This window comes from Hydra vulgaris, chromosome 07 (assembly GCF_038396675.1).
Source record: "Hydra vulgaris chromosome 07, alternate assembly HydraT2T_AEP".
In the NCBI taxonomy this organism is placed as follows: Eukaryota; Metazoa; Cnidaria; class Hydrozoa; order Anthoathecata; family Hydridae; genus Hydra; species Hydra vulgaris.
The window spans coordinates 40032975-40177153 of record NC_088926.1 but is presented as its reverse complement, the minus strand read 5'-3'; the positions used below and the strand labels follow the sequence as shown (position 1 = coordinate 40177153).

At 28.4% G+C, this 144179-nt stretch overlaps 3 protein-coding genes and 1 long non-coding RNA gene across 12 annotated transcripts; 2 read left to right on the top strand and 2 right to left on the bottom strand.

The window, feature by feature from the left end:
- The first annotated feature begins 25168 nt into the window (after positions 1-25168).
- On the top strand, positions 25169-87431 carry LOC136082480 (kinesin light chain 1-like). 9 transcript variants are annotated; one of them, XM_065801863.1, is made up of 5 exons: positions 25215-25354; positions 51254-51317; positions 51478-51562; positions 51699-51831; positions 84656-87220. In XM_065801863.1, exon 5 carries the CDS (start codon positions 85879-85881, stop codon positions 87088-87090), a length of 1212 nt encoding a protein of 403 aa, XP_065657935.1. In that variant the 5' UTR covers positions 25215-25354; positions 51254-51317; positions 51478-51562; positions 51699-51831; positions 84656-85878; the 3' UTR covers positions 87091-87220. The 9 variants fall into 8 exon arrangements, 8 of the variants coding, with proteins under 8 accessions (XP_065657934.1, XP_065657940.1, XP_065657941.1 ...); XM_065801864.1 differs by having other exon boundaries at positions 51699-51843; XM_065801866.1 differs by having other exon boundaries at positions 25237-25367.
- A 5848-nt stretch (positions 87432-93279) lies between these two features.
- LOC136082788 (piggyBac transposable element-derived protein 4-like) lies at positions 93280-93819 on the bottom strand. The gene has a single exon (XM_065802212.1). The coding sequence runs from the start codon at positions 93817-93819 to the stop codon at positions 93280-93282; it is 540 nt and encodes a 179-aa protein (XP_065658284.1).
- Positions 93820-95585: 1766 nt separating this feature from the next.
- Positions 95586-95990, bottom strand: LOC136082787 (uncharacterized). The gene has a single exon (XM_065802211.1). The coding sequence runs from the start codon at positions 95988-95990 to the stop codon at positions 95586-95588; it is 405 nt and encodes a 134-aa protein (XP_065658283.1).
- A 2772-nt stretch (positions 95991-98762) lies between these two features.
- On the top strand, positions 98763-99425 carry LOC136082181 (uncharacterized). Its single transcript, XR_010639474.1, has 3 exons — positions 98763-98805; positions 98948-99181; positions 99307-99425. It is a non-coding gene; the product is annotated as an uncharacterized LOC136082181 (long non-coding RNA).
- Positions 99426-144179: the final 44754 nt, after the last annotated feature.

Genomic DNA, 144179 nt, shown 5'->3' with positions numbered 1-144179 from the left:
TAAATAAATTATGTGACAGCGTGCAACATCGAATAAATAATTTTTGTACAACTAAACAATAAGATACGCAGTTAACGCTGACATCTTTTCAAAATTGATTGAGTTAATTTTACTCTTAAAGATATTGATATTATCTGCAATAGCAGCATCGAAAGGCAACTGATTCCAAATGTTCACGGTAAGAGAAACTAAATTAGCGAATCTCTTAGTCAAAATTGCTTGTGCGTTTTATATTTATATCTGCTTTTTTTTAATTAATATTTAACATCGCTTAAAGTGGAAATAGTGAAAATAGTAGAAAATAAAGTACAAATTTCTACATGTATAATAAAGGTAAATCGAATTTTATAAAGTCAAAACAATAGAATTTTTTTATGCGTTTAGATTTAAACGCACGAAAACTTCTATTTTTCCAGAGTTTTGTTTTTCCTTTAATAATAAATAAAATACAAACTTTTTTTCCTAGACTGATTTTATTATCTAACTTTATTGAACAAAATCCGTTTAGACATAAAAGTTTTTACTTTCTTTGTTATTGAAGGAGAAACAAAACTCTGATGCTTACTAAAAATGATGTTACTTTCAGTTATATTTAAAACGTTTGGAAACTGCATCACTGATTATTTATTATGAAATAAGTTTGATTATGTTTTCGGAGCCTGCAATCTCGGACGTAAAAATTTTTGCTTTGACTTCTAACTTTCTATGTAACACGTTATTATAAAATAATGTGTTTCATAGAAATAAGTTTTTATAATAAATGAGGCAAATCCTTTTAATACATATATTATTTATACTAATAATTTTCGTAATTCTCAAACTAAGTAAATAAAGTTTTAGTCATTTTTTAAAAACTGTCTAGTTATTTTAAAAAAATGAAAGAAGGAGTAGGTGGTTTTAGTAAAAAGAAAATATTCACTATAGGCAGGGTTGTCCCAGAAAAGAGTATCAATCTTAAAACAGTGGGGAAAGGAGGGGGGGGGGGGGGTTGGCGTATCTGTTTTTTTTCGAATAAGGCATAGAAAATATTTTTAGCAGACTATTAAAAATCAAATAAAAAAGGCCTTATTTGCTAACATTTGCCAACTACATATCTAATGTCCGAGTTTGTCTACTATAGTTGACAAAGTCGGACTGCTGCTATCTGCTGCTATACTATTAAGCAATCTGCTGCTATACCCTTAAGCAATATCAATGACATCCGTAATGGCTTGGATGAGGTGTTTTCTGTTTTTGCTTGTGCTGTGCAACATAAAGTCAGCGAAGTATTTACTATGAATTATTTAGAGAATAAAAACACAGCAGAAATTTTTCTTGCTGCTCTTGAACACCCATTCCAGAATATTGATACTATGAAAAAGCTGAGTACATATCTAGAAAGGGTTGGTGCATTAAATATCCCTACTGAAATTGTATTGGGACATCGGTGGGAAACAAAGGTGGGCAAGCAAGTTCAAGTAGAAGACACTTTTATGTTTGTGCCTATCAGCAAAACCCTTAAGTATATTTTTAGACACTCTGATTGCTGGTCAGCCTGCACTTTTAGTGAAAATAGAGCTGAAGGTGGAATCTTATGGGACTACCAAGATGGAAGTAATTACCAAGCGCATTGAAATCGCCATCCTTTGCCTTCAGTTAATTTTATCACCCACGAACTTATTATTCAACTGTATTATGATGAAGTAGATACAGTAAATCTTATAGGATCAAAAGCGTCCATACATAAGCTTGGAACATTTTACTTTATTCTGAAAAATTTTCCAGCTGTTTTTAATTCCAATTTAGCAAATGTACATTTAATTGCATTAACATATGTCAATGACATAAAAAAATATGGCATTAATGCAGTTTTAAGAGCCATTGTTGATAATTTAAAGTGTATGGAGGATGGGTTTCAAATAAAAGTTGATGATGATGCTACTTCAAGACATGTGCGATGCATTCATGGTCAAATTACAGGAGACAATCTTAGACTTCATACATGTTTAGGCTATGTATAGTCTGTTAGGCTATGTATAATCTTTCTCTTGCTGTGATTTTTGCACAGCTGACAAAAAAACAATGCAAAGCATTATTACAGAAGTTCCAACGCTTCAACAAACTGTAGCACAATATGAGGAAATTGTTAACAAACTAGCTATGCAGCAAGTTTGTAAAGCTGAGTTTGGAATAAAAGTTATAAGTATTTTAAAAGAACTTAAGTACTATCATCCGGCTAAAAATGATACTGGGCACATCATGCATGATATTTTAGAAGGTATAGCTCCTTTAGAAATCAAATTGGTTCTTTATAATTTTATTTACGTTCAACATCTTTTTGATTTAAATTTGTTAAATAATTGTCTTAGACATTTTCCTTATGGATTAACATTACAAGACAAAAAACCCGGTCTGATAACTGAAAATCAATCAAAAGATAACAGTTCTCTTCTGGGACAGAGATCTAGTCAAAAAATGACTTTACTTATTGTTCTGCCTTTGTTGATTGGTGATAAAGTACCAAGTAACTCCAAACACTGGAAACTTTTGCTGCTACTGTTAAAAATTTCAAATATTATATTTTCACCTGCAGTCCACAAATTTGACATGACATATTTAGCGGCTTTGATTTCTGACCATAACACCCTATTCAAAAATCTTTTTCCTAATAAGAGTTTAATGTACAAACACCACAGACTTACACATTATCCAAGTCTAATCATAAAAAATGAGCCATTAGCCAAGATGTGGTGCAAGCGTTTTGAAGCCAATCACAATTTTTTTAAGAGATTAGCCCACATTGTGTGCAGTTTTTGTAACATTGCCTACACTCTTGCATTTCGTCATCAACTTGCACAATTTAGTAAGTGGTAGAACCATACACCTAGCAAATTCGTTTTTCTATGTTTGTTTAAAATTGTATTACAATCAGTTTAGTCAACAACATAAAGTTTTTAAGCACAAATCTACATGTTGCCATTGTTGGCCGACTTCCAATTATCGATAATGAGATCGTGTTTTTAAAAAAAGTAAAACTAAGGAGCCATGATACTAGTCTCGACTCTAGATTACTCTAGAACTAGATCTATTTCTATTTGTTAAAATGTGAACTTATTATAATTGTAAGTTATTAGATCTAGAATGTAGATTATTCTAGATCTAGATTGGAAAATTAGACTTAGTGACTTAGACTTTATTACTTTATAAGGTTATTCAGTGAACTTAAGTGACTAGTTTAGTCAGTAGTGACATAGTCTTAGAACTTTTAATTGTTGATTGATCTATTCTAGACTCTAGAATCTGTGACTATATATATATTATTATATTATGGATCTAATTCTTTCTTTTTTTTCCGTTTTTAGGTCCACAAATTCAAAATGAGAAAAACAACCCAGGATTTATGGAGTTTCATTGGAGAAAATTTTTCCCTAATCGACATACCTATTAGGAATGGGTGTATTTTATATCTAAAATATCAAAGTAAAAAAGCTCTTGCAGAGTCTACAAAGATTTTAACTGAGTATTTGCCAAAGGCTGATGTTGTTAAACTAAAGACTGCCATTAAAAGAACAGATGGTTTTTTAAAATTCAAAAAAGTTCCTGATCGATACTGGTTTGAAATAGTTAATTATTGTGATATGACTTTCAGGTATCAACCAAAGAATTATGAGTCTACTAAAGCAATGACCAGTATAGATCTTAATACAGCCTTTATGGCAGATACTACCAATACAGGAATAGTTGACACAACCTTAGATTTCAACACAGCTTTTGCTGATGCAAATGAAACTCAACATGCTGCGGCAGATGGCATATCATGTACAACAGGCTTCAGCAACCGAAAAGGTTGCCCGTCATGTTTTGCAAAAAAACAATCTCTTCGCCACTCTTGAGAAACAATTCAATTTCTGAGAGATGAACTGAAAATATATGAAAATCTAAGGTTTACAAATCGTAATTTAACTCAGAAGGAAAATAAAAAATCTGCTTCCTTGACAATGTGGAAACAAAACTATTTTCACGCTAAAGACAACCAGATAGTTTTGAAATCTCTGGATTATAAAGAGTACGATAATTCAATAAGGAAGCTGAAAATATCAAACAGTAAGCCAAGAACTCAGTTAAATAACTTATTAGAAAAAAACAGATCTGAAGCAAAAGAAAGAGATAAACACATTAAAAGCATTGAACTTGAGTTCAAAATGGAGTTGGTGAAAGTAAAAAGGAATGTTGTCAACTCACAGAACAAAACCATTATCTCTTAAGTTTGATCTTAGAGCCACAAGACAAAAGTGTGATTGAAACCATGGTAGGACGAGCATATGGTCCAGCATTGAGGAAATGTGTCTACAGGTCCTTAGTTAGCCAAGTACCTATCACAAATATAAGTGATGTTCTAACCCATGTATGACAGATTTTGACTGGGACAGAACTGTCTTCAGTTCCGCACAAATCAAATGTTGCCAGAATGGCTTTTGAGCTAGGAGTGATATCTCTTATTCAGACAGGAGAGGCTCTACATACTTGTGACGTTGCGACTTTGACATTTGATGCCACTACAGTGGTGGACAAACATCTCAATGAATTTCATGTAAGTGTTTACCCACAAAAGCAGTCACTTACCATTTCTACCATGAGACTACCAGGGGGTAAAGCATTTGATTATGACACACACATATTAACAGCATTAAAAGAAGTAGCTGATACTTATGCTGATTTTACACAGATGTCTAGAGTAACAGTTAAAGAAATCTTTTTGTCCAGAATTAAAAGTTGTCTTTCAGATAGGGCACCTGTGAATCATTGTGTTATTGAATTGCTAAAACAGGATATTAATGTTGAACTTCTAGAACTTCATTACAATATGCATCCATTGGACGGAATAGCTACAGCGTCTAAAAAAGCTCTCATTGATGTAGACAAAGAGCTGAAAATTAAAACTGCCACTGGAAAAGAAGGATCTGTAGTGTCTTTTCTGTACAACATTTCAAAACTTAGGTAACTATATCTAATTTATATATTCTTTGTTTTGCAAAACTTTTTAAATAACAAATATGATGTATGGTACTATAAAAAAATATAACACATAATATATATATTATATATATATATATATATATATATATATATATATATATATATATATATATATATATATATATATATATTTATTTATTTATTTATTTCTAAAAGTAAAAACTATTTTTAGATATAGCTTCAAAGGTGAACCAGCAACATTCAAGTCTTTCTTGAGAGAACATGGAGTTGCTCCAGGAACCTTTCTGCGCTATGTTGGAAACAGGGTACATGTAATTTTTCACATGGCTGGAGTTGCTATATTCCATCTACAGCTGCTAAAGTCCATTCTTCAGAAGTAAGAGTTTTATTTTTACAAACTATTGATAGAGCTTCAAAAATATAATTGAAAATCAAGTTAACATTTTGAAATATTTACTTTCAGACACAACAAAAATGTTGTGAGTAAAGCTCTTTTTGTGGACATCGGTAAAGATGGCATCACCTTTCAGCTGCAAGCTCTAGGATTGATTGGAAAAGTAATTACAGGCCCGTGGATGAAACTAGTTTATGAAAATGTATTGCAGAAATCTAATGTTGAACTGGTATTTTTTATTTTATTTTAAAATAATAGTAGTTAAAACTTATTTTTAGTAAAATTGATCACATTTAATTGTTGTCTTTCTATCTTTTTTTCTTAATATTATTTTAGCTTAAGAATATTGTGTACCCTTTTTCATTTATTTTTACATTTCATTAAATTTAGGTACCCATGTTCCAAATTTGTCATCAAAGAATCACCCAGATGAAACAAAATTCCAATGATTTGTTGTCAACAGATCTAGATATTTTTGGGCAAAAATGGTGTTTGACGAGGTGCACAAGTCATTCCTGAAAACAACTGATATAACGCTCCTCAACAAAATAACATCAACTCTTCGGAGTTCTATTGAGCGTGTTGTTCGTAGACAATTGCACAATTATATATCAAAATATTGAAGGACACACTATCAGTACCTGCCAACAATATGCATGCAGAACGTGCTCTTGGCATGACAGACTGTCTACTTAGAAAAGCCCCCAATGCCACTATTGGATATCTAGATTCAAAAGTTAAAGCAAAACTGAATCACACTCTTCAGTGGATTGAATCCAAAACCAGAAGATATTCAAAGAAACCTAATACAATTTTCTATCACTAGAGGATCACAGATCCGAAAAGCAGGAGTGCTTAAAAGTAAAGGGATAGACGATAACATTAAAACAAGACGGATTGAAGCATCTCAAAAGGCTAACAAGGCATCCAGGCAGAAACTGGAACAAGACGTTAAAAAAGTCTTGCTAAATAATGCCTCTGTTGGTAATGAAATGTTTATAAAAGTTGCCCTAAACCAGAAACCTTTTCTTGAAAAAATGTTAAGCAATCAAAGTATGACTAATCATTTGTTTAATCATAAATGGGAACTAGACAATGGACAGGACAAAATTTTTTATCGACGAATACTAACAGAAAGGAAAGACAAGAGAACTGTGTACGTTACATCTTACTGGGGTTTCGACGAGGACTCATCAGAGGATTTTGACATGTTTGTTGAGTCAATTATTGCTGACATGATACTTGGCAAACTATTTTTTGAAGTTTAGTTAACTGTTATTGTTTATGTAAGAAAAAAATTTTCATGTTCTTTTGCTACTTATAAGTTCCAATTCATCTCTTGAAACTGTTCATTTTAATGTGTATTTTTTTACCTATATGTAATCTTAAAAACTTATGAAATATTCATATTTATTTAAAAAAAATCATCAAACGTTTTTTTGTAATTTGCATAATTTATAGATAATAATTTCTTTATTTCATTTCTTTTTTCATTGCAACTAGTACAAATAAATTCCTCTTTTGAAACTGCTCATTTTGGTATCTACTTTTGTTAATGTATTCATAATACTTTCTGAAATATTCACATTTAAAAGAAAATTGCATCACTTTTTTTTTATTTCTCTATATAAAGTCCATAGGATGTCAAGGCACTTCGGACAAACTAAAAATCTCAATAACTTTTGAACCAATAATGCCAGCATCATAAATTTGGTCTTGTTGGAAAGCATTTTTCATTCTCTTTCATTTTATTACACATTTATTCGTATTGGATTAAATTAACTTTTTTGGTGCAACTACCTACTCTAAACACAATTCTACAAAAAATGTCCACCTTCATTTACAAAAAAATCTCCACTAGGGTGTCTCAAAAAAACTTTTTTTTTGAAAATCAAAGTGTGGAAAAGTTCAATCGTTATTATTATGTATTAGTAACTTATAGTAAAAATTTCAGCCTCCCAAATCAACTCTAACGTAAAGAAGGTGGTTTTAGTCAATTTCTATATAATATAACTTTTCCTGAATATTATATTTTAAAGTTTCGAATATAGCTAGCTTTAAATTTAAATTACTCACAAAACACTGGTTTCGATTTAAAATATATCTAATAGAATAAAGAAAATACAGATTTTGTGTGACAATTTTATTTCAGATAATAATTCTAAATTGAGTTTAAAAGCAACAAAAACGTGATTACAGTTGTAATACTTGTTAGATGTTATGCAGGTACTTCTTTGTAACTTTCTTGGATACTTGCTGTCTGTTTTTACGGACAACCTAGAAAATAATATATAAAATTAAAAAAGCAGGTTAATTTGTAAAATAATTAAATAATCAAAGCAATAAAATTCCTCGTATTAGAAATTAATAGTTTATTTTATTAAATAAAATGATATGGAAATACTTTAAAAAATTTTGCAAACATTATTTTGTAGCATGCGCGTACATTGGGTGGGGTAAGTGGTTGTTAGGTGTAAATTGTTAAATGCGATTGACTTCCTTTTTTTGTTATTAAAAATGAGCATGATATGTGCTATTCTAAAATGCCTAATTTTTCAAAATCGACCCCCTCCCCCTAACAACTTACACACTGCATGTCTGTATAATAATGTTTAGTAATTATCTGAAGAGTATCCTGAAGTCTATCCTCGTTATATGCCCTTCCAATGAAGTCTTGGATCAGCTTTATGTGACGTTCTGCCCTATCATTTATAACTGCAAGCTGATTTGCACAAGCAGAAAACTTGACAAATGACTTAGGGGCTCTCTTACTTTCGCGAACTGCTATACCTTTCTCTCTCTACAGCAAAAGCTCTTCCTTCATGCATTCTAGGAGAAAAAAGAGAAGATAACTTTGGTCGGAGACAAAACCATCAAGAGATGACATTGGAACAATGACTGGCTTGATTCTAGGTTTCTCAAGCACCATATATTCTTTTTCTAGAACGGCAAAATACAACAATTTGCTAAGGATGTTGTTCTTAACGTCTGTATCTAGATCCCTGTCAGCAATTGACAAAAATACAAGCTGGGGAGCTAGATACCAAGTGTGCCGTAGAAGACTTTTGTTGAGAACTTTCCCAATCTCTGCATAGGCATTGTTATCATCTGACATTTGGTGCTGGTAAGCTATCTTAAAAGCTCTTAGGTCATTTGAAGGAGCTTGAGTTGCCATAGGACTCTTCAGAAAGAATAGACCTTGGAAAAACACAATATAATTTGTAGCAGTGTTTATGTTCTTGAGAGTAGCAGGCTCTACTGTTTTTGAATCATTCGGATGATAGTTTTGTGTGATCTGCAGAACAAGAAGGTAAAGACAGTCACTCATAAACCTGGCCTCACGGTGAGCTCCCGGCTGCCAAAAGAAAAAATTAGATATACCTGCACCCAGGAAGTAAGCCAGCAGCTGGCAAAGATACTTGTAGTCTCCTCTTTGGAAAGTGTTTCTCTGAAGTGCTGTGGTGCAAAATTTTTTAGTTTCAACTTCAAGTTGGTGCAAAAGAGTACCTGGTCTAAATGCATCCTGAGACCATTCAAATTTGACAATTCTTTCAAGTTTATCAACTTCTCTATGTATTTGCGGCCATAGCTTCTGAAGTAAAACATAGAGGTGTTAGCTTAGACTTTTTGTTGTACCAAAAATAAATTCCATGAAATGAGACACATGTCTCTCATATATGTGATTTCTGCACATTAGCCAGAGAACAGGCCTCCCCAAAACATGAAGAATAACATTTCTAATAGGTCCATTGTTCTTTCCTGTGTTGCTAGCTGTGGTGTCAGCACACACCCCAATAACTTGATCTGATAGCTCATAGTATTCGAGGATACCTTAAATGGCTACAGCTTGGTCGCTTCCCTTGGAGCATTTAATTTTCAAAATACCAAGCAGAAAAGCTAAAGGGTCAGCTTCAGGAGAAGAAACGCTTATAGTTATCCTCTCATGACTTGTGGAAATTGCTTCTTCACTGGTGTACTGTCTAACAATTTTAGTATCAAAGTGAATCACTAGCTTTAAGCATCTTACTTTGTCCATGTTCTGCTCTCGGATGATCTGGGCTTCTGACTCTACTACAGTGTGTGCTTTCCTAGTCAGAATTGATCTTGAGATCTTCAACTCCTCAATGTAAATACCGCCAGCTTTATAAAGAGGTGTCAATAAACAGGTTCCTGGTCGAACACCAATACCATATCTTGTCATGATTGGGATCCAATTGTTTAGGAGTTCGTCCATACTTAGCTGAAGACTAACTTTTACTTCCCCTGAAATCTTTTGGGTCTTTGTAGGAGGCATAAAAGCTTCGTTAGAGTCTGGAAGGCTATCACTGTCTGTGTACCAGGAAACTTCAAACTCTCTTTGTTCTAGTTCTTCTACCTTCCTTTTATTATTTTTTTCTTAATTTCTGAGCTTTTCATTTTGTGAGCGCATTTTTTCTTCCACTATTCTTATTTTCTCCAAAGCTAAACAAGCATTTTTTTGAAATGTGTTATCAATACCCGCCATCTTGACTATGCGTCCTTTGAGACAGTGCTTTAGAAATTCAAAGTCCTCTTTTTGAGCCTCTCTGTTCCTTAATGGATCACTCTTTATCAAGTTAAAGATGTTGGTCTTATGAATTGGGAATAAAAAGTTGCTTTCATTTAGAAAGTTATTTACTTTCTTGCAGTAGCTTCCTTCTGGTAGACTTAGAGTCTTGAGTCTTTTTCGAGATTGGTACTCATTGAACTTGTTGGTAATTTTGTTTCGAATTTGCTGCTCTGTGAGTATGAAATTGCTGTCAAATCCAGCTTTGCTCCACAAGTTTACTAGTTCTCTCAAAATGCACCTTCCTTCCTTCACACCTTCTTCTTCTTCCTTCCTTCTCACCTTCCTTCCTTCACATATTCCTTCAGCTTACTTGCTGCATTTCAGATAACCTTTTCCAGAAGCAAGGACACATCCAACTTTACAGTTTATCTTGGTAGTGCTAAGAAAATGCCAAATGGTTAAGTAAAAACAAAAAGATAAAATTCAGAAATTTTTTAGACGTTACCTAGTTTCTTTTCTTGTGTTGAGTCAGTTAAATCTTCTGAGCATTTCTCCAGTCGTTGGAAGTCGATTGGAGCAAAGCTTTGCAGTGGAAAGCCTAACAAATAAAATTGTCTACGCTTTCTTGCAGCCTGTCTCAAATCTTCAGCTCTAGTATTGTATTGTGGCATTTTTTTCCTGAAGCCATTGTCTGAACATATGGCTAATACAGTTTATAAAATTATATATATTTATAAATTTATAGTGTAAAATATAGCTTAGAGTACAGTAGTTTGTTTCGTAACAGCAAATAATACTATTAAAAAATACTTTTTTCGCCAAGCAAAAAAAAAAGCGTATCATGCATAGCATACACGTGTTGCTTTTTATTATAATTATCTACACTTAACAAATTATTTGAAGAAAGTCGCTTAACAATTGAAAAATAAACTTTAATGAAATGAAAACTTACTTATTATGTAAAACTTTCATATGAACGCGCGCATTTTTTGTGCTAGAAGAATTACCAAACAAATCGATTTTTTTTTCATTTTAACGTCTATTAAAATTATTAATTATATTACTTTTTTATTTTTTAATAATTTTTGTCATGTATTATAAATAAAAATGTGTAAATAACTTAAAAATGATTATATTAAATTAAATATTTACAATTATTGAAAAGTGTATTTCCTAAATTCTCCTAACATAAAAAAGTTATTATAAATAATAAATTTGCAATATAATATTCTATTATGGAGAAATTGACTAAACCACCTCCTTTACCTTAAAGTTGATTTGAACGGCTGAAATTTTCGCAATATGCTACAAATACATAACGATAACGATTGAGCTTTTCCACATTTTGATTTTCAAAAAATTTTTTTTTTTTGAGACACCCTTATGTCCACCTTCATTTACAAAAAAAACTCAAAACAAAAAAACACACTAAAAAAAAAACTTCTTAACTGTTATAAATTTGTTTTTATTATTCTGCATGTAATGAAAAGGCAAATTTTTTTTTTAAAATTTTCAGCAACTTGAGTATTATTTTTGTTGATGAGAAGAACAACTTTTATATCAAAATAATATAGAGTTTAACTTTTTCTGTTCATTCAGTGGCCTAACTATAAATTTGGGGGCCCCCCGCCAAAAAAGTAAAGGGGCCCTCCCACTTTAAATTTTTTCAAAGTATATTTACAAATGAAATATCCAATATTTGATTATTATATTGAGTTAATATAACACGATTTAGTATATAAAAAATATTTATTTTATAAATACGAAAAATAATCTAGAATCTTTTCTCAAAATAATTATAAAAAAGAACGAACATTGAAATTATGTTTAAGAGATGCATACTTAATAGCAAAAACTATTTATTTCTATGGCAGAATTTTTATTTTCATAATAGCTATACTATCTTAAGGCAGTGTAATTTACATTCGTTAATATGTTATACATAATGACGCAAATAAAAACAAATTCAAAGTTTTTTATTTTGTCCCATTATTTTATTTATTTTTAATTATTTTATTTTATTTTAATTATTTTATTTATAAAAGGAAGCTTTATGACGAATTAATGTCTCTGTATCCTCATTAAGTGACCTGTTTTGTTTCCAATGATCGTATACTTGACATTCTTCAATATGTTTTAGGCAAGAAGCACAACTTTTTATTTTTTTACTTAGCCCTTTCCAGTCTCGAACTCCCGAACGCCATTGGTTATTTTTATCATTTGAAAATAACCAACATGGTTCACAATATGCTGAGTCCAGAATTTTGGAATAACAGAGCCAAAATTCCTGTGTTCGACCAAATTTACATGCACAATAAAAATAATTTGTGGAAAATTGTCTAAAATTTTGTGAAGGACCTTTTTTAAATGGTCCTTGTAGTTCACATCTTTCAGAAGAAATAGTAAATCTTTTTGTGCTATCATCAAGAAATTTTCCTTTAAAATATCCCATATCTGTTGTTAATGTATTTAATTCCTAAAATATATACGGTTCTGGATCTGTTTCTTCATCTTGCATTGCAGTGGTAGTGATTGTTAGGATTTGCAAAAATATCTGCATTACTTTTATAACGAGATTTATTATGAACTTTTGAAATTTCATGGTGTTCTAAGTTAAGTGAAACAGATAACGTTTCTTCTTGTTGGGTTGGTTGAGAAGTACTAGTAACAACATTGATATTTTTTATCTACAACTACTTCACTAGTTTTCTGTTCTACTGATGAAAAAATTAGGATATCTTTTTATTGTTTTTACGTAATCTACCATCAGTCTCCTTTTTTAATTTCCTTTTTCTGGCTCCTCTTATATAAGTTCTTTTTGAGTCCATGCTATTGTAAGAAAAATATTTTATTAGGACAATTATATCTATGTATTAACCCTATAGATATAAATATATATAGCTAAATATTTTTGAATAAATAATAGACTTAATTTGTATTTATTCTTTAGTTCGTATTTTGAGTCCGCCCTTTTAATTTTATATGAAATATGTACTCATAATTTGTGATTCTTTGTTAATTAGTACTATCCTCGTACTAAAATAAAACCTTAAGCGTACTCAACACCAAAAACATGGTTCTACCTGTATCGCGTTTATATACATTTTTTAATTTAAAAATTCAAGATCTCAGAAATTAATTTATATAGGAAATTTTAAATCGCTAGTATAAAATTGCAAGATTTTTTTAACAAGCAGTTAAAAAATATTACCAGTATTATAAATATAACTAGTTTATTACCTATTAGTTAAACGTTTTGATAACTCAATTTATTGTAATGAAAATTATAATTACATGATTTTTACTGCTTTGCATGATTGCATATAAAAAGAAAAGCACTTACCTTCTAAATATGATAATATTTAATTTTTTATACTTAATTTCCACTTCAAAATCACCTAACTTTATCAACAAATACAAAAGTACTAAATTATATCAGCGGTATTTCTATGATAGACAACGTTAATATTCACTAATGTTCACTAATATTCAATAGAAATTTTATAATGGATTTGCTATTGCAATTAAATTCTGTAATCGAATCTCTATTGAAATTTTATTCTCCAACAGAACTTCTGTTGAAACTAAATCTATAATAGAATTTCTGTTTAAATTTAATTCTAAAATAGAGTTCCTATTATAGAAAAATAATCTTTTTTCCTTTAAGAATACGTGAAAAATCTCCGCGGGGCCCTCTAAGCTTCGGGGCCCTCCCGCCTTGCGGGGTTGTGCTCCCCCTAGTTACGCCACTGTGTTCATTATGGCTAAAAATATGAAATAAAACTTTTGTTTATTTATTTGAAATCGTACTGAAAAACTCATCCAAATATTGAGTTTCAAAGAACATCTACTTTAAATAATTATGATGAGAGAACATCTACTTTAAAATACTACCCAGTGAAAAATAAAACCACGTCCCACATGGGTTCCACGTGGGTTCCGTGTGGGATTGATGGGATTTTTGTGGGACGGATTTTCCCATGTGGGTAATCCTACATGGGTTACATGTGGGAACTATATAGTATTTAGTCACATAGAAAATCCCAAGTGGGTTTCTTGTGGGATTTACATTGGAATTTTTTTGAAGGCTGAAACCAAAAAACCTTAAATTTTATAATCGACATTGAATTGCGGCGAGGCTACATTTATATTATGTAAATGTATTATATACTATTTTAGAGAATGGCAAGCAAGTATGTAAGTACCACGAAAAATGTTTATCTTTCTTTATAGAAATAAGATTAAAATTTGTGCAAATAGACATATTAGGATAATATAATAGTTCTTTGAATATAGTTCTTGAGTATATTATCTGCAAACAATTAACTGATGCAAGTTCAAATGTTGTCAAAGGCCAAGCATGCAATCATGAGACACTAAAGTTTCCCATAAAGAAATGCAGGTTTGAAAGTCAAAGAATTCCAATTTTCTTCATTAAAAAAGAAAAAAATAGGGGGTGGTGGTGGTGAGGGAGATAAATTTCTGTAACTAATTTTTATGCTCCAAAACTTTTAACTTTAGATATAATAAGGGCTTTAAGACTTAACGGACTTACAAACTACATTGAGAAACAAAAACAGGATATTTACAGAAACTTTTCAATTTTTAATCTGGAGTACCACAGTGTTATTGGTAATAAAGCCTCTGGGTCCAGTTTTCAAAAAATTAAACTATCTGTAAAATTAAAATAAATTAATGTACCAATTATTTAACGTTATTTGAGTAATTTACAACTGACATAGGTCATATCAGTGTATGGCCGAACCATTTTCCTAGACATTACTAAGTTTTTAGACTATATTTAAGTTTAATTGGTGAAAAACAAATAAAATTTCAATTAAAAAGGACAAAAACAAACCAAATACAAACAATAGTATATTATAAAAAATAAAAAATTATAAATTAAAAAAAAAATTACAAAATTAAAAAAAATAAAAAAAAGTCACCGAAGAAAAAACGGCAACAAAAAAGTTATAAATATCTTTACTGATAGAAGACATTTACAACCTTTTGGTTGATGTTTTTTCTTCGGTGTCTCCCAACACCCCGGTATGGATTAATCATGGTCAATATAAAGGGTCTGGTGTCCCCACAATGTTCAAAGGAAAAACGTCTGTAGTTCAGAAATGACTTTTCACTTTTTTTATTTAACTTTTTATTTTTGTCAAAATTATATTTCATGTGCCTCAAGACAAATTAAAAAAGACAAATTAAATAAAACATGAATTTAACCATCAAGAATAAAAAAGCCAATAAAGACTAATTATCTTACTATTTACTCTCTCCTAGACAATTCCTAAAATGTGCCAACTGACTTGGACTACTGAGTGTACAGATATAAATGCTTTATTTAACTATACCAATCACATAATTTATACTTAGTTTTTTTTACAACTCTCCTAAAAGAAAAAAGAAAATAAAGCTTTAGTACTTGAAGTTTTAAAATTCCAGTTACAGTACAAATAAACAAATTCCTATTAACAATTATTTTAATAGCAAAAACACTGACTTATTTCAGTCTTCAATTCTGTGTCTAAACAATAAAAGCACTTAAATGTATAGACGTTAAAATATCTACTTAACTTTTTAAAAATAAATTCACTAAACTAATGTAACTAATACCTTTATTAGCTCTCTCTTGATCAACTAAAGAAAATAAACTTTAATTAAACTAACTTGAGGTAAAATAATAAGAAGCTGTCTTACTGAGAATTTTAAATTTCTTCTCTATTATTGACAATATAATTTTAAGTATTACCTTAGTTAAGCCCAAGAACTATAAGTTCTTGGGCTTATTGTATAAAAATATAAAAACCTACTGTTTTACTTTTAAGTCAACAACAATATTTTAAAAAACATTTTAAGTTACTTTATAAAAAAATAAAAATCCTTTTAAACATACTACCTCTCTCTTCATTGTTGTCAACTAAACAGAAAAACAAACAAACAACTGATAGTAAATTTTCCCTTTGGTAGTAGGTTATTAAATAGATTAAATAGATCAAAGATCTATAATCTGCTCTAACAGTCTACAACATTATCATTAAACTATAACTATTTTCGACAACCTGGTGTAATTTAACATTGATATATTTTTTTTCAAATGACAAAAATTATTAAAGTACACTACGTAAACATAGAACAAATGTAGTGATAGTGGATTTAATCCAAAAATAGAAAGAACCTTTAGAAAAAAGCTTACTGCTTTTAAATCTACAAAAATTTCCAACTTACATTTTTTTATCTACATTTATCTATAATAAAATATGAATTAATGAGTTACCATTATTTAAAGTTGATCCAGAAGCAACTAATATAAATTATCAAATAAAAAGTTTATTTATATAATCTTGACGAAAATGTTGAAATAAAAAATATTTATTGCTTGAAAAGTTAACTAACAAATGTAATTCAAGTATATTAAAATAAATGTACGAAGTTACCTGTTGTGGCTGGTGCAACTGAAGTTATTACTAAATAAAAAAATATTAAATGAAAAAGCTATTTTATCTATCTTATCTATTTTATCCTGATGATTATGTTTAAATAAACAAAATTTATTGATTCTTTTTAAAATAAATTAAAAAACATTATTCTTTGCTGTAAAATAAAATAAAAGACATTACTACCACTTGCACCAACTGATGATGCTACCACACCTAAATGACAAAGTTTATTAAAATATTTAAAACATATTCAATGCTTTAAAAGAATATTCAAAAGAAGTTTTTAAATCTACAAAATCTAAGTCCTTACTGAGTTCTACCTGTCTGTCTGAAAATAAAAATTGAAATAAAATTATATACAATAAAATTGCTAATGCTACATTTGTACTCAAATAAAATCTATATGATAAAACTTACTTAAGTCGCTGTCAGCTAGCTTGTCTAAAAAAAAATTTGTATTCTCATTAATCCTAATCTATAATCTATAAATAAACTTACTAATATAAACCCTAAATAAACTTGAACTAATATAAACTATAAATAAACTACTATATACTATATAAACTAATATAAACTATAAATAAACTAATATAACTATGTTACTAATATAAACTATAAATAAACTACTATACACTATATATTTACTAAAAAGGCCTTCAGCTCCTTCTAACTGCTCTAAAAAAATGAAACAATACTTGCTTAAAATGATCTAAAAAGACTGAAGACAAAACTGAAACACTTTACTAAAAAAGAAACATTGTACTAAAAAAAACTTTTTTACCACTCATTTTAATTTTAACTTCTTCTAAAAAAAAAACAGAAAAATAAAAACAACGAACAACAAACAAATTTTAGTTTTTAAACAATGAACAACATCAGTTCCACTTAAAACTAAAAATTTATCAGCTCTAATCGGCTGGAAGACCTTGCTTGAAAGACCGCGCGGAGTAAAGAAACGCTTTTAGAAAAGCCTAGAAAGTTCTTTATTAAGAAAGAAAGTGAAACGACACTAACTCTATTGAATTACAGTATTCATATTTAGAAGATTAGATAAATTACAGCATTCATGTTTAGATTGTACTAAAAAAACTATTTTACCAGACATTTTATTTCTAACTTCTTCCAAAAAATAAAAACAGGCTATAAAAATTAGAATAATAAAAACAACCAACAACTAACAAACGATTATTTAAATTTTTGTTTTAAACAATGAACAACATCAACTCTTCTTGAGAATAAAAGTACATCATCTCAAATTCGCAAGCTGACTTAACTTGAAAGACCGCATGGAAAATGTAACCGCGCATAAATAAGTCTAGAAACTTCTTAAAAACTAAGAAATAGTGTATTTTACAGATTACAGAACCGTAAATAACAATACGAACAATAGGCGAAACATTAGGCGTAACTATGCGCACTATTCATTACCGTATTAATATATATATATATATATATATATATATATATATATATATATATATATATATATATATATATTTATATATATTTATATATATATATATATATATATATATATTATATATATATATATATATATATATATGTATATATATATATATATTTATATATATATATATATATATATATATATATATATATATATATATATATATATATATATATATATATATATATATATATATATATATATATATATATATATATATATATATATATTAGGGTGTCCCACTTTTAAACTGACCAAAATATTTTTGTTAGCACTCATTCTTAATCATCATCAGGACCCACCAAAAAAAATTTTAGACTTCTAAGTACATTGGTTCAGGTAGAAGCAGGTTTCATATGAGAGGTTGCGTGATTATTCATAAATTTTACAGAATTCTTTCAATTATTAGACATTTTTGGTCTAAAAAAATATTTCAAAACATCAAATGGAGAAAATAGTATTATGTTCTAAACTATAATGTAATTTTAATGCATTTCAATGACCTTAAACATGTTTTTTTTAATAAAATTTTAATTTTTAGGCCTGCTGAAAACAAAAAAATACCGATACTCATTATAAAATTTTATCCTATCATATTTAATACTAAAACATCTGCAATTTTACTAATTCATATGTTTTTTTTTATTTTCTTTTTTATTTGATGTGACTTGATTGATTTCTATTACATTTGATTTTTCAGAAATATCTAAATTAAAAAAAATACATAATGGATAGTGATGATGATGGGACCCTCCGCAGATCCTCTAGGACCAGAAATGGTCAGAGTGCAGCAAGAGAGAGAACTGAGGAGAGTTCCAAAGAACCTTCCTTATGCCAAAGTTATTCTTCTTTGAGAAATACCTCTCCTAGAACTAGTAGGGACCATCAGCCAGGATCCTCATGTACATCCCAAAGCAGAAGTCCAGCTCCTCAGCGAACCAACAGGAGTAGAAGAACACTCTACTTTCTTCAGCATCCCCTTCATATGTTTGCACCAAACAATTTATATTTTTTATTTACTTTTAAAAAGTATTAGAAAAAGCTGAGTAAAATTGTTTATCAAAAATAGTTGTATGTAGAAAAACAATGTAAACCTACTTTTAATTTTTTTACACTACCCACAATGGGAGATGTTCGTCGTCGAATATATTGGCTAAGATCAAAGAACAATAAACAAAACTTATCCTGTGCACAAATGTCAAGGTCAAGAAACAGAGGGGAATGGGGAATTCACTGGTGTATGTATACTCAGATAGCTGTTAAATCTTTGGGACAGGGGTGGTTTTGATTCAAAATTTCGGTTAACAGAGCAAGTAGTCAAAGAAAAGCTTGTACAATCTTATGATCGCTACCAGAAACTATGCAAAGTTAGAACCCTTTATGAAAATAGAGAGAAACAGGAGCAGTTAAATAAAAAAAACAGGATTTTGTAAATGAGGCAAACTGTACATTTCAAGTTTATAAAACAAATATCTTAAATCTGATCAAAAATGATGAAAATAGAGTCAAAGATGCAAAAAGAGAGGACATTGAGTTCCTGAAGAAAGCATTTAGAGGTGAAATGGTAAAGTTTGACAACAGTAAAGACAAATCTTATCATGACAGAATTAAAGATGGAGAAAAAAGAATGTTTGATATGATAGAGAGAATACATAGAGAAGATGAACGGGAAAAAGAGAGACAGGAAAGGTCAAGGAAGAAAACAATAGAGGAAAAGGAAAGAATGAAAAATTTTGAGATGGAAGTATCATTTTCATCAAGTGGAACAAGTGCAACTGATAATGATAGTGATTTTGAGCCTTCACCAAAATAACAGAAGATTAGTAAAGATAGAGTTTGCCTGCAGCTTTCAATGAATGACATTCTTGACAAATGGGTTCCATTCTTGACCAGGTATAAGGTAAGCGTTAGAGCAGAAACCTCACTCCTGGCCCAACTTTTCAGTATTGCTGGTGTTGATCTCAATACAGTTCCTGTATCAAAGAGTGGTCTGCATAGAAACAGAAAGATTGTTATTGAAAATAAAGCAGAATTGGTCAGAGTAGAAAATCTAGACAAAGTACGAGATTTAAAGGTTGTCCTTCACTTTGATACAAAACTTGTCAAGCGTTATAGAACTGAAAAAAAAATGTCTGAAACTGTAGAAAGGCTAGCTTTCAGTCGTTCATCACCGCAGGTTAATGAACCCCTAGATTTCTTGCTCGGAGTTTTAGAAATTGAGTCATCTAAAGAACAGGATCAAGCTATTGCTATTCAGAACATTTTAGAATACTATGAGTTCACTGACCAAATCATTGGTTGTAGTGCAGATACAACTGCCTCTAACACTGGAAAGTATAATGGGGCTATAAAGTTCTTGGTGGATCATGTGCTTCAACAACCAGTGCTTTGGCTCCTCTGTAGGTACTTAAATGTTTATAAAAATCATTTATTTTGTCACATACTTTTACATTGTACAGTGTACAGTTTTTCATATTCAAATTTTTTCAGGCACCACATATCTGAAAGGCACATATCACATGCAATGGATTATATTCAAGGAACAACAAAATCGCCATCAAGAGCAATATATAAAGATTTCCAAAATAACTGGCAACAAATACAAGAAGGAGCTAAAAGTATGGATCAATTGCTTTTTTTTAACTATGACAGAGATGAGTTTAAAGTAGGTACTACTTTTCATACAAGAGTAATAGATACTAAGAGTTTTTGTGAAACAGCCTTGAAAAGAGATTGTTTTCAAAGAGGAGACTATAAAGCTCTATGTGAACTACTGGTCATTGACCTTTGGGGGCCATGTACCTGGTTTCCAATTCAAGGAACCAGGTGCTCATCATCATGCCAGATTCATGGCTGACTGCCTATACTTGCTGACCATGCAGCTGACTTCGAAGATAAATTCAAAATTGAATAAAAGTGAGAAAGATATGTTGCAAATGTCAACTGACTTTATTGTCACATTTTATGGATCATACTTCCTGAAGTCTCCTATTGCAGCCCAGGCACCATCAAATGATTTGGATGCTTTCAAACTGTCTTTAGAAATGATGTCAAATGAGCTATATAAATCCAAGTATGGTCCCCTGGCAAAAAAGCTCCATTCAAGCCTGGTTCGTCATAGTTTGTACCTGACCCCTCAGTTGGTTATTCTTTCAATAGCAAATGGTGATCTAGATTCAAAGGAAAGAGCTGAAATAGCTCTAAAGCTGATAAGCTTTGATCCTCCATCACTTGATGAGTTCAGTACAGAACAACCAGATTCACCAACACATATACTTCCCATGTCAGTTTTGTCTGATTTTGTTACAGAGGAGTCCTGGCTGATATTTATTTACTTAGGTATTTCTAGAGAAATGATAAAAACATGGATAGATGATAACTTTAATGTTTCAAATGTTTCATATACAAATTTTTAAAATCAAGTAGCAAACCTTGCAGTGGTCAATGATAGGGCTGAGCGCCACATTCGACTTGTTCAAGATTTTGTGGCTCAAACCCATGATGAAGGATTACTACAAGACACAATGCAAGTTGTAACTAAAAACAGAAAAGAAGTTGGAAAAGATATAAAAATAACTGATTTTATGTGATTTTTTTAAGATTTTGACCTTTTTATTTTTGCTATTTTGTGATAAATACTCATTTGTGATTTTTTAAAAAGCTAAAAATTAAGGAAATATTTTTTTTAGATCAAAAATGATTGAAAAATGAAGATGTTTGCGATATTTTTTACAATAATCACGCAACCTCTCATATGAAACCTGCTTCTACCTGAACCCATGTACTTAGAAGTCTAAAAATTTTTTTGGTGGGTCCTGTGGCCTAATGATGATGATTAAGAATGAGTGCTAATGAAAATATTTTGGTCAGTTTAAAAGTGGGTCAGTTTAAAAGTAAATGTATATATATATATATATATATATATATATATATATATATATATATATATATATATATATATATATATATATATACATATATATATATATATATATATATACATATATATATATATAACATTTAAACAATAAAATTTATACAAAATGTCACTTTAAAACGAATACGATTAACATTGTGATGATAACAGCATAAGGAAACTAGCATTTATGTATTATTAATATACTATAAATAAATAGTTTTTTAATTCATTTTATAAAATAGAGACTGACAACTGATAATTAACGGAAATCAATACAAATTATAAAAATCATGTAAACTTCATTTATTATTTTTAAATACTATGTTAATGTTAGTCTACAAAGTTAAAAACAATTTAGAGCATTGTTATTAGTATTTTTGCGATTCGCACGTCCACTTCTGTCTCTCAAATTTATAAAATAGGTGGTCAAAGCTTGCTTAATAGGTAGGTTCTCAGCATAACAATGCTTTTTTCTTACGCTTTCTAAAGAGAAATATGGCAAATTGATTACTTATTTTACCTAAATCAAAGGATCATCTATGCATAATGATGTCAGATGATGACCCGGTTTATTGAACACCATCACACTTCATTAAACTCAGTCAATTTTTTGCCATCTCCCATTGAAAATGATGTCAGTTTTTGTTATCATATTATGATGGTATATCTGAATTGTTAATATAATATAAAAATGCATATACCATCAATTTTCTTCTGGTTCTATTATACATTAATTCTAAACAGTACTTAAAGTAAAAAAAAAAAACATAAATTGTTCTTTCAGATAAGCAAGCTAATTTCTGAGTTTAAATTGTTTTTCCTACGATCCTCTACAGTTTTAAGCAACAAAAGCAAGAAGTTTTTAGACCACATTGTTGGTGTAAATACCTCTAAGACCTGCTCATAGCTAGCATAAATTGTTTTACTTTTTCTTAAAATAAAATATTTTACTTTTTTTTTAACTCAATTTTTTAATTGACATTATTTTGGTCTCAACAACCCCTTCCCATTGTCAACTATTGTTAAACTTTTTAGCTCACACTGCCCCTCCATCTACTGGCATCAATTATGGATGAACCCATAGCCTAAATACTATATATATACATATATATATATATATATATATATATATATATATATATATATATATATGTATATATATATATATATATATATATATTGTTTTTAATTTATTTACAACACCATTTGATATACAACAAACCCTTATAAAGCTTACAATAATTCAATTAAGATTAAATCTGAGTTATTGAAACGTAATAAATTTAACGTCAATAGAAAAGTAAAGCTGTCATCATTTAAAATGTAAAGGGTGTTGTCAAAATATGTTGAAAATAAAATTAAGTTACTAATAAAATCACGTTCAACAATGATAAACATTCTTACTGTATTAAGAAATAGAACTAATTAACAAATTTGAACAAATAAATATAAAATTAACAAAAACAATAAACTAATAAGAACTTTAATTTGAACTTTAACTTGAATTTGAATTAATTGGTACTAATTTGTTCAAGCATAACCTTAAAAAATAAGTTTTTATAATAAATTATATGTATAACTAGTTATCCATATAGTTAACTATCAGAAGTTATATGTATAACTATTTGCATTTTAAAGCATATTATTTTATTTAAACATTAATTTAGATCATGTTACTTTGAAAACTAGACCCAGAGGTTTTATTTCCAATAACACTGTGGTACTCCAGATTATAAATTCCTGTTTTTGTTCCTCAATGTAGTTCGCAATTCCCTCAAGTCTTAAGGACCTTATTATATCAAAAGTCAAAAGTTTTGGAGCACAAAAAAAGTTACAGAAACCCATCTCCCTCCCCCACCCCTTCCCCCCCCCCCCTTTTTTTTTTCATTTTTAATAAAGAAAATTCGGATTTTTTTGACTCTCAAACCTGCATTTCTTTGTGGGACACTGCAGTATCCCATGCATGCAGTGTATGAACTGTATTTAAATACCATATGAACATGTTAGAGAACGTTCGTATGATATTTGAACATCGCAAATTTAATAATAGCTAGTGTTGTGATGTGTTATATAAATAATACCATAATATAATATGATATGAAAATAAGATAAGATATGAAAACAATGATCAAAGAATAAATTTACTTATAGAATTTTAGATGTTTGTTTATTAGTCAGAGAATATTATATTATGTGTGACGAAAAAGTAAAGATACTTTTCCTTCCAGTGTCTATTGCACCCAATGACTAGATCATTGTAAAGTAGGTTTTTACATTTTTGTTTTAGTTTTTTTGTTTAACTATTTATCCTAACTGATCACTTTTTTCAGAATTCTCCTCATGGGTTCAAGCTTATTACTCATAATATGGGTTCAATTACCCAAAAAACGTTAGTTATTGTAAGTAATACATTAGGAAATAATTATTTGTGAAATATTATAGTAATTAATGACTTCAACCTGGCTAATAATTAAAATTGCTCAACTAATAAGGTTCCTTATTAAAATTGCTCTCTCTCTCTCTCTGTCTGCTCTCTCTCAAAATCTTGGTATTATGCAAGCAAAAGCGATTTAATTAATTCAATCGACAAAAACGGCGCGTAAATTGCAAAAGAAAAATTAATATTTTTAATATTCATTTTGGATGTAATTATTATTAGAATTTATTTTAAAATGAATTCATTTTGCAACACGTTTTTTAATTTTATAAAATTTCGTCATAATAGTTTATGGTAAAAGATCAAAAATGCCACACATTTTAAATACCAAATGGGATAAAGTAGCAAAGACCAGATTAAGTTAAGCCTCTGAAAGCTTCGATGATTAATTATAAATTACTATTTAATTAATTTTTAAATTAAAAGAATTTTAAAAATTATCATAGAAGCATTCGGACTTTCATTTGTCTAGTATTGACTACTTTTATACCATTTGGATTAAAATATGTGGCATTTAAGATCTATAACATGTAGTATTTTAACACCTATATCCCATGTAGGATTTACCATATAAAACCCATGTGGGATTTATTATACGAAACCCACATGGGTCAAAATAATAATCCCCACATAGGTTACATATGGAAAAAATCCACGCGTATCCAATGTGCGCTTTTTCACTGGGTATCATTTAGAGTTTTTTTAAAAGTAAGAGGCTGTTTACAAATTACGTCACGCAATTTTTGACACTTTCAGACCCCTTCTTCCCCCCAACCTCCTCACAACATTTAACACAACATTTAACAAATGTAACTCTTTAGTAACAAGTTCCGTATGAGTTGTCACAAAACCACTAATTCCTCCTTCTACTCCTCCTCCTTCCTCAAAAAATGGCGTAATTTATGGACGACCCCTAATTTGCTTACTCTGTACAAACACTTCACTACGCTTTATGACGTCATTGTTCGTATTAACGACCATTCACAAAATATTATTCTTATTTAAAACACAATCACAACTTTGATCCGTGCTTTGTTTATGTTTTTGTTCATTAAACCTTATGATTTTAGCGAATAAATTACCATTTTATTGATTTAAAAGCTGATTTTAAAACTTTATGCTTTTATGCTTTCCTGACATCGACAAAAAAGCAGTTCTTCAAATATTCGAAAACAGAGCAAAAAAGTATAATAAACAAGTATTTTCTTTTTTAATTAATATTTATTATAATAACAGTTGTTTTCGTATTTTATATATATATATATATATATATATATATATATATATATATATATATATATATATATATATATATATATGTATCTAAATATATGTATATATAAATATATAAATATATAAATATATATATATATATATATATATATATATATATATATATATATATATATATATATATATATATATATATATATATATATATATATATATATATATCTTATAATAGCTGAAATTGTGTTGTTAAACCTGTTTTATTCGCACGATGTTAAAACTGAATAGCTTGATTTTTCCTCTCTAAAATTTTGAAATCAGTTTTCTAACCATATTTAACTCTCGACAATGTGATTTTGTGTGTGCCATGAAGAATTAAGTTTTTATATTGAATTAATCAAATTTTAAAAATTTATTATTTGAGAATGTTTTGTTAAAAATAATATTGTGTTAAAAAGAGTGTTTTTTAAGTTTATAAAGAGAGATATTGCCTATAAATCAAAAATAGAAAAAAAAAAGAAAACAATGTAAAACTACAAAATATCTATAACCATCAGGAAATATCCATTAAGTGCTCCGCGAAGGAGCATTTAACTAGTAATTTTAAACTCCTTTCCTTACCAATGTTGTGTATAGGGCTAGAGCGGGAATCGAACGTCAAGTCTCTTGAACCTTAGTCAGTACTCTAATCACTACTCCACGGCTGCTTTTGAAATTATTTTTAGATGAGTTTGGAATACAACTATAAATTGTCAAACGGTATATGTATATATATATATATATATATATATATATATATATATATATATATATATATATATATATATATATATATATATATATATATATATATATATATATATTTAAACAACTTTAAAAAGTATTCTACACAATAGAGTGCTCAATGTTCTTAAAAGAACAGAGCAATTATATATTAGTAGAAAATCACTTAACAAAAATTTTTTTCTATTTTACAATGTGTTTCATCAACAAAGATTCATCAGAAATCATTGTTGATGAAACACAGTGTAAAATGGAAAAAAAATTTTGTTAAGTGATTTTCTACTAATATATATATATATATATATATATATATATATATATATATATATATATATATATATATATATATATATATATGGCATGCGTGTCTTCTCCATAAGCTTTCTTCTTACGGTGTATTTGGAAAAATCTCATTCAAATCGTAATATAAAATTTGTACTCAATGGACAGCACTTTCCTTCTTATTCTGTAATTTCAGGGGTTCCTCAAGGTTAAATCCTTGGCCCTATACTCTTCCAAATGATTTACACTTACAATCTTCCAGATATTTTTACATCTAAGGTGGCATTGTTCGCTGATGATACTACCATTCAATCTTGTCATAATAAGAGTCTTTTTCAAGCTAAAATGCTCCCTCCAACAATCTCTGATTGTATGGAGGCAGCATTTGAGCTTAAAAAAAATCTCACTTCTGCTACAGCATGAGGCTTACAGTGGCTGGAGAAATTTACTTCAGATAAAACTCAATTTTTTTCAGTCAATCGTTATCGCAATTATTTAGATCATCCTGTGAACGGTAATGTACTCGGTTAGCCGTCTACCCTTCATCTTCTATAATTAACTATTACTTTAGTTTCTTGGAAACCATGTATCAAATCCGTTGCAAATTAGCATCTGCTAAGGTTGCATCTCTTTTCGAGCTCGACACTTCTATTCTTTAGCTCGATAAATCTCAAATCCGCATTGTAAACATATTCGGACCTGCTCTTGCAGCTAACCTCCAACCATTATCACATCGTCGTAATTTTGCTTCTCTTTTTCTTTTCAAAAAATACTATAATGGGCCCTGCTCTAAAGAGCTGGCGTCTCTTGTGCCATCTACTAAAATTCATTTACGTGTTACTCGTATTTCAATTAAGTCTCATCCTTTTTCTTTGACTGTTCGTAAGTGCTTCAAAAACCCTTATTGGTATATGATTTTTCCTCGAATATTAGTTCTTTAGAGTTCGCTTCCTTCATCTTGCTTTCCTGATTCATATAACTTGGAAACTTTTCAGTCGTATATCAATTGTTATCTTGCTCTACAATCTTCATTTTTTTCTTCCAGTAACTTCCAACTCTAATAAGGGGTTGCTTGCAGCCTTGTTGAAAGCTAAGATATTGCAAAATAAAAGGTAAAATATATATATATATATATATATATATATATATATATATATATATATATATATATATATATATATATATATATATATATATATATATATATATGTATACACATATATATATATATATATATATATATATATATATATATATATATATATATATATATATATATATATATATATATATATATAAATATGCATTAGTTACCAGCAATTTTCGGTGTTAAGTTGCTTCAAACTAGAGTAGATAGTTTATAAGAAAATAAGAATTAACTCTAAAATAAAAAATTCTGAACTTAACTAGCTGCTATATTATTTAAAAAATAAATTAGTAAAATCAACATAAATATTCAAATAATTCATAAAAAAAAGTTTTTAAAGTATATTCACAAAAAATATCTTGCCAGATGTTAGAGTAACGACTATGTTTCAACTCAAAACTATACATAATTTCACAAAAACCTCAATAACTAATAGATACTAATAAAAACTTATGAAGAACTCAATGTATCAATTAGAATGATTAGTAATGATATTATAGCAATTATAACTCTTCATCAATTTTAACAAAAAGTAAACTTTTTTAAAAGGTTATCTTGCTAAGTTTTAACAAAAAACAAAACTTTTAAATATTGAAAAATTAAGGATTGTTTCTAAATTATTATTCTTCTAATCAATCATGGAAAATTATGATATAAATAATATTTTGTTTTTATTAAAAGTTTTAAGTCTTTAATTACTTATATTATTGCAAACTATTTTATTAATAAGTAATATTTATAAACGTTATATTAAATAATTTCAACATCTACAAAAAATGTAATTTTGATAATAGTTTATTCTTTATTTTGAATGTAAATAAAATAAGAAATTTAATTTGTACTTATTTTATTTAAAAGTTCATATCGTTTTATTTCATGAAGTTTGGACTTTTATATTAAGTTTAAGTTTTCACTTCTTTTTTTAGAATTCTGAAATCTTTATATTTTTAATTTGTTAACATAATTTTTTTATTATTGATGAACTCATAATTGTTATACATTTTATAAAAGTATATGTGTATGAAGTTTTATAAATATATATATAAGTATGGAGTTTATTTTATTGTTTTAAAACATTAAATTTTGATTATAAATAACCTGTTCGATTTATTTGCTTTAAATTACTTTAAAATTCTATCAATCATACTTTTGAAATAACTTTGAAAGTCCAGAGGCAAAGACGAAAACAATAAGTTTTCAAGTAGAGGGGCACAATTATCAATTTCTTAAAAATGTCATCTATATGTAAAAGTATAATTGAATAAAAAAGGCACTCAAAAAAAGTGGGGGAGCCATTCCCCCCCAGGCCGCTCGGTGACGCAGACGCTGAAGTCTGCAATTATTCTTACACTATTTTGCCTTTTTTCAAGACTTTTTCGACAAATTTTGCTTTGAATTCTAATTTTTAACTTTAGTTACGATGCATTGGTATAATTGTTTGAGTAGATAAATACGGGACTTTCTCAATCATGCCATCTTTATTTAATTTAGTATACAAAACTTGAAAATATTATATACGCGGCTAAATAAATAAATAAAAGGAAGGCAAACTTCCATTTATTAAGTTTAAAAAGCGTTTCAAATTGCATTTATTTTCTATATTTTGAGCTTTGTCTATTAGTATCACTTTTTGAACCCAATATATTTCTGATTTTATTTTAATGTTTATTGGTGAAAAAAAATTGACAATCTTAAGAGGTTCTTTTTTCTTCATTAACCCCAGTAAGGTCCCTTTAGGCCCTTTCTCTTCATTAACACCAAAAAGTTCAACATAGTTAAAAATATCAAATTTCCTACAAACATACAATTCGGGGTAAATCAAATTCTTAAAAATATACTTCACTAAAAAAATTAACTTTTTCTAGTATTCTGCCTTAAGCAGGAAATAATACAAGAGCAGTTCTCATCTTTTTGATAAGCTCTATCCAACCTAGAAGTCCTTGATGATAGCCTTAGCTTAGATTCAGGGTAACAACATCAGTTTATGCTATGTCTAATAACATCTTTCCAACTACATCTGTAAATATAATGTTGTATAACATCTGTCCAACAACATCTGTAAAATCACTGAGGTATAATAACATTTGTCCAAGAACATCTAAAATTTAATTGGTGTCTAATAACATCGGTGTAAAAATTGTATGATTACTTCATCTATGTATTGCAACATATGTGCAACTACATCTGTGAGTTCTACAAATGTAGTTACATCTTTATCTTATTATCAATATATTAAATATAACTACAAGATTTTACGAATATTATTAGATTATAATGCATTATTTTAACCAGATCTAGATCCATGAAGTTTTTTTTAGATGCAGTTTCATCTTGAAAAAATTGTAAATAATAATGCATTATTTTAACCAGATGTAGTTTCATATATGGATTTTTTTCAGATGTAGTTACATCTGAAAAAAATAGTTATATAAATGCATAATTTTAACCAAATGTAGTTACATGTAAGACATTTTTCAGATGTAATTACATCTTGAGGAAATTCTTCAAAATGTTATTAGACTTAAAAAAAAATTACCATATGCAGTTACATATCCTAAAGATGTTGTTAAGGGTCATCAATTTTCCAGATGATATTGGATAGATGTTGTTTGAGTAAAAAGAAATACTGGTGATCTTGGACAAATGTGATTAGATGATCTTAACTATCAGGTGGACACGGAAAATTCTGTCAACTTTAAATTGAGATTTCTCTAAAACCACTACTTTTTATTTCTTTAATTTTATTTGGTCAAACGTTACTTCCTAATCTTTAATTGAGTTGATAAAACTTTTATTTACAAATCAATGATTTACAAAATGTTTTAGAAACAAATTGAGGTGCGTAAAAAAATTGTGAATTTTTATTGTAAAAATTCATCGACTTCATATCGCTTAATTGTATAACGTACAAGTGTCCCAAAATCTACAGTCATATATATTATAAATAAGTTCAAGACTACACAAAGCTTTGAAAGAAAACCTGGAAGTGGAAAAAAGAAAACTTTACGTATATCCAAAAAGGTAAAGTTGATTCTCAGTTCAGAAGCATGAAATCCGGAAATCCAGTTACAGTGAAATCGAGAAAAAAACTTCAAGACTTTGCGTTCTTATATCAAAAAAGTACTTATAAACGTTCGAAATAAAGCATTTTATAAGATAAATACACCTAAAAGAAGCTTAAATAGTGAAATTAAAGAAATTTATTAAAATAAAAAATTTATTAAAAACTTGCGGAATAATGGCATCAGCCCGCTATGAAATTCGATCTCTTGCCAAACAGCCCATCAAGCCCCTTCAAATCAAGTTGAAACCCTATTAGGTGTAAACACATATAATTTAAAAAAAATGGAAATAAAAGCATTTATGGTTTTAGAGAAATCTCAATTTAAAGTTGACCGGATTTTTCCGTCCCACCCGACACTCAATAGATGTTGTTAGACAGATCTAGTAATCTTTTACCTTTGTTTTCTGTTTCAAAAGTTTTTTTTTAAATTATATGCTTCTTACGTTTTATACGTTTTACATTTTTGTTAAAAAGATCAAGTGATTTGGTTTTTAACTTGTTTTCAATTATTTTTATCTCATGATTCTATGATGTGAATTTAATTGAATATTTGGTTTTAAAAAAAGTTTGAAATAAAGATAACATAAAAATTTGCATTATTTAAAGTAACAACATATTACGTCAATGTTGTTTACTTCATACACTGAAACAATTTCATCAAGTTATAGAAGATTAACACGCTTTAGTTGAAAACTCGTCAGATTAAACTATAAACTTTAGCTATAAGAGAGAGCACATAATGAGAGAGCGCTTAATGAAAACTAAATAACTTTTTAAGTATTGATATTAGCACGGGAATTTTTAAAATATCTTATTAATGGCCCTTTAGAGTGTTAAAAAAATATATAAGTTCTAGTTTTTAATTTTTAAATAACACGAAAAAACTCTTGGGAGCTTATTCACCAAACTTTTTTTTTGCGTAAGTTTGGCGTAAGTTCAAAACTGTAAAAGTCGTATTCACCACACTTGCGCAGCTGCGCTAAAAAAAACTTTCGTAAGTTTTTGCGTAAGGGGTCTTCCATAAAGTAGGTACGCTCATAGGGGGGAGGGGCGAGGTCTTCAAAAAGCGTACGAAAGCGTATGGGAGGGGGGGGGGAGGGTTCAATCTAAAAGTACGTACTTCGATTTTCAAATTTATCACAATTAACCAGCTAATCAATAGAAAAGTTATATTCTGACAAAAGATTCTAGTTTGCTAACGTAAAAAGATGTGTGGTATATGGAGCAGTGGGTATAGTTTTCCTCTATGCACACACATATATGGACGCCCTTAGAATTTTTTGATGTTCCAGATAGGACACTTTCACACATCGTGCAAACTCCTAACTTAAGTTTGTTTATACCTATGCCAAATGAGGAGGCCTTGCAAATTATCGGGATGGCGGAGGCCTGTGAACAAAAGCCTTAAAACGCTTACTATCCCCGCCCATACGTGAGGGTACTAATGTAGTAAAATTTTTCAACTTTACCATCTAAAACTAAATTTAAATTTATTGACAGATTTTAATTTTTGTAGAAAAATATCGTAAATTACAAAAGTTATGACCATGCAAATTTTCCGACCCCCAAAATGAGAGGGGTGTAAATTTTGCATGGTCATAACTTTTTTGTAATTTACGATATTTTTTTACAAAAATTAAAATCTGTCCATAAATTTAAATTTAGTTTTAAATGGTAAAGTTAAAAGTTTTGCTACATATTTCCCTCACGTTTGGGCAGGAAAGGGGTAGGCAAACGTTTTAGGGCTTTTTGTTTCCAGGCCTCCACCATCCTAATTTTTTGCAAGGCCACCTCATTTGGCATATAAACAAACTTAAGTTTGCACGATGTGTGAAAGTGTTCTATCGAGAACATCAAAAAATCCTGCGGGGGCCCATGCACACATGCCACCCCTTATATACTAGCCATGAGTAAGACCAATTTTTTGAGTCGACAAAAACAGGTTTTAGCAGGGCCATGGTTGATGGGTCGGAGTCCCCCCCCGCCCAAAAAAAAAAAAACACAACGTGTCATTGGCGTCTCAAAATCTTCCAAATTTGACCACTAGGTTTTGCTAAAATAAAAAGCTTCTTAAATTAGCAAAAGGGCTCAAATTTAGCTGTTGCCCCCTCCCCCTCCAATAAAGAGGCATAGGCTACCCTCGGCACTGGGTTTTACCCTTTGTTTTCATTATTACTGATCTCGCGTAAGACTCGTTTTTTACTCACTAAAGAGGGGTGCCTGAAAAAAACGTCCGCCTTAAGTATAGTTTATTTATATTTGATTCGTTATTATAACAAAGAGAAAGGTTATTACGGATTTCTCCGCGAATCAAATCTGGATCTCCGCGCCTAATTTCAACAGAATTAACCTCTTGGCGAAACAGACACTCCATGGTAATGCAGTTTAAATTTATTAAAAATACTATTTGCATATATACTTAAAGACATTTTAAAACGCGCAATCAAAGAGCTTTGGGGTCGTATAAGGTATCTAAGGTACCCTCCGCCTTTTTTTATTTGAATAAACTTTTTTATTGAGAAAAAAAAGTTGAGGGTGGGGGGTATTTGAGAAACGTACGTAATTTTTAAGGGGGGGTGGGGACATAAAAGTACGCATGGCAACAGGGGGAGGGTCAAATTTCAAAACTTTTGGCGTACATACTTTATTGACGACCCCTAAGTTCAACCTTAACTATTGGTATTTACTAAACTGAAATGGTATTCACCAAACTTTGCTCAGCTCAATTTAAGCAAGAAAAGTTACGTTTGCTACGAGTTGCCTAAAGCTAGGAGTAACTTTAAAATCACTAAATAATAGAAATGGTGAAATACTATTATGATGCACATATTATCAGATTGATATAGAATTTTACTATAAATTATAATATATACAATTTATGTATAAAAATTGTATATACTATAACAAAGTTAAAAATAATCATAGTTATTAACACAAATATAAATGCATCATAATAATTTAACAACTTATTAACTTAATAACATCTAATATTTAGACGCTATTATTACAAATCATAGTAATAAAGCATCTTGTATTATAATATCATAATATTATTGTTATTTTTTTGTATAATATGATCAATTTATTGACTTATAATTGTAATACAACAGCATTAAATAGGACCTTAACATAGTTAAATTATATGCATTATGATGTGATATAAATAAATATTGGTACACCTTTATGACAAGCATTAAGATGTTATATTAATAAATAACTAAGCTTAAAGTATTTATTTTATATATATTAAGATGTTATTATATTATTAATATAACAAAAGATCTCAAAATAATAGTAACATTGTTATATAAAATAAGATATTAAAGTATATTATTTGTTATTTAGAATTCTAAAAGATGTTATGTTGTTATGATGCAGTTATAATTTTGGAAATATATATATATATATATATATATATATATATATATATATATATATATATATATATATATATATATATATATATATATATATATATATATATATATATATATACATATATATATATATATATATATATATATATATATATATATATTTAATATATATTTATATATATATTTAATATATATATATATAAATATATATATATATATATATATATATATATATATATATATATATATATATATATATATATATATATATATATATATATATATATATATGTATATATATATTTATGAAATTATTATATTGACAAAATAACAACTATTTCTTTATAAATATTGACAATACACTGTATGTATTAATAAAAAAGCAACTATATCTTTATAAATATTCTATTCACAGTTTTTTGTTAAATGGTATATGTCTCATTAAGTTTAATGATCATACTTCATTTAGTTGTTTTAATAGCTTTATTTAGTTTTAGTTTAAATGGAACTTTAGTTAATTTGGTCACGATCAAATCTAGCGTTATGCTCAATGTTGCTTTAAACGATTACTATAATGTAGAATGTGTTTAAAAATTTCATTTGTATAAAAGCAAATAGAGTTAGTCAACACATTAACAATGATTTGTAACCAATCATGTTGAGGAGCAACCCGATTACTTCGGATTCAAAAATGCTAATATCAATGAGGCTTTTTTCAAAGTAACTGGGAGTTTTCAAAGAGAAATTGGTAAAAATTACTAATCATTTCAAAAAAATATAGTATTAAAAAAAGAGTAATCTTTTGGTTATTAAATGTTTAATATGATTGTTGTTAATTGACTGTTACGAATGAAGTTTAAAAGAGTTGATTTACCGACGACTTACTTAAGAATAACTTTTTGATCCTTTTTCAGAGATATTGTCAGAAGGTATCCTTCATAAAAGTTTTTATTTTTTCTATTTTTTAATTAAAAAAGATTGTGGAATGTAATCCTAATGCAGATTTCCTTTTTGCTTGTTAACAGTCTTGATTACACTATTCAATCAGCCAACTACACCAGAGAAAATATATTTCAATAAGGTTCACCTTCAGATAGATAGTGATGTGGAGCAATCCTTTGATTTTCTCAAAAACTGTTGGAGGTCACAAGAGAGGTGGTGCACTGCAGTGCTCCTAACATATGCTCACCCAAAGTATATATTGCAAAATATACATTGTGTGTAATTTGCTGAAAAACCTTTACAATGGCTAAGGGTTAGAAATTCCAGATGACTTAAACTTTGAGGACAGTGATGAAGATGATGTACACTATGTTCAGGCTGAATTAACATATGTCAACTCTTTTGACTTGGCATTGAACAAAGTACTCTAAGTAAAACTGTTTTTAAATCGAAGGCAATAATATAATTTTGAATGTTACATGTATTTTTTTTGATTTTTTATTTATGACTTGTCTAAGCATTTTGCAAACTCCAAACTTATGCTCATGCTAATGTCAAATTAGTATACGAATTTTTAATTACTTGTATTTTAAAAAAATAATATTTACTTGATATTTAGGATTGAAAAAAATGAAAGTTTGTTTAGTTTTTATTAATTGTATATTAAACAATTGTCAAAATTTATCTGCCTTTTTGTAAAATAATCAGTTCTAAACCCCTATCTCTAAACCACTATTTCTTTTCTACTTAAAATTATTTTCCTAGCTTTTGTAGTAATATTTTTTACTAAATAAATATTCAACAAAAATTTTAAATTAGTTAGAAATTTATGAATTCAATATTAGAAAAGTTTGTTTTATATAATTACGAAAACTTGGTTCATTCAAAAAAAAAATCAACTTGGTTGTTTTTTTGCGTAAGTTTTTGCTTAAGTTCAGCGCAACTCATGCGCAACCCTAACTTTATGGAAATGCTGCGAAACATTGGTGAATACCAAAAAAAAACATGAACTTACGATTTCCGTAATCTTAGTTGAGCTGCGCAAAAGTTACGAAAGTTTGGTGAATACCGTAACTTTGGGTAACTTTGCGCAAAAAGTTGAAAGTTTTTGCTTTGTGTTTCTAAAAATTGGCTTAAAACATCTCTAATATTTATAAAAAGTTGCCAAAAATTTTCTTTGGACTATTCAAAAAATGTTATTATTAGAATTTATTTTTTTAACCATTTAAGAAGGATTTTTTATGGGTGTCTAAATTATGTTTTAAGTTTTTTTTTTTTTTTTTTTTTTAGATTATTCACCTCCCCAAGGCCCGAGGGGGCCACTACAGTCGAGGAGGCTACTCATTTTTTTGTGTTTTTTATTTTTTTTTAGTTGTTATTTGTGGTGCAACCCTCTCTCAACTCTTTAACTCCGAAACACGAACCTTGCCGAGCAAGGCCGCTGCGCGGAGAAACTAAGTTGAGCGCGGTACTTCCAGGGACGTGGTGGGAGTCGAACTCCGAACCTCTCGCTTACAAAGCGAGCGCTCTTACCACTACACCACTACCGCATAAGTTAACCGGGGTTTTGGATAACTTTGCACAGCCTTGTAAAATTTGAAAAAAACTTTACCGTTTATATGAACTTTGCTATTTAAACTCTATTTATTATACTGTTTAAAGGAAATTTTAACAAGAGTTTAATGAAGAATAAAAATAAAAATAAAAAAAAATCAGATTTACCATTGTCTTGGTTAATAAAAAGTTTAACATGATAAAAGAAACATTGCCACATTAAAAACTAAAAACACAATATTTCTTTTAATGTAGGCAATTATATATCTTTAAAATAAAAAATAAAAGCTAAATAAACAAACTTCAACAGAAATGAAAGTCTAATAGAGGTAAAGTTCTCTGGTTTAGGTTATTTTTTGAGGCTTCTTAATGTGAAACAAGTATTGTCCCATTCATAAAAATTTTCTTGTGTGTCAAACAAGCATTTAATATTATTACCATTGGCTTCACAAAAGCACTGTTTTCCTTGGCATTTGTAATTTGTCAAGGAAAAAGTTCACATGTTTCAAATTTTCTGAGCTTGATTTCTCATTCTTATCATATCTGTTGACAAGTTTATTTTCAATGCTACTCAATGATTTTGAGCTAGAACTGTGATCATGGCACTCTTTTGGATCTTCTTCAGATTGAACTTTTGACTTTATGCTCTTCGTGTTTTTATTCAGTTTTTTTTTCTTTGCAAGCTTTGAGCCAATATCAAAACTGTTACTAAACTTTTCTAAATCTTCTGTGCCAACACTTTTTCCTGCAGGAACAGAAAGCTTTTTTTTTCGTTGTTTGGTTTCTGGAGACTGCAAGATTTTATATTTTTCTTGTAAAAAAATCTTAAAGCTGTCTTTTAAAAATTCTTTATCGTACGATTCTCTCTCTCTAAATTGTGTGAGAAGTTGATTGACATTTACTGGATAAATACGACACTTTCTAAAACCTGATTTTAAGTTGTTAACCTGATTTGGTTCTATAGCAATCAATAACTTGTTTAAAATTTCTGGAAAATGTTGTTTTTCAAGAGATGTTTTTGTGCAGCCAGCAGGAGAATCTTTGTACTCTGTAATAATTCTACGCCAAGCTGTTTTTAAAGGTTTAAAGAAAGCCACATCTAGAGGTTGAGTTTTATGCGTACTAATAGGTGGCAGGCAAACAAATAGAATTTCATTTTTTTCACAGGCATTAATTACTTTTGGAGAGATATGAGAGGATAAGTTATCGCCTAACAAAACTTTAACTCCTGATTTTTTTTTTAAAGAAGGTAAAACTATAGAAAAAAACCACTCTTCAAAAGCTGCTCCGTCAAACCAACCACTTTTAGTGTTAAAGTATCTGACTCCTTTAGGACCTCCTTCACACCAAGTTGACCACAAATTTACGGCTTTATAAACTACAAACGGTGGTAGAACTTCATCTGCAGCATTACCTGATATCATAATAGAAACACTTGTCTTAGAAGTGTTTCTTATATTTGCTGGGTATTTATTACCTCTCTTTACCAAGCATTTTTTTGAACCTGGATCATCACTCAAATTTGTTTCATCGAATTTATATATGTTGCTTGGAGGTACATTTTGTACAGTTTTTGATAATTGCTGAATATAATCCTTTAAAATTTCTTCATTAACCATTGCTCGAGATTTTTAAGTATGGCACAAATTTACTTGTAAGTTGTGGATGTCTTTGTAAAAATGAGTTAACTAAATCAGGTCCAGGAAAGATTTTAAACTCTTTTACTTTTCTGAACTAATTAGATAATTATTCATAATATGACGTAAATCTTCTTTACCAATTGGAAATCCAAAATCACTCAATTGAATAGTACACTTCACAAAAGCAGCCTCCTCGAATTTGGAAAAGAAGTATGGCTTACCAGGTTTTAAGTTGTGTTTTCCTTTGTAACAACTTGACATCTGGAAAAAACATGAGTGTTATTTAGGAATAAGCAAAAAATGTTAATAAAAACAATAAAAATATATGTAATAATTATGCTTATATATAAAATTTACTTCAAGTTTTAAAAAGTATTTTTTTAGATAATTAAAGACAGTTGTGGTAATTTTGCACATTGTGCAAAGTTATCCCAGTTTAGTCCGAAATAGTAATTTATTTACAAAATTTAGTAATTTTTCTTCACCTATACTGACAATCGCATTAAAACATAAAATAATTCAAATTAATATTATGATGAGCATGTTATGCTGTTTACTTACCTTAGGGTCTAATTATGATCTGCTTAACAGATAAAAGTTGCAAGAAATTATTTGCGTGACTTTTTTCTATGTTTAAGTAAAATTACTTGCGTAGAAAGAAAACTCGTTGAAATGACTTTTTTACACTATTTGTGTATTAAAACTAGAATAAACAGCTGACTTCAAAAGTGCTTTGCAGTTATAGTTAAAATTTTTAACTGCTAGAGAATAAAATATCTTTGACTTTAGTTGTGCAATGTTACCCACGGTTGTGCAAAGTTACCCAAAATTACGTACGCACCTTGATGCGCCAAAAATTAATTATTATTGCAAACATAAAAACTATTCAATTAAAAGGGTTATAGTAATAAATTACTAATTCTGTGGGGGGGGGGGGAGATATATATATATATATATATATATATATATATATATATATATATATATATATATATATATATATATTATAAATACATAAATCAACTTATGGATAAATATTATTTGGCTTTAATAGACATTTATCTAATTCGGTTGTGCAACTAATTTCTCAGCTTAAAAAGAAGGGGAGTAAAGGACAAAAATGTAAACACACTGAACTCATAGTTTTGCTTCAAAATAGAAATATCTTAACTTTACTCAAGCATTATTAAATCCAAAGAGGTGTAAAAAGATGTAAAAGGAATTTGTTGCTTTTTAACACTGTGTGAAAGTTTATTTTATAATGACAATATATTATTTTATAATAACAATAACAAAAAGGCACTTCCATCAATTCATCCCTCTCTAAATATCAATTTCAACAATATTGAAAGAACCCAAACAATTAAATTTCTTGGAGTGGTTCAAGGCGAAAATATTTCATGGACAGCCCAAATAAAGGCCTTCAACACTAAAATATCTAAAAATCTTGGTTTACTTTTCAAAGCTAGACCATTTTTATCACAAAAAAATTCAAAAATTCTTTACTTTTCATTTATACATAGCCATCTTTCATACGCTAACATTGTTTGGGGAAGCACACACAAAACGAAATTAATGCTAAACCTCTATTAAAAGAAATGAAAGCACTAAACATCTTTCAAATCAATATCTATGCTAATATACTATTTATGTTAAAATATAAATTGGGATTAGTACCTTTAGGTTTCACAAAAAACTTCTTTAACTCAATTACCAATAAGTTTAACACTAGCGCAACGGGTAACTTTATCGTACCCCGAAAAAAAAAAAAAAAAACTCTCAATGCTCTATCTCTTATCGCGGCCCCTATTTATATAACAAATTAATTTCGAAATACACCTAAACTACTCTTACTGACAATATATTTTCTTTAAAGTCAAAACTAAAAAATCTTGTTTGTAATATAGATAATTACATAGAATTGTACTAGTTCACATGATAAATAAAAATTTGAACAAAATTTGAACTAATACAATCTACAATGTGAGAAAAGTCTGATTTATATATATATATATATATATATATATATATATATATATATATATATATATATATATATATATATATATATATATATATATGTATAAAACATTAAAAATAATAAATAAAACAAAAAACAATAAAAACAAAAAAAAGTAAAACACACACAAATCATAATTTAACAAGAAAAAACAAAAAACAAAAATTATCACAATATTTAAAATATTTATGCAAAAGAATCACAATGTTTATGTGTATCTTGCGTAAACCCCAAGGTTCTCGATGATAAGACTTATTCAGTCTACTACGAGTTCCCTATAACAATATAGTTTATCTTAACAAGTCCTTCATAATATATTCAACTTATACTTCCTAAATTTTTTTTTTCTTCAATTGTTTCTTATTTTTTAACTGAGTGTTATTTTTTCTGTTAAATGTTTTTTACCAGTATTTGGTTAAATATAATCTTATGTAACGGAAATATATTTTGCTTATATTACGATGTGAAAAAATTGTAACTAATATGTAGTTGTGAAAATGGAAATAAAAATTAAAAAAAATATTGAAAAGATTAATGTTGGTCAATTTTCTTTTCCGTGCCAGGAGAAAAACCCAATGTTCACAAAGCTTGATGTAACGAAATATTTTAATATAGGCGTAAAGGAAACGCTGATAATTTTAAAATAAGGAAACACGCTAAAGTGTGTAAGTTTTTTCTTCAGCCTTAAGGAGATAAAAAATAATTCTGGTAGCGGTAAAAAGTCTTTAAGAACAGGAAACAAAGTTCCAAGGATATAAATTAATTAAAGAAAGCAAAAAGAAAAATTACCGAGAAAATCTCCATTTAAAAGGTCAAGATATCCAGAGATCACAACTAAGATGGATAAAAGGATTCGTACATCAGAAATTATAAAGTCTGTTAACTGTTATCAACCAAAAATTTACAGTTAACATAATAATTTATAATTTACATATAAATAAGAATTGATGTAGATTACGAAAGCTTGCTTCATAAGTACAAAAATTTGAAAATAATTTTTAGCAACAAAACTTTTAAAAAAGATGATAAAATTATTAACTCGTTTACTGGCATAAAAAAAAAAAAATTTTTGGAATATTTAAGTCATGGAAATGAATGCGAAAATATGAAGTATTACCATTCTGAGCATCATCCTGAGAAAAAGATATCAAAAAATAATATTTAAATCTTCTTCATATTCTTCACCAGGTCAAATATGAAACTTTTTGGCTTTTTATGTTTTTTTTTAAACAAATATTTAAACTATTTTTTAATCGACTAGCAAAAGAGCAAAAGGTCTTGTATTTCTATTTTTTAAATTCCTTTGGCATTGCGTAATTGATAGACGATCCCTAACTCGCCTCTTTTTCATGTTACGAAAGTAGTTGCGAAATCGAATTAGAAAAATGTCTATTGTTTTAATTACAAACCGGCTTTTAATAATGTCAGGGATTGCAGCAACTTTAACTTATGCAGGAGAAAGTATGGGAATGTGAATTTGGGTATCAAATAAGGTTTCTTTTGGAAAATTGATGTGATTGAAACTTGGAAATTATAAAAACCCTAACACATATTTTAAGAGACCTTCCTAGCACTCCTAACAATAATAATAACAATAATAGTTATAATAATATTAATAAATATCACAGAAAAATACTAAACAATATTAATAAGTAATTATGACGATAATAAAAATTTAAACAAAATGTAAATAATAGTAACATCACATATAAAATTAATACTAATAACAATAGCAATAGGAATAATAATCTTTCATGAGCCGAACATTTTATATACAAAAGGGTGACCAACTGCCAAAGATCTGAGGGTACGACTTGTTCTTTTTTTTTGGGCTAATAAAAAAGATGGCTTTTCTATTTTTCAAAAAAAACTAATTAAATTTAACGTTTTTTATTTTTCAAATTCATATTTATAAGTTATAGATACTTTTTTCAAGATTTCAAACTTATTTTTAAAATACTTAAAAAATTTAATACAATTACTGAAGTTAAAATCAAGTTTACTATTAGAGTTGGAAGTTACTGGAAGAGATAAGATGAAGAATTTAAAAGATTGCAAATTAAGTGCAATTAGGAAAGCAAGATGAAGGAAGGAAATTCCAAATGTTCAAGGAAAAAAATCAGATCAGTCGCTTCCATCAAGAAAACCAAATTCTTTTTGTTGCAAACTATAAACATTATCATTTCCAGAGTGAAAAATTGAACTAAAGCTGGTATTACAATTGTCACCGCCAAATGCATTGCACTATTTTTTGCACAGTAATTCCTTTAAATTATGTATCATTACATCTCTGATAAGTACTCTCAACTTTTTCATTCACAACTGATTTTAAATCTGTCAATTTTTGCTTCAGCCATTTTGAGTGGAATTAAAATATTAATTTTCAATAGAAAAAAGTTTCACATTTTTATGGTTCCTCCCATTAGTTTGCACGCCTGAGAAAGTGACATTTGCCAATTTTTTCTTTGTTATATATACATAGAGAGGACCTAGAATTCTGTAACTATTAGCTCATATTTACTACAAGCCAGAGATACAAATCCTGCAATTTCTGAATCTTTAAAGATTACTGAATGTAGTTTTATTGTATCAATACCTAGAAGAACCAAGCTGGCCATAATTTTAAGTTCATCTGCTGAGGTTATAGATAACATTCACAAATGGTATGGCAAAATATCAATAGTTGTTTCAGATCTTTTAAAGCGGATTAAAGCTCTCGAAGTCGAAAAAACAAATGCCTCAACAACAACAACAAACAAACCCACAACAATATTCTTATATGCACAACCAGCATCAATTAAGAAAAATAAAATAAAACTAATTATACAATACTAGAAGCAAAATGTAACACAATAAGTCAATATTTTGCAATCAAACTTGAAAGTATCAAAAAAAATATCCAAGAAAGACTTGTTACAATCACTTCTACTGATATTTTGCATGTAATCAAAATTCTCAAACATAAAAAATTCCCACTAGATATTCCAACAAACATTCTTAAATCATTTTGTCCAATTACAGCTCACCTCGCCAAACACTCATTCATATCTTGAATTTTCCCATGTTTCATTCAAGGTTGCTCAAATGACACCCATTCCCAAAAAATCTGGACAAACAGTGTTTAAACTCACTGATCTGCGCCCTATATCAAATCTCAATACAATACCCAAAATTCTTTAAAAGCTTGCTTTATCTCAGCATCTTCTATGTGTAACTTCAACTGTAAACTTCAATCCTTTTCACTCTAATTATAGGTCTTATCACTTAACAGAAACCGCACTTCTAAAAATATACAATGACATCCTGTTTAACATTGATGATGTTTTAACCACCATTTTTATCTCTCTAGACATCTTCAGCGTTTGATATAATTAATCACAATCTGCTAACTGCTCGAATAAAAGGTGAATTTTTTGTCACAGATATTGCACTAAAATGGCTAACATCATACTTGCACTCTCGAAAGTTCTTTGTTTCTATAGGCTTAACAAAATCTAAATTGTCAACGAGTTCAACAGTAGTACAACAAGTTAGTGTATTAGGTCCATTTTTATTTTTGATGTTTGTTTCACTCGTATATTGTATTTTAGCTTAACATGGCACAAACCATCATAAAAACGCCGTTGATTTCATTAACCCAGAAAAAGATAACATTAACAAAATCACTAAATGTGCTGATGCAGTCACAAAATGGTTTCTAGAACATAAAATGGTTTCAAGAAAAAAGACTTGTGCTATCCCAAGCAAAACAGAGCTCTCTTATTTTGATCTAGGAAAGAAACTGGAAAGTTTAAAAATGATTCCAAAATTACATCATCTGGAAAAAAACCAACTACAGTAAATTTGTGAGAATTCTAGGTGTCACGCCAAGTTTAACACTTTCCTCAGACCAACATATAACCAACTAACTATAAATAACTACCATATTCGTGCTCTTTGCCACATATGTCAATATCTCACCAAAGAAGCAGCCAACACAATTGCTTGTGGCATTGTTAACTCTCAACTTGACTATTGCAACAGTCTTTTATCAGGTTCTCACAAAACAAATCTTAAAAAACTTCAACGTATTCAAAATAGCTTATCTCGCATTGTTTCATATTCTCCTTTCCACTTAAAATCAGAAAAATTGTTGAAATCTCTTCATTGGTTTTCAATACATCAAAGAATAGTTTTTAAAATATCAGTTATTACATATAAAACTTTAAAAACCAAGTCTCCTGCATATCTATTCGAACTCCTAAACTCGAATTTCAAAACAAAACACAAGAACATCAGACAGTTGCCAACTTACTCGTCGTCTCTCAAAACATCCCTATGATCAAAATTTTTCTCCATGAATACATCTTGAATATGGAATTGCTTGTCTATAAACACACGTAACTTAAGAAAAATTCAAAAAGACTAAAATACGAACTTACTGTAGACGCTTTCAAGAACTTATAAAAAACTTTCTCAGTGTTTCTGAATTACTTCATCACTCTTGTGATTATTGTAAATGATGGCACTTCAATCTCTATTTATTATAACTATTATTATTATTATGGTTCTTCTTCTTCTTATTATTATTATTATTGTTATTATTGTAAATTACAACAGTTATTATTATACTTATAATTATTATTTTTAATACTATTGTTATTATTACAATGGTTATTACTGTATTCTTATTAATTTTATTATTATTATTATTATTATTATTATTAATTTACTATTTAGATTTTTTACTTTTTCAAATTACGATTAATATTTGTAGGTCGTCACGTTTTTGTCAGTTGCATAACTGTTCGTGACTAATCCTTGCCTTGTATTAATTTTATCTAATAAAGTGAAATAAATGATTGATTGATTTGTCTGCACATCAAGTTCTATTAGGTAAACAGACTCAAAGTTATTTAACATATATAATTTTCTAAGATGATCAGTTGCAAACAGCTGATAGACACTGTCATAAATTGAGGAAAAAGGTAATACAGAGTTGTCATCCAATACTGATCCAATACAGAGTTGTCATCTGATTCAATATTTAGAGCTTAAAGCCTTTTTCTTGTTAATGATACAAGACTGTTCTGGAACAAATCAAGCAAACATTTAATTTTATTACATATTGAAGAAGCTGTTGAAAGTGGCAGCATATGTTTTTCGCGCAACTGCTGCTGTATTATACATTAATTGTTTCAGAAACATTAGCAAAAAATCAGAAAATTCTGTCAATAATTTTTTAGTATTTTCATCCACATTTTCAATAAATGCTATATTCTCTGCTTCCGTTTCCACAATATTTTCAACGTTTTCTTTTACATCTTTATATAAACTCAGTGTATCGGAAGTTATGGAAACTAGATGAGACTAAGGAAATTTTAAAACATGACATCTATATGTATTAACAGTGTTATAGCAATAAACACGACCATCCAAACTACAGGACAGATTTAGATGTTTTTCATCACCATGCTGCAAAATCGTGTGATTTATTAACTCTGGTGCATTGTAAAATCCTTTTCTGCAAAACTCAACTTGACAATAATACTCCATGCAAAAATTTGAAATCTTAAACTGTTTTATAAACCAATGCAGCATATATCGTTAAAACCAGATGCAGTTATAAATCTGTTAATAACATATATAACTATTATTCTTAATTGTCTAAGTTGCTTACCTTTAAGTTTTGTGTTAAGGTATGTAGGGCCCATTTTTTTGTCTTGATCACCAATGGGGCATCCAAAATAATGAAAATATGCGGTCTTTATCAAAGTTGTTTTTGCGATGTCCTACAGGAGTAAAACGTCCAGAAATATAGAAGAACAAGTCTGGGTTGTTTACACATTATCTGGAGCTCACGGTGAATTTGTATCTAACAATGATAATAAACTAATACAAATTTTTTGTTTACTTTGAAAAAATTCAAATTACTTCTTTGCAGATTTTCAAAACTTTTTTCAAAGCTTTCTAAGCTGCACAAATTTAAGTGCACACAAGACATTTTTTAATACTATATTTATTCCAAAACAAACACTTTTTGAAATAGATTAGTGCAATAAATACAGTGCATACACAATTAATAAAAATAATATGAAATGTAACACTAATGACATGTATACATTTATATTGCAAACGTATGCAAAATCTTAATTGGTTCTTTTTTCAACATCTTATCTTTGGTTGATTGTATTTTCTCCTCCGAATATAAAATTATCATAGAATCTGTTTGTTCTATTAGCTTTAAATTGAACTATGATAACTGAGTAATGAATATACTCATCAGAATTAAAAGGAAATTGTATATCTGTAAGATCCAGGAGTCATTTTCTAGATTTCATATTATTGAAATCGCGTTTAAATGTGATAAATAGTGGTATTGGATATTAGAGATAGATGATTATTATAGAGATGGATATTAAAGTAGATGATAAGACCATCGTCTTTTGCTTGCTCAAGTAACTTTTTTACGTTAACAACTTTTTAAAACATTTTTATATTGACGAAAAAAATTATATCTATTTATATTATAGTATATATATATATATATACTTATTGCATATCGTATGTTGCATAGCATATATAGTCGTAAATATGTACTCATAAATATATTTCATCCATTTTGATGATTCAACATTTGATTTCACTGGTATTGCGGTTTATCTTCCTCCGGCTAGTTGGCATACAGAGACCACATTACCAAAGCCCAAAAAGTCGAGTTCAGCTCACTAAAGAGCATCATAGCCCGCTTTGCATATAAAGTGTAAGCAATTTTGTGAAAAACGAAGGAATTAGAGTGAAAGTTAGAAGAAGTCGAGTTAGAAAGATAGCATAGAGAAAGCAGACGGAATTTTTACCAGATGTTAGAATTGGCAATTCATACTATTAATTAGGTCGCCTAATAAATGTTTTAGTATAAAAAGTTACAATAAGTAAAACATTAAATTAAACTTATTGTAACTAATGTTACATACTTATTGTAACTAATGTTGCAACATTTGGTATTGTGGTTTATCCTGCTCCGGCTAGTTGCCATAAAGAGGCGACATTATCAAGGCCCGCAAAAACAAGTTCAGCTCCTTAAGAAGCGTCATAACCCGCTCTATAGACCAAGAGTAAAGTGACTTTGAGAAGAACGAAGATATTTTAGAGTGAAAGACGGAAGCAGTGGTGTTAAAAATATAGCGTTGAGGAAGATGATGGGAACTACACACGATGTTAGAAGGGGCAATAACGTACCATTATAAGGTTACCTAATGAGTGTACGTTGACAATTACTTGATAAACTCTTTATTAAGTAACTTGTTGAGTCGTCCTGTAACGACATTTGAGTACACTTATTATACTTACTGGCTATACGCAGTAACGAATCCATTTGATTACAGACGCATTAGTCATTTTTGTTTTTGGTTGTGCTTTAATATTTTGTTATATAAGAAAGAAGAAAATATATTACCAAAATATATTTCCATAATCAACTGAAATATTTGGATATGAAATTGCTTCTATAAATTATACAAATATATTTCTATACCTGCTTTTTCTCGATGCAAACACCACGTTTGCATCGAGAAAAAACGTTGAATTATATACGATGTTGATCCACCGTATATAATTCAACGTTATTCCAATGTATACAAGACAAAGTTGATCCAATGTATTTAAATCAACGTTAAACTATAAACATTGGATTAAAGTTAGGTTATAAAGATTTGATCAACGTTAATCCATTTACATTGGATCAATATGGGGTTATACACATTTGGTCAATGTTGATCCATATACTTTGGATCAACATTGATCCACTTTTTAATTTAGGTAATAAGTGAAAGTATGCTTGAATAAAAAAGATATACTTGGCGCTATGCCTATGGAATTATCAATGGCATATGATTTAATTCCCCATGATTTGCATATAGCTTAGTTAAAAGTTTTGGGTTTTCTTACGATAACCTCAAACTCATATTATCTTACCTTTCTGCTCGTAAACAAAGGGTAAGACTAGGATCGTCATCTGAATACTTAGATATGAAACCTAGTGTACCTCAAGGCTCAATTTTGGGACAATTTTTCTTTAATATTATCTTAATTATAAATGACTCTGAAATCTGCAACTATGGTGATGGCAACACTCTCTCTGTTGTTGACAACAACCTAGAGAGTGTTATTGCCCGTCTTCAAATAGAAACATAAAATGCAATTTTATTTTTTCTGAAATTATTAAATCTATAAATGGTTTAAATCCAAAATTTATGTTAGATCTTTTTATCAAAAAATCTCAGCTGTTTTTGCTCAAGTAAAAAATTAGTCCTCCCACTCATAATCTCTAAACATAAGTTCATAAAAAGTAACTTATATAGGGCAACCTCCCAGACAGCCTCCCGCTAGCGGCCCAATGCTGGCCCAGTTACGCTTGCGACAACAGTGCAATGGCGGCCGTCGATCACGGGCCTGCATCGAAACGGCCAATGGGCCAGCATTGGCCCGCAATCGTTCGCCAACGATCTCTTGCCAGCACAGCACAAAATTTATTCCAACTTATAATGACAAAAATAAGTATTTTAGAAATTTATTGCTAACCAAAATTTTGTTAAAAAATAACGAAACTATAAATAAAATTTTTTTATTAAAAGTTCAATTTGTTATTAATGCAAAGAACTTTTTACACAAAGAACGTTCCTCTCGAGCTTTTCGTCCACCATATTGATCCGCAAAAAGCTAAAAATATCTTTTCAGTTAATGTTCAAACTCTTCTCCTGATTATCTGAGGTTAAAGCTTTAATTTCACAGCATCTAAATAACACAAAGTTAAATTACGTGTGGCAACATTGTATATATAGGATATATTTATATATTCAATAGTAAATAAATAAACTAAAATATATGACTAAAACGAATATTACACACACACGTATTTAAACGTTAGGGTAATTAAACAAACAACTTTTTTAAAATACTCCGGACCTCAACTCTATTCTATATAATAAAATAACACTAGATATAAAATTTTAAAAAATTTTTCATAAGACCCTATAAACAAAAGACGAGTTTATAATAATATCGAAAAATATATATCTTTAAATAAAAAAAATTTAAAAATAATTATTATTAAGAAACTATATATTGACTTTAGTTTTTAGTCAAAAAAGTTTTTTTATGAAATAATTTTTTTTATATACATATTAATATACACCCTAATATAGAAAAATACAAATGTTATATATAGAATGAAATTTCTTCTTACCCAATAACTTAAATTGCATTGCTTTCAATTCAAGCCCAATGTTTGCTCCTGACTAATCAATAGTCTTCTCTATATTGGTGCCATTCACCATTGGAATCATATTCCAAACAATCTTCCTAATTTTCTAGTCACCTTTGGATGCTAATTTCCTGCTCTGAAATTTAAATAGACATTATACAAAAATGAGAAAAATGAAGAAAGAAAGAAATAAAAAAACAACAAATATATGTGTAATATATATATATATATATATATATATATATATATATATATATATATATATATATATATATATATATATATATATATATATAAGTATATATATATATATATATATATATATATATATATATATATATATATATATATATATATATATATATATATATATATATATATATATATATATATATATATATATATATATAGCTTCATACTTACCTGTACATTCACAACATTCTTATCTGAATCAATATCTTCGTTTAATTTGGTTAAACTTTCCTGTTCGTTTACTGGAATCCTTAAAAATTCATCAAGTAGAATCGATTCACGATTTTCTTCCGAAAATAAGCAGCTCTTTTTCAACTGCTGTGAAAACGTCAAGTAATTTTTTTTTTTAAATTAGAATAAAAAAAACGAAGCATTATAAAAATAACTCTAAGTATAAATTGTAAGCGAATGATCATCATAAATTGTAAGCACATGATCATCATAATTATGTAATGAAATCATCATCACAACCATCATGATCATGATCATCACTTGGTAGGCAAAGACTCTTCTGAAATCTGTTTTCTTCTAAATTTATCAGACCTTCACCCTCGTTGTTTGAAAAAAAGTCTGAAGAAACTTTTGCTATAGGTAATTTTTCTCTTGTTTAGTCATATGTAACTAAAAAAGTCAAAGTAGTAAAAAATTGTTAGAAAAATACTTTAAAATAATAAACATACAAAAAATTATATTCTATAGAAAAAAAATATTTTTGTAAAAATATAAATAAAATCACATGAAAAAGTTGCTTGAGTCGCTAGACAGACTGGCCCCAGTAATGGCCCGTTACTAATATAGTCGCGACGGCGAACGATGATTCGCCAGAGTTCTGGCCCGGAGTCGTATGCTGTCTGGGCTCGCTATGAAACTCCATAGACAATAAAACTATGTCAATAAATTGTGTAAAGATGTTCAAAAAAAGTATTTTAAAATGATATGGAAAATCTTGTTTTGTAAAATCTGACAAAATTTTTATTTTTTTTATTTTTTACGTTAAAAAATAACCAACTTGTTGAATTGGTTGACATTTTCATTATTTACTATGTAAATTATTTTTAATTAAATGTATGTTTGTTTGTATTGTCTTATACAGTTTAGTGTGTTGGTTTTAATTAGTTTATGTTGATTATAAAACTAATGCAAACGATCAACTGAAAATAAAGTTTTAAATAAATAAATAAAAATCCCTATACATTGGATCAACGTTGGATTTAGATCGGAAAAACAACCAACTTTTCGCAATGCCTTTACATATATTGGACCAATGTAATTTTCCTAACTACTTTTATTCGCGCCGTTATTAAGCTTTTTATAAGTATAATTATAATAAAACTAGCATTAGAGAAACGCTGTTTTTGCATCGGAGAAAAAAGCCAATGATCGCGATATATTTACATACGTTGGCCCAACGTAAGTGTGCTAGCTGGGCTAAAATGTAATGTAAATAAAAGCTATTTAGCTTATTTTTTATTATTAAATAATAATTTATATTCTTTTACAAAAGCCACTCTTTAATAAATTTTTTTTATTGTTTTTTTTTGTTTGGTAATAGGGTGCTCCAGGAAGACCAACTGGCATTATAACAAACCTCCACGGAAAAGTATTTCACGAGAAAGGTCACGCCACCTTCTTTAATTATTTTGCTTTCTGGGCTGGAGTTGGCGGAGTAATACGAACCTCTCGGTTCTGAGTTAGAACTCTATTAACTGCGCAAAAGCACTAATATTATTTATTCATTATTTAACAATAAATATTAATTATCATTATTTATTTTAGATTCCTAGCATCCTTAGCAACATAAACGGCATTAACCTAATGGCATTTAATCAAGAAAATTGTCATAAATCTGATTTTTTTGAAGGTACTTTTTAATTTAAAAGCCTGATTATTTTTTGTTTATTGTTTCAATACTTTTAACATTCTTAAGTAATATGATATAATAAAAAATGTCTATTTTATTTTGTTTATATATTTACTGATAAAACGCATTAAAATAGGTTTTGGTGTCTTTTCAAACATTTGAATCAGCAGTTTTTTTTAACATCCGATTCAGCAGGTTTTTTTGCTTTGATGGCTGTTGATGACTATTTTGTGAGTGGAATATAGTGTGTAATATTGGTTGCAATACAGGTTGTAGTACAGGTTGTATTGTTTGATTAATAATTTGTTAGTGTTTAACAGTACAAAACTTGGATTAGATCAAAATTAATATTGTTGCTAGAAATAAGAAACAAGGGTCCCTAATCTGCTTCTTGACAACTTCATGTTACCTCTTTGCCAACAATTAAGTGGTCTTAATAGGTTTGCAAGATTTACAAAAAGTGGCGGCATGACCTATAGACATTTCAATGGCAACATTGAAAGCAAAAAAAAATTTTAAATCATGACCTTTATTTACATATAGAGGTCATGATTTAAGGTCTTTATTTACATATGTATATATATATATATATATATATATATATATATATATATATATATATATATATATATATATATATAAATATATATATATATATATATATATATATTTCAATATATATCTTTTTTTACTTCTAAAAAATCTATGTTTTTAATGGATTTGTCTCACATGCCTATAAATTTTTGAAAGAATTATAAAAAATTTGCAGCGTGTCAACTTAAATTAAACCGAGAGTTAAATAAAATGGGAAATAGACTCTAGCAACTGTAGCAAAAGTCATTTTGTCATGTTTTGAGGCAACTCTATACATACCCCCTGATAGTTTATTATATTTGCAGTCTATTTAGCTGCAATCCTTTTATTAACAAGGACGTCTTACGTTGTGACTAAAAGTCATCATGCGAAAACCTGTAGCAAAAAAAAAAAATTTTAACTTTTTTTAATGAAGTGGATGGCAATCATTATATGAAAGGGTTTTATAATTATAAAGACTTAAATAGCACCATCTGTTAGTTTATTTATTTAGTCTTTTATGAAAAAGATGAAATTTGTTTATGCTTCTGAAAAATAAAGAAATATGTTTATTGCTGTCCTACAAGTTATTTATCATTGAAGAAGTCAAACGATTTAGAACCGTTTTAAAAAATTTATAGATTTTTTTTATGTGTAATTTAATTCGCCGTTAAAGAATGTTTACACTGCATATACATGAATCAAAATTAATGGCTGGAGCAAGGAGAAGGCACAGTTTGCCTTATCGCCTTGCCCCATATAAAAAATAATTCTACATAACCGTAACATACAAATACATATATATAAACATAAATCAGAATTAAAACAGAAAATAACAAAGAAATTAAAGAAATTCAAAACAGCAAATAACTAACAATTGTTGAAATGCTTACAACTGCTGAATGTTTAGGAATCACTTAAAAATTTTTGAATAAAATAATATTAATATAACTTTTCATAATTAACACAATCACGAGATGACTTTTTAATATCATCACTTAAATTTCATTGAAATGAACACATTTGTTTTTATTCGATAAAGCTTTCTTTAAAAGAAACATTTAAAGTCGGATAAATTAAGATTTCTGAACAGTAATAATCGTTTTGATTCACTTTCTAAAGTGCACTAATGTAGTCTTGTTTTTGTTGAATATCTCTGAGATTTTTTTCCATGGATAAGATCCGCGGTATTTAATTGAATAGGAAGTTAATTTTAAATTATATTTGAGGAGAACAAAGTTATTATCTGAAAATTTTGTTGCATATTTATAATTAATTTTAAAAAAGTTTGAAAAATTATGATAAAATAATTTGGTGACAATCTCATTTTAGTTTTAAAAATAAACAATAAAACTTGATTAAGTTGAATTTACAAATTTAAAGCACCGATCGCACGAGAAGTGGTTCGCAAGAAGTATTTCTGTAGGCTCTAAAATCTATTCTGCACGTATGTTTTTATTTGTTGTAGATTTTCTTAAGTTTTGTATAGCCAGTACTAGCCCACGCAATATTACAGTAAGAAAAATAACTGTGAATAAAGGCAAAATACAATTTTTTCAGGGATGTTACATTAAGATAAGGTTTAGTCTTAAACATCATTGCGATTTTTTTTTTAAAGTATTGATTCAATACTATTTATAGGCAGGCCCGCCGAGAGCCATAATTTTAGACGGTGCAAGAGATATTTTTGGGCCCTTTACTCAATTTTAATATTTTAATGCTTTTACTGAATCAATTGTGCCTTAATTCCACATTGGTTTTTGAAATCGGCAATTGTTCACAATGAGGATGCAGTCTTGCATTACAATTTTATTTCTAGCTACAATTATTTCATTTACGAAAGAATATTAATTTAAAGAATAATTATTAACCGTTTTGACTTACTGTTTTTTGTTTTTTTTTTAATGTAATTAGTTTCTCTTTCATTATTGGATTAAAGGATATTTCTGAAATAAAATTTCAGACTATTTGTTACGTTTCAACCATGTTCAATAATACAATAATCAATCTCAACAAATATACAAGTACTAACAAAAACAGAATTTTAACAAATAGTTTATTCCAAGAATAGTTCATTTACAAAACAAAGGTGCTTTTCTTGCTTTTTTTGAAGCAAAATTTCGAATAACTTTGTCAAAATCAATTGACCTAGATATTGAAGATTCGAGACTCAACATTGCCAAATCCACTGGCCGTCGTTGTAGCATTGTAGTTCTTAAAAAGTTTTTAATCAGATTTAGTTTGCTGAATGAGCGTTCGGCGGATGCAATTGTAGCAGGAATTGTTAAGAAAAAGCATACACAAATATTTGGAAATAGGCCATGTAAACTAGTTCGACTAATCGAATATAGGAGTTCAAAGGGGCTTAATTGATTCGACCCAAAATTTGCATAATGTATAGATTTTAACTGTTTTATTTCCATTACAATATCTTCGCTAACATCTGCTGAATACTCTTCACTTAATAATTTAGCTTTCATTTCCAATGTATCCAAATCAATATTGAGATAATTTCACATGAAGCTAAACTTATCTGAAATGCTCTGTGCTGCTTTGAATCTAACAGTAAGGCCACCAATAACACTATCTAATACCACATAGAAAACAAATCTTCTAAAGCATGACTCCTCCATGGTCTCATCTTCATTTAAATCTGTAAACCCTTGATCCTCTGGCTTGCCAACAACTCTGGCTTTTTTGCGATTTGCACCACCACGTCCTCTTGATAGTTTGACATCTATATCCAAATTCATTGCAACATTCTTTGATTCTTTCCATTTATTCCGAAGCTCAAGAAGTTGTCAAGTGGTTTATGTTGTCCACTTCCACATCTAAAGTTGCATTTCTTGCTTGAATAACTTTGTTGCAAAAATCAATCGGAACAAGAATTTTGTACCATATTGATGACATTATTATGCAGGTAAATGAATTAATATAATATAAGGCACCTTCTACTTCAGTTCTTATTTTAGAAGTCAAATTTAATTCTAAAAGCTCTTCCAATGACAATTTAATCCCAGAAAGTTGTGCTGAAAAAAGGTTTGACACTTTCAACACGATCTGTCCACCTTGTATGTGAGATTCCTTTTAGTGAGCAATTGATGTGTTTTGATAATATCTCCCATCGTTTTGGACTTGAGCTGAACAAATTATATACTGTTTGAATCGTTCCAAAAAATGTTACAGCTTCAGGAATACATTCTGCCGCATCGTTTCCCACAAGATTAAGTGTGTGACATCCACAAGGGGAAAATAGTGCTAATGGACATAAATGAAGTATTTTGGATTGCACACCATTGTATTTTCCAGCCATATTTGATCCATTGTCATATGCTTGTGCCCTGCAATCTGAGAGAGGAATGGAGTTATGTTGAAATGTTTCCACTACCATTTGAAATATTTCATCCCCAGTTTTATTGTTGCAATCTACATATGTTAGAAATCGTTCAAAAATTTCATATTTTGAATGTTTTAATATTAAATATTGTAATATGAATGTTGTTTGCTCTGTATGTGACGATTCTGGTGTTGCATCGACCATTATTGCGAAATACTTAGCAGATCTTCTTTCTAGTAAAATATGCTGTCGCACCAAGTCTGAGCATTCTACAATGAATTCATTTTGAGTATCAGTTGATAGATAATGAACTTGAAGTCTTTTTGCCTTTTCGCTGAGATTCTTTCACTGATAATACATGCTCTTTAAGTATAGGATCCCAATGTGAAAGTAACTCTATAAGATCCAAAAAGTTGCAATTATCTACATCTCCAATTCGCAGAGAGGATCCCAGAAAAGCCAATCCACGTTCACCCAAAAATAGGATAACATCTAATATTCTTTTAAGAATATTGGACCATTTCGTTGATTGCAATTTAATCGAGCTTTCCCAGTAAGTTTTAATATCCTTTCCAAATAAAAAACGTCTTTCTAATTCTCACCAAGCTTGGTAATATTCTTTGTGGACATTAGTCCTCTCATGCTCTGGAATCCTGTTACACAACTTTCGCCATTTACCAGTTGCTGCATATCCACCAGGTGAAGCCAATACTGATCGCGAACTTAAATTTCTCTCAATAACAGAGCTTTTGGAAATATTACCAGAAAATAATCGACATGGAAAGCAAAAAAATGCCTGTTTATGTTGACTCCAAACCAGACAGTCTCTTTTATGGACTTCACCGTTGACATTCTTAAAATTTAAAATTGTCTGAGGAAAAACCTGATTGCTAATATCTTTGGGTAATATGTTAGGAAAATCGACATGGTCATTTGTGACATACTTTTCTATCTCAGATTGAGAGGGAATTTCACTCAAAAGATTACCAATATCAAGTAGGACCTGACCACAATTAGAAGCAGAAAGGCTTACAATCTCAATTCCATTTGAATCATCTTAATTATCTTCAAACGTTTCAATTTTTTCCCCATCAAAACAGTCAGTTAAATCATCGCTTATTTTATCTACATTATTTGCTTTAGAAACAGTGTCCTCCTGTTTATTATCATTGAGATTTGATGCAGTGACTCCAACGTCAATAAGCGTCCGCATACCCTTTTTTCCATTCATTATATGTTTTTGTCTTTCTTTCCTTTTTTGACATCCTGACTTGTGAAGAAGCAGCATCGTTTATGATAATTTCTAAAATTACAATTGTAAAAATGTCATGCTATTAAATACAAAATATAAAGAAGAATAGAGCATTCCAAAAATATGCAATTTATTATAAGACTTTATAATACTGCTTTACAGGTTATTTATTAACAGTAAAATAAGTCAATTATAATTATTACCTAATTTAAACAAGGTATTGATTAATTATTATAAATAAAAATCGTTACCGTTAGCAATATCAAAAAGCAATATCAAAAAGCAGTAACACTACACAATATTGGAAGAAAACAATTATTAGCAAAACCTTAAATGTACTTTTAAATTGAAAAGGAGAAAAGACTAAAATTTATCAGCTGCACATTGAACTTATAGGAACAATAGGAATGTACTTTCAATTAAGTCTGCATAAAAGAAAATTTGAAAAAGAGAAAAGACCCGACTGAAAAATTCTAAAGAGAATCTAACTAGAATTCTAATTTCTATATAGAATAGAATAAAATTCTAAATTCTAAATAGAAATTGTAAGTTACAATTAATAATGGGAAAATAACGAGAATAAATAGAGGAAAGTATGGAGACATTTCAACCTATATTCGAGCTAGATTACTGCAGACAGCGACTAGTTAGTTTCTAACTTTCAAGCTCTAGTTAGATTCTCTTTAGAATTTTTTAGTGGGACCAAAATATGCCGATCTTTAAAGTGTATGAATATCTTTTTCTAAATGTGCAAAATATGTGTTTTTTAAGTATGTCACCAATAAATTTTTGTAATTATTATTGTAATTATTTTAGAAAAAGCTTTGGTTAATGGGCCCCAATTGTTCTATGGGCCCTGGAGCAGTGCACCGCCTGTACCCCCCTCTCAGTGGGTCTGTTTATATGTGAATACCAAAGTAAATATTCATCCAGTTTTACTCGTAAAAAGTTTACGTATGTTTCCCTTTAAATATAAGTATTATTAGTAATAAGATTTGTTAATTTTAGAAAAATGTTTTCTGATTTATTTACTTTATGGAAAAATTTATATTTTGTTTTATCCACGTTTAGTGAAAGTTTGTTACTCACGAACCATTCATTAACTTTACATAACTGTTCGTTAACTATTTTAAAAAGCGTTTTAATATCTCTGTAAAAACAAAAAAGATTGGAATCATCAGCAAACAAAATTTGGTCTAATAGATTTTTTGCTATCTTTAAGTCATTTATGTACAATAGAAATAAGAGTGGTCCATAAATAGAGCCATGAGGAAACCCGGAAGTTATGGAATATGGAAATGTGTTACTTTGATCATAATTTAGTTAAATTTAGAAAAAACTAAATTTATTTTGTTCTCCAAACCTAGTAAACGTGACGATGTTTCTCTAAAATTACCTAACTTTCTAATCAATAAAACATTTATTAAAATGAAACCAATCGTTAATTTTTTAGGAGTAATACTAGATGAAAATTTGTCTTGGAAACCACATATAAAATACATAAAAAATAAAATCTCAATAAATATTTCTATATTATATAAAACTAAACCACATCTTAACACTGCTTCTTTGAAAAAAAATAAACTTTTCATTTATTCATAGCTTTATCTCGTACTGTAATATTGTATCGGGTAGTATAGATATTTATAGTAAATTAAAAAATTTATAGTAAGCAAAAACACACATGCAGGATTGTATTTGGTGCACACAAAACTTTTCATTGCGAACCTCATTTAAGGAAGCTTGGTGCCCTAAGTATCTATAAACTTAATATACACTAAGTTCTACAATTCATGATTCATGTTTAAAATAAAACTTGGGCTTTTTCCTATTGTATTTCAGTCTTACTTTAGTGAAATCTTTTTTTTTTTTTTTTTTTTTTTTTTTTTCATTTTTAGTTTACAATTATTAATCGTAATATAACAATATAACAATACATAAACTTGGTATCTGAAAGAAGAACCAAAAGATCTTGTCGTCAGTACCATATAAAATATATCAAACGTGTATATATAATATAATAAAAATACAATTGATTTAATAATTATTAACAATGTAGAATAATCAAAAACAGAAAATAATTTTACATTTCAAAAATATTTATATATATTGTCAGTAGAAAGAATAAAGTTTTTTAATTTAGTTTTAAAAACAGAAAACGAAATTGACAAATCAAAATTTGGAACAACAATTTTGTTCCATAAATACGGTGCTCGATAGTTTATGCAAAATTGATTAAACTTTGTTTGACAAAAGGGTTCAATTATTAAATTATTATTTCGTAAAGTATATTTGTTTATAGCTTTATGGGAAAAAAGATCTTTAAAAATGAACAATGGTTGTTCACTTTTACAACGAAACATAAAACATAAAATATTATAGACATTGAGTTCGTAAACGTTAAGTGCTTAACGTTTTTAAACAAAATATTAGAATGAGAAAAACGATTTTCAAAACGTATTAAATGCATTGCGTGTTTCTGACGATGGTAGAGATTTCGTAACTTACTTTTAGAGGTACTTCCCCAAACAATATTGGTATAATTTATATAGCTATGTATTAATGAGTAGTAGAGTTGAATCAAATTTTGTTTATTTAGATAGTATCTGACCTTATATTTAATCTTAAATCTCTTAAATCTCGCACAAGTATCCTACTAAATTTTCTTTACCTTAAATCTCGCACAAGTATCCTACTAAGTTTTCAATTAACAACTTTATTGTATCAAAAACTAATTTAAGTAAATTAATTTTTTTTAGATTTTATTAATTTAAATTTAACTAAATTTAACTTTATACAAAAGTTCTTACCAAATTCAATACCGTGGACCGTTTCTATGGAAACACTTTTCAAAATTTATTACAAAAAAAAAGAATATTCAAAACATCTCTTTGGAACAAATCAGGAAGGAATCTAAGAGTCTCTTATTACAAAATGACTTTGATTTAAAAAATCTCTTTTAAAATAAATACATAAATAATATAAATGATCTAAAAAAATAGTTATTGACACTATTTCTCTTTTGCTGCAGTTTTATTTTTATTTATTTATTTTTTTGTTAAAAAACTTTAATACTTTCATGTTGTTGTTAATCTTTGATATATTGAGTATTTCAACACTAATATTTATATTATATTAATATTTATATTGTAACTAACATGTGTAAAATTCTTATTATGTACTTAGCTACTTTTCATTTTTGTATATAAACTGACGATTTTTTCAATGAAAATGGGGCTCGATGATAAGACAGTTTATGTCTTCTGCTTGCTCCAGCTCTCTTATTTATTAACACGATTTATTTCATTGTAAATTATAATATATTGCAAATAATAATAATAATAAATAAATAAATAAAAATAATATAAAAATTGCTTTCGGTTTGTCAGATTCATCCTTTGAACCAAAGTAAACTTTTCTTTTTCACTCTGTAGTTTTCAAGTTTTTTTATTAATATGTTGTGGTTTACGGAATCAAATGCTTTTGAAAAAAAAAAATCAAAATCAACGCATTTTCAGTAGAACTTTTTTTTTAAAATCAAATTGCTTGCAACACAACATGTTGTTCTCAGTTAGATAATTATATAGCTTATTATACATTATTCTCTCCAGCAATTTTGAAAAATAAGGTAGTATAGATATAGGCCTGTAATTTAAAATATTTGATTTATCTCCAGATTTAAAAATTGGTGTTATACGGGCAATTTTTAGTTTGTCAGGAACAAACAAAACCTGTCTTAAATGAACGATCAAAAACATGAAAAAAGAAGGTTTAATAATATCAAATGATTTGACAATATCAATACTAACTTTCTCAAAACCTTCACTTTTATTATTCACTTTTTTTAATTTTGAGACTGCTAAATGCAGTTCTCATCTCGCTAAGTTTTAAACTAGTTTTGTCCATAAGTTTATTATAAGTCTTTAAATATGAATCAAAAGGAGTGGAGTTGGGTGGAATTTAGGCAGCCAATTTTGGACTAATATTAACAAAGTAGTTGCTTAGTTCTTCAGCTATAATAGATTTTTCATAAACTAATTTTCCATAAATTAAAAGGTTTTATGGGAGAATGCTTTTTTCCAATTAAATCCTTAATAACATTCCGTATTTTTTCTGTTGGTTTTTTTTAATAACTGAGCATAAAAGAGCTTTTTTGAGTATCTATTTGTTTTTTCGAATATAAGTTATTTCATTTTTTTAAGATTTTTTTTTTAAATACTTTAAATAAAATTTTTCTATCTTTTTTGAAGATTTTAGTAAGCCTTTTGACATCCAGGGACTTTGAAGTGATTTGAATTTATTTTCTGGAACCACTGCTTTATATTGCTAGTAAATATGACCTAGAAATAAGTTATAAGCATTGTTAGCATCACTTGATTGCAAAATTAAATTTCAATCAACATTTTTTTTTAAACAGTTTTTAAAATGCTTTAAAGAGTTTTCATTGATCTGTCGCCAAAATATTATGGATTTTGTGGCAATATTGTTATTTAAAAAGTTATTGGTAGCTAAGAATGTTGGAAAATGATCCGATAAATCAGTCTGTCAACGTTGTAAAATAAATCAGTCTGTCAACGTTGTGAAATAAATCAGTCTGTCAGGAATACCTGTGTATAGAGGAATATTATAAAAACTGTTAGTTATGATGTTATCAAGTAGAGTAGAAGATTTTTTTGTAAGTCTTGTTGAGTTGTTTATAGTTGGAGTAACGATATTTTCTAAAAGAGTATTTATAAAACTCTTAGCATTATTATTAGAAGCATAGTTGATTAGGATTATCTTAAAATCACCGACCAAATAAATATGTTTCCTGGAATTTTTAATTTTGTTTAGAAATGATTTAAGATGAGTTTTAAACTTTTCATATAAGCATATGGTGGTCTATAAATACTATTTATAATTATATTTTTTCAGTTTTTTTACTAATTCAATGCATAATGGTTCACGACCTGCTTCATCAACACAGAAGTCGTTACGTAAAATATAATTAAGTGAATTGTGGATAAAAATACTAACGCCCCCACCTGCATTAAATTCACATAGTTGATAAATTGTAATTAACTATTTTGTATTCATAATTTGTTTCACCACTTTTACACCAAGTTTTTGTCCGAGATACAATTTTAATATCTTGTTTAAGTTTACTTAATAATACTTTTAAATTTTCAAAGTTTTTATTCAAACTTTGAACATCGATATTTAAAATTGAAAAAGTGTTTTATTTTGTTTAACATGATGCGAACATTCAGAAACGGAGAAATATTTAGGGGTTGTCCATAAAGTACGTACGCTCATAGGGGAAATGGGGGAGGGGAGAGATCTTTGAAAAGCGTCCGAAAGCGTATGGGGGAGGGGGGAGGATTTTAATTTAAAAGTACGAACTACGATTTTTTATTTATCACAATTAACCAGCTAATCAATAAAGGAGTTAAAGTTCAACTTTTTTGTTGATTATTAAAATAAGACTAAAGATCATTGTTTGTCAACATAAAAAGATGTATGGTGTAGGGAGTATAGTGTATAGTTTCCCTCTATGCACACATACGTAAGCGCCCGCAGGACCATGCATATTTTCCCATCCTCCGAAATGAGGGGGGGGGGGGGAATTTTGGATGATCACAACTTTTGTAATCTACAATATTTTTCTACAAAATTTAAAATCTGTCCATAAATTTAAGTTTAGTTTTAGATAGTAAAGTTAAAAATATTATTACATTACACAGTGGGTCAAAGTGTGGCAAAACCATACAAAAAATTTTGATATTTTGAAATTTAAAAAATGGCAAGAATCGTATAACATAATATTAAGCCAGAAATTATATTTTATTAGAAAAATATTTTTGCGATAAAATATCATACTTGTTATTTAAATATCGCCTTAAAAATTTTTCATCAAAAAAAACAAAAAGTTCGATAATTTTCTTTTTTTACATTTTTTTAAAACTTTCATTTCTAATATTAAAAAACTTTAAGTTAATTTTTTTACCATATTATTAACTTACATATTATTATGTTAATATTTAAATAAATATTAACTATATATAAATAGTTATTATAAATAAAATTAATATAAATAAAAATTAACTATATATAAATATTTTTAACAAAGAAAACATCGTTCATTTTGAGTAAAAAAATAAAAAAAACTTTCAAACATACCATTTATAACCTACAGATCAACCTGTATCAACCACTTAAAGTTATACATCGTTAAACACCACTATGGTATTGATCTCGTGGTTCAAAAACTGGCTGCCTATAGCTGCCTAAACGAATACACTTTTAAATTTAAATAACTACGTACATGTTACTCTTTATTGCGTTTTTTGTTGATAATAATAAATTTAAGAGGAATTAAAACAAATAAGCTCCTGTTATCGCCCACCATTTGGCCATATTGAAAGTTTTGATGCATTTTTGTGTAATGATATTCTAAAAAGTAGTTTTAAGGAAAAGAAACTAAATTAAATAATTGGTGACGTAAATTTAAATTGTTTTAAATATCACTTTAAAAACAACATTAAAAAGTTTTACGATGACTTGTTAGAACATGGAGCAATTCCACTAATTAACAAACCTACTAGAGTAACCTCAACTTCAGCTACCCTAATTGGCAGCATTATAACAACCGATATCTTTAATGAAATTCTTAAAAAAGGTATAATAAAAAGGTACTGATCTCGTGGTTCAAAAACTGGCTGCCTATAGCTGCCTAAACGAATACACTTTCAAATTTAAATAACTACGTACACGTTTCTCGTTATTGTGTTTTTTATCGATAATAATAAACTACGGTTTGAATTCATAATAATTTTTTTTATAGACTTGAGTTTAAAAAAAACTATTTTTTATTTTTTTGATTTCTAGTTACTGCATAGTATTCGCTCAATATACATTGAGATCGCATTGAAACCATTATTTGTCATTTTTTATGCTACCATTAAAGTAATAAAAACTATTTTTTTATACATCTTATATTCATAAAATTTTTCAGTTTAAATTAATACAATTTTTCAAAGTAAAAAAATTTTAAAGTAATATACATTTTAAAGTAACAAAAACTAAGTAAAATGCGAAATTATGAACTTGTATCTTGTACAAGTTCATAGTTTCATATTTTACTTATGTCTACTGGTAATGTCTAAAACCTGCACCTTGTACAAGTTTGAGACATTACCAATATTAATTATTACTTTTTTAAAATTTTCGAAAACAATAAAACTATACGTATTCGATAAAAATTCGAAACGTTTATGATAAAAAACGCAACAACAACCAATAAGAAATAAAGGGAAGTGAATTTACTTAGTTACGTCACGTAAAAAAATCTTAAAAACCTTTAACTAGCTTTTTTTTTTTTTTTTTTTTTTATTTTTTTATTTACACTTTGCCGATAAAAAAAAATTTACAGTCGTAACTTATAAAAAAATAATTACATGACCGGGGCTAGAAGAAGACAAATTTAGTCTTATCATTAAGCCCCAAAATATTTATTTAAATTACTTTATTTCAAAATAACTAAAAGTTATTAAATTGATAGACGGTCATATGAAAATGGATAGAAGATATCTTATGAATTATATAATGGAATATAATTTGCTTCAAAATAATGAAATACGTGCGAAAATTTTTGGCTTTGCTTCCGAAAGCAATTTTGAATAATCTAGTGATAGTTTGTCAGTTATTTCGAAATTCATTTATCAAGCGAAAAAAAATGGAAAAAAATCAAATAGAACAAGTGCAGTTTTTGAACTTATAATATTTAAATTTAAATAATTGTTATTATGATAATTAAATTATTGTTAAATTTTTGTTATAATTTAATGTGAACGTCTTTCAGTTTTGTTTGAAGATGCGTCTGTGCAAACAAAAGATCGAGTTGTTTCCGAGCTTTTTGATAAATACAATTCGAACGAACTTTTATATGCAGCAAGTAAAAGTTTGGAAAAAGAAAAAAGATTTATAGAAGCAAAAGTTGTTGAAAAAATATGCAAAATAGAACTATCGACAGGATCACTTACGTCAGAACAGTCCTTAGCATTAGTCTTAGATGCTAATGTATCCAAAGAAACTTATCAGTATTTAAGAAATAATGATCTTCAATTTAACTCTCTGTACCCATCATATCATATAGTAAAAAAGTCTAAAAATAAATGCTACCCTGAAAACATTCAAGTCTGTGATTACTCTACAAATGTACAATTACAAGATCTTCTTTTTCATACTGCATCAAGGTTGTGTTCAACTTTGTGTGAGTGTTGTGTTAAGTTCGCTTAAAGATTGTACTAGACTAATTGTAAAATACAAAGCTGGTTTTAATGGTGCAACAGAGCAATCTGCTTATAAACAGCAATCAGATGATACGAGTGAACTTAATACTGACTAATCGCTTTTCATAACTTGCTTTGTTCCTCTAGAATTATAATCTTTTCAAAGATGAGAAAAAACAAGTTGCTTGGAGAAATCCAAAATTATCGTCAACTAGTTACTGTTGGCCTCTCAGATTTAAATACTAAAAAGAATCAAAAGAAGTAGTTCTTGCAGAATATGAGTCAATTATGTATGTGTGTTATCGGAGGACGGTACAATAAAAGAAGTTTTAGTATAACATATTGTAAATATAACAATGATTGATGAAAAAATTCAAACTATTTTTTCTACAGTTAGCAACTCTTACCAATGCTGTTCAGTGTGTGGTGCATCTCCAAACAAAATAAACAATCTATTTTTAATAGTTCAAAAAAAATTTTTAGAAGGTTATATCGAGCATGGTGTTTCAACTTTTCATGCTTAGATAAGGTTTTTAGAATGAATGCTTCATATCTCTTACAAGTTGCCAATTATGAAGTGGAGACTATGAATGAAGAAGAAAAAAGTATTGTTAAACTTAGAAAGATTCAAGTTCAAGCTGAATTTCGATAAAAGATGGGTCTTGTCATAAACCAACCAAGAGTTGGTGGGGCAGGTACATCAAACGATGGTAACACTGCATGGGAAGTTTTTCAGCAATACGATGTCTCAGCTAATATAAAGAACATAGATACAAATCTTATGAAAAGGCTTCATATTATTCTGGCCACAATGTCATGTGATTATGACATTAGCTCATCAAAATTTAAAACATTCTGTTGGGAAATTGTTTTGCTATATGTAGACCTGTACCCTTGATGTCCTATGGCCCAAACATTTCATAAGATTTTGATTCATGGCTATGAAGTCATTGAATTATTAACTCTTCCATTAGGTATGTTTTCGAAAGAGGCTCAGGTAAATACCAATAAAGTTTTTAAGATCTAACGTGAAATTTTTAAAAGAAAATGCGATCGGAAAAAAAACATTTTAGACCTTTTTCACCATCTTTTATGTGCTTCTGGTCCTTTAATTTGCACATTTACAAAAAAGATAACAAAAAAGAAGTCTACCATCTGGTGTCATTGATTTATTGCGTGAGCCAACAACAGAATACTCTACTTAAAGTATAAATTTAAATAATATCCTTGTTGTTAATTTGTTGGGTGATTTAACGAAATTTTTTATAAATGAAAAAAATTGAAGTTTTTAAATAACTTGCGTAATTGTATAGCAAAATTTAAAGTTTTTTCAAAACAAATATTATTTTTTCCGCATATTGTGTTTTTCAACGTAATAAACAGTTGCTAATAAAAAAAGTTAATAAAATTTTTGTTTTCGGGGTTTTGGCTAGAAAATGTCACTTTTACCTACTGTGCATTAGTGCCCACACGTATGGGCAGGGGGAGGGAGTGTGCAAGCGTTTTAAGGCTTTTTTTTTCAGCCCTCCGCCATTCCATTTTTTGCATGGTCTCCTCATTGGGAATAGGTATAAATATACTTAAGTTTGGAGTTAGCACAATGTGTGAAAGTGTTGTATCCGGAACCTCAAAAAATCCTGCGTGTGCCAATGCACACTTGCCACCTCTTAAATACTGGCTCTGAGGAAGGCGTATTTCAGTAAACCTATTTTTTGAGTCAACTAAAAATATATTTTATCAGTGCCGTAGCTAATTGGTTGAATGCCAACCAATTATCTACACCCCCTCCCCCTTCCCCACTTCCCTCCCTTCCAAATAAAACTTGTCATTAGGCTCTCAAAGTTTTTCACATTTTACCGCTAGGTTTTGCTAAAATAAAAAGCTCCTTAAATTAGCAAAAGGGCCACAAAATTTGATGCTTCTCTTTTCCTCATTCCCTCCTCCTCCAATTAAGGGGAATGGGCAGCCTACCCTCGGTATTGGTTTTAGGCTATGTTTTCAATATAATTGATCTTGCTTAAGACTCGTTTTTTACAGACTCCTAAAGAGGCGTGCCAAAAAAAAAAGCGTTTGCCTTAATTATAGTTTATTTTTATTTGATCCGTCATTGAAACAAAAGATAGTACAATATAGCCTACCCGGTAATTGATTTCCGGTCTCCACTATTCATGTCCACAACATTAACCTCTCAGTCACGCACACACATCAATATCGTATCAATTTTATTAGAATTAATACATGTTTATATAGAAGCTTTTACAGATTTTTATATAGATGTTTATACAGATGTTTTTTAAATTGGGATCCTGTGCTGCAAACATATTAAAGTCGAATAAAGGATCTTTATACGAGTAGGTACCTCTTCCACCTATTTTTTTCTTCAATAAACTTATATTTAGGAAAAAAAATGTTTGGGGGGGAGGGGTATTTAAAATACATACGTAATTTTTAAGGGGGGTGAAGACTTAAAAGCACACATAGCAAAAGGAGGGAAGGGGGTAGTCAAATTTCAAAGTTTTCGGCGTACGTACTTTATGGAAGACCCCTTACTTAATATGTAGCAATTACAACTTCTAACATTTTGTGATTAAAATAATTTGCGTCGATATCATTATAACCGAGAATGTCATTTTTATCCGAAAATTTAATTATGAAATTTTCCTCCATTTTAAAAACAGTTTGATTTAAATTTAGTAATAGTAAAAATAAAATTTCGTTAATTGATGACAAATATGAAGAACTTTTGCTTTCTTTGCAACCCAATCGCCAATTATCAATTTATTATAAAAAATGTAAGCAAACTTACCAGCCGCTAGTTTGATTTTCTCCCTCAAACATTTTATCCCTCAAACTTTACCCGATTTGTGTTATTTCAAAACAGAAATCCTCGTTTATATAAATGTTTTTCTCTTTTGATTAGATAGCTTGACTAGCTCAAAATTACCACTTTATCTTTAAAATCTAAAAGTTTTATCACTTTTGTTCTCGGCTTATTTGATTCTTTCTTTCCAGTTCTATGGGCCCATTCAATTTGGACATTTTTAACAGATAACAATTCTTCAAAAACTTTTTTTACCTTCAGTTCGGTTTCCTCCCAGCTTTCACCTTCATTTTCATTAATTCCATCTATTCTTAAATTCTTACGTCTCGATCGATCTTCCATCTGGCACTTCTTTTTTTGCATGTGTGTAATTTCTGATTTGTCTTTCTGACTGAAAACATTTGATTTCTTAACTTTTGCATCGTTAGTTCTTCATGAAAATTTAGGCTATGTTTCAAATCTTTTATGTCTTTTTTTTATTTTTTCTAATGTGTAAATATTTAAATATTTTTAAGTTTCCACTAATAATATCGATAAAAACTTTTTCCTGCTGTTTTAACATCAATTAAAATTCTTTTTTATAGCTCTCGAACAATTTTGCTATTTTTTATAATGTAACAGCCATATTATATAAAAAATTTATTTATTTCTCAAAAAAAAAAATATATATACTAAAGATTTAAAAATTATGCGGTTTTTTCTTTAAATTTTTACGCTGCAAAAATACGTCTGTTCATGAAGAAAGCATGCAGTAATTGAGGAAGCATGCGGTAATTGGTTTTCCCAGAGACAAAGAGAAGAAAACTCGTTGGTCATAATGTCCACCTAATGCGAGTTTTAAAACGTCTAGCAGCACTTTATTATATGATCTGATTGACATCAAAACTTCGAATAGGTTAAACTAAAATAAAATTTTGCACAATTTTTCTCTAAGATGGATTTTTCTGAAAATGCAAGGAACTTTCTTTTTTTTTTTTGATTTGAAAATTTCTGCTAGGAAGTATTATTCTCTGTGAGAGGGCGTATGTTACAAAAATGTTATTGTATCAGGAAGTTACTGTTTTTGGAAAACCAATGATATAAATTCTCTTTCAAAAAGCGTTTAAGATGTTATGATAACTTGTAAGACAAGTTATAACTTTGATGGTTTTAAATTTCTTTTAAAAATGTTGCGCAAACCTGTAAACAGCAAAGTTCCTAATTTTTATGTGATCAAATTCATTTAACTTTAGAATCAGTAAGAGGGTCAAATAGCAAAGCAAAGGTAATTAAATGTGATAAAAATCTAGTTGTAACACTTAATGAAAAACCTTGATTAACTACAGATGGAACTCTTATGTTGTTTGATTTTTGTCCACGTTATCAAAAGCATTCAAAATAATGGACTCAAAAGAGAAACTATTTTTTTCTAATAATGCTTACAATGTTCTTCCTGAAACTACTACTATCTGAAACTTAAGAAGACTGGTAGTTTTATTAAACACACTAAAAAGTGTGGGCATATATTTTATGTTTACAAATGATCAAAAAGCTTCATCAGAGATCTAAAAAATAAGCAAAGAAAGTTTGTTTTGGATTTTTGCGATACAGCATTATGCATGAAAAAAATCAGAAAATAGGCATAAAATATCAACACATGTCACAAGGCATTTCACAAATTATACATGTAAAAAAAAGTCTAGCTGATTAAAACTCTGTTAACAGAAAAACTTTCGTCTCAAACTTTTTATGTAAGGAAAATTACAGAACTACTTGAAACAGAATTTAGAAATTTAAGAAAAGTATCCTTAAACATATTTTTTAAATGTTCTTTGAAACCAAAGAATTCTTTTAACATGTATTTTGAAATACATTAACATGTATTTTAAAATACATTAACATGTATTTTGAAATACATTAACATGTATTTTGAAATACATTAACATGTATTTTGAAATACATTAACATGTATTTTGAAATAAATTAACATGTATTTTGAAATACATTAATATGTATTTTGAAATACATTAACATGTATTTTTAAATACATTAACATGTATTTTGAAATAAATTAACATGTATTTTGAAATACATTAACATGTATTTTGAAATACATTAACATGTATTTTTAAATACATTAACATGTATTTTGAAATACATTAACATGTATTTTGAAATACATTAACATGTATTTTGAAATACATTAACATGTATTTTGAAATTATGATTTGCTGAACAAATATGATATTTTGACCATTATAATGTTTTTTTTATTTAAACTTAATTCAATATCCAAAATCATTTAAAATAGGTGGATTAAAAAGTCCTTTTGACAATACTGTTCAATGGCTTTTCTTTAATTTGATTAAAGATAAAGTTTGTTTGACTTCAATATTCAATACTTTTATGCTTTACTGCATTACTTAATTAAAATTGAGTGTTATTATCACAATATACTTTCTTATATTAATTTATATAAAACCACTGAAAACTTTATACATCAAAATCAAACAAAGAACGACCATATTGAGCTTGTCTTGTTAGGTTGACATTAATGTATTGACAGTTATGTTTTTGTTATTTGCTGATATTTATTAATTGTAATATGCCTGATATTTGCTGTTTTTGGATTTAAAAAGCATTTCTTATTTATTTAAAGCAAAAAATTTTTTATTGAAAAAGTTTCGTTACTTTAGTTCTACTTTTTATTTAATTTGAAAAAGTTTATTGCATTGAAGTCTATTAATAAAAATATGAAAATATTTATAAAATGTTTTGTTAAATTCGTATAAATTGTGACAGTGTCTCTTTTAATTTTCAGATATTATATCAAGCAAACCATTAAATAAAACATAATGTGTTTTAAAACAAATTTAACTAAATAAAAAAATTGAGTTTTAAACAAATTTTGAATAAATTTGTCGTTTTCATTATCAAATATCAACTTCAACTTTTTTGCAAACCAAAACATTTTAACAACTACAATTATTTTGTTGATTTACTTATATACATAATATTATGGAAAATGTTTTGTGTAATATTTGGTAATAGGAATACTAAGAACTAAATAAAAATATATCGACTGAGGAAAAGGGTTCGGTCAGGGTTTTAATCATGATTAAAATTCATAAAAGACAATTGTCTTTTATAACTTTTAATCATTACTAAAACCCTGACCAAACTCATATCCTCAATCGATATATTAGTTTAAACATGTATTTTTATCTTTTTAAACATCTTCGCTTCCAACAAGGCTGCAAGCAACCACTAATTAAAGTTGGAAGTTACTGGAAGAAAAAAGATGAAAAATGTAGAGCAAGATAATGATTGACGGACCACTTAAAGGATCGCAAATTATATGAATCAGGAAAGCAAAATAAAGGAAGAGAATTTCAAAAAACTGATGTTAGAGGAAAAAAACAAGACAAGTAAGAGTTTAAGGAGAAGTCAAAGAAAAAGGATAAGACTTAATTGAATAACGAGTAACACGAGAATTAATTTTAGCAGATAACACAAGAGACGTTAGCTCTTTAGAGCAGTTCCCATTATAGTATTTGTAGAAAAGAGAAAGAGAAGCAACATAACGACAATGTGATAATGGTTTGAGGTTGGTTGTAAGAGCAGGTCCAACTTTGTTTACAATACGTTTTTTCACATTGTCTACAAGAGATAGGGCATCATTAGAAGATCCGCCCTATATATGGCAACAGTATTCCATACAAGGCTGGGTTACAGATTTATAGAGATAAAGAATAAAATCCGAGGTAAGAAAGTGTCGAGCTCGATAAAGAGATGCAACCTTAGCAGATGCTAATTTTGCAACTGATTTGATATATGGTTTGAAAGAGAGATCGGAACTAAGAGTTAATCCTAGAAGATGAAGGGTGGATGACTCATCGAGTACATCACCGTTCATAAATTTAGGAAGATCTAAATTATTGCGATAACGATTGACTGAAAAAAATTAGGGATTGAGAAAGGCAAAAGTTGTGGGCTTTAATGCCTGCCGAATCACTGACACTAGGGCCAAGCCATTCAGAGTGGTGAGCATTTTAGTCACCAAAAACAACAATATAGGCTGAATAATAAAGAAAGAGGGTTTGGTCAATACGATCAGAAATAACATCAAAAAAAGTGCAGTCTTCAGATGAAGGAGTGCGATATAGAGCAAAGAGAAAAGCGATAGAGTGAAGTGGTGCTAAACGAAAGCATATGAAAGATTAGTCGGTGGGTTCAAACCTAATTTCATGACAAATTGGTGAATTCTTAAGAATGTAAATGACCAGGCCAAGCATGTGACTATTGGAGTCTTTACGAATTAAAGGAACATAAACATCAACACTATGATTACAAGATGAGACACCTGTACTCAAATTAGTCTCACAAAGAGCAAGTAGGTCTTGTGAACTTTGCAAGAGATAAGACTCATCAGAAGAAAAGTTACTTAGAAGACCACGAATATTAGTGAATGACAGGTTTAGAGAACCTAGTGATGATGATGGTTTTTTATATTTTATAGTTTTTAGTTCATTATTCATATTTAAATTTGTTAAAGAACTTGACTCAAAGCATAGATAGTACTCAGAACACCGTTTAATAGCCCAAGCAATTGCTTCATTACAATAAATAAACCCTAAGCGGTAACAAAGGGCTCCACATGTGGTCTCGGCAATGCACACCAAAAATACAAACAGCGACACCATCTATACGCAACTTGGCACTGGTAATACTTTGATATTTTTCAGCTGTTGATGGAATCACCCTCTCTGAGAGCTACCTCAGTGTTCGTTAAACCTGACTACAAGCTGGCCTCAGAACCATAAAACTGAGTTTACTCTCATTAGGATATAATAGAATGAGATGTCTATTCATAAAAACAGAAACACATGCAAAACCCATGCATTGAGTCAAGAAGATTCAGCATTAAACATCCTAAATTGGAAACAATGTATTAAAAATTCATCTGCGCCAGCCTAATAGATGAAGATATTCCAGCCAACATTAACATACGGGTACCGTAATGGGCCTATACAGGTCGTTAACTGGGTCCTGTATGTGAAAAGCAACGGTATCCCATTATTTCCATATGGGGTCTATATCGGTATGCCCGCCGGGTATCCTGTAAGGGTCCCAGTCAAATCCCGTACTTTAAAACCGTAAGGGGCCCATTTGGGTTGGCAATTGGGACCCATATGGAAAACCCATCTGAAACCCGCCGGATTTTGGCCGCGGTTTTCCTCTGGGGCCTATATGGGTATGCCCGCCGGGTATCCCGTATTGGTCCCACGAGGTTTACCTATTGCAAATCTTGCAAAACTACGTTTAAATGTTTAAAATTTACAGAAAAAGCGAATTTAATAATAACTTGATTGGTTTATTTCAAACAAAATAATTAAAATTACCATGTCTTTACATTTAAATGATTCTTTAATCCTGTAACGAATGCTTTCACGGTTATCTCGCGAATTGGGAGCTTCTCCACTGTTGTTAAAACGTGTAAAAAAATTAAAGTAAACTGTTAGTCTTTAATTTTATTGGTAACACATGCATTATTTTTAATATGTTATAAAACTCAAACCATTTCTCCTAAAACTCTTCAGATTAAAAATGTAATTTTTACCATCAAAGGTAGAAAATTATAATCTTTAATTTTATTATCGACATTTATTTCAACGTTTTAAAATGTACTTGTAGTAAATAAGCACATGCTTGTGATTCATATAATGAATTGAAAACATTCCTTTACTGATAAATAAATTATATAAAACTATTATATAAAAATAATTTTATATTTATATTGAATATAATTTGATATATATTGTATACAACTCTTTATACATATTGTATATAACTGTCTCTATATATATTGTATATAACTTTATATATATATATTGTATATAACTTTATATATATATATTGTATATAACTTTATATATATATATATATATATATATATATATACTGTTTATAACTTTATATATATATATATATATACTGTATATAACTTAATATATATATATTGTATAAAACTTTTTATATATATATATATATATATATATATGCTGTAAATAACTATATATATATATATATTGAATATAACATTATATATATATTGTATAAACTTCATATATATGTATATATATATATAAATATATATATATATATATTATATATATATATATATATATATATATATATATATATATATATTGAATACAACTTTATATATATATTGTATAAACTTTATAGAGAGAGAGAGAGAGAGAGAGAGAGAGAGAGAGAGAGAGAGAGAGAGAGAGAGAGAGAGAGAGAGAGAGAGAGAGACAAAACGAGTGCAACCAAATAATGCTAATTTAGTTTCTTTATATAAAAGTGCTGCACTTTTTCAATTTAGAGAAATAACTATGTAACTGTTTAGAGACAAAGTTCTTCAAGTTTTATTCATCACAAAGTTCATTATTTGTACACAAAAATTTATAAATTAATCAAAAGTATTAAAAAAAGTTGATTTCCTTCTGAACAAAACAAGTGCAACTCGACAAACTGTTGACGAAGCTGTATTTCGCTATCAATATTTCGTGGCGAATCCTTTGTTGTCGATGACAGCCTTGCATCTTTGAGGCATAGATTCGATCAGGTGATCAATGAAACTTTGTGAAATCGCTGCTCAGGCCTTTTGGATTTGTTCAAACAGTTGATCCTTATTACAAACACCTTCACAATTAATTCTGCGTCTATTTCCGGCCGGTCGACGTACACGGTAAATGCCATCGCTCCCAATGATGTTGAACTTCGATTCATCACTGAACAAGACAGTTCGCCATTTCTGCACATTCCAGTTAATATGAGATGTAGCAAACAGGAGTCTTTTCTTTTGGTTTTTTAGTGAAATCAGCGGTTTCTTTGCAGGACGTCGAGAAAACAATCCGGCTTCAACACCACGTCGTCTGATTGTTCGGTCCGATACAGGCAGCTCTATTTGCTTTTGTATCTCGACTGATGATGTCCAGGAATCCTTCTTGACGGATCTGACGATCATAGAGTTTCCTCTTGAGGTGGTTGAACGCGGTCTTTCACCTTTGTTATCTGCTGCCAACTTCCCCGTAGAACGATATTTGGAACATAGTCTTAATAGGGTCCATTTTTTAACGCGATATTTATCACAATTACTATTTGTGACATTCCACTTACGTAATCACCAATAATTTTCTTTTTTAGTTCCAATCCAAGACTGTCAGAAGCCGTTTTTGCACTTGAAGTCATAAAAATAATAAAAATAAATAATCATGCTTCTCGAGGCTTACCGTGTTACTTTTACATTGTGATAATACAATAATGCTCTGTGGAACACAACGTCTTGGTTGGATGTGGACTGTATTGATGTAATGAAGCACTTGTTGTATTTCACTTCTTGTATTGATGTTCTTCGATAAAACACTTTGATAAAACTCACTTCGATAAACTGTCTTGATAATACTGACTGATTGACTTCCATATACTGACTGAATTACATGTCGATTTATATGTCTCTTATATAGTAAAATGAACCTGTGTGAACCTGTTCTGGAAGATTCTAGATGCTTCTTTTTGATGCTTCTGGAAGCTTCTGGATGCGTCTGGATGCTTCTGATTGTTTCTGGATACTTCTGGATGCTACTGGATGCATCCAGATGCTATTTCTGGAAACTTCTGGAAGCTTCTGCATGCTTCTGGAAACTTCTGAATACTTCCTTTAATTATTAAAAAACTTCCGTGACGTTAACACGGACCAGATTTAAGAAAATGAAACAAACCATAAAAGTTGCACTTATTTTGTCCGCTGCAAAATGGCACTTGTCAACGAAATCCTGCCTGTGTGCTGTTACCTGTCAGCTGATTGCTCATGTCATGGTATGCTATGACTCCAGGCTCCTGAACTGTTTGCTGGGGTAGCATAGTTCGTTTCATTTTTAAGACATGTAAAATTAGGAACACTTTTTAGCATTGTTCGATGTTGGTTGCAAATGCATTGTCCAATACTGTATGTATATATATATATTTATATATATATATATATATATTTATATATATATATATATATATATATATATATATATATATATATATATATATATATATATATATATATATATATATATACATATAAATATAAATATATATATATATATATATATATATAATATATATATATATATATATATATATATATATATATATATATATATATATATATATATATATATATATATATATATATATATATATATGGGTGATTCTCCAGAAAATATATCAGGAGAATCACCCATATATATATATATATATATATATATATATATATATATATATATATATATATATATATATATATATATATATATATATATATATATATATATATATATATATATATATATATATATATATATATATATATATATATATATATATATATATATATATATATGGGTGATTCTCCAGAAAAGTAACATTTTCAATAGTTTATTTTATAAAAATTAAATATTAAATATTTAAAACCAAATTTTTTGTGGCTATAGCTTTGAGTATATTTAATCATTTGAAAGTATCCTCACAACTCGTTAAATGTCAGATTACTAAAAAAAAATTAAAAACTTATAGTGTAATCCACAGACGTGACAACTTTACCACAGACGTGACGTTAAGAGTAATATCATTTATGCTGTAACAGCTATAAGTGTTGTTCAAGTAATTTTCAAAAATAATAATCATCTGTAATCAATAGTTTTTATTAGCTAACATAAAATAGTATATGGTACAAGTTTTTTAAATTTTACAAGTGTTATTAATACGTAAATTAGCAAATGTTTTTGAATGGTAAATCTTGTGGAAAACTGTATTGCCCCCTGTTGTTGAGGTTTGGCTGGCACAATATAAACACTACATTGCCTTTATCGATGACAGAGATGTCATCTTTCTAAAGAAACGTTAAATGTTCTTGGCCAGATCTTCTCAAAAAATTTATGACAAACTCATTTCCATCTGCAACTAAGGCTTGAATTAACCCAACATAGTATTTGACAATGTTTTTGGAAGTTCGAAACTTCACAATCACAAAGTCATTCATTTTAATAGACAGGCTGTCCTCCTCACTATTGCCGTAAACACTGTGATAACTTAGTCTTGTCTTTTTCTTTATACATTTACTTGGGCCTTGGTTTTCTTGTGCCAAACCTTTGGATATTGTTCCTTCAGCAAGTGCTTTCTTCCATTTCAAGGATCGTTGACCTGGTAAAGTATGTTAAGGAAATTCTTAAAACAGAAGCAAATAAAATTATTTATAAAAAAAAATTACAAAATTAAATAACAGTTGAATAAGGTTTTTTAAGCAGAACTTATTTCAGTTATTTATGAAACAACAAGGCTCGCTGAAAAACTAAATATTAATGTTCTAACATACTTGATGGCTAAGTATCTAGAACATTTAAGCAATGCAAAAGTTTGCAATATTCAATATGAGTTAATTTAAATTTATACATTAAAAGGATACGAGGATGAAGATCTGTCAAAGATTCAGTAGGGATTAGTACTTCTCGAATACTATAGTGATTGCATTTTGTACCATTGTCACATTCAGTGCATGTCAGCCTTCTCATATACAACGTTTGTTTTTAGTGGAACTCTAAAACACCTCACGAACTTGTAAAGTCCCCTTGAAAGTTGTTTTGTTTTTGGGTACACATTTCTCATTTTGATTGAAATCTGCTTTTTTTAATAGTAAAGATCGTTATATTGGACACTTTTCTTTTATTTCTTCAACCAAACAATTATTATAAGGAATATCTTTCCCTTGTCCTATTATTCTGTCTGTCGTTCTTTTGCTACATCCCCCTATTCCATCAGGGGCACCTTTTGCGTGCTTCTTTTCTGTGATATGCCATCTCATTGTTTTAGCTCCAAACTCTTTTAGAAAAAAAGTACCTAGCAAATAGAACATGGACTTGTTTTGGTACTGTTGAGAAGTACTATAAAAAATTGAACTGTTTCAATGATAGGCAGCTTATCTCTCAAGTCATTAATAACAGGCTTTAAATGTGCACAGATCCCAACAAAGTCATGTTGCCTGTTATCTGAAAATGTACAGTAAGATTCGTCTTTTATTTTGTTTTCAGAAATACTGTAATAGTGAATGAAAATATCCCAAGACCCCACGTTATTTTTTTTCTGATGTAGCTTTGTACTGGTGTTTTATATTGCATACATGGCTCATAAACTTTTCCAACATGTTATTAATAAAATGTAAAAACAAAATGTAGAACCAAAGCAAAATTCTCATGGTCAATACAAAGACAAGTATCTCGTTTACGGAAGTCTGGTTGAACTACCCAAAAGGGTCTCAATTTACAAAATGTGCTATAAGATGTTGAATTGAACTTGTTTGTTGTTTAAAATTTTTTTAAGTTTAACATAGTATCATTTAATAGACTTTTCTGTTTTTTCAGTTTGTTTCTATTTATTGTTTCTTTTTTCCCAGCAGTAAACCTACTAAAACTATCTTTTTCTAAAAAGTTTTGTACTTCCATCTTAAGTTTTTGTTTTTTTAGTATATTTGAGAGTTGATGTGAATGGTATGGATTGCGTGGTAAGATATATCTAAAAGTAAGATTGTTAAGGCTTCTTTCAAGTTTGTACTTCTTTATTTTCTTTCCGCTTAACACCCTTGCAAAAACCGTTTTTTTGTTAAGACATCTCTTAGTAAAAAAATTTGATTTTATTTGTGTCTTTAACACTTCGCTAAAAAGAAAGCTTTTCTTTACTTCCTTTGAGCATTTTGTACCACTAGTGATTTTTTTAACTACCTTTCGAGGAGTATTATCTTTTGGAGACAGCAGTCTGTAGAATTTTTGTTTGTATTTATCACATCTTTGCTTTAACAATTTGTTTTTTTCTTCTAATTTTTGGATTTTTTTCTTTAACCCATCTTTATACTTTCTACGAATTTTTAGCCCGCTGCTATTTTTGGAACTAGATTCTTGACTGGGACCAGGAAGTACATTGAAGTCTAGTTTATTGTCGATAGAAATATTTACAATTGGACTTTTAGTTGGTGTTGACAAATATTCAATTAGTTGTTGTCTTTTCTTTTTCACTTCTCGACTTCTTTTGGTCCTTTCCTTCCAACCTTTTCTTACTGATCTTTTATCCCTTTCAGAAATTTCATGAATTTTCTTCTGTGTTGCTTTTTTTCTTTCTCTGTCTTTTTGTTTTTTTTCTTCATACTTTTCTGGGTTTTCAGCTTTCATCTTCTCCCTCGGATTTCTCATACTTAGTTTTTTCAATTCTCTAGTTTTTTCTATTTTTTCTACCTTTGTAATCTATAAGGCTAGAAACATTTATCTTTTCTCTAATAATTAATTGGCTAAATGAGCAAAGTTTTAAAATATTAAAAATAGTATAAATAGACATTAAAAAATCCATATACAAGTAAAATTGTTATTTGTTGTCAAATCCGATCCACTGGTGTCACGTCTGTTGTTTCCTGTATTCCACAGATGTGACATCCACAGACGCGACAGATTAAAGGAAAAAGCCTAAAAGGGGTTTTGAGGCTAGGGCTTTGTTCTCTTGGAGTAAACATTTCCAGGTAATAGCTAGTAATTAAAATTAATGCTTATAAAAAAAAGTAACAGATAGCACTTCTGCTTCATCCTCCAGCTTTTTTTTGATGTTAACAAATCTATCTACAGACGTGACACTTGAGCTGGTGACACGAGCTTCAATCACATAAAAGTTACTTTGAAAATTTGTTTTGAGGAAAATAATAAGACAATTCTAATTTTTATGTATTTTTAATTATTTATTATGCATTAAAAAAAGTAAAGTACTTCTATCAAGGATTAAACTCTTGGGATTAGCAAAAGGTCTGAGTAGTGACATTCCACGGACGTGACTCGTCACAGTAAGTGGAACATAATTTATTCACTGAAAATACTATTTTGAATTGGGTTAGATTAGTTTAACATTGTATGAGCTGTAAATTTATTACTTGTACCCGTTAAAAATAAAAATAGTACTAACTTGAAAGAAAAAATTAGTGGTGACAGAACGTTGCTATCTTTCTAGAGATCACCCATATTTATATATATATATATATATATATATATATATATATATATATATATATATATATATATATATTATATATATATGTATATATATATATATATATATATATATATATATATATATATTATATATATATATATATATATATATATATATATATATATATATATATATACATATATATATATATATATATATATATATATATATATATATATATATATATATATATATATATATATATATATAAGCAACTTCCTGTAATTTAATTTTATAAATAAATTGCACCTTCCTGTAATTTAGTTTTTGGTATAAATTAAAGTTTTACTAATTTGATCATTTATTTCTGATAATCTTTGTTGATGAAATACAGTGTTATATGGAAAAAATTTTTGTTACTTGATTTTCTACTTATATATATATATATATATATATATATATATATATATATATATATATATATATATATATATATATATATATATATATATATATATATATCATCATAATTTGAAAATTTCATTTTCAAATTATGATGATATCAATAATTATGATTAAATGCTTAAACAAATTTATAAAAAATTATCAAAACTATTATCTTTACTTTCTTTGAGAATATTGTATAAACTATCTACAGTTGACAAAATTCTTCCTGAAAACCTAAGCCATCCAACCTCATGTTCTTGACATATTGATTTAGCTAAGTCTGTTTTTTTCATAGTTGTCCAGTAAGGCCAATAAAAATCTGTAGTTTTTTAGAGGAAGTTATTGATAACACATTTTTACTCATAGTGGTAGGTAATCTGTATCTTTTTTTTCATCAAATGCAACAATAACATATAACATCTTACTCAGTAACACAGTGCAGTAATTACACAGTAAGTTACTCTGCTACAAAATGTAAAAGAAAATAGAAAAAATCCATACTCTGTAATCTCCTTTATATAGGAATAAAATACTACTAAATTGCACTTTTGGTTTTAAAGAAAAATGTTCAATGGTCTTCAAAAACCATTCATAATTCTAAGAGTTTATGCCACAAGGAAGTAAGACAATAATGAAAACCCACACGTCATCTTTATAATATTACATGGTAGTGTCACAGTTATTGGCACCTTAATGCTATTTTTGATACTAATTTCTGTACAAAAATCGTACCAGTGAATAAAACTTTTTCAAATTTGGCACAATATTAGATAAATACCTTGTAAATGACCTGACACATTTAATTTTTTATTTGCGCAAAAAATTTAGTATATACTCTCATTATAAGTAAGTTGATTCGTTGTTCCAAGTTATTGGCACTTCGACTCAATTATTGGCACGCGCGACTCAATTATTGGCATCAATTTGAATCCAGATCTAGAGAACATAAACATCGATTATTTTTTTTCGTTTTAAATTTTTGTTTTTGTTTGTACAAGAACTAATAAGTATATCGTATATTAAATACATATATATATAATAAAAGTGTTTTATCAATTAAAACCACAAAATTAAAGAGAATTTAAAAAAATAAAGTTATTTATTTAAGTGAATTCTTGGCAAACAAAAGGAAAGTTCTTTCATTTAATAAGTTTTTTATGTTTGTCAGTTACATGTATCACAGTTCACCCGCAACTTTGATCTTATTTCTTTATCATAATTTGCCTTGCCAAAATTACAAACCCAATTTTCATCTTCTATTGATCTATTGACTTTATTTATTAGTGTTTTTCTATACTCTTGTGTAGATGGAGCATACACTAGACGTTTCTTTCTTTTACTTATAGGTTTATTGGAAATGAAACTTTTAGTATTTTTTCCTCTACCAACATTTAAATAACTCTTTTAAATAATAAAGAAAAGTTTTCCCTGGTGACACTGGACCGACCTAAAGAGTGATGCTCTGATGTTTCAGACTTCAAGTTAGGGTGTCTTTTTAGATATCTGTATGCCCAAGTTCTAGAAAGAATTCCATTTTTAAATACAGCAGGGTGTGAGCTTTTATGTAATATTTCTGAAATTATTAGTTGTAAGTCATTTATTTTTAGAGGAAATCCTCTTCTTGACATTTCAATAAGCTACTTCTCACATGCATTTTCTATAAATAGTGGCAAAGTATGTGCTGGTCCAGGCCTACACACTAGACTGCTTAAACCAAATAGTTTTGTTTGTAGAGTACTGCGAGGAACATTTCATTTTTTTGCAGCTGATTTGATAGACATCTCCAATTTTTTAAGTCAATCGCTCGCTCCATGCCTCTACTGTCATACTGCTTTATCTTAACTTTTCTGTTGTTAATAGAATTCTTTGATTTTTGCATTATTTAGTAATAACTTAAATATAATTAATATTGAAAGCAAAAGCTAGAAAAAAAGCATATTTTAAAAGTTATAAAGATATCCAATTAAAAATATTTACCATGCCAATGTTTGAGTTGTTGTCACAATTATTTACACCCAAATTTAAAAAAAGAATAACTCAGGAAATTTTTATTGTAAAATAAAAACTACTGTGTTAACTTTTAAATAACATTTCATATTACCTTTGATGCAATTTTGAACTTCCGATTATAAATAATAAATTATGGAATCAAAATTATGTTCTCATCTTCTTCAAAAACGAAAACCGTATCGAGGTTAACGTTTTCGGCAAATTATTGTTTTTTTCTCACCTAAATAAAAATTTTTATAAAAAAATTGACAGGCACCAAAAATTTTTTGCTTAAACAGTAGACGATAGGTTACTCTATTTATACGGTAATAATTTTTTATTTTTCAACTAGAAATAGCTATATAATTTTTTGAAAAAAATGAAAAGTGCCAATAATTGAGTCATGCCAATAACTGTATGCAATTCCTTGTAGCGTTACTTTTCAAAAACGTAAATGTTAACGAAATCTTAGTAGTTATTTTTAAAGTTTTATGGTGTAATTGCATGTAAAACTTTGTAAAATTTTCAACTTTTTGCTGAAGAAAAAAAAAGAGAAAAATTTATATATAAAAAATAAAAATAGTTATAACAACTTTTATATAGAGTTTCATGAAAAACATGAAAAGAGAAAACAATTATAACTATAATTTATACGTTATATTGTAAGAACTTTTCATAATTTATACGTTATATTGTAAAAACTTATTATAATTTATACGTTATATTGTAAGAACCGTACATGACCCTTCAGGAAATCAGAACACAAATCCTTCTAAATTCCGTTCCTGTAAACCCTTTTAAAAACCATACCCTTCTGTCAATGTTCGCTGGGTATAGTGTACTTGTACAAGTAAACTATCATTTTGTTAAAAAGTATACAGTTTAACTAGATGGTTTTAACGTTGCGTAAATCAAGTAACGTTTTTCCGCTTTAAACGGACAGAGGAAGAAAACAGTGGATTGGGACCTTGTATATTACTATAAACAACTGTACACCTAAGGTTGAAGCGAATGGTGTGTGATACCCTCCCTCACTACCTATCAATGAATTTTAGTTCATTATGTTTGCAAATTTACCTCTTTTAGACCTGCAAATCGGCAAATGTAGATCATATTGTATAGTAGGCACATATAGTACAGTCGGCACAACTTGAACTTTTAGTACTGTCGGCAAATAAGAGAAGCGAGGACTTTTTTTAAGATAAAAAAAAAATAGTTTTAAGCATTTTTGTTACAGTCAATAAAAATCCTGGATCCGCCCCTGTATATATATATATATATTTTTTCATTTTTAAAATGTTTAATTTATACTTAAATATGATTCCAATATTAGAATATTTTTTTAATAATTCATAAATATCGATAAGTTTTTAGATACGCTTTTATTTGCTTTGTTTTATCAAGAAACAATATATTTCGCAAACTAAAAAATAACAATTTTCAAAACATAGTAAAAATTATATACATCCCCTATTTTGTATTGAAGATATATCTATAATTACGCAACAAAATAAGATAAACTTATTTATTCGCCTGTTGAAAAATAAAACGACATTTGATATTCTTAAGTCGCAGTTGAACAACGAATCAGGTCCACGACCTTTTGTAGATAGCGTCAAGGCTCTGTGCAATAGTCATAAACTAAATATAGAGAAACTAATGCAACACAAAGAAAAAATAAAAATTACTGGTTTAAAAAATATAATTCCTGAAACGGATCTTAAAATCTTAAAATGTGCAGTTGAGTTCTGGAACTCAAAAGAACAAAGAACAATCTTTAAGGATGTTCTTGAAAATAAAATTCCTAGATCCTAGAGATTTTTTTTGAAACTTTTTATTTACCTTACTTGTAATATATAGTGGGTGTTTAACAAATATAAAAATTTAAAAAAAAAAATTAAATTTTGTTAAAAAAAAAAAGCTATTTGTTAAACAGAAATTTAAGCTCAAAAACAAAAATTAAATTAAACTAACATAAGTATTCTCTTGAGTAACAATAATTAATTTATGTTTTACTGAGAACTATGTTTTTTAAATACGTAATATTAAATTAATTTATATAATGTTTTTCAACATTTATAAAATTGTTTTAGTATTCTAATAAAATTTATGGTAAAACCTATTTTAAATAACTAATTTGATTTTATAACTTTTTTAAAATTTCGTTTTCAAATATTCTAAAATATAAGAGATAATAAAATAAATTTTATAAGATTTTCTTAAATAAAACAAAAATCGTTGCATTTTCAAAACCTTTAGTTAAAACATTTAAATAGATCAATGAATAATTTGATTGAGATAATAAAATAAGTTTTCAAATAAGAAAATGAACGTTTGTTCTTAGATGTTAAACGTGAAAAATTACTTAGTGAAGTTCATCGCTATTTTTTACATGATACAAAAAAGTCGACTTTAGTATTATATGGAATGTCGGATGTTGGGAAAACACAGATTGCCAGAAGATATCGTGAAATATACCATACCTTCTACAAAAACATTGTTTGGATAGATGCCGCATTCGGAAAGTTACAGACTTCAGTTAAAAACCACTGTCATATAATAAATCTTATCATTCATGATTCGAAAGGGGATTACTTTAATATTGAGGTTATTGTTGAAAAAATTCACAACTATTATAAAAATGAAAAAACTTTGTATATTTTTGACAATGTCGACGATGAAAGTGTTAAAAGTTTGGAAATGTACATTTCAACGAAACCAAATTCATTTACATTAATTACCTCTCAATGGAGAACGTGGTCAAACAAAGTAAATAAAGTGTTTATTGATGTTTTTTCTTCTGAAGAGGCATTTGCTTACGTAAAAAATAATATTAAAGAATACTCCGATAAAAACATAAAAAACTTAATTAAAGAACTTGGTTATCATCCGTTTGCAATAACACAGGCAATAAAGTATATAAATATACATAAAATTTCGATAGAAAAGTATATAGATCGATATAGAAGCTATCCTATAGAAATATTAAACACTGATATCTTTCCAACCGAAGAAAAATCGAAGTCTGCAATAAAAACAATCAATTTAGTTTTAATAAAATTAGAAAAAACTAAAATTATTCCATATAAAATACTAAACTGTTTATCTCATTGCGACGGACAAAATATCAATAAAAAATTTATAATCCAAATCTCAAATCAAATGAAAATAAGAGAAGAACATTTAATTGATGAAACAATCGGATTACTAATTAGTTATTCTTTACTAAACTGTGATTATAATGACAAATATTCAATGCACGAACTGACGCAATTGTCGTGTAGATGTTTTCAAAGTAGAAATTTAAGTACAAATACCTACCTTGAATTAATCGAAAATTGTTTTAAATTTGAGTTAAACGAAATAAATGATCACGTGGATTACGGAAATCATTTTGTTTTTCATTTTCTTCATATGTTTCGTATTAATAAAAAGTTAATGTCAGAAACCTTCCATCATAAGACAACTTCTATTTAAAAGTTGTTAGTATGTAAAGGTTTATTTGATGAAATATTAAAAGCAATCCAAAATTTTAACGTAAAAACTTATGGAGAAAATAATGAACTTATGACTAATACAGAATATAATATCGCAGACTGTTTGTTTGAAATGGGAGAATATAACAAAGCTTTAGAAATTTTTAATTCTGTTGATAAGATACAAACTGAAAGTTTAGATATTAACCATTCATCAACAATGGAAACAAAACATAATATAGCCAGATGTTTATACAATATGGGAAATTTCATCGAAGCGTCAAAACTTTTTGAACTTCTTGATAAATCACGAACGGCAGTTTTAGGTAGTAACCATCCAGATACAATCAAAACAAAACATAGCATCGCAACCTGTTTGAACGATATGGGAAAATATAACGAAGGTTTAGAAATTTATTATTCAGTTGAGAAAATACAAACTGAAATTTTAGGTATCAACCATCCAGATACAATGAGAACAAAACATAGTATTGCAAACTGCTTGAAAGCTATGGGAAAGTATAACGAAGCTTTAAAAATTTATCATTCTGCTGAGAAAATACGAACTGAAATTTTAGTTATCAACCATCCAGATACAATGTTAACAAAAAATAATATCGCAACCTGTTTGTGCGAGATGGGAAAATATAACGAAGGTTTAGAAATTTATTATTCAGTTGAGAAAATACGAACTGAAATTTTAGGTAATAACCATCCAGATACAATGAGAACAAAACATAATATCGCATGCTGTTTGGACATTATAGGAAAATATAACGAAGCTTTAGAAATTTATTATTCAATTGAGAAAATACAAACTGAAACTTTAGGTATTAACCATCCAGATACAATGAAAACAAAAAATAATATCGCAATCTGTATGAAGGAAATGGGAAAATATAACGAAGGTTTAGAAATTTATTATTCAATTGAGAAAATACGAACTGAAACTTTAGGTATCAACCATCTAGATACAATGAGAACAAAAAATAATATCGCAAGCTGTTTGTACGATATGGGAAAATATAACGAAGCTTTAGAAATTTATTATTTAGTTGAGAAAATACGAACTGAAATTTTAGGTATCAACCATCCAGATACAATGAGAACAAAACAGAATATCGCAAGCTGTTTGGACAATATGGGAAAATATAACAAAGCTTTAGAAATTTATTATTCTGTTGATAAAATACAAACTGAAATTTTAGGTATCAACCATCCAGATACAATGAGAACAAAAAAAAATATTACAATCTGTTTGAACAAATTAGATAAAAGGCAAAAAACTTGTTTAAATAAATAAATGTTTGTTTTATCTCATATATGCTTATAAATTTTATTATTCTGTTCATAAAATATAAATATAAAGACTAAATTCATTAAATAAATGTAAAAGAGAGCCGTATAAAATTTATTTCATTATGTTGACTAAATTCTTGTTTGTTATTAGAATTTCAATGGCGGATATTTGAAGTATGAAGGAATAACTAAGTTATCGTATATTAAATAAACATAAAATCTTTAAATTTAATTGTATTTATTATTGATTGTATATGAAAGGTTAAAAATGTTTTTTTGTTTTACATACATGTTTATAATTTAGTTAATTATAACTAATATATCTAAAAGCAAACTTAACCCTGACGGATGAAGTGTTTTATTAGGCATTGTGTATGTATATATATATATATATATATATATATATATATATATATATATATATATATATATATATATATATATATATATATATATATATATATATATATATATATATATATTGTTTTATTAGGCCTTGTATATATATAAATATATATATATATATATATAAATTTATACATATATATATATATATATATATATATATATATATATATGCATACATACATACATATATACATATATGTATGATATATTTTTAGAAGATAAAAGTTAGATAAGAGTTTTTTACTAATTTAGTATTGCTCTGTTCTTTAAGAACATTGAGCACTCTATTTGTAAAATACACTAACATAATTTACATTTATATATATATATATATATATATATATATATATATATATATATATAAATATAAACTTAAATACTTAGTTGATATTTTAATAATAAAATAATACCTTGAGGAGTTTAAAAATTAAAGACTCCATTTTTAACTCTCATGAAAGTAATTAACTATCTGCAAGTGTTGGCGATATAAATCGTTTATTCTTGTTTCATTGAATTTTTGAAAAACTTTTCAAAAATGTTTAATTAATGTATTTAGTTATATTATTGAATATATACAATTCAGAAATACTGATCCTTATTGACTTAATTAATGAAGCATTAGTCAAAATCAATGTGTTTTTATTTTGTTTAACGCTGTTGTTTTTTTTATTAAAATGCTAAATGAGTAAAAAAAATAGTCTCCAAATTAAATTATGCGTGTAAAGATATATTTAAAAAATTGAAATAAATTATGCTTTTTTTTCTACCTTTTAAATGGTTTACCATAAACTACGGCAAGTCTTAACATCCAAAGTTTTTACGATTGAACTTAAAACTTAACCCTGACTTAGTTTTTAGAGCTTAATTGCAATAAATGTAAAGTGATGAGATTCGGTAATCAAAATTTTTTGAGGGATTATTAAAACATACTCAATGTAAATTAATGGAATTATTTATGAGCTCTCTAACAGTGTATTAGAGAAAGATCTTATGCCAGTTATGCCAGTTCGCACTTTTGCCAATGTTTGCAAATTCTTTCGGCGCACTTATGCCAGTTCGCGCTTGTGCCAGTTCGCACTTATGCCAGTTTTTGCAATTGTTTCGCACTTATGGCAGTTCGCACTTATGCCAGTTCGCACTTATGCCAATGTTTGCAAATTCTTTTGGCGCACTTATGCCAGTTCGCGCTTGTGCTAGTTCGCACTTATGCCAGTTTTTGCAAGTGATTCGCACTTATGCCAGTTCGGGCTTGTGCCAGTTCTCATTTATGCCAGTTCGCACTTATGCCAGTCGCACTTATGCTGATTCGCAGTTATGAAATTCGCACTTATTCAGTCGCCCCGTATATATATATATATATATATATATATATATATATATATATATATATATATATATATATATATATATATATATATATATATATATATATATATATATATATATATATATATATACATATATAAACTTAAATGCTTCATTAATATTTGAATCTAGGAAAAAAATACCTTAAGGAGTTTAAAAATTAAAGACTTAGTATTCAACTCCCACGATAGTAATTAACTATCTGCGAATGATGACAATATAAATCTTTTATTCTTGTTTATCGAATTTTTGAAAAACTTTTCAAAAATGTTTAATGTAATTAGTTATATTATTGAAAATCGTAGAACTTAGAATTACTGATCCTTATTGACTTAATTAATGAAGTATTAATCAAAATCAAAATGTTTTTATTTTGTTTAACGCTGTTTTTGTTTTTATTATAATGATAAATGAGTAAAATAAATAGTCTCCAAATTAAATTATGCGTGTAAAAATATATTTAAAAACTTGAAATAAAATGGTTTTTTCTCTACCTTTTAAATGGTTTACCATAAACTACGGCAAGTCTTAACATCCAAAGTTTTTACGATTGAACTTAAAACTTAACCCTGACTTAGTTTTTAGAGCTTAATTGCAATAAATGTAAAGTGATGAGATTCGGTAATCAAAATTTTTTGAGGGATTATTAAAACATACTCAATGTAAATTAATGGAATTATTTATGAGCTCTCTAACAGTGTATTAGAGAAAGATCTAGGTATTTTTGTACAACCGGATATGTGCTGAACACATTAAACACAAGTATGTGTTAACAGAGCATCAAAAGTACTAAGCTTACTAAAAAATGCATTTGTATGTAGAGAAGTTCCCAAATCTAGCAGAAATTTTAGTGTTTGAAAGATTTTAAAAAAGGACCACAAAAATCCCATACTCAAATCGAATGCTTAGACATAAAAAGCGGCTAGTTCAAATGGGTTTAGCGACTTTAAATCTGAGAAAAGAACTAGGAGACTTGAATCATTTATACAAGATATTGAACCCATTAAAGTTAGTCAAAACAGTCTTTAAGTTAAGTGTTGAATTAGATGGCCCATGATCTCTAAATAGAGGTCACAAACATAAAATTAGAAAGCAATGTTTCATCCCTGGCGAAATAATGACTTTTGGGCATCGGTTAATTCAATGATTCATTTCTTCTTAAACAGAGTGGTTGACGAAAAACGAAAAAAACATTTTATTTTAAAATAAGTACTGGGCTGTTATTGCGTTGTTGCGTCTCAGCTTGTGGATACGATTCATGCTGTTTACCACTAACTAACTAACTAAAATATTTATAAATGGTACATCGTACTTTATAATAATTTGTAATTTTGTATATAAAATATATAGCGGAGGTTAGGGTAATATGAGCACCGTACGCAAAAATTAAAATAATTTCAAAAATAATAAAGTTGGATCCAAAACTTTTGCGAATAAACAATATTTAGGGATCCTTTCTCATGATCCACTTAGATATTTGGGCTCCCGAAATTTTTTCTTAAAAACACAGAGGTTTTAAAAAAGTTACAAAAATGCTCATATTACCCAGACCACTTGGTAATATGAGCACTTTAAATTAGCTCACGAAAAAATATTAATTATGTAAAAAAAATACCAACCTGACAATTAGAACTAATTTTTGGAATATAATGATTCGTTATTAACAAAACTTATCATTAAAAGATCAAATTTTAAGCCACTTTTTGTTGAAACAATACTACTTATGTTTTCCGCAAAAAAAAAAAAAAATTAATTCGTTATTCTTTTCAATTTTATCAACTCAAACCTTTGAACGATAAAATTTTAACTTTTTTGAATTTAAATTACAGAAAAATATTTAGTATTGTTAAAATATTAAAAAGTTTTACTTTATTTTATTTTTATTCAAAAACCCAATAAACCACTGCATTTTTAGGACTTTTAACTGGGTAATTTCAATGAAAATCATTGCATAATTTGAGCAAGCTCATATTACACAAAAATGGCATCTTTAAATAAAGTCAAAACTAAATAGTTCTATGCATTGTTTTTCAAGCCAAAAAGGATTGGATTTTTAGCTAACATATTTTTCTTTATGAAAAAATTTATTTCTTGATTTTAGCACCAAAATTTCGCGCCACACATTTATTCATGCGTGATGATATTATTTTAAAAAAGCAAAAAAATATAACTGCCTTTTAATTAAATGCTACCCGCTAATTACTACATACAGATTTACGCTAATTGTACTGATTCCCGTAATCATCACATAAAGTCGATTCAAAAAATACATAGCAACTTTAACTTCACTGCTTACATCTAAGAAATCTTTAAGTATGCTCATATTACCAAGGTGTTCATATTACCCTAATCTACCCTATATATACGGTACATCGTACTTTTATAAATTTTGATTTTTAATTTTTATACTGCCACTATATGTGAATAATGACTTTAGGAACAAAATTTGAAAACAAAAGTTTTTTACATATGTGGGATTGTAGTTTGTTACATTGCAGCATACAAATAGACCAAAATAATTGCATCCGGAAAAGTAAAACTGATCATTTATTTATAAATGCAAGAGGGGTTAAATTTTTTAAGTTATTGAAATCTGAAACATTGTGGTCTATTTGTATGTTGCATTGTAATAAATTACTATTTAAGCATATATTGCAAAGACTCTATCTAAAGTTAATAAAATAAAAAGAATAAAAACATTTGAACTTATATAACAGCTGGAACTTTTGATTGAACATCCTGAAAATATTCCCAAAACAGTGTTGACATAAGCTTTGATATACGTTGGTATAAAGTTTATATACAAATCCAATTGACATAAATCTTTCTAACGCAAAGTGTAAAAATATTCGCCATAGCAGAAGGCTTACCACAATAAATCAATTTCCTCAACAGAAGCTTTTATGTTTTTCTATATGAATGTGTTAATGCTGTTTTTCATCAGTTTCATTTAATCGTTAAATGGGTTGCATCTTTTGACAGAGATCACAATATAAAAAAGGTAAAATTTCCGTATTCAAAAGCAAAAGGAGATCCAAAATGATGTTAAAACGGAATCAAAGCTGATACCTTCTAAAAGCAATTTTTGTTAGTAAAGACCAGCCACTAGGTCTTGAGCTTTATATTTTACCTGACTATAGGTTAATTTTTGATAGTCTATGTAATAGTTTGAAAAATCCCTACGGATAAGACTCCCTCAGACTTTTTGGATAATACAGCGGAGAAAATAAAACTATCCTCACCTTTATTTTTCGTTCTAATTTAACAAAAACACCAGTGAAACCATTATTAAGTCTACTTTATTTCTTATTATCTTCTACAACAACTAAAAAGTTTATAAATTGGTATGTTTAATTAATTACAAATGGAAAAAAAATTAAAAGTATTCAAAATGTGGAGTAAATAGAATTAGTCTCGTTTACATTATATACAAGAAAATACAGAAAATATTTTGTGTTTACAATCATTTAATATTTAGTTTTGCTTCCTGAATTTTAAATGACTTCAAATATGCGGCTTGACATACTAGTCTATAATTCATTCCAAGCTTCTCTGATACGAGTTTTTAGTTCCAAGGTAAATTAAAAATGCTTACCATTTTCCAGGCTTGGTCGGCAAAGGTGTGCTATCGAACTCTAATCTTGACTACGCATACAATATTTAGTTGCGATAACTTGCCCACGGCTTCATTAGATGTTGTGAGAACATTCAAGTTTAAGTATGTTTCCATGTTTGTCCGCATAAAAATAAGTTTTTAACACGTTCGCAGCCAACTACGAGTACACTCGTAGTAAGTATGCGTCATTTATATGCCAACTACGAGTATACTTGTAGATATGAATGTGCTATTTTCACAAACAGCACATTCATATCGTGTTTCTTTATGTTTTATTTTAGAGCAGACTCGACATGGTTTTGTTAGGAATTTTTTCTTTTTATTTAGTGGTATTGAAGACAAGTAGTGAAAACTATTATTGGTGATTCGAGGCGCAATTTCATTCAAACGTTCACCCAATAAATCCGTAACAATTAATTCTCTATACTTAAGTAAGGAATTTGTTTTATCTAGTCCATATTTGCTGTTTAGACAGTAAGCATTAAACAAAAAAGTATCAAAGAGATGAATTGCTACTTTTTTATACCATCTAATTGTCTTTTTCAGGCAATCATAACATGATACCATTTGTTCCGACCTATCTACTCCTGACATACATTGATTGTAATCTTTAATAATATTGGGTTTCATTTTCTTCTCTCCTCTCCTGTTTGTCACTTCAATCATTTGCAACGAATGCAAGTTGCTAATCATTAGCACGTCTTTTTTGTCTTTCCATTTAGCAACCACTACACCCTCTCTGCTTCTGCTTATTGCGTCTCCCTGTTTCAGTTTTGCTTTTGTACATTCTTTTGGATTTGACTTTCAGTCAGTTCTTAAAGTACCACAAATGTATGTTTTTTGATTTATTATGTGCTTTGTTAACTCAAAGGAATTGTTAAAGTTATCAGTGTACAGGTGATAACCTTTTCCCAGAAATTTTTGCTTTAAGTCTACAACAATAGCTCCCGTTTGACCCAACAAATGTTTACCGAGAATTGTCTCGCCAGAGTAGATTTTTACTTTTAGTGCAATACCATCTGATTCGCAAAGATCATAGAACTTAATACCATATTTATGTCTTTTATTTTTCAGATACAGCCTGAATACAAGACGTCCCTTCCAAAGCATTATTGACTCATCGATTAATACATTTTTATTAGGACAGTAGATGTTATCCATTGTATTATTTAAGTGATCGAGAAGTCCAATAATTTTACACAAGCGTCCACTGCCTGAATCTTTACTGCTAATAAAATGCCAAAACCGTAACATTAGTTGGAATTTAATTCGTGGCATTATTCTAGAAAATAAGGGAACTCCATAGAGACTGTTCTTAGACCAATAATGTTCTAAAGATGGCATTTATAAGCTCTTCTGTAACAAAAAGTCTAAAGAAATCAAATGGTTTTTTTCTCACCATGCTTATCTTCAAACCAGGATCGACAGTAAGTTGAATTTGTTTAACAATATTCGGCTCATCTTTTCATTAGTTTGTTTTGTCAGGCAAAATATTACTTATAAGATCAACCTGTTAAGCTTTGTTTTGATTTTGTCAAGACAACCCGCTGTTCTAGCTCTTTTTAGTGACATTAAAAAATCTTCTACAGTGGTAGCTAGATGAACATCTGTAAACTGATTGCAATAACTGTCTTCAGTGTTATTATCTTCATAACCTGATTTTGATAAAGTCAAGCTCGTAGACGTAGTAGTATAAGCGAAAAATGATTCCGAATCTTCATATCATCATCTATTAAGAGATAGATAAATTTATAAATTATCTATTTATAAAAAAGAAATTACTTATCTATAAAAACACATTAATTAGTATACTGTGTAAAAAAATTCGAAGTGCACACTAAAGCGTTTTTAAATATATTAAAAAACATTTTGTAAACGTTGTGTAAATCAAATTTTTTCACATTTTTATTAACATGCAGTATAATCTAGTTATAAAATATATTTTAGCTTCTTTTCTAAAAAACACATCAATTTAGAATTAAGAAAATAAAATTTAAATTACCCTTTTTACTCATGATAACTCGCATTGTGCATGCGCATGTGCAAAAAAACTGAAACACTGTTTATAATAATATTGCATCAAATAAGCTACATTACTATACCTTTTCAAGATGTAATTGAGAACTTGAAAGTTTTAATTAAGAAAAGTAAGATGCAATTGCGAAATACAACATGTAGTTTAGAAGTCACAATATGTAATCAAGGAACACAAAATGTATTTAAGAAATTTTAAAATGTAATTGAGAAATCCAGCAATTAACACTGTCGCCGATTCTCTTTATTTAATCCATGACTAAATTGATCAATTTATTGAAACGGATGGGAAAAGTGGCTACGGTGTCTTGTATGCAAAAAACTTGAAAAGCTGCATTGAGAAAAGATTTCCTTTTTGTCACACTGGAAACTTAGTGCTGCAGCAAACTATTTAAATCCTGCTTTGAAGGGACTTCACTTGAAGCTCTATAAAAAATTTTAAAAAACATAAGAATGGTTAGCCTCACAGGTTAAGGATAATTTTGAGTGCCAACCTGTTGCCAGAGTCCTTTCAGCAGATTTGTCCCCTAATTCAAAACTGAAGCGCAAGTTAAACTTCAGACTTGAAAAACAAGGGATACCATCTGAACTGAATCCTATTTTGAGCGAAATGTGCCAGTATGAATATCTCCCTGATGCCGAAAAAGACTTTCCGATTCTTGATTGGTGGAAATTGCATTCAAATACATTGTCAGAACTCTCTTCATTAGCTAGACAAATTTTAGCTATTCCAGCAAGTTCAACTAAATTAGAGAGAGTTTTTAGCTCAGGTGGAAATGTCGTTCGATCATCCAGACACAACTTACACCCAGAAAAAGTAGAACAAATCATCTTAATCAGAGAAAACATTGTCTTGTTGCAAAAGTTTGGCAAAAAAATTCTGAATTATTATTTGAAAAAGTTGTTTACATTTGACAAACGTCATTTGTGTCTATTTGTCAAAACCATGTTTTTATTTTTTTTTTTACTTGGATTTTAATAAATTTGTTTTCAAAAATTATTAAATTTCTCGTCTCCTTCTCGGTCTCACGAGAAAACTAACTTCTCGTCTCGTTCTCGTCTCGGTTTGAAAAAACCTAGTCTCGCTTACGGTTAAAATTTAACTTAAATAATCGTATAACAAGAATATGCAATTGCTTATTCGATACTCCTTTAACTAAAGTTTCCCTTAAATTTTTAGTTTTGTTCCTAGCACAAATCTTACACCATATTTTGACAACTAAGCCATTTTCTTCCGTGGATCCGATAATTGATTCTTTCCGCCTCGAAAGATATGTTTTTAAGCACACCTTTTCCGACCAAACTTGATTTTCATAAACTTTTCTTGAAAGTATTCCCCATAGATTTTCAATTGGGTTAAGATCTGGACTAGATGTACGCCATTTCATCAGGTGAATATTTTTTTCATTAAACCAAGCATTTGGAAGCTTCGAGTTATGGATAGCCTCGTTTTCTTGTTGAAAAGTGAAAGTTTCACCCATCAATTCCTCATCATGTTCAAGCAAAAGTTACGACTCATCCGAGTTTCTTTCTCTTTTTGAAGATCGTGCCAGTAATTTTGGTAGCCATCAGGACTATCTACATTGAACTTTTTTCATCACTAAAGAGAACTTGATGCCACTCTTCCTGCCAAGATGCGTTCTTTTGCAAATTGCTACTTTATGAAAGCAGTAAGCTTTGGAATTGTTTACGCTTTTTCTAAACGTTATTTGGATTTTCATATAAGATTTGTCTCACACGTTGATCAGATACAGGTAAATGTAAATCAGCACGAATTTGAGATGCAGTCATGCGCTGAGCAGAAGCACGACGTACATTAACTCGTTTAGTACAATTATCAACTTTACGTTTGCCACTTCTTTCCTATAAGCTCCATAATTAACGCCAATCTTGAAGTATTTATTAACCACTTTTGGGAGATCTTTTAATTTTCATTGCAATTTACTGATTAGATAAGCCTGTATCTTTGTATGCTTTAATTACTGCTAATTCTTCATTCGTTAAACGCTTACCACGTCCCATTTCAAATTAAGGTATCAAAAATTAAATCTTAAAAACTTTATGAGCACTTATTTCACAGTCTTTGTTTAACATGCGTCACAAATGTGTTTCACCAGATCAAAATATGCAACTGAAAATAAATATTGATGAAGCTAATTCTATTCGTTACCGCAAATATCAAGTATTATACACTTTATGGTTTTATCAAATGTACCGCAATCAAATTATGCTAAATCATAATCTAAAAAGTTGTTGTTTGTAACAATTACTTTATGCGAGTAGATACAAAAGACTCTCCGCACAAAGTTGCTTACAGATTTACATAATATTGGATCAGTACAAGGTGAGGCTAATTCTATTTTCTTTACTGTATTAATTTCAAATCTTTTAAAATCCTCTAAGGTTGCTAACAACTCATCAGAACTTACAGCAAAATCATAAATCTATTGATCATAGTTTAAGAAATTTATTTCTCAAAACAAGAAATATATTTCTTATTTTTAGAAATAATTGCAGGGTAGGATATTTATTTCTTTAGGCTTTTTTTCAACGTGAAGCAGGCGTAAACTTCCGAGTTATATGCTCTTCTACGGTGCTTTGAGATAAGACCTATTGGTCTTCTTGTAGAAGACCAATAGGTCGCATCTCGCAAAAATCGCAAAAAACGTAACTTTGAACAATCAGCGCAAATACTTCTAACAAGAAAAAATAAAAAGTAAAAAAACTTTTCTTATAAATATAACCTTTACGCCACTCGTTAGCCACTCCGCATAAAAGTTGTAAAAAAAAAGTCATGGGATTGGCTACTTGGCAACAACAATTTTATGTCAGAAATAAAAAATATTACATAAAAACAGTTATAACGACCTTTATTATATTTAAAAAAAAAGATTTTCTAATGCATGTAACTGACTAAATAAGGACCCCATTAGCAAAACACGCTCGAGTAAATTAACTGTAAGAAATCGTCAATAAACTAATCAACGTATAGATGTATCATTTAAAATGAGATCATTATCTTGAATAAACCAAATCAGATTTAGACATGCCTATAATCGTATTGAATACGTTAATGGTTGCAACTTTAATTCCAAATTAAAATTATTTTGCTCTCAAATACCGCATAAACACTTGTTAAACAATGTATCCTATTTCATGCACCATTTTATCTAGAATTGTAAAACATAAATTAAGAAAAATAAAATGATTTTAAATATTAAAATAAATGTTTATTAATTTTTACAGTTTAAAATTACATTTAAATAAAATTTTCACTTTAAAGAAGTTTTAGAAACAAACTTGTGCAAATAAGTAATAATCAGTTACAATAATGTTCAAATGTATAAAGATGTCATTATAACTTGTTCGTTCGCAGTGAAATACATCAGAACTTATATGTCATTTAAAAAACATTTTAAAAAATTACAAAAAACTTTATTACTGATGGCAGAAAGAAAATTTTATCAAGATTAGATCTTCAGTGTAGTCATTGAAACTTTAGGAGCGAGTGTTTTTGGACATTGAAAACGAACAGAAAGTGAGAAAACATAACCATTTCAGAAGATGGATCAGGGATACATAAAACAAAAGACTCTTGTCATTACTTAATAATAATGACAAGAACATATAAACATTAGGGCAGGTCGATTTTGAAATCAGGGGTTTGGTAATAAAGAGATTTGATTAATAGGTGAAAAAAATGTGCTTGGTAAAATTTTTTTTGTTTTAATGAAGTTTAAGTTGAGCTAAAATGTTTTTAAATGTTGGTATATTTAATTAAAAATTTTTTTGCAACGCCATCTTTATCACTTACATTTTTATACAAATTAAAGATTGCCGCACTTACGCAAAATAAACAAATGTTATAATTGTGTGGGAAAAAGAAAGTTTTGTGGACAAAAAATAATGTTTTCACACATTTTTATTTTCTTAACAATACTTATCCAAGTTATTGCTTTAGCGTAATTGTAAAACTGATAGCTGAAAAAGTAATCATGATTTGGAAAAAAGTTAACACTCGGCTACCATTAATGTCCACATATTGTGTCGAAAAAAAAGTTGGAGTACTTCTAAACATATCCAGGTTAATTAACCGAAGAAAATGCAAAGTATTATCAGAAAAAAACACTTCTAAAAAAAATTGGATAGGCTTTTTGATATCAGTTCCTGCACATGTGACCTTAAAGTTGTACTTTGTAATGATAAAAATATCAAATGTAGTCAAGGTAATTAACATGTGCATAAAATATGAGTCCTAATACTCATATTTTATGCACATGTAGTCCAGATAAAAAAGTACTATGTTAATTTTTAATAATAGATAAATAAAATAAAAGTTTTTTTTAAATAAAATGAACACAAGTATATTACTAGAGTGATAAAGTTTAATACTATGAAATTCATATGCAATTTCTCAATATTATCAAATAATATTTAGGTTCCTGTAGAAGAAAGGTTATATTTAAAAAACCAGAGAGATAAGTCAGGTCCTAAAGGATCATTTCAACTTGGCTCAGTTGATTGTGAAAGGTCTAGAAAAGGATCTTTAAAGAAACATAAAACTGAACATAAAAATATGGAACAATCATTACAACAAGAAACATTTAATTTACTTCCAGAAATAGTATTATCAGAATCTGATTCAGAATCTGTTATTTCTAGCTCAAGTGAGGTAATTAACTAATAAATCGAAATTTAGTTCATTGTTACATTTTTTAAATTTACTTTCTTTTTTTTAACATATCACTTTTTTATATAAAATTTTTTTGTTAATTAACTTTATAACTTTTCTTTTAGATATGGGAGCCTGCAAGAAGTCCATCAGGAATTTACAATCTTTGGAAGTTTCCAAAGTTTGCTATTGAGTTGATCAGAAACGATATAGGAAGTTCGATTGGAGCTGCATTAGGGAATGCTCTTTTGCTTGATCTATCAGGACTGTTTAATGATCTAGCAATTATATCAAGTTTAGTTTTAGACAAATCCAAAATAGACAGACAAAAAAAGTCAGTTAAAGTATTGTCAGACTTAAAATCCTTTGAAAATAACAGAGAGTTTGTTTGCCTTGGTGTTGATGGTAAAATTGATAATGAAACTTTAGTTATAAGAGAAATAAAAAGAGAAGATGGTGAGGTTGTGTTAAAGAGATCAACAGAGAAAGAACATCACATGACTGTGACTAAAGAACTTCTCCCTAACCTTTACAGTGGGGAGTATCTTACTCACAAAGTTTTACCTTTTGTTGGAGCAACAGGAAAAAAGCAAGCTCAGTGCCTATACGAAGTTCTTGAAGAGTATGATTCTTTAAACACTCTAAAAGCAGTTTTGGCAGACAATACTTCCACAAACACAGGTCATAAAGCAGGAATGGTTGTGGAGTTAGAGAAAAAACTAGGACGAAAACTTCAGACTATAGGCTGCAATCTTCATCAGAATGAGCTTCCCTTTAGATCTTTGTTTAAAAAAATTGATGGAGTAACTAATTCACCAAACCATTTTGCTGGACCTTTAGGTAAAATGGCAAATATCAATAATGAGCTTAATTTAGTTGTTAATTTTGGTGTTATTACTATTTCATGGTGTTATTACTAGTTCCTGATTCTAAATTAATTATTTTGGTAACCTATATTGTCCAAGTCTATGTTCCTACATGGTTCCTCCATAAAAAGAGCAATAAGTTACACGAAGCTCCATCAATTATATATTTTATGATTAACCAAATCAAGCTCCAAGGAAAAGAGGTGCAAGATATTTGCTTAGCAAGCTTAAGGTTCAATACTTTTTGCCTACTTCCTGAGAATATTTTGTACTCAATGTTAATGTCAGAGGAAATATATATAAGATCAATTGCTATGCAGAGATTACTTGATATTAGAAATCGTAAAAAAGATGGCGAAGTTATAAACAGAATTAATAAAATTCCAGAAATTATCATTGATGCTCATATATGGTATGAGCTCATAAACATTTTTGATGAAGACATAGATGAACCAGCAACAACTCAAGATATTACTGATGAAGAGGTAGTAGAAAAGTTATTATCTGGAGAAAAAATTGACCTCCCAGGTCTTCCTTCACATTCACAGAGTGTTGAGAGATCTGTACAACTTGTTTCCATGGCTTCTCGTACTGTTTTTGGAAAGGAAGCACGTCATAAGCATATTTTAGCAAAAATTTAGCTTAATAAATAAAAAAATCTGAATGCAATTTTTTTTATGGAATCTTTTATATAATTTAAAATTTTGACAGTTATTTCAAAGGTTTTTAATAATCGTTATTAAAATTTATTGGATAAATTTAACTTATCTGAAATAATTAAGATAGTTTTCTATTTTACAAATATTCTATTATATAACCCAGGCGTCGGCAACCTATTTAAGGTTGAGAGGTTTTTCATTATATAGTTAAAATAAATATTCATTAAATAATTTTAAAAAAAGAGCCGCAGGATTACAGTTTTAGACCCCTGATATAACCATTAAACAAATTTTCAACACTTTAAATTTGCGTTTTTTTTATAAAATCCGGACCAGATTTACAAAAGAATTTTGTTAAAGTATGAATATCTAACTTAGAAAAAAAATATATTTTTTTGACTTAGAGTACTTTATTTTGTTTTTCTTTATTTCTAAGTAACTGTCAGTCCTTTTGCTTTTTATTTATTTTATTTTATATATAAATTAGTTGGGTCCTGAATTTATAATACAATGCCGCAGTAAATGTTGCGCGGAAAGCCTTAGGACCCAACTTCAAAGCTAAAATCGCTCATGAAGAAACTATTTTAATTTCATAAAATTTTCCAGGATGTGTTTTTGGACTGCTTAGAAATTATCTCCATAATGCCAAACACTGAAATCGAAAAAAAGTTGTAATTCGACCTGCCCTAATAAACATAATGGCTAGACTAAATAAAAGTGCTAAATTTTAGCACAATACAAATTTGTTTTTTGTTTTTTCTATCTCTCGCTTGGAAGGGGTAGCAACCCTTTAGCTTTTTGTCAGTAGACGATAAGCTGCAGCCGCATTTTAATAGTTGATTACAATGCTAGTGCAAACCAAAGTGTTTGTCAGTACAATTTTTAAATTTATTAAGATGACAAAAGTCAATTTTAATAAATTTAAAAATTGTCGATGAACTTCACTCCGACAATTTGTATGAGTAAAGTTTTTCGGCTGACTACTCTGTAAGGGAAGAAATTAAGTATATTAGAAAGGGCTCGCATGTTAACTTTAGCAGTAAATTGTTATGACTGACAAGATCAAATGCCCTTTCAATATTAAAGAGTATTATTTAAATAGTTTGGTTGTTACCTTTAGCTGCAGTCCTCTTTAACTTTAATTATAGCATCCATTGTACAACATTCTGCAATGAACCGAACTGTTGAGGCTTATATGAGCTCAATGTAATAAACAATGAACTTTTCGTAATGCGGATATAAAAAATTTTTAAAGAAAGTTGCTTTGAGTAAAAGCCGAGAAAATTCATTTGGTCCTATCTTAATTTTTATCGATCCTGTCTTTACTTTGCTGAGTTGGTTGAGAATCTCATTAATGGCAAATATGGGTGTAAAAGGAGAATTTGTTTTTTTATGATAATAAAATAAGAGGTTAGGGTATTTCTAACCAATCCAATCACTTTAAAAAAGATAACTTAACTGGTTTGCTAATGTCTTGGAGGTAAAGGTTGTGATTTATTGGTGGTTTGTTGTGTCTTCTGGCCCTTTGCATGTATTTATATCTTTATATTTTTGTAACTTTTTTAATTTGGAAAAATACATAATTAAAAAAAAAAAAAAATAATTATTAAAAAAAAAAAAAATTAATTATTTCTTGTAAAAATATTTTTGGTACGCATAAGCATGTGTTAGTTTGATTTCTTGTTATGGCACTGTATTAGTTTGTCTTTAATTTTATTTTTTCTATTTTATTTGAGTATTTTTTTTTTATTAATATCATAGTAACACCGCCTTTGCGATCCTGACGTTCAGTGCTTATGTAAGTGTAATTACTATTGATTTGGTAAAGAATAGTTTCCTTATCATTACGGTTTATCCAAGCTTCAGCTGGACAGACAATGCCAATGTATCTATAAAAATTGATAAAAAATTTCAATTTTGTCACAGAATGAGCGCATATTAGTGGTGCAGATGGTTAGTAAGTGGTGAGTGATGTTGATGTTAGAGTTATATGGCTATGCAAAGAGTAAGGACTCCGCATATCTTAATGATTGCTTCATCACGAATGTCCAAGTGAAAGGTTGCATCAAGTTTATCAATACGAAGTTTATCATCACAATTGTTTTGGTCCTTGTGTAGTTGATACTCAAGTTCTCTTTCAGCAGGTTATAAGTCTGGACTGACTTTGAAGCTTTTGAAAATTTCATGTTTAGCAAGTTTGAGAGAATTTACAAGCTAACTTTTTCTTAGCCAAGTTCTTAAACTCTAGCACAAGAAGGCGGCAATTTATGTTTTTTCTTGTGTTAAGACGCAAAGAGAAACTAAAAACTTTATTGGTACTATTATTATAACTGTTAGGATCTATGTGATGCAAGGTAACACAGCTGGCGGTGTGTGGGTGACATCAGCTACAGAGACTGGTTCAGGGACACCAAATATTATTATATGTTTCGCCAGCTAATTTTAAAATAATAAAACCAAGTTTGAAAAAACAGTTTTGTAGATTTTAAAATATTTTAAAACACTTTCCCTTAAATCAAATTGAAAAAAAACTTTTAATCTAAAATATTTTTGCTAAGGACTCCGATTACTCTATTACTACCTTTTGTCTAGACTTTTTCTATTCTCTTAAGCATCAAATCATGATGTTTCATTTTTGACTTGAAATTGATGTTTCGTTTTTGCCAGGAAATCTTGAACTAGACAATTATTTTTATAGAGCAGTTAATTATGCACTGAATATTTGAAACAAATTCTTTGAAAAGTTTGAAACTGGGAATAATTTTTTAAGGAACCCAAAAATATATATCTTGCATTATAAAACTGAGTGTGAAAAAAGGTACCAGCTTTTTCTACCAACAAACTCATGCTAATGAGTGTCTTTGCCAATAACTATGTTCTCTCTGATGTCAGGTTACTTATTTCAAAGTAAAATACATTCTCTGGATAGGGATACTTGATAAGATGATGTACAATAAAGGATTTCTCATCATTAGTTATTTTTGGATCTGTAAACGCTACATTAAGACCTTCTTTAGGGAAGTACCATGTATGTCTTAAAAGAGAATTTTAAAGACTTTTTCTAAGTATTTCATCTTCTTCATCTATGTTATTTGCTACTTTAATAACTTTGATGTCAGTAGATGGTACCTGTGTTATAATAAATGATTTCAGAAACCAAGGAACGTAAAATGTTGCTACATAAAGCGCAATACTGTTTACATCTACTCTTTCCTCCATTGTCATTAACTTCAGTTTTTTGTCAGTTAGTTAAAGCATCAATAAATAAATCTCATTTGCCAAAAATCTAGCTTCATGACAAGCAGTGGTTGATGAAGATAGAAGTTTGATATTTCATTACGCAGATAGAATGAACCTAGTCCGCACATTTATACGCAGTCTATTCTGACCATGTGGAAAGTATTCTGGGTAATGATATTGCCTACTATCAATAAATTTTATAAGACTTTGATCTGGAATCCAAGAGTATGAAAAAAAGAATCCATATGTTTTCCCAACGAACTTATGCAAATGAGTGTTTTTGTCAATAATTACCTTGCCTTCGATATCAGGTTTCTTTATTTCAAAGTAAGATAAATTCTCTGGATAAAGATACTTGATAAGTTCCTGTATCATTCAGGATTTCTTATCATTAGTCTGTGATTTGCAAAAAGTATTACAAAAACATATTCAACCGAATTATTTGCAAATTTAAAAAAAGAGACAGATAAAAGTTTTGTAATTTTTGTTTAGTCTTCATATCCAGATTAAAAATGGAATGTGGCTGTATTTAGCTATGGGTTATATAAAAACTTTCAAAGAAAAATGTTTTTTAAAAAATATAAAAATTTTAGTTTTGAGTTTACGATTAACTTTCAATACTTCACAACATCTGAAAACTTTATATTTTTTTACAGTTTTATGCTTATATTGCTGAGATAATTTTCCTTTAGTAAATATAACTTACAAATTTATTTCGCAGAATTAAATAACGTCATAAACAACCGTTGCAGTGAGGAAAAATGAATCACAATGTTAAAAAACTTTTTTTTATTATATTAAACGCCTAGGAAAACAGTTATAAAGTATATGCTTTTGTGAGTTGATATTTTGGCATTTTGGTTTGTAATTTTTTTCTATGATTTTTTTATGATTTACAAAAAGCGTTATATTTTGCCTTTGATCATCATTTTTAGATGACTTCACAAAGTCTTGTATAAGCTTGATGTATCTTTCTGCAAAATCGCTTGTAGTAGAGAGGTATTTTACAAATAAACAGAATTTACAAAAACTTTCAGTATTATCCCCAGATTTTATTCCACCGTAAACCCATTGTTCAACTTCGCCTTTTAACTTCCAATAACTTTAAAAAGATAACTAGACTCTGGACCAACCAGAAGAGATAATGTTGTTTCGGAATCAGGAACAGGAATAATTTGAGGATACCCAATATGAAATATAGGCATTTTACCCAATATGGAATATAGGCAACACCCAATATGGAATATAGACAACATAGGAAATTTAAGTACCCAATTTGGAATATAGACAACATAGGAAATTTAAGTAATTTAATCATTTTTATTTTTTCATTGTCTTTAACGTCACGATCTCCAATTGCTAACACAACAAGCTGAGGAGATAAGTACCAAGAATGTCGTTTTGTACTCTTTGTTAAAGACTGTCCTAACTGGTCATCGTATTGCTTATAAAGTTTAAGACTTGCCCTGAAGGCATCAAGGTTATTCTTGGGTGCTTTGGCAGACTGAGAGCTTTTTAAAAATCATGGTGCATTAAGAATGGCGGTAAAAAACTTCCCTTCTGTACCTCATTTTCTTCCTTTTCTGTCATTATTTTAACGACATTATTTGTCAATTCCAATGTAAGGAGGTAAAGCCCATCTGCCATAAAATGTGCCTCATGACAAGCTCCAGGTTGATGGAATTTAAAATTAGTTACATTTCGACAAAGATAATAAACAACAAGCTGGAAAAGGTTTCTATAATCACCTCTTCCAAAAGTATTTTTGAGCAGAGCTTTTGAACAGAAAGTGCATCTTTTGCTAGAGTGTACAACACTGAATCACCTTCTAGGTTATCCCAACTAATTTTTACAATAATACTTAGAGTGTTCACTTCTCTACAAACTTCGTTCCCTCTTTTTTTTAACTTTAAGTATAATGCTCTATGGGGACCTTTTAACTTTCCTGTGAGTACTTCCAGTGAGACATGCAGCTCATATATGTAATGCCTGCATAACAACCATATTAAAAGGATGTTAAGTTTTATGTTCAGCAATTGAATTGCTCCAGCATATTTTCCCATGTTACTACTGGTTGTATCGCAGCAGCAAGAAAACACTTGATTAACACACTTGTATTATTCTAATAATTTTATTAGTTCCATTGCCTGGCATGCTCCAGTACCAATTTTTAATTGGACAATCCCAAGCAATATATTGTCGCAATCAGGAGAACTAAGCTGTCATAAGCAACAGATATTTGAAGGTCTTCTGAAATTTCTTTAACTAGTTTAGTGTCAAATTGTAGAACTAGTCTTTTACCTTTTAGTAAATCAATTTTTTGCTTTCTTAGAAGGCTCCCTGTTGACTGAATTATCTGAAACTGCTTTCTGTGAACAGAAGATTTCTAAATCTATTGTTAATTTAAAAAAATAAACACCAAGAGATTTATTTTTTTAAATAAACATAAAGTTTATTTTTTTAAATTAACAATAGATTTAGAAAGAATGGCAAATATAATTGCGGTCTGAGGTCGTGTTCCAATGTTATATCTTGTTGCCACAATTGATGTTGCTTCAATAAGCTCATCAGGAGTAAGCTCTATGATTATTTTAGTTATTTTCTTTAATCTAAACGTTTAATAAATAAATTTTTTATCTAAATTTGTTGTTGAGTTAATATGCCTCTATTAATAAAAAAGTTGTTCTGGAAATAAAATAAATACTTGATTATAAATAAAAATTATTTTTAATAACGTAATAGTTCACAATTGCCTTTTTTTTTTCTTCATAAGTTTTTTGTCAAGATCATCATCTGTTTGAAAAATTAAATTTGCAATCGGCTGTTTTAAATCCATCTAAATTTTCCCTTTATGTTGGTATACTACTATACTATTATTTCTGTAGTATGAGAACATTCCAATAATACGCTGTTAAAAACTTTGCATTATCAGGTGGGGGTAATTTAACGAGAGGAGCAAGTCTCTGAGGATCTTGTTTTAAGGATCCATAAGATATAGGGTATCCTAAAAAATCTATGGTCTCAGTTGAAAATACACACTTTTCTTCATTAAATGTAATTCCAGCATCAATGGCAGCTAATCTGAACCTAAATAGATTTTCATCATGTTCTTTCTGACTATTCATCGTAATGACCACATATCGTAATGTTATCAATGAAAGAAAGCAGTCAGTTAGTTTATATGTTCTAACAAAGTTATCTATTTTGCGTTGAAAAATTGCAGATCCATTGGTAACTCCAAAAGGCATTCTAGTATGTTGCCACAACTTATTGTCAGCTTTAAAAGCAGTATATGGTCGATCTTTTTTTGATAAAGGTATTTGGTAGTATGCTGAGCGAAGGTTGGGAGTACAATAAATTTTGTGTTTGGAAATTATGCTTACAATTGTTTCAATCTTAGGTAGAGGATATTCGTCCAATTGGGTGTACTTATTAATAGTTTCAGAATAATCAACAACCATACGGCGTTTAGTCATTTCATTTACAACTAAGACCTGGGCACGCCAAGGTGAATAACTAGGCTTTATTATTCCTGCTTGGACCAGGCGATGAATTTCAGATTTAATAAACTCTTTATCTATTTGAGAATAATTTCTAGATCTAGTGGCGATCGGTCTCCAATCTTTCGTGAGATTAGCAAACAATTCGGGAGGTTTAGTTTTCATTGTTGTTAAAGCTGCAAATGTTATGGGTGGCCTTTTCCCACCATACTTAATGGTAATACTCTCATGCAACTCTTGAAAACCTGTGCCAAGAATAATATCTATACATAAGTTATCTAGCGCATGCAACTTAACTTTGTTATAGATTTTGTTTTGAAGAGTTATTGAAACATAACAATACCAATCTGATTTTGCTGATAAAGAAGCTGATGCCCTTCCGATTGCACTCTGTTCATAAATAGCATCTAAATTGAGTAGAGCCACTAGATTTATTATTAATGAAACTTTTTTTTGTACTCCCACTATTAATCAAAACTTCTGCTTTAAACTTATCATTAATAATGTTGCTATGACAGACTCTGAAGAGAGAGTTTGCCGAAGCTGATATGGTGGCACAGAAGCAGTCATCATCAATTTATCAATTTTATCAACACGGAAGCAAAAATCGAGTGAATCAATTGATCAATTCCTAAATGAACTTAAAAATTTGTCTAATGACTGTAAGTTCACTACTGCAAGTGCTGAGCAATATAAATCTGAAATGATTTGCGATGCGTTTATAAATGGATAACTGATCAACTTTTCCGTATAAATACTCCACTGTGCGCCGTATGGTTGTTGATTATTCTGAAACTATTAATAAGTACACCCAATTGGACGAATATCCTCTACCTAAGATTGAAACAATTGTAAGCATAATTTCCAAACACAAAATTTATTGTACTCCCAACCTTCGCTCAGCATACTACCAAATACCTTTATCAAAAAAAGATCGACCATATACTGCTTTTAAAGCTGACAATAAGTTGTGGCAACATACTAGAATGCCTTTTGGAGTTACCAATGGATCTGCAATTTTTCAACGCAAAATAGATAACTTTGTTAGAACATATAAACTAACTGACTGCTTTCTTTCATTGATAACATTACGATATGTGGTCATTACGATGAATAGTCAGAAAGAACATGATGAAAATCTATTTAGGTTCAGATTAGCTGCCATTGATGCTGGAATTACATTTAATGAAGAAAAGTGTGTATTTTCAACTGAGACCATAGATTTTTTAGGATACCCTATATCTTATGGATCCTTAAAACAAGATCCTCAGAGACTTGCTCCTCTCGTTAAATTACCCCCACCTGATAATGCAAAGTTTTTAACAGCGTATTATTGGAATGTTCTCATACTACAGAAATAATAGTATAGTAGTATACCAACATAAAGGGAAAATTTAGATGGATTTAAAACAGCCGATTGCAAATTTAATTTTTCAAACAGATGATGATCTTGACAAAAAACTTATGAAGAAAAAAAAAAGGCAATTGTGAACTATTACGTTATTAAAAATAATTTTTATTTATAATCAAGTATTTATTTTATTTCCAGAACAACTTTTTTATTAATAGAGGCATATTAACTCAACAACAAATTTAGATAAAAAATTTATTTATTAAACGTTTAGATTAAAGAAAATAACTAAAATAATCATAGAGCTTACTCCTGATGAGCTTATTGAAGCAACATCAATTGTGGCAACAAGATATAACATTGGAACACGACCTCAGACCGCAATTATATTTGCCATTCTTTCTAAATCTATTGTTAATTTAAAAAAATAAACTTTATGTTTATTTAAAAAAATAAATCTCTTGGTGTTTATTTTTTTAAATTAACAATAGATTTAGAAATCTTCTGTTCACAGAAAGCAGTTTCAGATAATTCAGTCAACAGGGAGCCTTCTAAGAAAGCAAAAAATTGATTTACTAAAAGGTAAAAGACTAGTTCTACAATTTGACACTAAACTAGTTAAAGAAATTTCAGAAGACCTTCAAATATCTGTTGCTTATGACAGCTTAGTTCTCCTGATTGCGACAATATATTGCTTGGGATTGTCCAATTAAAAATTGGTACTGGAGCATGCCAGGCAATGGAACTAATAAAATTATTAGAATAATACAAGTGTGTTAATCAAGTGTTTTCTTGCTGCTGCGATACAACCAGTAGTAACATGGGAAAATATGCTGGAGCAATTCAATTGCTGAACATAAAACTTAACATCCTTTTAATATGGTTGTTATGCAGGCATTACATATATGAGCTGCATGTCTCACTGGAAGTACTCACAGGAAAGTTAAAAGGTCCCCATAGAGCATTATACTTAAAGTTAAAAAAAAGAGGGAACGAAGTTTGTAGAGAAGTGAACACTCTAAGTATTATTGTAAAAATTAGTTGGGATAACCTAGAAGGTGATTCAGTGTTGTACACTCTAGCAAAAGATGCACTTTCTGTTCAAAAGCTCTGCTCAAAAATACTTTTGGAAGAGGTGATTATAGAAACCTTTTCCAGCTTGTTGTTTATTATCTTTGTCGAAATGTAACTAATTTTAAATTCCATCAACCTGGAGCTTGTCATGAGGCACATTTTATGGCAGATGGGCTTTACCTCCTTACATTGGAATTGACAAATAATGTCGTTAAAATAATGACAGAAAAGGAAGAAAATGAGGTACAGAAGGGAAGTTTTTTACCGCCATTCTTAATGCACCATGATTTTTAAAAAGCTCTCAGTCTGCCAAAGCACCCAAGAATAACCTTGATGCCTTCAGGGCAAGTCTTAAACTTTATAAGCAATACGATGACCAGTTAGGACAGTCTTTAACAAAGAGTACAAAACGACATTCTTGGTACTTATCTCCTCAGCTTGTTGTGTTAGCAATTGGAGATCGTGACGTTAAAGACAATGAAAAAATAAAAATGATTAAATTACTTAAATTTCCTATGTTGTCTATATTCCAAATTGGGTACTTAAATTTCCTATGTTGTCTATATTCCATATTGGGTGTTGCCTATATTCCATATTGGGTAAAATGCCTATATTTCATATTGGGTATCCTCAAATTATTCCTGTTCCTGATTCCGAAACAACATTATCTCTTCTGGTTGGTCCAGAGTCTAGTTATCTTTTTAAAGTTATTGGAAGTTAAAAGGCGAAGTTGAACAATGGGTTTACGGTGGAATAAAATCTGGGGATAATACTGAAAGTTTTTGTAAATTCTGTTTATTTGTAAAATACCTCTCTACTACAAGCGATTTTGCAGAAAGATACATCAAGCTTATACAAGACTTTGTGAAGTCATCTAAAAATGATGATCAAAGGCAAAATATAACGCTTTTTGTAAATCATAAAAAAATCATAGAAAAAAATTACAAACCAAAATGCCAAAATATCAACTCACAAAAGCATATACTTTATAACTGTTTTCCTAGGCGTTTAATATAATAAAAAAAAGTTTTTTAACATTGTGATTCATTTTTCCTCACTGCAACGGTTGTTTATGACGTTATTTAATTCTGCGAAATAAATTTGTAAGTTATATTTACTAAAGGAAAATTATCTCAGCAATATAAGCCTTAAACTGTAAAAAAATATAAATCTTTTTGAATTTATAATTACACATTTAAGACACCCTAGTATTGACCGGAATATTTTAACGTTTGGTTCAGTCTACACTAAAATATGCAGTTACGTAACCAAGTATCATTACATAATTCATTAAAAATTTAATGTTTCAATGTTTTAATATGTTAAGATATGAGTTATATATTTTTTGAACATGGAAGAATATATGCATTTTTATACGTTCTTCGAATTTTTTTAATTATTATATATAAGTCTACAAAAAGATTCTCGATAAACCACTATGTTACCTTTCCTATACACTCAGTTTTACATTTATGTTTAATACTTGCATTATTATCTTTCTCTTTAGCTAAAGATTTTAAAATTTAACAAATATTTCTTGATATATCTTACTTTTTTTTGTAAAAATTGACATTTTTGATATTCAAAAAGTCTTTAATCCTAAAATAATGTATTAACTTTAAAATGTCTGACTAAATATGGACCTAACACACTAAGGACCATTTGCGGAATTTTTTAACCAATGGATCAAAAGATATATATGAGTTTATATCTAATGTTTCAATGTGACTTTTTGACTAATTTTTAGAAATTGGCAGCCATTTTTAAAAATATATCTTTTAATATTTGATTATTGAAAAAAAAAAAGCTATTTTAAAGATTTTATCTTGAATGCTAAAATGTAAATGTTATACAACTTTTTATTTATTTGTCACTTGACATTTAAAAATTTTTTAGAATTATTTAATAGTTGATAAAATATATTTCATAAAAATAATATTAGTAGGTATAAATAGTATATATATAAAACATTATGAAAAAATGTTTACAAATATCTTAACTTGCAATGTGTGGCTACACATCATTATTGTCCGTATTTAACCGAGAAATGCAATCAGATCATTTTATGAAGTAAGTTTATGTTTATTTTTCGTTATCATGTTATTAAGATGTTTAAACACACTAAATATTACTTGTTGTTTTATTTGGCTGAGGTAAGCAGGCTTCGTGAGAAAAAAAAAATGCTTGAAAGTTTTTGAAATTCCAAGTTTTATCTTTTTATTATCAGATCTTCATAATTGTTTATATTAATTATTATTTTTACATTTATGTTTTTGTTTCGTTTTCTGTTTTATTCTGTATTCATGAATTTCAAGGTTATGTTCATTAAATTTTAAAATTGTTTGGATTTTATTCTGCATTTTTTTTGTATACTTGTATCATTAAATATTCTTATAAAGGATAAATTTTTTACTTGGTTACTTATTATTAACTTAAGTTATTATTGAATTGATTAACATTTTTGTTATTGAAGTTTATTATTGATTACAACAATTTTATTATTGAAAGACCTCCAGTAATGCAAAGACTGGTAACTACTGTTAAAGAAAAGTATAAACAGCTACAAAAAGTATTATAGGAATTTTAATTAGTATATTCAAATGACTATTTGAATATGTTACATTATGTAGGTAATGAACTGAAGTGTTCACAAATTTTCTATTTTTACAGATTTAAATGTTTTGTATTAGGGGACGCTCATAAAGTACGTACGCAGTAAAATTAATGCTTTTGGACCTCCTCCCCCTTGTACGCACTTGAACGCTTTTAACCACCCCCTCCCCGTCTACGTACATACGCGTTATTTATTAAAAAAGTATTACCCCCTCCCCATTCTCCCCCCCCCCCTCCTCCTCCTTTCCTATGTGACTTAAATAAATTAAATATGTCATGGAAGACAGGCATAAACTCTGCTTCTAATCTTTCATTGGTAATCTCCTCACTGACTTCTTCACTTACACTTTAATCACACTCCATTTCAATCTTTATCTTTTGTTTTTTGTGTGCTTTCTTGTGCCGTTTCATTGCAGCTTCGCTCGGCCAGTGTTTGTTGCATTTGTCACAAATTCCGTTTAAAAGTTTTTTTTCTAATGAAGGACAATACAGATCAAATGGTATAATTTTGTATTTTAAGCCTTCTGTAGGTATATCTTATAGCAAAAGCCTATGTGCTAGGAGTGCAAAGTTTGAATGGTTTGATTTTTTAAAATATTGACACGGTTCATCGCTTTGAAACCATTCTTGCAGTACTCATTGATGGCCGGAAATGGAATGAAACGTCAGGGGATGGTATTCAGCCAATATGTTTCAAACAATGAACAACATAACTTGTCCTGGTATTTCACAGTTTGTAGACAGTATCGCGATTGCTGGCAATGTTTCTCTACCCAAACAGTATCAGGATTTGGCGGTTTATATGCTTTCCCAACTGGTATTGGCCGGCAATTAACAAGGTAACCATCAATGACAGTTTTCTCCCAAACTTGGGATAAAACGTCAGCCGCTTTTTGGTATAAACCACTTCTACTTAAGTTGAAGCCTATCTTCGTCAGCTCTTTCTGAAGATCATCCAAAGTGGAGAAACTACGAAGACATTCCGTTCTTCGATGGTTGTCTGCTGCTGACGAATTTTGAACAATATTTATGATTGTTGATAAATGTTCTGGTTGATCAATTTTTAGCCGTGGTTGTCAAGGATGGTTTTGCATAAACTGTTTCAAAGCCCTTGATACTTCAGGGTTGTTTTGACAAAATGTTTTGATACCCTCTTTAAGTTTTTGTCTCCTTTTCTTTGTCGTGCCTATCCACAAATCAATCTGAAAACAAAATATTACACAAATCTTTGATTCCGTTATAAAACCTTCCATACTTAAGGTTTCCTGGATTCTGCGAACTTTGTAAATCCTCAATTAGAAATTCTTATTGACAATAAAAGTTTGAAAGTTAATGCCTGTTTAAAAGTTTGGTTTTTATGTCCAAGATATCTTTCTATATTCTAAAATAAGCTTTATTCAATATATCTCTTAACATTTACCTGTCCAAGTTTGTTTTTTCTCTTCTTATGCTTTCTTTCAAATTGTCTAATTGTTTCCTTGTTACATTAGACAAACCAGAATCGCGTACGATTGTCAAGGATGAAATTATGCGATTGCGATATAGTCGTGCAATGTAGTTTAATTGCAAATTCGGTTGAATTCAATATATAGAAAATCATGAGAGAAAAAGTTTGTAAACTATTACAAAAAATGGCTTACTAAGTCCAATCCTTTCAGGTTCTGTCGTAGTTGCGTTTGGAAAACTTTGTATTTTATTTGACGAAGACGGCATTGGATGGATATCTTTTTTCTATTTGCTAGGGGGTGATAAGCATTTCCCCAGAATGACATGATTGATCCTTTTGACTTTATTGCTTTCACTTTTAATTCGTTTACTTTTTTTTCATACAAAGACTGATCATATTTTACTATTTTCCACAACTCCTGCTCATACTGCTTTTGTTTTTCAAGTGTTGAATATGCTTTCTTAACTCAAGGAGTTGAAGAAGACTTTTTCTCGTTCCCAACAAATTCGTTCGACATCTTGGAAATAAACAGTTTTTTTTTTGTTGCGAAGCATTCAGTTATTCAAATAGAAAGATAAAGGTTTTTGTTTATTTGAACCCCCTCCCCCATATTTGCGTACGTATTTTATGGATGCCCCCTTAATAATTTTTCATACAAACGTTGTTTTATATCCTAAAAAACTCTGTTTCTCTCATTTATACGTTGCATGTTCAAAAACAAAATCAATTTGTAGTTTGTTTTTCAAAGTTCATAAACATCAGATACGAGGTATCAGATATACTTTGTATGAGGTTATAGGAATATTATACAAGGGATCAGATTACTATAACCTCATACAAATTTATACATACTTATTAAAAGCCCTGATGTTTGTGTTTAGGTTATCTAAATAAAGCCATGATCCAAGCAGGGATCCGGGTCCAAAAAAAGGGGCTCCGGATTTGTATGTCACAAAAAGTTTATTTTAGGTATTGTGAATTTCAAAATAGGTATCGCAGATGTAATGACTTGCAAGGCTGCTCAGTTTTATGGTTTTTTATTAAAAAATTTGTGCTGGCAAACATCAAAACAAGTAACAAATTTTTTGGTTTCATTTTATTTCTGAAAATCCTTTTGCATTTTGATTATATCTCGATTTCAGAAATTATATTTTTTCAAATTACTTAATATATTTTTTTAGACTTGGATTTTATTTATATCATTTCAAGATATTTTCATAAATCTACATAAAAAAAATAAGATATTCAAAATATGAAAATAATTTATTTCTATTAGTTCTTATAAATATTTCCTGTTATAAAAATATCAATAAGATGACACGTTTCTTGGTGTTATGTTTTTTATTTATTTTTAATAAATTAAGGTGTAGGGGAGATGGGGGCACCTTGATCTGTAAGGCAGTTTGATCTTCTTGCGCTACATCATCTATATATAATAAATATAATTAATATAAAATTATTTTTTTTGCAAAACAACAACGAAAATAAATAGCCGGAAGTCAATGCGCATAGCAACTTATGACGTCACGCAGATATAATTAGAAATATATGAAGTAGCGCAAAAAGACCAAGCTGCCCCACAGATCAAGGTGCCCCCATCTCCCCAAGATGTATATAGTGGTTCTATTGGTTTAAGGTTAAGTTATTATATTGGTTTAATTATATAGAATGAATTACTCTATTGGTTTAAGATTAAGTTATTATATTGGTTTAAATATATAGAATAAATTATTCTATTGGTTTAAGATTAAGTTATTATATTGGTTTAATTATATAGAATAAATTGTACTATTGGTTTCAGATTAAGTTATTATATTGGTTTAATTATATTGAATAAATTGTACTATTGGTTTAAGATTAAGTTATTATATTGGTTTAATTATATAGAATAAATTATTCTATTAGTTTAAGATTAAGTTAAGGTTAGCTACTCAATCCACAACATATCTAAAGCTAAGCTGTTCAACAAGCTATACAAATTACAGTATGTGTAGATTTATGAAATAGAATTTACAAAATGAATTGAAATACAACATCTATGATAAATTGATTTTTATTTTTGTATTTTAGGTATTGACAGGCTGTACTTGATGATTTACTTTCCTGCAACAATATCGAAAGAACCTTTAACTACAAAACCAATTTTAAAACAATTTTCATTGCAGCATTTTCTAAGAAAAATTTTCTCTTTATCAAATTACTTATATTTCATTATTTCTCAAAATTATTTTTGGAGATTGTTTAATATTGGTGTTTTACAAAATTCTAAGTAAAAAAAATTATTTTATATATAGATTTTTACTTTTAATAATTAATTTTTATTCAGAAGTTATTCACAACACTAAACATTTTTAATTCGTTATTCAAAATAAATAAACATTGATACTTTACCAGATACTCAAACAACACCTATATTCAGCCCAAAAGTTTTTTTGCCGCAACCGAGTTTTCATTATCCATTAGAAGACCAAAAGTATGGAATAAAATCCTATCTAATAAACTTAAAACTCTTGAAACTCTTGACGAATTTAAAGTAAAATTAAAGCAAATGCTTCTTGTTAGTGATGGAGTGCTTGACTTTTTCGGGTGACACAGATAAGTTTTTTCGATTTAGTTTAAAGTTTATCTTTGTCAACCCTTTTAAGGATTTGGTTGAAGCATGCTTAAATACACATAAATATATATATGTAAATTATGTTAGTGTATTTTACAAATAGAGTGCTCAATGTTCTTAAAGAACAGAGCAATAATAAATTAGTAAAAAACGCTTTTCTAACTTTTATCTTCTACTTGAAGTTTCATCATTGCTGGATCATCAGGAAGAGTTCCAATGATGATCCAGCAATGGTGAAACTTAAAGTAGAAGATAAAAGTTAGTTAAGTGTTTTTTACTAATTTATAAATATATATATATATATATATATATATATATATATATATATATATATATATATATATTATATATATATATATATATATATATTTTAATTGGAAAGGTTGAATTTCTTCTCAAGTCTGTGTTTTATTAATAATATTAGTATTTAATCTTAATTAATTAAAAAAAAAAAGTTGTTAAAAACGTTCTTTTTTTTATTTATTTATTTTTTTTTAATTTTATTGCAAGTTTTACATTGTGCAAATTTATATTAATCTTTATATACTTATTTAATTAATATTGATTCTAAGAATTTGTTATTTTACGTTTTATTGATTATTTTATTACTTTAAAAGAAATTTTTTTTTTTAATTTTTAAATTTTTTTTTTTAAAAAAAAAAAATTATTTATGACCCTGTAACTTTTTGTTTTTGTTTTATCTTTTTAAAAATAAAGTCTTATTTTATATATATTGGTAACATTTATATACTCTATACAAAGTTATTTATTTTTTACGGAATCAATCTCGGGGCTTGGCGATAAGACAAATTGTGTCTCCTTCTTGCCGCGGTCATCTGTATATTGGAAATATTGATTGTATTTATATTTTTTATACGGCAAAAATGGAGAAAAAAAAAAAGGAAGTACAAATATAATTGGAGTGTCTAGTTTTTGTAATATTTTTTCTCCAAATATCAATTTAATATTATGTTATCAATGTGAAAGTATAATCTCAAGATATAATCAAAACAATGGTAGGATGAGGTACATAAACATACGCTTTGTTTTCTTATAAATCAAATTTAAGTTTAGCGCAAATGTCTGTACCAATAGAAACCACTCGCAAAAACTTTTGATATTGATTGGTTTATTAAAATTTTACTGTTATCACATATATATCACATGATTTTCACTTACAATAACTCTAAGTGTGAAAACACGCGCAATCTGGCAATCAGGAGATTTTTGAACAAAAATTAACGCAGTCATAAGTGATGGTATCCATGGTAACGATACAGTAGGGAGTTAAGAGAGTCTGATTGAATTATGTTTACTTTTAGGGACTGTTTGTTTCCAATTTAGTTTGCAATCCGTTTAAGTTGGCGCCTATTTTCGTTAAACATTCGAATAAGAAAATTTATCTCATCTTGTAAATAAGTTAAGCGACATCTTTAATAGTATGTGTAATAATATTATAAGATAATATTATTACACATATGTAAAATTACATTTACATAATTACTATTAATAATTAATAATATAAAAATATTATTAATTTTACAAAAAATACTGTTCAATTACAAGTAGAAAAGACCAAGAACGCCGCTAGCAAAAACCAATGGATATTTTTAGAGAGATGTATAAAAAATAATATCATACCTAAATCTTTTAACATTCATTGTCCAATTAAAACAAAAAATGGTTACAATCTAATGTTCGAATATAGAAAAAAATTATTAATTATTGCAAAAAATGACGCTAAAAAAAGATTTTACCAAAGCAAACGTATGGTTATTGAACTATCGAATGCAATTAAAAATATTGTGAAACCTGACGATATGCTAAACATAGAACACATAACTGATAAATCAAGAGAAATTAAATTTGATCAAACAAAGCAACACCTAATACGTAAGTTCAATTTTCTTAACAACTATAATAAAAACAATAGTATAAAAAAATTTAATTCTTTGAATACTATTTCAATACCACCTATTAACCTTATAAAAAATCCAATATTAAATCTTTCGAATATATCAATCTCACGTGAACAGGAAAACTTATTATGTCTCAGCCCGCAATTTATTCCAACACAAAATAAAATACCATTTATTGATATTATAACATCAACTGAGGAATGCGCTTTAAATATAGAAAAAAATGTGAACGTAGAAAGAGCAGAATTTTTAAGACAGAATGTCAGCAAAACATTAACCAAATATTTAAGAGTGAAAATTATTAGTAATATTTCTAAAAATCAACGTCTAGCTATCAATGTACTTAAAAAATTCAACCAACATAAAATTATATCCATTTGATAAAGGTAATGGATTTGCCATTTTAAATTCAGAATCAGCAATACAAAAAAGGAAGGAACAACTTGGCAATTGCGTAATATCTACAGTTGATGCAACTGAGAAGTTCCTAAATCTTATTCAACGTACCCTTAGTAAATTAAAAATAGATAAAAAACTAGATAGAAAAATATATGGCAAAATATATCCTTCAGATGCAATTCCACCCCGTTTGTACGGTTGTATTAAAGCACATAAAAGTGAAAAAGGTTATCCAATGCGAATAATAGTTTCGACAATTGGCACACCACCTCATAAACTTTCGCAACATCTTGTTGAGATAATAAAACCAACTTTAAATAAAAATGAATGCCGTGTTAAAAATTCGTTTTCGTTTGTATCAACAGCAAAAGAATGGTTTATTAATGACGAAGTTCAAGTGTCATATGATGTTATTAATTTATACCCATCATCTTTTGATAAAGCAACTGTTACAATTATTGATATGCTAAACAAAGATAGAGATGATCTAATACAACGAACTAAATTATCTTTAGTAGACATTCATAAACTAATTGATCTCTGTATTAGTAAGTGTTATTTTTAAACAAGTCTAAACTGCCTCCGAACAGTCATCCAGGAGTGCACTAACTTAATTGCACATGTGGGGCATGTTATATTGGTGAAACAAGAAAAAAGATTTCCACACGAATTCAAGAACATATAAATAATGTTACAAAAGCCAACTGGGAAACATCTGGAATAGTAGAACATTCACAACATTGTAATGGTAAAACAAACTGGGAGACCCCAAAAACACTTTCTGTTATTTCAAACAACTACACAAGAAAAATTCGTGAGGCCATTGAAATACAACGTGTACAATGTTCAAAACCCAAAGAAAATGTTCTAAATCGCGACAATGGCAATTTGGTGATGACTCACCATTAGAAACCATTTTTTGTAAAATTAAAAATGTTGAATATCTGACGTTGCAATGACATCATTTGGTTACGTTTATTATAATTTTTAAACGGTTTTTTTTAAACGGTTTTATTAGTTTGATAATGGCTCTCACGATGAGCCGAAATATTACGTGAAAAAAGAAATAAATAGTATGATACCGTATATGATGTTTTAATGCTGATAATATATATATATATATATATATATATATATATATATATATATATATATATATATATATATATATATATATATATATATATATACATATATACATATATGTATATATATATATATATATATATATATATATGTATATATATATATATATATATATATATATATATATATATATATATATATATATATATGTGTATATATATATATATATATATTTATGTATATATATATATATATATATGTATATATATATATATATATATATGTATATATATATATATGTATATATATATATATATATATATATATATATATATATATATATATATATATATATATATATATATATATATATATGTGTATATATATATATATATATATATATATATATATATATATATATATATATATTAAAATTCAATAAATACGGCTGCGTATAAACTTTCTTGAAAAAAATATATTTGTATATATATTTGTATTTATATATGGCTGGTATTATACCAGGCTGGCTCTTTTGGGGCAATCTAGATTTGTTTTTACATGTTAATATTGTTCTTAAATTAAGATTTGATTTAAAAACTACTCTATAGTCAACTTTTCTAAATATTTTCCTTAACTTTGGTGATAGTGAAGGTATCCACGGTAATGATACTGTTGGGAAAGCATTGATCTGGTACATATTTAGTTGAATGCAATTGCTAAAAAAAATATGTAGGAGAAACAAAATTACAAATTAGAACAAGAATTCAACAACACCAAAAAAGTTTAAATGATGGCAAACATTATCAGTCAGCAATTGCAACACATAGCAAGTTTTGCTCTAAAAAAATAAATTGGGAGAAAACTAAAACTCCTTAAGTTGAAATAAAAAAATTCGACCGTAAAGTACGAGAAGCACTCGAAATACAAGGCACCAATGTTTCCCATCGAATGGCGGAATAAATCTCGATAATGGGCAATTTGTCGGTAAATTTTAGACTCCATTTTTTATATTCTTGCGTAACAAAAAAGGAAGCCATTCAACTGCTGACGTCAGTTAAAAAAATTTTATATTAAACTGTTTTTTAACGTTGAAAAAATTTTGTAATATTTTACGAGCTAATGATGCTGGTGTCCATAACCCAGTGAAAATTTCTCAAAATAAATTATTATTTTTATTAAGAGAATTCGTATTGTTTGATGCTTTCCTATCGATATATATATATATATATATATATATATATATATATATATATATATATATATATATATATATATATATATATATATATATATATATATATATATATATATATATATATATATAAAGAGTTTGATTATTTGAAAAAATACAACTTTGTGATGGAACTTAAAGTTTCATGCCCTTCGGCAATCATCAGCCATATTTTATTCTTTAAATTAAGAAAAAACCGTTAAAAAATACAAAATACAGAAATTGACAGAACAAAAAAAATAGCATAACAAAGCAATGAAATGAGTTCTGACGTCAAAAAAAACAAACAAACAATATTTAATTAATTAGAAAATTGATCAATCACCCGTGTCGAATAGGGCGAGAAGAAATTGGTTTCGATGCCTGCACTTGGATAGCATTTCACTTTTTTTGTTTAGTAGATTTTTATTTTTGGAAAATAGAATTTCATATTTTTCGTTTGTGCATAGTCTGCTGGACTTCGTGGTTGGGTTGTAAGCATTGCATTGTCTAATTATTTCCCATTTAACAACTGGGTTTAAGTTAGCATCTTTCAACTTCCAAAATTCTTTTGACAACTCGGTGTCGTTTTTGTACTTTAGAATGTTAAATGATTTTATATGGTTGGCATATCTAATTTTGAATGGTGTTTCATTTATACCGATGTAGGATTTGTTGACAGGAGTGTTAGTAGGATTATTGGAACTTATATTGGCTTGGTATATAATGTTTTTTGTTAAGCATTGGTTTGATAAAGGGCAGGTATTTTTATTAAGGCAATTGCAGTTGGTTTTAGGTGGAATTTTTTTGTTGTTCATAATTTGTTGATTGTGTGCGTTTAAAAAAGACTTCATATTCGGCATACAGCTATAGCTTATTTTTATTGTGTTTCTGTTAAAAATTTTGTGGAGTCTGTGATTTATTGGGAAGTGTTTGTTGATCAAGGTTAAAAAACTTTTTCCTATATTAGTGCTAACGTTTTTGCTGAAAGGAGGGTTGAACCATATGATGTTGCGTTTACGGTTTTTGGTATGAGGTAAATTTAAATTAGGGTGATATGAAAGTTTGTGATTAAAACCGGATCTTAATAGCGCGTCATTGTACATAGGAGTAGATCTTTGGAAAATTTCTTCACTTGACGAATTTGCAGACAATCTTAACTCAACTGAATGCGGAAGCTGCTTTAAAATATTAGGCGGGTGGTTCGAATCGGCATGAATATAGTTTACAGAATTTCCGGGCTTAGAATATGGTTGGAAAGTATGGTCATTAAGGTTTAATGTGACGTCAAGGTAATTTATAATTTTCATATTGCACTTTATTGATATAGTGAGTTCGTTTTGTTTAAATATTTCAACAAAATGTTTTTTGATTTTTTCCATTTGGGGGCCACTCATTTTTTTAAAAATTGCTAAACCGTCATCGCGGTATAATCCGAAATCATTTTTATTATAAAATTGTGCAATTTGAAACAAAAGATATATTCCCACAAGTTCACAAACTTCAGCACCGTCAAATGCTCCCATTGAAACATCGAATAAACCGCTTGATTTTTTTATCCAAACTTGATCATCATTAAATAATAATGATTTTCTTGCGTGATAGATCAATATAATCTTTAAAAATGCTCCATTTATTTTATTATCCACTGTTGAAATGTTATTTGGTGGTTTTAATTAAATATACTTAAATTAAATATATAATTAAAAAAAATTTATATATATATATATATATACATATATATATATATATATATGAATATGTATATGTATATGTATATATACATATATATATATATATACATATATATATATATATATGAATATGTATATGTATATGTATATATACATATATATATATATATATATATATATATATATATATATATATATATATATATATATATATACATATACATATACATATACATATTCATATATATATATATATATATATATATATATATATATATATATATATATATATATATATATATATATATATATCAAATATAATTAAAAAGTGATATTCCTTTTTTTATAAAAAACATTTTAATTAGAAAGTATTTATATAGCGCAAAGCTAAATACTGCCACATTCCATTTTTAATCTGGATTTGAAGTCTAAATAAAAAATAAAAAACTTTTATCTGACCCGTTTTTTAAATTTACAAAAACTCGGTAAAGGCAGTACAGTAATTAGAAAAAAAAATTTGTCAACTTTTACAAATGTTTTTTTTTTAAATTGTATAATATACTATTTGAAAGTTAAAAAAACAAAAACAAATTGAAAATTTTTTTTAAATTATGTGCACGAGTTTTATGCCAATAAACGAATATTTAGTTATATATTTAAATATACAATAAATGGCAGAAAAATTTTTTTTTTATTGTAGACAAACAAAATAATCTGAAACTGCTTTTTTTTTATATGAGCATATGATTTTTCTAAATCGTACCTTCAATTGATTCGTTTAAAACCTATTTAAGTTCAGCGGACGATATTTGATTATTTGACAGTGAATTAATGATAACGAAATTGAGAATGTTTTTTTTTATTTTATTTAGGTGCACCAAGAAATCTTTACGGTCTTATCTCAAAGCACCGCGGATGAGCATTTAATTGGAAGTTCATGCCTCCTTCCTAAGCGATGTCGCAAAACTTACCCAGAGGTGGGATTTGAACCTCGGATCCTTTGTTTCTGAGGCAAGTGCGCAACCACTGCGTCACGGCTGCATCACTGCTTTTCATCTTTAAAAATAAATAAATCCCTGGGTTTTGATGTAATATCAGCTAATAAAGTAGTTTTAAACAAAAATACCATCATCTAAATCGAAATTATCCGTTTTTTCAAAGATATTTGAACGCATTAAGTATAATATAATTTATGGTAAATGTGCAAAAACAAACTCATTTACCTCAAACAACTTGGTTTCTAGAAAAATACTTCTATATTTTATACTAGATACTCCCAAAAATATAGTTCTGAAACTGCGCAAACTGAGTACAATATTTATTTAATATTTTCATTATGTAAATAACTATGAGTTAAATTAAAAGAACTTTCAACACTATAATTGTATACTCCATATCCACTATTAATCTGTTTTGTTTGAAAAAGGAATAACTCGGAATATTTGTTGTCGATGATTCACTTCTCCATGTTTCACATATCATTACATATGTGGTTGCTTAACTTCAATATCAACTAATAATTCATCAAACTTGTTGTTTAGCAAAGTTGCATTTGTATACCAGCAAGACCGATGACGGTATTTTCTTGTCAATATACTTGATGCAGATTTAGCAGACCCTAGTTCTTCAAATACTATATCAAAAGGGTTTGTTGATAGTTCCTTCTATAGCAAGTTTTCTGTTGAAATTTTTTATCAGTAACTAGTTCTTCCTTTTGTTTCCTTCTACCTCAGTTTGATCTAGATTAATATATTTTTTTTGAAAATTTAATGCCTAAAACTTTATAGCAGCTTTCAAAACTTCTACTCCGTTTGCGTTATTGGTTAATTTTACTAAAACAGGGCTGCTTAGTGTGTTGCTCTTTGGTTTGAAATGATGAACTATTGTGATTATATTTTATTTATGATTTTTTCTTTAAATAGACTATTAACCTATTTGGAGTAGCACTCTTGATGGATTTTATGATCAATTTTTTTTCTTTTTTGTGAAATTACTTTATCAGTTTCCAATATCATCATTAGGGTTTATATAATACTACATTACTTTCTCAGTTTCCGATATCGTTATTTAAGATAACAATTGCCCTTACGGCTTGAAACTCTGATTTAAAGTATTCCTCTCGTTGTGATTTAGGCCCAATTTTTCATGTTACTTTAGTTTTATTTTCTTTATCTAAGACCATTAATCAGATTTTTATTGTTATATATATATATATATATATATATATATATATATATATATATATATATATATATATATATATATATATATATATATATATATATATATATATATATATATGTATATATATATATTTATATAAACTAGCTGTCCAGACCCGAAAATTACGGGTCTTGGTATATCTATTCCACTACCACCACCTTTCTATAGTTGTTCCTTAATACAATATTTTTTAGCGGCAGAAAAGGTGTGGAGGGGTGTGGAGGGGTGTGCAGTTGTAAAAAAAATGTACTGCAAATGTACATAGCAAAATTTTGAAAAAATTCTTTGGATTCTTTTAAAATATTACGCGATAATTAAAAAAAAAATTTTTTTAACTAAACATATAAAAAGTTCTTTAAAGGTTAAATATTTTGTACATGCACGTGCAACACCGAGAAGTTTTACTATTAGAGTCGGAGTTGCAATTTTGTGTAGCGACTCCGACTCTGAATCCGCTGAAAATGTCGCGACTCCGACTCCACAACCCTGACATATAGAAAAACTATACTTAATGTTTACTTTATAAAACTATGAAAAAAATATTTTATTTTAATTAACTTTAAAAAGCTTAAAACTCGCGCAACGGCTACCAAAAGCTTTAAAAAGCTTTTGGTAGCCGTTGCGCGAATCGCTATTTGTCATTAAGTTTTAGCTATTATTACCTGTCCAAATAATATTTAGAATACCCCCCTGAAACGTGTTTATTAATTATCGACGATTTAAAAAATTTCAAAAAACTCGAGATGACTTAAATATGTGGAATAACAGACTTACCATGACCCGTATAGTGGTCATGATAAATCTATTCCACTCTGATCATTTTAATAATTTCGCTTTATTTCAATAAATTAAAATATATATATATATAAAAAATCTTTGTTTTGAGTTAAGGATTCATATTCAATACTTTATAACTTCTACTATAAAAAATAGAACATAAAAAAAAAAAAAATAAAACGCGGAGAGACCCTATTATTTTTTAGTTAATAAATTTCAATTAATTTTTTTTTCAGACCATCCGCAGGACTCTTGTTCCGTTAATTTTAAAGAAAGCTAAAGTTTGCTTTTAAAATCAATTTTTATGAGAAAAAATGTTTTCTTTTTAATGCGTGTTAAAAGCGCAGGCTTAACTGATTACTTAAGCACATTAATAACGTAAGTCTTACTTAAGCACATTAATAACAGTGTATATTATGATAGAGATTAATAACGTAATCTCTATCATAATATACACTGCAGGCCAAAAGTTTCCGGTCACTTGGATTTTGTTTAATTTTTTAATTAAAACTCCCATAATTGTTTCAAAAAAATTCTTATATCATATTTATTTTATAAAAGATACATATAGTTACTATTTAAGAAAAAAAAAAAAGAAAAAAAATAAAAGAAAAAAAATAAAAGAAAAAAAATACTAACAACACTATTATTATTAAACTGTCTTTTCGTCAAAAAATAACCGTCAAATTTCGTCAAATAATAAAGTTTTTATCACTTTTTTTGCAATCCGTGGCATCCTATTTATTAACTTATTTATTATTTCGGGTGTAATTGATAACCAGGATTCTTCTAATATCTGCCACAGGTGCTCTTTGGATGGTGGGCATTTTTGTCTGACCTTTCTGTCCAATTCTTCCCACAGTAACTCTATTGGGTTCAAATCTGGTGATTGGGCCGGCCAGGTCATGTTTTTGAGGACACCATTATCCTCTTGTTCCTTTATGTAGTTCTTACATAATTTTGAGGTGTGTTTAGGGTCATTGTCCTGCATAAAAACAAAACTACGACCAATAGTTCTTAAGCCAGAAGGTATAGCATTGTTTTCTAGAATTGTTTTATATTGTTCTTTTTTCATAATACCCTCAATTTTAACTCTGTCACCAACACCAGCTGAAGAAAAACATCCCCATACCATAACTGACCCACCACCATGCTTGATTTTCGGCACTAAACACTCTGGGATCATTTTTTCTTTTGTTGTTCTTCTGATGTAAATTCTACGTCTTTGCCCAAACAGTTCAAATTTGGACTCGTCGGTCCATAGTACTTTTCCCCAGTCTCCTTCTGTCCAATTTTGGTGGTCTATAGCCCATTGTAACCTTTTCTTTTTATTTCCAATCCGTAGCAACGGTTTCCTGACCGCAATACAGCCAGAAAGTCCTGCTTGTCTAAGACGTCGTTTCGTAGTGGTTAATGAAATAGATTTTGAATAACTCTTATTAAAGCCTGAAGTTATTTCCGGGGCCGTAAGTCTTCTATTTCTTTTACTCATCAATATTATACTATTATCTTCTGCTTTTATTGTTTTCCGTGGTCTACCAGATCTTTTTTTGTCTTCAAAAATGCCTGTTTCATTCCATCGTTTGATGGTATCTTGTACAGTACTTCTGGCAACTTTTAATTTTTTGCAAATTTTACGAACTGAATAACTTTCTTTATTTAATGTAATTATTTCAGAACGTTTTGCAACCGTTAATGAAAGTTTCTTACCCATATTTTTAGTTAAATAGTCGAATTATAAAATTTTAAAATTTTTTTCAAGATTTTTTAATGTAACCATCATTAATACCAAATGAAAACTAAACAAAACTAAATATTCTTAATCATTTTAGTCAGCTATCATTATAATATAAGTATTTACTTCATGTTTCAACAAATAAATAACTTTAACAAGACCAAACTCTTAAGAGTAATGTAACGCTATATATCAAGTTAAAATAAACAATTTAAAAAAAAAACTTACTTATTTAAGTTTGAGGTCAGTAATACCCAATTACTGACCTCAAACTTACATAAACACTTAAAATTAGTAAGTTTAAGTATTATAAATTAATTTTATTGGTTAATTTAATGATACAGGATAGATTTTAGCTTTTTATATAAAAATATCAAGTGTCCAGAAACTTTTGGCCTGCAGTGTATATGCAAAAAATTTCCTACGACGTTTTCATGTTTCTCTCCATTTCGTTTGTTATACTATGTAATATTTTTATATATATGTTATGCATATAATATCAATTGGCCTTTAAAAATGTTTTACTTCTTATTCTATAGAATAAGAAGAGATTAAAAAAAAAAAATTAATCATTAGCGAGATTTGATCATGATTAATCATGAGATGAGACTTCTCGTGAGAAACGAGAAATAGACAATTCTAGCGAGAAGTAGAACGAGACTTAAATATTATATTATTTTCCAAATTAAAAATTATTATAATTTACAAAATGCTTAATAATTTGTTTTTTTAATTATTAATATTTTGTAATATTAATATTTTAATTATTAATATTTTGACTCCGCTACGGCCTTTAAACGGCAAAATTATTGAATCAAAAAAAAGCAAAACAAAAAGCATGATGTACTTAATAAGACCATATTTTGCCTTGAAAGCAAATTTTGAAAACAAATCTAAAAATTTTAACAAAAACATTTCTTTAAGATCTAATGCAATATTTTCTTATAAACTCCCTCATAAATTAATGAAGTATAAAAAGTAAATATATCGAGGACTAATGATTTGAAAAAGTTTTAAAAATAACAATTATTAATAATAAGTACCGTAGCGTGATTTTAATTAGAGTTTTTACTTAGATTTTTTTTTAAATCTAATTAAAAAATTTTAATTAGACTTTAAATATTTTTAATTAGATTTTAAATACAAAAACTTTTTGTATAAAATGGTGCACTTTCGACTTAATTTCATTAGTTTACCAGTGGAATTCAACTTGACACATATTGTTCATATTGAAAATAAATATTCTTGCCTCATTTCAACGATCAAATTTGTCACCAAAAAAAAACAAAGTTTGGAGATATTTTCAAAAAACAAGTGACGGTGCTGAATGCAAGGCGTGCAAAAAGTCTTTAAAAACAAAAGATGGAAACACAAGCGGACTTCATCGTGCTCGAAAAAAAACACAGCCAAGATTACGTTGAGTATTCTGAAAAAACTCTTTTCTCTTCTTCCTCCTCCTCTTTTCTTCCTCCTCCTAAGAAGAAACAACGAACCATGGTCGAAATGCTTGAAACAAAGTCCAAATATGACAAAGACAATTCCATTCAAAAACAGTTTGACTCTGCAATGCTGGATTACTTTTGCACTGATCTGGCATCCTTTTCAGCAGTCGAAGGAAGGGGTTTCAAGAAATTGTTCGACATTGCAAACCCTAAACTGAGCCTTCATCATAGAACAACATATTCAAGAAAGCTTTCAATTCGGTCAAGAGACGTTCAAGCTGGAATGTAGAGCATAATAACGGAGATTACGCCAATTCTAAAAAGTGCTGCATTTACTTCTGACCTTTCGACTTCTAGAGCTCAATACAGCTACATCTCTTGGACTTTTCATGCTATTGATGAAAATTGGAGACAACATCACTGGACACCTCATTTCCAACAGTTCCCAGGCAGACACACAGGTATCTTAATTGAAGGAAAGCTGGATTCTTTCTTAGAAGAACTAAATTTGCTTGCTAATTTGCCAATGTACTGCGTGAACAACCAGGCAAGAAACATGAAACTTGCAGTCAAATTGTCAAAGCGCCTTGACCAATACTTGTGCAACAATCATACTTCGCAATGTGCAGTTCGAGACTCATTTGGATTGACTGCTGGAATGGATGATGCGTAGCAAACATGCAAAGATTTAGCTTCTTTAACTCACCAGTCAACAGTTGCAGCTGAGTTGCTTGAATCATAATCAGACACTCAAGGAATCAATTTTAGACAGTTACGCCAATCTGTTGACACAAGATAGAATAGCGAACTGGATTGCATGGATTCTGTCCTATATCTAAAGAGTGCAATTATCAGCTTATGTGCAAATGAAGATATTTTTCTTCAAAGACCATCAGTGCATCACAGTGGAAATCAATCAAGGGGGCAGTAGAAATTTTGGCACCACTTAAAGAAGCTACAGAAACGTGGTCGGTTGAGTCTATTCCACTAGTTAACACTGTAACCGATTCTCTTTATTTAATCCATGACAAAATTGATCAATTTATTGAGACGAATGGAAAAAATGGCTACGGTGTCTTGTATGCAAAAAACTTGAAAAGCTGCATTGAGAAAAGATTTCCTCTTTGTCACACTGGAAACTTATTGAGTGCTGCAGCAAACTATTTAAATCCTGCTTTAAAGGGACTTCAATTGAAGCTCTTCAAAAAATTTCAAACAACAAAAGAATGGTTAGCCTCACAGGTTAAGGATAATGTTGAGTGCCAACCTGTTGCCAGAGTCCTTTCAGCAGATTTGTCCCCTAATTCAAAACTGAAGCGCAAGTTAAACGTCAGACTTGAAACACAAGAGCCAACATCTGAACTGATCCTATTTTGATCGAAATGTGCCAGTATGAATATTTCCCTGATGCCAAAAAAGACTTTCCGATTCTTGATTGGTGGAAATTGCATTCAAATACATTGCCAGAACTCTCTTCATTAGCTAGACAAATTTTAGCTATTCCAGCAAGTTCAACTAAATCAGAGAGAGTTTTTAGCTCAGGTGAAAATGTCGTCCGATCTTCCAGACACAACTTACACCCAGAAAAAGTAGAACAAATCATCTTAATCAGAGAAAACATTGTCTTGTTGGAAAAGTTTGGCAAAAAAATTCTGAATTAATATTTGAAAAAGTTGTTTACATTTGACAAATGTAAACAATTTGACCGAGGGGCTTCTAGATTTTTGCAAAAAGATTTTTTTTTTTCCAAATTATTTTCTTTTATGGTACTTTATTTGTAAGTTTAGGTTTTTTTGGAGCAGCATATGCAGCAAGCAGTATATGCAGCAAGCAGTATATGCAGCAAGCAGTATATGCAGCAAACAGTATATGCAGCAAATAGTATATGCAGCAAACAGTATATGCAGCAAACAGTATATGCAGCAAGCAGTATATCTAGCAAGCAGTATATGCAGCAACCAGTATATTCAGTAAGCAGAACATAACGAATAATAATCTTGGGTATTGATCTTATTTTTGTATATCTCTCTGTCTACACATGCTTATATGCGATAATATAATAAAAAATCAAAAGCCCAGATTATTTAATGGTGTCTCGCTTTCTTTTATTCATTTAAAATTATTTAAAACACATTTGAAATCATTTTAAACCAAAATGTTGTCTGTTTCTAAGTTTATTATTATTGCAGTAATTCAATAAGCGCTTGCAATTAAATTTCTGATTTTTTTGTTACAGATTTAAAAACAAATAAAGTCATCTATTAAGCGAGAAGTATTTAAACTAAATGGTTTTAACCACTATTAAATAATTTGATACAAAATAAGAATTTTTTAAAAGCTAATACTATATATAATTTTTTTCCACTAAAAATATTACAACGTTATTAAATTTTTAAGTTTATAATTCATTTTTAACAAATCGGAACAGTATTTCGGAACAAAATATTTCATAAAAAATACATCCTTTTTAGAAATTAATGGTGTGGCGGTGAAAGATAACATTATTGCCATGAATTGCTCATAATATTTTATAAAAGGAACTAAATTTTATATAAAAAATGCTTTTAAATGAAAACATAATTTATTTTCAATAATTTAAACCAATCGGAACAGTATTTCGGAACAAAATATTTAATAAAAAAAACATCCTTTTTAGAAATTAATGGTGTGGTGGTAAAAGATAATATTATTGTTATGAATTGCTCTTAATATTTTAGAAAAGGAACTAAATTTTATTTAAAAAATGCTTTTAAATGAAACCATAATTTGTTTTCAATAATTTAAACAAAACGGAACAGTATTTCGGAACAAAATATTTAATAAAAAAAACGTCCTTTTTAGAAATTAATGGTGTGGTGGTTTCAATAAATTGTATCTTCACAGGAAGATACAATTTATTGAAATTGTATCTTCCTGTGAAGATACAATTTCAATAAATCACCTTTAAAACAGAACATGTCTCATTAAGTAAAACATTAAACAATTAAACTTTAGTAATTTTAAAACAGATTAAAAAATCAAAAAATACATACTATTTACAAATAATATTCAATAGTTACATCATTTATGATAATGATAATCGAAGATTCAAAGATATTTCAGAAATTTATTAAAGTTAAACAGGAAAAACAAAAAACTTACAGCGTGTCCATCTGCAATACCTCGTGCATTTTTAGTTAAAAGCGTCCGAGCTGACTCTTCCAATATTATACGGAGTATATACTATTTTAATGGTTATCTAATTTCTGTCATTGTTGCGCACTCGGTTCAGAATGTTTAACGGGGGCATGGCAAAAATAGAAATAATAAAAATAAAAGTTTGAACTTCCTTTATTACCGTAATATTAGGTATTTTTAACTTTTTATTATTTTCAGAAATTAAAAATTTCAATAAAATGGTTTATTTTAAATATGAAATTAAATAATTTTTATATATACATACATGCACACACACATATATTTATATATATATATATATATATATATATATATATATATATATATATATATATATATATATTTATATATATATATATATATATATATATATATATATATATATATATATATATATATATATATATATATATATATATATAAAACAATAGGCTACACCAAAACTCTTCTAATGAAAATATTTTTAACTCCTCTAAACGCGATTATGAAGATGCCCTTAAAAAAAGTGGCTTTCAAAATTTTGAGCTAAAATTTAAAAAGAAAATTGCAAAATAGCGTAATAGAAATAGAAACATAATTTCGTTCAACCCCCCGTACAGCAAAAATGTTTCAACAAATATAGGTAAAATTTTTCTAAAATTAGTAGACAAACATTTTCCTCCCTCTAATAAATTACATAAGGTTTTTAACAGAAATACCATTAAAGTAAGTTATAGTTGTACAAAAAATTTAGACAGAATTATAAAAGACCACGACTACATTAATAAAAATGAACATATAAAACGCTAATTAATAAAAATGAACATATAAAAGAAAAAAACACTGATTATTGTAATTGTAAACAAAAAATAGATTGCCCTCTAAATGGAAAATGCCTTTTAAAAAATGTAATTCACAAGTGCATTGTTTCCTCACAAAATAACCCTGATAAACAATATATTGGCTTAACCGAGGGGAAATGGAAAAATGTTATGCCAACCACAAACATTCGTTTAAACACAAAAAATATTCAAAAGAGACTATGCTGTCAAAATATATTTGGGATTTAAAAGAAAAAAAAAAAAAATTTTAATTTACAATGGTCTATTCTAAAATCTGCCCCTGCCTATAATAATATTTCCAAAAAATGTATGCTATGTTTGCAAGAAAAATTTGAAATAATTACTCATTTCAATCAGGAAAATTTATTAAGTAAAAAATCTGAATTAATTTCTAAACGTAGACACGAAAATAAATACCTCTTAAAAAATTATAAAAACAAATGACCAAATTAAACTATCCCCATTCCAAAGATATTTATTTAATAATTACTTTCTGTAACTTCCCATTTACCAAAAAAATATAGTAATTAAAATTTTTTATAATAATTTATAACTTCTTGTAAAATAATTTTTTCTATAACTTTAATTTTTTTTTCTTTTGAAATTTAGTAACTCTTCCTGATGATCCAGCAATGGTGAAACTTCAAGTAGAAGTAAAAGTTAGATAAGTGTTTTTTACTAATTTATTATTGCTCTGTTCTTTAAAAACATTGAGCACTCTATTTGTAAAATACACTAACATAATTTACTTATATATATATATATATATATATATATATATATATATATATATATATATATATATATATATATATATATATATATATATATATATATATATATATATATATATATATATATATATATATATATATATATATATATATATATATATATATATATATATATATATATATATATATATTTGCTCCGAACAAAAAGCTAAAACTGTCCTTTGAAATATTAAACAAACAAACGAGGAGTTTTAAAATAAATATTTATATTAAATAACTTTATAATAATATTATATTAGTATAAAGTTATTATTACAAATCATTTACATTATATTACTATAAAATATGTATTTAACTATAATTTCATATTATAACCTAATATCATTAATACGTCATATTATAAATATAATTTTTTAGAACACATGTGTTGTTTAACTTTTATCAATGCAATGAAAACTCAATCAATCAATATATTTCACACACAAAAAAATACTGTTTACAATAATGTAAAAAAATACTATTTTTGTGCAAAAACAATACAAATAGAAAAAAGTCAAGCCAGAACCTTGGTAAAAAGAATTTATATTAAGAAACAATAGATAATAAAAGTATGAGCCTCACTAACAAAAAATATAATAAACATATCCTTATAAACAGTTTTAATGTAAAAGTTGTTTGCACGCTTTGATTGCTTATTAAAAACAACCGTAAACTTATTACACAGTTTGCAAAATAATCTTGCTTTTTTACAAACATTTCTATGATGTCGTACCCTAAACTATGTAATTAAACTAACATAACGAGTAACATAACAACGGGTAACATAACTGACAGGTAAAAGACAGTTACAAAGCTGCACAATATCTCTCGATGGTAATCGAATAAGTTTACAGATTCCCTACATTTGCCTCAATTGATCGGGTAAACATTGCTGAAAAAATGTATAATTTGCAGACAGCGGTCCAAATTCTTGTTCCATCTGGAATCCGTTTTTCTCATCCAAAATCTGTCACACAACTATATTAAACCTTGGTAGTACCAACATTACTTACGTACTCGAACTTTGTAAAATCAATGACGTAGCAATGCAAGACCTAGACCATAATTGGGAAGAGAGCATTAAAATCGCTTTTCAACCTTTCAAAGAATTGCAAAAATTATTTACACTCGTTATTTAAAGTTTGGGACATATCAAAGTGCATTCACCAGAACAAACTGAACTTATTTATTTGTTTTTTGGATAACAAATTGACGAATGGTATTATTGAATCTCAGCTTAGCAATCCAACGGTAAAACAATCTTTTGTAGATGATGTTGGTAAAACATAACGCTTTCCATAGACAGAAGAATACGTTAGTAACTCTAGGAAACATAACGCTTAAGACATATCTTTTACTAACATAATGGTAAACATAACGCTAAATATTTCACTAACCGTTATATTAGTGTTTTGTTTTTTACAGTGCAGCTATATGGAAATATGAGCATCGAACTGATGAAAATAAATAAATGGTTTAGAGCTAACAAACTCTCAATAAACACGGATGAAACTCAATATACATTATTTTATAAAAAAAATGTATTTAAATAAATTACCAGCTCTCTTTATAAAGGATAAACAGATTTAAAAGCAGGAATTGTTAAAGTATCTTTGAGTTTTTGTAGATAAAAACTTATATTGGCTTCCTCACATAAATATATCGAATCAAAAACAAACAAAACAGTTGGCAATATGTACAGAATTACCCCATTCATACGTACTCGAAGTCTTAAACTAATATACTTTAACCTATTTCATAGTTACATCAATTATGGTAACATTGCAAATGCTCGCACACAACGTGCTAATCGTAAAAAGATACTAAGTGTACAAAAACATGCTAGCAGAATTATATACCAAAAAAATAGATTTGAGCATGCAAAGCCATTAATGAGGGAAATGAAAATGTTAAATGTATATTAGCAGAGGCTATTTTTCGGGTGTATGTGTGGGGAATGCTACACCCCCTCCCTTCCCCCGAAGAAGAGAATTTTCAAGTTATAGTCGGTTTTTTCACAAATTTAGCCGGGTAGTCAGGTATTTGACACAATTCAGTCGAATAAATTTTTGTTTTGAGGACTTTTTTTTTTTTTTTTTTTTTTAAAAGCCATTCGGTACTTTTTGAAGATTCACCCCCCTCCCCTCATTTTATTCGTAGAGTCGCATCTGTATATAAGATAAACAAATTTTAACACATGATCTTCATGTATAATCGTTTTAAAAATCTTACACCAAACAACCTTAAAACAAAATTATAATTATTTACTAAGATCTAATGAGAGACTCGCATATGACTAAGATATGGAACAGCTTTAAAAATAACCACTTCAATATGGTGAAATCAGTAAGTTCATTTAAGTTTCATATAAAAGGAGAAACTTTGAAATCAAATGAAAGCTTTGAAATTTGATATAAAAACCTTTTTTGTTATAGTTAATTTCTTATATTATGTTTTATTCTTAATACAACTTAATTTATATTTATAGGAGTTTATTCTATTGTCTTTTACTCTACATATATAATAGAGGTGCATGTTTTTTCATATTTTAACGGAGTTATATATCAACTTTAAAACAATTTTATTTTACTTTACACTTGTTAAAAGCCCTAATAGGGGTTCTATGAAAGATTGTGATGAATTCGGTGATCCATATCTTCTATGAGTTTGTTTATATAAATCGTTTTTTTTTATTTATATTTTGTGAAAACGTTTCTTTGTATTTTCGATTTGAACAGCGAAATAAATGTTGAAGAATTAGAAAAATAAAAATAAAAAAATAAAAAACACGGGAATGCTTATGCAAAAGTTTTTAAGAAGTTCACAAACAAGCCTGTGTTTTTTTTTTAATAAGATAAGCATATTTCAAATCCTTTTTTGTAAGTAAAAAAAAGTTATTCTTCTAATTTAATGCTGATTTTTATCATATCACTATAATATCATTAAATGGTTTTCATGTATAAATTAAGCACCTTTAGAAATCACAATATTTGTAGAATCGCGCTCAAAAACATGCGTAATTCAAAAACTGATTTAAACGGTAACGACTGATTTAAGCCTTATATGGGTATATCTCATTTGTCCTAATTCTCATTTAACTGTAGTATAGAATTAATGTTCTTCGGGTATTAATTCTGCAATCGTAGTTAATTCGATATTATTTTGTGCAGCTCCGCCACATTTCTTAAGCATTGTTTTTTGATCTTATTTAAGGTGGTATAGTATAGTAATTGTAAATGGTAAAGTATAGTAATTAGCAGTAATGGTAAAGTATAGTAATTAGCAAAAAAAAAAAAAATTAACTTTTTCAAATAAAAAAAAATTCTACAATGTGTAATATAACATCAATAAGCAAAAAAAAAAAAAAAAAAATTATGACAAATCTTCTTCAGCATAATTATCGCTGAAGGCCCATAAGTGGGGTAAACTGCGACAGAGATTTTTCAAGAACCCTTATATATTTTTTATTGAAAATTTGGCTGGTGATATATTACATGTGGCATTGCAACATAGACTAGAAGATTTTGATATGGTCAAAAATATCAAAAAATGTTTGCATTTGTGTAAAATTTTTGAAAAAAAATGATTAAAAATTACTGAACGAGAGAAGCAATAAAAATTATCCTAGTGTATGTTGTAGATACTAATGTAATGAGTATGTGTGCCAAATTTCAAGTAAATCTGATAATTGGTTTTTTAAAAGATCCACGTCGCAAACCCCAAATACACGATTTTGAGAAAAACGCAATTAAAAAAAAAAAGAAGAATAAAATAGTTTAAAATTCACCACTTTTATAAGTTACACCTTCCAGTTCTTCATTTTGGTCACAAAAACCTTTTTTTATTGCTCTTAACTTTTTTCTTCTTGATTTTGCTTTAGTACTACATTGTTTTTCTGCTTTAATGATTCGTTTATTGTCTTTACATAAACAGTAATTTTGCGCATTTACACCGAATTCCATTCCAAGCTCATTAAACAACTTATTTAAGAACTACTGCCCTTCATTAAAATTTAGTACAGCTGAGGCTACTCCTATACTAAGAGCAGTTCTTTCAATAAATATATCTTTTGGGCATCGCTTCCATATCAACTGGTTTAAAGGCTCATCGGGATTCTGCGTTTTTCAATGCAAACATTATTCAAGAAGTTTATCGGAACCAAGTTCTATAAATATTGGTTTGATGGTGTTGCAGACAGCAGCGGGAATACAAATATTTTCTTTATATGAAATTTTGCCAGTCAGTTTGTCAGACTGGAATTTGCACCAAGAATCTTTGGTACTGATGACGCGTTTCGCCATCACAACTTTCAGAACAGTGAAAAAGTACAGCTGCAACACTCTTTTTCATTCCATATAAATTTCCAACATTTTGCCTTATTGCCTTACCATAATAATTTTGCAATGTATTTATAACATGTTCTGTTAAGCGACCTGCTCCTCCTAACTTTTTGCCATCGCATAAAGTTTCTTTATTTTGTTTTTTTAAGTTTCTTAATCTAGTACCAACACGTTTTTGAATATACCCAATGCACTCTGCTTTTTTTATTTCAAAATCACCATAAGGTTTTGCAGTACGACATTAACATATGAACTGCTATCTCCATCTCCTAGAAACGTTGTATATCTCAATTTTTTTTTTTTTTCAGAACGCAAAAATATTTTTATTGTACCACTTGATTCCATAGGGGAGGCTGAACCGGTATGACTGATTTTGCACTTTTTATAATGTAAGGAGTGAAAATCATTATATTCTTTATGATGTGTGTATTTTTTTAACTCCCATATAGAACACAACTTACAAGTTTTTGTTTCTATTTCGTAATCAACACACTTACCATTTTCTACAGCAACAGCTGTTACTAATCCATTGTTTGAGGTGTAACGTTTCTGCCATGATCCATCAAACCCACAAATAATATCTTTAGATGTTTCATTGATTGATAGTAACTCATTTGCTGCATTTGACATGCTTTTATCAACCAAACTTTGATAGACATCCAACATTATGTGCAATGTGTCATTATAGCAGTTTGTATTCATTGGAGGGTTCATGTTCATAATTCCACAAAATGTTTCTATTGCTGAAAATCCCTTACCCATTTCACGAAATGCAATTACTGTACGAGTGTTTATGTCAAAGCGTTTTCGTCCAACACAATTAATTTTTTTATCCATTTTAGCAGATGAAAAAAAAAATCGTTTCCCATTTAAAATCACTGCAACAAATTTTTAGTCCAATACTTAGGCCATATTTTTTTGAAGAATCAAACTGCAAATTTACTAACTTGTTACATTCTGGGCATTTAAGGACCATTATTGCTTTTTTAAGTAAACCAAAGTTCATAATAAAGTTAAAGTCTTCATTTATCTGTTGAGGTTAATTTACAACTACTACGGCTACGGTTTCATTATTTTTGCAGACATTTGTATGTCTGTTTCCATAAAACTTTCTTTTCTTATTTTGGTATACTCTTTTAGAAGATTGTTTTCTTTTCGTTCGACCCATTACACTTTTATTAAAATAAGATATTTTAAAAATTGACTACACTATAGACTATTGGTGAACTTATAAAGAGCATAAAATAGCAATAAAGCGTGCTCATTCGCGTATAAATCGAGTCAATAAACTAGAAGTAACTGCTGATTAACAATTTTCATTATAAAAGTTTAGCATGAAACTGTTTTTATTGCTTATTTTATATAACTTTGATTGCAAAAACCCGTAGCAACCTGGTAAATAAAGCGTTGCTACGGATAAAAATTGATATTGAACAATTTAAAAGCAATTTCAGAGGTATATACTGATTTTTTTTATTATAAAGCAAGATAAGATTTCGACTCTACAATAGTTATATTAGCTAAAAAATGTATTTTTGAAAAAATGAATTTTTCAATTTTAATTACTATACTGCCACCTTAAGTTTTCGTATCCAATTTTGAATCTTCTTAATTGAAAAACCTGTTGCAATTACGATAGATCAACTTGATTTTTGCTGTTCATCATCATTTTTATTGTAGAAGAATTTTAACGCCCAACATCTTAAAATCCATCTCAATATCCAACATCTATATATCGTCTCGCTATCCTAACATTTTTATATGGCATTAAATTCGGAAAACATTTTATTTAACTTATGGGACCGCATTTCTTGTCAAAAGACTTTCTTCTTCAAGAAATTGAAGATTTTTTTTTATTTTCCGAATATTTTTTTTTTTTTTTTTTTTGACACTCGGGAAAACCATGTGTTATTTATCCTGGCTTTGGTTTTGTGTTAAAATCCATTTTTTTTACCGTGTTTCTAATGGTGCGCTTACCCACTTAGAGCTCTTTTGTCATTTTCCTCATTGACCTTACTGGATTCCAAGAAATTTTGTCCGTTAGTAAATTAAGAAGTTTGAACTTACCTCTTTGAACCACTACCAAACTTCCTCTTAACATAACCTAACATTTACAAACATTTAATAACAATGTAGACAGTACTTGGAGACTTGTTAAGCATCTTGCAAATATCTTGACCTGGCCATAAAAGTGGTGCCATTTATGACCAGGTCAACATTTTTGCTTTTGGTTGCTATTTAAGGTTTGTTTAGCTTTTCAATTTATATTCGTCAATAACAACAAAGTGGTACATGCATACTTTTTCTTTTAATCATTTTATAGGCCGAGTGAATAAAAAAAAGTAATTGCTTTTACTCAGTAAAAGCAATTACTTTTTTTTACAATTTGCTTTTTTTTCCTTCACCCCGCGATATATCAAATTTGAGTTTATCTTATTTTAATTTGTTAAAGATTAAGGCTTAGTTAAAGATTGTTAAGTATCTTTCAAATGAACATTTTGGGCATCGAATTCTTGATACATAATCAGCACCAATGTTGGCAAAGAAGTTGTTTAATTCATTAGAGACATCTCTCATTTTTTTATTAAAAAAAAAAACTATTTGGGTGCCCCAAGAAGTCCTTACGATCTTGTCACAGAGCACCGCGGATGAGCATTCAAATGGAAGTTCACGCCTCCTTCCTAAACGAGGTCACTAAACTTGCCCAGAGGTGGGGTTTGAACCACAGATCCTTTGATTCTAAGGCAAGTGCGCTACCACTGCGCCACGGCTACTCATTTCATTCTTTTTATTTAATTCTTTTTCCCCAGTCCTAATCCCAGAAGGGATAAGAAAGATAAGACAAAAAATAATAAAATATAAATGATATGGTAGAAAAGGTTGTGTTTTCAAGGTTACATAATAAATAATATATGTTTTATTTTGGCATTAGAATTTTTGACTTAGGACTTTGTCCTTAAAGGTTGTATTTCACTATATTATAGAAAAACACAACCAGAACATATATTATTTATTCCATTAAAACCCAGAATTTATATCATTTATTATATTAAAAATTACAAAAATAAGACAAACTTCAAAAAGTGGACGATTAAGAGTCGCTTATAGTTCTTTTAAAATATACTGTTATTGAATTATAAATATGTGTAGCAACATGTGACAAAGAAAAATTCTCTGTAAACTGCTCTGCAATACAACGGGTATAACTACTTTAAATTTTAGAAATATATGTTGTATTGAGTGTTTATACTATCAATAGCATATTGGAAATAGAGATTACCCTGATTACATATCGTCGGTTCGTTGATGATAGAAAATATACTGACCATAAGTGTTAGACGACGTTTGTTGTCAAATAAGTTTTGAGTAATCACATCTTTGTTGTACTTTCAAATATTTATATCTCACTATTGCTATCAGAGTTTGGTTGATCATTTTTAAACTTAGATTTTTTATCATTCCAGATATGCAGAATGCGGTCCAAAGAAACTCTTGTTAACATCACTGGCATAGAGTCAATATCACACTTGTGTAGAGTCAATATCACACTGGTGTAGAGTCAATATCATTATCATCATATCTTATCACTAGTGTAAGATTAGATGTTTTCGATAATAAAATAAAATGTTGTTTAGAGAGGGCAAACAAATAAAAGATGCAACATAACAATTCTCATTTCTAATATGCACAGATAAATTTTTATTGTTTTTTCTCATGTTCTCCCCGAGACAATTTTTTTTTAAACTTTTTATAACGATTGGTGATTATTAAATGATTTATAATGCAAAAGTAAAGTACTCGACCCATTGTTCAACTTATAAAAGTAAACTTAAAAAACTTAAATAAAGCAGAATAAAAAAAGTTATATGCTATCAACTTTAATATGACATTGTTTGCAGACAATTTTAATAAATATCTTCGTAATCAGCACAATCAATTATTTACTTCATCAGTTATCATCACGTAAATCTGTGATACAGTAATCTGAAACTTTTAATTAAAAATCCAATAATAAAAAATCTAATAATAAAAAAATCTAATAATAAGAAAATCTAACAATAAAAAAATTTAATACACTCAAACCTCTTTTTATGCGGTCCTTTTTTATGCGATACTTTATTTGTGCGTTTTGTTTTATGCGATTTTTTTTTGTGCGATCTCATATAATTTAGTTAACGCGCAATAATTTCAATCTCCACAATTAAAATGTGTAATACGTACGTACATACGTCATTATATAGTTACTGTTACGAACATGCAACCACAAATTGCGTTACAAAGTTAACTTTTAAATATTTTTTATATAAGAGTTGAATTGAATTTTTGTGTAGCAATGCAAAGAGTTTTTTTTTGCGGTCAGTATCTAACCGCAAGAAAAAAATGTTTTTAATATTGTTTCGAAAATTATTTTTTATAGGTACTCCTGAAGTTTTATGTGATTTTTATATTGTTTCGGAAACTATTTAATTTAGGCACTCCTGAAGTTTTTGTGATTTTTTTTAATGAGTTTTCTTTTATGCGGTCCCTATCTACCGCACAAAAAGAGGTTTGAGTGTAATAAAAAAATCTAATAATAGATAAAATCTTAGAATAGGAGTGGCTTGTATAAATTCATACTGAATTTATTGTAAATGCGTTTGAAGTTATAAAAATTATGAGGTAAATATTAACAGCTGCATGAAACAATATAGAGATTTTGAGAAGTTACCTACTCGATGTACTTAAAGACGGTTTTTTATCTTTCTTGTAGATTTTACTCGTCGTCGCATAAGAACAAAATAAATATTTCGAGCGATACGGTTTATATCTAGTAGGCATTTTATATATATTTAAAAACAAGAATTATTATTATTATTATTTTCAGGTTATATTTAGGTGTTACCAGCAGTCCTTACGGTCTTATCACGGAGCACCGCGGAAGAGCATTTAACTAAAAGTTGACGCCTCCTTCCTTACGAATGTCGCTTATTGGACCAGAGCCGGCGTCGAACTTCGGACATCAGAGTTCTGAGCCAGAACTCTTACCACTGCGCCACAGCTGCTCAAAAAGAATTGTCGATATGATTTTCAAAATAATAAAAAATTAGCTGTTCGGAACCATATAACAGTTCAGGTTATGTCTGTTCCACGCCTAAGATTCTGTTTAGCACCTTTCATCCAGAATCGCTTCCGCATTTAGAGTGATCAAACGTGTTTTTAAACTTGTAGAAAAATATACTTTACGTCTCACATACGAATACATTACAAGTAGTTATTTTTCATTTATTTATTGATAATGAATTCAAGTAAAGATTCAGAAATATCGATAAAGCTTGCACGGGAAATATTCCAAGAAATGATTTTAAAACAACAAAAAGGTATAACCAATTTGATTAGCGGAAACTTTAAATTAACTAACGATCGAATTGACGTTTTACAAAAAGAAGTTTCGTCTTAACAACATTTATATGAAGCATTAAAAAAAGAAAATGAAGAAAAGTGCGGCAATTCGAAAAAGACTTTTTAAAGAAAGTAAAGTCATAGAATTAAAGGTAAATATTTTATTGTCATTTACAATAAGTTAATTGTCAAAGAATTTAGAAATAAAAATTTTGTTAAATGATTTTTAATTTTTTCAAGATTAAAATTTTTTGATTTTTATTAATTTTTCTTTGTTATATTACTCTTATTTAATATGGCCGAAGATTCAGCTTTAAAAAACTTTAAATTTAATTCATTACTAACTACAAAATCAACACTTTTAAAAAAAGATTCTGATCCTGATATTAACTTTTTATAATAATAATGATCAAATAAAAAAATATTAGCCCATTATATTATAATGTAAATTCAAAAAATATTATTGAAGGAATGGGGAACGACTCGTTTTCGATCCTTCATGTTAATATTAGAAGTCTTCAAAAAAAATTTGGTTCTTTAAAACAATTTTTATAAAATTAATTATTAATTTTCAAATTATTTGTCTCAGCGAGACATGGTGTGATGACAAAAATATGGTGAACAATTACAATTACCATTTACCAAACTACAAAGTGATT

Coding starts and splice junctions, on each gene's coding strand:
- LOC136082480 (XM_065801862.1), top strand. CDS start 85,879: ATGACTAATACAGAATATAATATCGCAGACTGTTTGTTTGAAATGGGA.
- LOC136082788 (XM_065802212.1), bottom strand. CDS start 93,819: ATGCCATCTTTAGAACATTATTGGTCTAAGAACAGTCTCTATGGAGTT.
- LOC136082787 (XM_065802211.1), bottom strand. CDS start 95,990: ATGGGTGAAACTTTCACTTTTCAACAAGAAAACGAGGCTATCCATAAC.